Raw genomic sequence first — 144,179 nt, 5'->3', positions numbered from 1 at the left:
CATGGCGTTTGAGTCGCCATCAGAGACCTCTTCGCCAAAACGCTCACTGATGAAGTGCACGTGAGTGCGTGCGTGAGTGGCGCGCGCACGCTTTGGACACCTTTTGATTTAGTTGTGCTCAACAACAATACTTTTCATCAGAGGCTGATAGCATTCATTAGGGGCGATACAGCGGGGCCACTAATGAGCCGAGCACTTCGTCCTCCTTGAGGCACAACGAACACGGGCAGAAAGACAACACTTGTCCTGATTGCCGGCTCGAGTCGATTCTCAGAACCGTCGGTTCATCAGAGCTCCGGCGAAAACCGAAAAAGTAGCTTGGCAAGGAGTCTTTGTTGTGTGTCGTTTGAGCCCCGTTCATAACATTTACTGATGTCGTCCGAACCAACAGAAAAGGTGCTCCGGCTCTGGCGCTTTCCAAAATCACATCGACGCACTTTGACTTTGTTCGATGGGATTTTCGTTTGTCGCTTGTGGCTTTGTGCGTGAATTCCGACCTGTTGGCCTTCTGCGCACGCTGCCAACCGACGACGCGCAACCGGTCCGCCCGTCGGCGTCTGACTGCGTGCAACTCCATCTCCCTTTTGTTTCTCCTCCGGGTGTTTTGTATTATTCATATCTCGGGGATCTTTTGCGGGGAACAGGGCAAAGCAGAGATGGAATAGAGAGAGGAGACCAGAGGGGGAGTAGCATCGACGAGCGGTGCGATACATAAACATGAGGTCAGAGCGGTGGGAGACGGAGAGGGAAGGAGAAAGGGCGAGAGGCAGAAAAGTGTGTGAGAGCGAGAGCAAGACGTACACTGCGTCAGAAAGGTCGACTCTCATTGACAAGCTCTCGCTCCGATCCGGAAAACCCACCGATCGATGCTTTGGCACAGCAGGGCACACACATAAACCTGCGAGTTACTCTGTGTGTGTGTGTGTGTGTGTGTGTGTCTGAAAGAGGATGTGCTAGTGGTCCGCGTGCTGCAGGAGAGTGTTTGAAATGCAGAGCACGTCAAGAGTCCTAGGGAGCTCCTTTTGCAGCAAAGCCTCATTAAATAGACACTTGCCTTAAAGCAGGGATATACTGCCAAGACCACACACACACACACACGCACACACACGCGCACAACACCAACACCAGAGATTTGTTCAGGCAACGGAAAGCGGCACACACACGGAAGAGGCTTCAGACAAATCGAATAGGAATCTCTGCGGAGGAATACAAAAAAAAACGCGGTGGAGTAAATGTCCTCCTCTCCCATTTCCTCTCCTTGTTCTCCTTATGAATAAAGTTGAACCTCCCCCCTTTCCTCACACTAATATTGTATTCATGTATATTTGATTGTGTCGACTCGGTGGAGAACGGCGATGCTGTATCTTGTGTGCCTTTAAAAAAATGCATCTATGAATAAATAATGTCTGTATCCGCTGATTGAAAAAGAGAAAAGCCATATTGCCAAAAAGCCATGATGAAATGATAATGTAATATCTGTCGCTGTGTTGAATAAAGCGAAGCGCCCGTCATCCTTTCTGTTTTTTGATTCAATAATTAGTTTTTTTTGTATTTCTTTTTAGTTTATTCTCACTCTCACTAAATGAAACATGAAGCTCTGTCTGCCACTGAGTGTGTGTTTTAATAAAGAGAGAGCCTCTTTCTATACATCCGAGTGCCGCGTGGTTATTTGGAGAAATTAATAAAGAGCAACGAGCCGCGTCCTCCCATCCCCCCCCCTCCTCCCCAAGCGGCTCCTCCTGCTAATTGACAGTGATAGCGGAGACTTGTCTCCTGGGCTGACGTCGGGAGGCCTAATAAAGATGCATTACTACGAGGATGTGAGAATGATGCAGATCACCCACCCTCCTCCCTCTCTCTGCTCCTTCTCTCCCAATGAGAAAAAAAGGTGGGGGTGAGTAATGAAATAGAGAGGGAAAAAGAAGAGACTTTGAGAGGAATCCCATCACGCCTAATGAACACAACGCTAGGTTTAAAATCGGCTGCCTCATTTCCGCAAAATCTTAATTGGCGTGACATTTCACGTTAAAAAGCTCTGGCCCCTCCGTGACCCCCGCCCCCACGGTGTTTCCGGGGCGGTAAATGAAGGACCCACGCACGCGGACCGTGTGCGTCCTCTCATTAGCATAGCAACCGGCGAGCTGACCGTCTCGCCAAGGGATACGGTAACCCAGGCAACCCGGAGCCTGGCCCCGTCCAACGGCGGGAACCCGGCGGCGTAAATCGAGGAGCCCTCCTCCTTCTCCTGGTGTGTCAACACTCGCAGGGTCTCTGCAAACACGGCGAGGAAAAAAAACGTTTACACCCATGGGCGGAGGCGATGATTTGCAATTGTTTCCGCGAGTGAGCCGCATTTATTTATGTGAACCGCTTGTGTCTTGCTGAATTTTGAATAGCTTCCAATGTCTGCAGGCTCACCACAAGACCCTTAGCATGTTATGAATTTACATACACAAAAACACACTGGATGCACTTCATTTCTTTTAATGACACAACCTTTTGAGCCCAGGTGTGTGCTTTGAATCAAAGATATCAAAGGAGGTGTTTATGCAACCACATCACCAGATAAAAAAAACTGGATTACATATAACACACCTTGTTGTTTATGACCAAAGTTTTACATTATTATTTATGGTTGCTCTCTGTGCAGTGTCTAAACATGGCAAGTACCGTATGTTAAGGTAAGGGAAACAAACAAATAAACTATAGGTCCAGGTTACGATTAAATTATGGTTAATAAACGCATGTAACATTAGTGGCAGTTCCACACCCTGACTTTCTGCCTGGTTACATAGAATCGAATGCTGGGCTGTGAAGCCAATCTTTGCAGTGGCCGAGCGGTGGAATTACAACTTCCAGGTACGTCACGTGATGCCATGGGGCCCAAAACTAACTTTTTTCCCATAGGCTTAAATTGGGAGAAAAAAGACGCGTGTAACTCAGCGGATCATTTTTCTAAAGGTAAGTCAACTTCCAAGTACGAACACTCAAATAGCCCTTTTCCAAATCGTTAGCTCCTAAAAAGTTGTAAAAGATTTTTTTTTGAAGATCAGGGTCATCTTGAACTTGGAAGTCAAACTTTTTCTAGGCGGGGCCCGAGCAGCCAAAACCGAGCTCTTCAAAAAATGTGAGTGAGACATCGTACCACATCTCTCCCACCCCTGTCCCTGCCCACGCACACTCAGACACGCTCTCCACACTGGCAGATGGAACAGTGTCAATCTCACTCTCCGCAGTTTGGCACTGGAAAGCTTTTCTGAAAGACATACGGTGGATCCTGCACAGACGGAACCCTCGCACCGGCAATTTACACCTGTCAGTGTCTTCCCCACCTGCCTTAATCACACACACACACACACAGACTGTAGAGCAGTGGAGGCGGTAGTGCTGTAGTTAATTAGGAGTGAACATATCAAACTGTGTTTTCCTCAGCACCACGTTGTGTGTGGGGGTTAATTGCGTGGGCAGAGTGACTCGCTGCATAGCTGTTTTTTCCTTAACTCAACACCAAAAACACACGCGGGCTATGTGTGCGGGAGCGTCTAATAATAGATGCACGGACAGATTGGGAAGAAAAATAAGAAAACAAATCCTCTGCGCAAGCAGAATGAAAGCGCTTCGACCGCATCGGAGAGAGGAGGGAAAGTCGGAAGGGGTGGGAGAGGAGAGCGGGATTGTTTTGTTGCTGTTCCGTTATGAACGTTTTTGAGGCGATAAAAGCGAGGGCTTTTTCCTCCAGAGCGGCGTTTTTCTTCCCTTTTTTTGTGCTCTTTGTGTGCAGAGGGTCTGCAAAGACACCGCTCTTTAATGAGCGTATCGATCAGCATTTCTCACACCTCCATTTCCCCCCACTGAGAGAGAGAGAGAGAAGAAAAGAAGGGGGGGGAAAGCAAAAAAGCAATGAAGAGACGAAAGCTTTAGAAAAGCTTTAGACTCACAAAGTGGGGCTTTTTTTTCTCTCCTTCTTCTTCTTCTCCTTCTTCTTCTTCTTCTAAAGACCACAGGGGAGTCGGCTTTGTGCCTGTACGAATTCAATTTACCTTTTCACAGATGGGCTATGCCGCGGCTGGTATTGAGGCGTACAACTCATAAGCCGCTCCGAGAGCTCTTATACTGTACGCGTGCACGTGTCTGCACAAACCCCCGTGAATATGCATGCTTGTGCAGGTGCTCCTGTGTGTGTGTGTGTGTGTGTGGTGTGTAAACCACCCTGGTGTGAACCTTGGTTTTTTCTCTTTTTTTCCTTCTTACTCTCGGAGCTCCGTCTCGCTCCAGTCGCTCCTCTGCATCGCATTACCTCCATCCGCCTCCACCCACCCAGCACCGCAGACAGAGAGGGGAGGGGGAGAAAGAAAAACACACATCAAAGACGGCCCTGTAAGGCTGTTATAACAACTTTTTTTTTTTTTTTAATTCAAAAAAGAAAAATCGCTGGGATAGGACTTCTTTGTTGACTCGAAGGAGAACAGTCAATACTGTACCGAGCAGGTTTTTTCTTTTCTTTTTTTAAAGTAACTGTCGCTGACTTCAGAGACATCCCCCGTCTGCGGTGCTGCACTTAAGCAAACACCTTGTTGAGTGATTACAATGCGCCGTGTCAGCGGAACATCCACTTCCACTTGGCATGCCGCTGCGGTTCTTTTTCAAGTGACGCTCTGCAGCACCGTTTCCCTTCACAGGATCGATTCCTCTCAGCAACCACTGGGGAACCACGTGCGAACTACGTGTGCCGGGAACTTTACAACGCACACGTTACCAGCTTGCTCTGAGGGAACGCAGACCTAGCAGTTTGTTTTGCCCCCCGTGAATTTGCTGGCTTATCGATGAGCATTAAATATACATCTAGACGCCAAAGTCCAAAGTCCTGTACCGTATTCAGGGCACGTGCATATTTGCAAGTTAGGGAGGAAGTAATGGAGGGAATACACAAATTGGATTAAAACTTCAAAAATGTATATCGACTAAGACATTCCGAGCCGTTTCTCGCAGGTTCACGCTCCACAAGAGCTATAGCTCGGAGTTGAGTTCACACAGATTAACATGAATTATAGTTTCCGTGCATTGTCTCTGTAATAAAACCAAATTGCAATTGCGATACGAGCACAAACTTTAATGTTGGATTATAACGTGTCCTTTTTTGCAGACATAAGCGTCAGACTTGTATTGGAAAACAAAAGGCTGGGACGTCTTGGTAGCTCACCTGGTAGAGCGTGCACCGAAGGCCCTTTGCTGCATGTTGTCCCTGCACTCAGTTTCCTAGCTTAGACAATTGAGAAAATAAAGGCCTGCGTTCAAGTGTGCACATGCAGAATATTGCAATATTGCTGAGAACTAACTGCTTTAACAACCTGGGTTGAAAGCAAGTTTGGGGAGCCGGCAAGATGCTCCAGAGTTAGCTCGTTAGCTTGAAAGGATTTGTGTTATTTGGGCTACCTGCCTCGATACGATATAATACTTCATCAGGGTTTGATGAATTGAGGAATGCATATGTTTCTAACCTGGTGACCTCTCAACATTTTAATGGAAAAAAATGATTCCCAAAATAAAACTCCATGCAATGCTGCCAACTATACTCAACTATTTGATCCACAATCTCTCTGCAAATAACTTTCAGGATAAAACAAAACGGCAGTTCCGACACTGTGTGCGTTTAACAAGCCATCGCTGATTATTGTGGCCCCCGATTCAAAGTTTAAAAGAATATTATTCATTAAAGTCTGAGAATGCAACAACGGCCTTGAGAAGTTTCGTAACGTTTTGGGAATCATTTAAATCCACTGGATTCATCGTGTTTGTTGTCCTACTCAACAATTAAACACATTTAAATTTGAAATGATTCACCGCTCACACTACTCGCCTTCCTCCCCCATAACTCCGTTAGGAGTACGACTTAATGAACATGTGATTGCAGAAGTCTACCTTTACAGTTTTGAGAATGACATCATGGTTGGTTTTATTCTTCTTTTTAAACTCCCTGTTTTCATATTTGTCTGCCTGGGACACGCTCACAGGTTGATAGTGATCGGGCTTCACGGGGCTCAAGGGCTTGCAAAGTGCTGTCTCTGCTTCTTTGGCAGCTGTCGTATATATCAAATATTCTACTTGTTTTCTATTGAGAAGACCTAAGTCACTCTTTCGTGGTTTTCTTATTGTATATACGGCACTTTTAATGTGTGTCTTTGTGTTGTTCTTCTCGATGCGGACATTAATAAATTGGAAACAATTTGCTTCACCATCAATACGTTTTTTTATACAACAAAGTAGCCTGAATTGAAAAATATTTCACGTTAAAAGTCTTCACTTTCAACTTTTACAATAAACAAGAAGTGTGAGCCCTGTTTGTTGTATTTGTTTACATTTTGGGAAATGAACTTGGCCGAATGAACTATCACCAATTATTTATTTATTTTTGCTGCATAACATTGGATGTATTAACAACGATCACCAATTGTTGTTGATGGTTGTCATCATCATCATCATCATCATCATCATCATCATCATCATCAGTTACTTTGACGCAGAAGAAATCTGAAAAAACCTGTTTATCTTTAACTTGAACATAAAATCAAAAGTATGAGAACAAGCTGTTTTGTGTGTGTGTGTGTGTGTGTGTGTGTGTGTGTGTGTGTGTGTGTGTGTGTGTGTGTGTGTGTGTGTGTGTATTGGATCATTCTTTGATTTTTTTTCTTTTCTTCCAATTGTAGTTTCCCTGAATCTGAAACCTGAACATGAACCTCAATATGAACAGGAAGAATGACACTGATAGTGAAGCAGCGGAGGAGGGAAAACAACAGCGAGGGGGGCAGGGGGTGGAAGAGGGTAAAACAGGTGAGGTCGACGATGGATGGGAGGGAGATGAAACGGAGAGGAGATGAAAAGAGAGAGGCGCATGTATGCGACTGTGATTGCTCCGTCAGGTTGCGTTAGCTTGACTGAACCTCGCTGCCGCGTGTTTACGTTGCTGCTTCTGAGTGCAACGACCAGCCTCTGCGCCTCTTCCCGGGGTTTTTAATGAGGAGGAACATTCTCTCCTCGGCATCCAGAATCTCTGCACACTCAAATATGAAGAAGAAGAAAACTAAAAGAGAGAGAGAGATAGGTAGTAGTCCTCATACTACAATCACACTGACTCTCTCCCGATTCCTCTGGTAGCGGAGCGGCAGCTCGGCAGCAGCCACAGAGCCTTCTTTGACGTTTCAGAAGCAGAAAACGGAGAGAAAAAGTCACTCACTCACGTCGACGGAGCCGATACAAGAGCGGCGGGGAAGTCGATTCCTTCTGTCTCTGTCAGTCTGGTCTCTCTGTGGGTCTGACTGTCGGTCTTCTCTGTGTTTCCGTACCTGAAGAACCGAGGGCGGTACTGAACGGGGTTCTTTCCTTTTTACGTTCAAAACTGTTATTGAGGTTTTTTACGTCAGGCTTTGACCCTTTAAGCCAGCATACTCTATCACATAATCACTCTCAAGACAAATGGAAGAAAAACTAAGTTTTGATTTAGTGGTTTTAAATAATGTAGTTCATGGTGCCATTGGATTGCTGCTAGATAGTCAGGATAGGCTAAAAGCCAATAAATATGAATGGAAGCACAATCATTTTGAAAGTTGTGGACTTGAAAATGATCATATATCCACTGTTGTTGTTATTATTATTAGTAAAACTTGTTATATTATCATTTCTGTTATTACTACTGGTATTTCTCTTCTCATTATATGTATCAGCTGTGTCATATGGATTCACTATATTGTAATTTGAATAAGTTTAATTCGGTACAATTAGCATACATTGCACTTATGCCCATCCTGGGAGATGGATTGTTCTTCTGTTGCTCTCCTTGAGGTTTTCTGCCCAGGGTCCAAGGATAGAGGATGTTGCATGTTGTACAGACTGTGAAGCCCACTGAGGCAAAAGTCAGGACATTGAGGCTATGCAAATAAACGTGTCTTGAATTGACAGCATAAGTAAGTAAATCATGCCATAAACACCACTAACGTAACTTCATACAACTCAACAACCTCGTGGGACTCGAACACAGTCTTCTTGTTTGACCGCCTAATACGGGTTTTTATGAGTATGTTGAACGCCTGATGCGTCTAATTCCGACGCCATAAAGGTGCAACACTGATGTCCCAGAAGCAGTTCAAACCACATTGGAATTGCCACCTCTACAGTTAAGGGCCGATTAGATTTTATCACCAAAAGTACCTGGTTATTGCGAGGGAAGTTTTAGGAAATCTTTAGCTCCCAATAAAGAAATGAAGACTTAAAAAAAGGTATCCTATTATTGAGCTCTCTACCATTGTCCCACAGACAGTTAATTTAAGTGGAGTCCATGTATTTCTGACTGAAATGAACATGGGTCTGCCTCCAGCTGTATTTCTGACTTACAAAGTGGGACGCCTGAGCAAACAGCGGGCACATTAAAGCAGCATGAGTCTTCCTGCAAATCGGTATTGGGCAACCTGAGATTTGTAAATGAGGAACACATAGAGGATAATGAAGTAAATATTGGAGTTATGGACCCACAGTGCAGTTATTCAGCTGCAATGTGTTGGCACGGGCTGGTTGGCGTCATTTTTATTCACTCTTTGCCTGGGATGGAACTCCAAAAATAATTAATTTGACCACGTCTGCTGTTTTGGAAAAAGGTTGAACTCCTGATGCTGCACCCGATTACTCTTTCGACACACAAATATCCCCGGTATTTTAGCAGAAAAACAACAGGTTTGGAAATGTGTTTAAAAGCTGAAAACAACATGTTTTTCCTGACGAGTGATCTCCTGCCGTTTTGTGAATTATGACCCAGTCAGTGGCAAAAAGACAGACATCGTGCCATGGAGATGGTTGGTTGGTAAAGGGACCTCAACGTTGCTGACTGGTCTGCATCTCGTCTTTGACCCAAATTCAACGTAATTTTTTTAATCATGAAGGCAATCTTTTACGAACCTTGCACCTGTCTGTTTTCATATTTATATTTTACATTTATGTCGTCAAAACCAGACAAACAGGATGATGAAAGAAAGGATTTGTTGTTATTGTGGTTCTATAAATGTTATTTATGGTGCTGTTAGATTGCTGCTGTGTTAATACAGGCGTGTGTGTGTGTGTGTGTGTGTGTGTGTGTGTGTGTGTGTGTGTGAGCCCTTTGCAAGCAGCAAGCAGGAGACCAAACAGTTTTTTGACCCCATGAAAATGTCTAAACACCAACAAATATGGAATAAAGCAGAATGTTTATGTGAGAAAACAATATATGTTATTATATTGTTGTTGAATTTTGGAAAGGATTCTGTCAATGCTTTTTATTTGTTTTTATACATTTTCAATTAAATTCAGTTTATTTTATATAGCCCAAAATCACAAATACAGGAGGGCTTTACAATCTGTGCATATAACATCCCTGACCTCACATCGGATCAAGAAAAACTCTTGGACTCTGGATTTATTCTAAATGTTTAGATAACACACGTACTGGGTTTAAATACAATAAATAGATGTGCAGAAAAAAAGTGCAACCTGTGCTGTTAATTATTGAAACAATCCACAGATGTGGCGTCATTTTAGGAGTCGTTTTGGTCTCAGCTTGATTTACGTGAGTCCAATATTCACTCTCTCTTAGCTCTGCACCAGCTGAGGACAATATCTGGCTCTTTAGCTTCTAAATGCTCCACAGCATCACCTAGTTGCCAAATGTATCTGCCAAACCTTTTAATTGAAAACTGCCTGCTGCATAATTATTTTTTTTTAAAACACCATTGATGAGAGCGGTGAGACTGAACCAAAGAAGTGAAGCCCCCAGGCTGCTAAACCTGCTGAAAGACGGCAAAACGCTCTTTCGAGCTGAAGGGAATTGCAGAATCCCCGAGCGTTACATTACACATTTATTCCACTGCTAATATATAAAAAGATTATAGGAGCAGTAGTTTTCCTACAATATGCCTTCACCCTATAGGTAAGTAGGGTCATTTTGGATTGCAAGTTGTCGTTCAGTTATGCCGGCTTTTTGCCCGAAAAGGATATCTGGTCCTCACACTGATAGAGGTGCACAATCCCACACTGAATGGGGAAATGAATAGAAAGGAGAGCTGCTGGATTTCATTTAGACTTCCTGTCCATTCACCAGGCGTCCTGGTAGCAGGGAGGAGAAAACCTCATCAACAGAGTCCACAGACATCCAGTGGAGGTTGCTGGTGGAGCAGGGACACCCGATGGCGGCTCGCGGTACTGCACCTGCCTCAGACGCAGGATCCTCACTTGGACACTGATGCTGTCGGGCTGATTTAAATCCTCCATGACTCAGGCTGCTTAAATGCAACAGCGAACCAAACAGGCCTTCTATCTTGAAGTAATCAACCTCCTTCATCAATCCACCTGTGTGTCTGTGTGTTTGAATATCTGTCAAAGCCTGAGCCTCTCTGGCTGTTATCAGGATTCTGAGTCCAGCCCAGGCTGTCTCTGTTCTCTTCAGGCTGTGTCAGCCACTTGAGATTTTTTTTTTTGGGCAGACAGTGTTATTGGGTAGATAGCCACACACCAGGACTGAGGGTGGTTCCCTCGGGAGATAAGGGAGCTTGACGGGTGGCTGCGTCGCAGCACGGCGGGGGCCAGCTTTCAGGCGGCGGCGGCGTCTGACTGGAACATATTTCTTCACCCGGAAAGTTGAGGGTCAAGAACTTAAGTTGTGTGGACTCAAGGACGTCGAGCGACTCAGAAAGTTACTGACAGGCATGTGTTTTAAGCTGTTTGTGTCCACTTCTTTTCAGCCTTTTCATTTTCAACATATGGACACACTGAGCATATTTACTGGACATGCACATTATATATCCGAAGTTCTGGTTTCCGCTTGTCGACCGAGTAGTTGTGACTAACTTTGGTTATCCTTTAACTTTTTATGGCGCAATCATCATGTCCAAATTTCCCTTTGTCCAATAATTTATGACAATACCCCTCCTACCAGCCTCAGCTGTACTTTGCATTTAGTTCTAACTATGTGAGCATGCAAGCCAACACATCAACATTTTAGCATTGTCACAGGATGCTGCTACCTGTCGACCCTCAGATCAATTCCATCTGTGATTATTGTTTGCACAATTCAAACAATCGCTGGCATGAATCCAAAGGGCCGAATACGGAACGTAAAGAATGCGAATGGGAAAGGATATTAGGCAAAACATTGTGTCATTATCGTACAGTTTCATAGTCAAAACATGACAACACTGTGCAACATCAGTGGAGGTGTGTGTGCAGACATTTGTACCCGGATCGCTTCGTCTTCACACCTCTTCCGATCCGTGTTTGGATTTTCCAGCACGGACTCTCTCTCTGAGGCTCTCAGCCCGCTAGATTCACTGGAATGTTTCACCACTCGTTACACCGCGGATTCACACTTCCAAGGACATGAAAAGGCAGAGTTGGTAATGATACATCCCTTGTGTCACAGCAAGCAGACAGGAAGGAGATTTCACTGTCTTTCCAATTCTGATGCAATGTCTTATTCATTACAAGCCTATCGCAGCCCTTGGAGGGTCGCTCTCTCTCTCTCTCTCATTCTTCTTCAACCCTCGGGGGAGGGGGGGGGGGGGGGGGGGGGGGGGGGGGGACACACATCTGATATGGACTGGAATTTGTATTTTATTTTCCTTGAGCCGGCAATCCTGTGTGTTGCCGCTGTGGTTACGGCACGCCTTTTAATGCGCGTAAAATGCTAACGCGCCCTATGGAAGAAGGTGTGCGCCGATAGAAACAATTCCCCCTGCGGTTTGCCTCATGCCGGCTGTTTGATTCCTCTCTTGTTTTGCATCCTTTCATCCTCCCTTCTGTGGTACACGGTGTGTACCCCCATTCTTCCACCCTCATCTCTGCTTGTTCTGATAACGAGCGTCGAGGCGCACGCGGCCCGACCCGCACGGAGGAAGCGACGGCGGCACGCAGAGAGCCAAAAGAGACGAGTCGGGAGGGAGAGAGAACACTCATAGGAGACTCCTTGTGTTCCACTTCTCGCCATAATGGCCTATTTGTGTACGACAATCTCCCTCCGACACCTCGCCTCTGATGCCTGGTTTTTATTTTAAGCAATGCAGAGTACGCTCTCCCCGGATGTTGTTGTGCGTTCATTGTTTTAATATGTGTGCCTGTGTGTGCGTGTGTGTGTGTGTGTGCGTGTTTTTCCAACTATGTGGGAAGCCGACTCCCGCGCCGCTCATCCGTCAGCTCGGCGGGGGTTGCTATGGGAACGACGGAGGGCCAACACAAAGTAATGAGGATGCTCTGAATTGCTGCGAGGTGACCTTGGAAGAAAAAGAGCAGCAGCCCTCGTCTGACGCTGACCAATTGCGCACACACACACACACTCACACACACACACTCTCACAGAGTTATTTGGAAAAAGGTGGAAGTTGCCGGTCTGAGTCATTCAACCCACAATGCATTGTGACAAGTGTCTCTTGCTTGTCAAGTCGCTGCCGAGTTTACGCACTTGAGCTCCTTTATTAAAATGCTTCCGAGACGAGACGGGTCCAATCCCCTCTCTTCAGTGAGAGCTGTTGCAACCAGCAGATGCTTTCTCGAAGAATTCAAAATCCTCCTTTCCGTCCCAATGCGAGGCCCCTACTTTACACACAGGAGCACCGCAGATCACAGGAGCGCTGGTGTTTACCCCACCGCTTTTAATCAGAGGCTGATGGAGTGGCGTGGAAGCCAGGTGGAGGCTCTTTCTGGAAAAATAAGGGCCATTAACTGATCCAGTAAAGTAGCCGAGATGCACGACAGCGGCCGCAGCTGTACTCCCTAATGGAGAGAAAGTGCTAATAACTCTGTGTGTGTGTGTGTGTGTGTGTGTGAAAAAGAGCTACAGTAACAAAAGCGCTTGTGTGTAAGTGTGCGTGTGTGTTGGCAGAGGAAATGAGGAATTGAGGTCAGAGGGAGTGCAGACCTACTTTGAGAGATTCCTGTTCGTTTGTTAATGTCAAGCAACCACTGATCCCACCTCTTCATTGTCTTGTTCAGATTGACCTCTGTGACCCTGCGCGTGTGTGAGTGTGTGTGTGTGTGTGAGCGTGCACATGCTACCCCCACACCAAATCAACAGCAGTACTGTTATTGATTGTGCTGCACTCGGCCTGCCTTTCCACTTGTTTACTTGTTTCGGTGATTAGCCTTGTCCCCAACAAGCTCAGGGGAGCACATCAATGTTCCCTCAGGTCAGTAATGATGAGGTAATGTGCTCAGCTCATGTCTGTTATCAGACAGTGTTAGCAGGCTTGAGGAGGAAGGGATTACATGAAAAGGTGAAAACAAAGACGTGATCAGAAAACCGACACATTTGGTAAAAAAGGGGAATCGCTAGCAGGGTTTTACACGACGGCAGCAGCGCTGTCAGTCGTCTCTATGATTGTCTCAGTCTTCTGTCCAAGAGCCGACATTTAGTGGGAAAAAGATTTCACAAAGATTCACAACACAGAAATCCATTTTGTTGGTGTTTAGCCTTTCAAAAACAATATTCTCACGTCAGTCAGAAACTGCTTGCTCGCCCTGTATTGACGGGACGGTCTAGCTGCAGTCCAACGGCACCGGAAATTGTTTTGATAACCACAATAACAAGAAATCACATTTTCCACATTTGTTATTTTAGGGTGATGATGACAGACAATAAAAACCTTTAATTGAAATAGAGACTTTGAATGTAAAACAAATACATTTGCATAACTTAATTTATATGGGTTGTAATCTTTATTTATATGGTAGTAATCTACCAAAGTAAAAATATGCCAAATGAGCTTGCACTGTACTGTGAAGTGGTTTCCCTTTTCTTCTTTATATCCAAAATTGAAATGATAAAAATATTGGCAAGTCTCTTTTCATATCGGATTACTTGCATATTTGGTATCGGGGTAATCCAAAAGTAATGAAAATATTACTTTTATATTGTGATACTTGGATTAGGTAACTGATCACATTTTATAACAGGCAATTAGTAATTGTAAAGTAACCCTCCCATCCCCGTGTGTTAGCATAGGTCAGAGGAGATGTGATGAGAAGAGATCACACGAGACGAGGGGGAGGAGGTGAGGAAATGAGGAGACGAGAGAAGGCGGCGTGAAATCCCATGATGGATTCCGCTCGGCATCCTGAGGATTACAACAACGTCCACAATCGCCGGAGCAGCGGAAGGGAGCGTCCCTGATGTACACACCAGCGCTTTTCAAAATGAAATATCCAGCACCAGAAAGGAAAACCGACGCATACTTTTAAAAGAATGTTTGTGGAATCTGACAGAAAGAAAAGTCAGGTCAGATCCTTTTGAAAAGAACTGCTTTAGTGTTGCTTATTTTAGTATTGAGGCAGAGGTGGAAAACACCAGCTAAACCACATCAAAGCCAAATTCTAGAAGTTTAACATCCATATAAAAAAAAAATGTTATTGTATTTGTTTGAGGGCCTAAACAATTCAAGTCTAGTTTTAAAATGGATGGCTTGTAGGATTTAGTGGGGGAAGATGTGAATTACAACCAAGTGAATCACCCTTAACTCACCCATACCGTACTAAACATGTAAAGAACTTGGCCTTCGGGTTCCCTAAAAAATGTGAAAGGCCCTTTCTGGGTTCCCATTGTTTGGTTTGTCCGTTCTGGGCTCCAGTAGAAACACAGCAGTGCAGCATGGCGGATCCGCTCCATAGGCTTTAGTTGATTATACTCTAATGAAGACATAGTTATGTGCAGGTTTCTTCCCCTTTTTTCCCTGTGAAAGGGTTTTTACTATCTTTATTGGGGGAGTTTTTCCTGATCCGATGTGAGGTCCCGGGACATGGATGTTATGTGTACAGATTGTAAAGCCCTCCGAGGCAAACTTGTATTTGTGATGTTGGGCTATATAAAATTAACTGAATTGAATTGAATATATTTTATTAACAAATGTATCCCCTAAAACCTAAACACAGTCCCTTTAAGATATTTAGTCCAATAGGAAATACTTACATATTGAGTCCAGCTCTCAAAACACTCTGATGTTTAGCCGTTCACATTCTATTTTGGTCTTCGGTCCTCACTCATCACCTCCTGAGGACAGACAAAAGATCATCCCAGACATCCAAAATTTGAAGTGGACAAAATGACACGTCCCTCTCTGTTGGATCGCCTCTTTGAGATGCCGCGTTTTCTAACAAGACAAGCCTACAGTGGGCTCATCACACAGCCGCACACACTGACCAATCAGCTCCACCACTTCAAGCTGTGTCAGTGTGGAGGGTACTCAACGTTGATTAGGATGCTTCACGAGGCGTGTTTGTCGTTTCCAGGAAGCCATGATTATTTCTACATGCTGTGAACATACTCGAGCTTGACGGGGTTTGCAGCTGATTGACACTCACTAACAAACCCAGTTAGGCAATAGGTGACATTGGGCTTGGTCTCCAGCACAAATGGACAGTGGCGCACTGTGAAAAAGAAATTGTCCTTGTCGCCAGATATGTGCTACATCGAGTTCAGTAATTTCTCATGAAGAAGAGTTTTTGCTTCGCTTTCGTTCTTTTCTTTTTCTCTTGCGAAATGCAACTTTTGGACATATCTGAAGCACTGCCAACCTCATCCCACGAGCACAGGAATTTAATGTTTCACAAATATACTAAACGTGCACACATTGAACATGATCATGTTTACAGCTCTAGGCTATTTTAGCCATAAACCTGCAGTATAAAGTTTACATCATGAGTCATGGAGACGGCATAATTAACTTCCAAAACATTTTCTTTCACTTTCGGTTCTGAAAACCGACAATTCAACTCTCATTCCCTACTTGACGCAGCGGTTTGCAGAGGTTAGAAAGTAAGCAAGTTTGGAAGTTTAACTCGAGGCATCGAACAAATACGCACCATTGAGGAATGAACACCTTTGAGAAAGAAAAAGAAACCAGTCCAAAACTGTGCACCCTTATCCCCATTTGAACAATTATCTGTGTCGATCCTCTCCATGGCCGCAGGCTTTTCACCTTACCTTCGAGTGTGTCTTTTGCCTTCGGGCGCAGTTGGACGACTCAACAGCGGCACTGTTTTTTTCCCCAGCGTCCTAAGAGGCCACATGGCTATATGTGTCAATAGTATTGGCATGGTTTGGCCATAGATTGATTTGTGGCCTTGGCTCTCATTACATGACTTCTGAACGTAAACCTCAGGGCAGAAATGCAAGCCTTATTCCCTCTGCAACGGAGGGACCCTTTTTTTTTTTTACTTGTTCGTCTGTTTGTCAGCAGGATTTCAGAAAAACTACTGGCCAGATTGCCAGATTGTCCTGAAACTTGGTAGAAGGGGGGAGCAGGGTAACCTGATGCGCCAGATGGTTTGTAAAACAGAACCATCCGGGGAGCAATCATTGGAGGAGTAGTTCTGACACAATCTCAATCCTCAAAGTCTGACTAGATGAATTTTCGCGTGATCCAGCTGTCATGCAAAAAGGTATGTAGTATGGGCCAAAGAAGAACCCATTAAGTTTTGTAGGGGATCCGGCTCGCAAGATAAATACACACGTTGCAAGATAGGAATTGGCCTTAATGGAGATCTATACTTTTCAAGTGCTCTTCTAGTTTTTACTTCAAAAATATATTCATGTGGTCTCACAGGTATTTAGTATCATGTCCGGGTTAGGGGGGCAGCTATTCTCTTCTTTGCTGTACAAGCTGTATGTGTAACTGTAAAAACATGTTGGCTACACATGAAACCAAAACACATCAACACATATGTGACAACACCTTGTCACATATGTGTTGATGTGAAGCTATAAGAGGACGTTGTCAAATTATTATAAATATAGGTTGTGAAGGTGCTAAATTCAAACATTATAGCATATCTATATTTACGGCTCTCAACAAGGCTGCTAGTAGCTAACGGTGTTTTTGTGAGGAGGAACCGGAGGGTGGGCGCTCGTTTCTGCAACAACGCAGTTGGTCGGGACTGCATTTCGTCTATAGAAGCTATAACTATGTAAACAACATCCAATGCTGTCGTTTTTCTTGGGGACAGTCATCATTTAAGGGGGTAGTAACCTGTTTCAACCTAATCATTCACGTTATGCCGTCATAGCACACACCAGCAACTAAACTATACCCACAGTTGATTGTATCGTTCTATATATAGAACAATTTTCAGTGCCTCACAATGTGCTCAGAACTCGTAGCACCCCTTAAGAGCAGCCGAAACCTCGACATATGATGCTATCTAAAAGAGGTGTGGACGCCCAAGGTGGCCGCTGCCCGCCAACGCCCATCAGCCACTCACAGGGAACAGCAGAGCAGTCTCGATTGTCAAATTACTTTCTCGTGTCAGATTTGTACAAAAGCGGTTCGACTTGAAACTTGAAGGTCACAACTTGAGGAATTTATTCACCGTTTCATCTCTGCCTGGGACAGAACAATTACTCCCGCGTATTCTAATCTCGCCATGCATCCATGTACACTACCGGCGAACTTCAAAGAGCTCCTTTGAAAGCCTCCTCCCCCGCCCCCCACCACCTCCATAACAAATTACCATACAAAAGTCTCCCAGCGCACGGCTCCATACTACGCCCAGTCTCTTCACAGACGGAGCTCCGCTGGATGATTGAAGTTGAGCTCCCCTGAATTTCCTCAACTCGCCACCGTGATCAAAGTGGGATGAAGGCAGGCGGTTAGCGAGACGGGCCCAGAAGTGAAGCTCTGCCTGGGGCTCGCTCTGCTCCGCGCACGGGGGAGAGACTTCCCCCGCCTCGGACCCTTCACCTTGCAGAATACGTATTGTCTAGAGCTCGCACTTGGCCCATTTTTATTTCAATGGTTGTCGCGCTGGGCGTCATTGAACTTCTATTAGCGCTTTAATGTTGCGAGCACAGACACATAAAATGTCTGAAGTGAATACAATATTAGAGGTGTTTAAAATGCAGACAGTGGAAGCCGATTACCCTCCCCCCTCTTAGTTTTCACAGTAGTCCCATCTGAGGCATGAAATATGACTGTAACGTCTTTCATCATTTTACAACTTCAATTTAGATCATCTGCAACCAAAACACGTTTTTTTGTATTTCTTTAATTTTGTTTTTACAAAATGCTGCTTGACTTTCACTTCACAAGTTACACTACACGGCCAAAAGTATGTGGACTCCTTTATATCTACAAAATTGATAGCTTACATCTGAAAATCATGGGCATTAATCTGATGCTATAATAGCAACAACACTCATTAGGTTTCAGGTTATTCCTCCAGATTTTTGAACCCAACTGAAGGGATTTCTGCTGGTGTTCGTCCACAAGAGCACAATGCTGCGTTCACACTTGGAGCAACCTAGCGACAGGCTGCAAGTCATTTTTAATGGAAGCCAGTGATGTTGCCGTTGGACGTGCAAAAACATCAGCGAAAGTAATTCAGGGTCAACAAGTTTCAACTTTCAACTGTAGCACATTAACTGTGCGTGTGAGGAAAGAATGATGGATTCGATCTGTTTTACAGCTTCATCTTTGTTTGGGAAAGTGCTGTGAAGTATAGAATTATCTGTTGGAAGTGCTCGCGTATGGATTGTATTCTCACATTGTGGCGGTACTCATTGCCCTGATTTCAGCTGATCCAGAAGAAAACTAAATCATTGTGGCTAAATCATATTGTGCCTTCACAATACAAAATAAAAACAACAATTTAATTATGAACTATTTTGTCTCCAATATGGAAATGTGTATAAAAGAAAGTTCCAATAATACAAAATAAAATCTGTGCGTTATTGTTCGGCAAGCACAAACACCTGCACGTTTGAGGTCTGCCCTGATGTAGTAGGTAAGTGAGTGGAAAGGTATTCTTAAATATTTATAATATATGTTTTCAGGATCAGAATGCGTTCAGTGCAGTTCTCCACTTCTCTAAAGTCCCAAAGAAAAGGCGGCGGCCCAGCCTGATTGGCCGAATGCACCAAGTGGTTATCAATTTCTAATTAGGAGCCGGTCCTCACACCCTGAGGGTGATCTGAATAACCCTCCAATCAGCTCAGGGGATCTGGGACAGTTCAGCTAAAATTGATAATAATAATATGTATAATATATATACATATTATTATTTTATAATAAAAACGCTGTGGCATAGGTGTTTCACACATATCCTTCACACAGTTTACTTTTAACACAATATCACTAAAACCCCATTAATTCGTTCTCTTCACTGATATGATCTGATATTATGATTTATACAAGACAGTTGGCTGAGTGTCCTGATAACACTGAGCCTGTGTAAAAGCTCTCTGCTGCAAAGTCTCTTTCCAGCATGGTGGAATGGGTGAGTACTCTGAATGCACATATTTTTTCTTTGATGGGTGTTGTGTGTGTGTGTATATATATATATATATATATATATATATATATATATATATATATATATATATATATATATATATATATATATATATATATTCATTTTTGAAGAATTGAAAATGCAACTCAATCAGATTAGTAATAATAACATAGATGCTGTTAGACATTCACGGAACAAGCTAAATTCTTCTTCCTATTCCCAACATCTGCTGTCACTCTGCGCAACCAGTGAAGCATTCAGCCAAAGACAACCAGCTGCAACGTCAGAACAGGTTTGATCCAGTAACGAAGAATTCCAATCCAGCTCCAAGACGCTCCCACTCTGTGACAGAGAAAACTCCGTTTGTTGTCACACTCACGGCTAAATGAAGCACCCTTACGTAAGGTGTAGAGTATAAATACAGCGGCAAGCTTCAGGACAAACTGCTCTCTGTCCAAGCAGAAACAGAAACTGTCAAAATGTTTTCTTGCCATGTCTTTCTTTTAAGCATCTTCGGAAGCAATTAACTAATGGCATTTCCTTCCTTGCATATATAATGAGAGCGAGAGAGAATACACTACAACATATAACAACAGTGTAAATTGTAATGCTGAAAAACAAGAACTTTGATTAGGTGTGCAAAAAGGCAAGAATAGCATAAATAAGAATATTAGTTTAAATGTAAAGAATAAATACATGCAATATTAATTCCACAGTAAAGTAATGTTTATTTATTGCACAACCTTTTTGCACCGTTTAGTGAGTATTGTACAGTTAAAGATATAGTACATTATGGGGTTATAGCTGCCGGTATGGATACAAAATAATACATATTGGCTTATGTATGCTGTATAAAGATATAACGAGTCTACCATTTTCTAGACTAGACATGGATGTGTTTTATTAAATATTAGTTTGATTAGTTAACAAGTAAATGTTTGTAACGTTCGGCGCATGTAACTTACAGTTGTATGGTGCGCTTTCTATGACGCACACAATGTTGCACCTGGTCAGCAAAGTCAGCTAGTTGAGTCAGAATCGATGTCCAACCTGCACGTCATCCCCCAGGCAATAGAAGTCCACAATAAATCAAAAAAAGTCAACGGAGATTCGTAAAAAGTGTGAATTTGTGTGTTGTTATGTGTGGCCGAAAGACGACAAGCAAACAACTTTTAAAATGCGTGTTCTCTGAATGGAGTTTGGTTTGATTAGTGCTAGGCTTTGCTAAGATTGCGCCTACTCCATCAAAGAGTCAGCTACACTATACACATATATTTACACACCCAGTTACGTCTGGTCCCTGTATAAATATGACAGCTTTTTACCACCATATCTGATTCAACAAAGTCAGCACTTGAACAACAGGAGTTGAATCTCAATGCTGACACGACGTTGCGCACATTTCTCAACGCATTAACGCAAAGATGTTTGCCTATATTCGTGTCGCATCATTTGCGCAGCCTGTCACCGTCAGGCGCAAATTTGCGTCTCTGCATTGGCTCTGTATTGAATTGTGCCACGCAAAAGACACAGCATGAGACAAGAATCTGTAAGACATTCATCAGGCAGTAAAACAAAGTAAAACAAAAACCCACAATTGTACAAAATGTTATATGTCTCTACAAAGTGCCGTCCCATTCGTATTCCTCCCACTTCGGGCCCTTGCTACCTCTCACACTCCACCGGTGGCATGAGTCAAGACCCTGGGGCTTCAGGACTTAAGGTATTAGGTGAGAGGATACATTGGGCCAGTGTGTCATAGTTTAAAGCGTATAGGGCCGCTGAGAAAGAGTGAGAAAGTGTTGGAAATGCTAACGTGGACAGTTCTTCTGGAGCAAACTGTCGCAGCGTAGTGTTTGATGAAGTGACAGCAGTGATCTGCCAGGGACAGATGGATCAGTTTGGTTCCTATCATCATGGAAGTTGACCAACAGGGCATTTCCTCTGAGTGAGGCTTAGCAATTGGTTTGCACAGACCAGAAAAACACCCTGTGACACAATTAGCGCTCCCTGTTAACCTGGTAAGAGACAAACCCCCCACAGCAGCTCCTCATACCTGTGCCAAGCGCTGTGAGCTCTTAAGTTTTGCCGAGTGAAAACCGCTGGCTGTCGACAGTTTTGAGTTTCAGCTGAATTATAGATGTGGCATTGGACCAGTGTTCTGCTCCAATGGAGAGATCACAGATAGAGAGTGACATGTCGACAAGCCAATTATGCGACCGGCCAGCTGTCATATGCGAACAATATCTCCGCCATCATCTCGAGTCTCAGACTCTGAAGCTTCAGATAGCCTCGAAAATGCAGTCGACAGGAGACCACGAACATTCCGATGTTCTTGGAAAAAATAAATAATAACGCAGTTGAAAAGGCAGATGCGATGAGCTGTAAAGTACAGATGTGCACAGAGAGCAGTGTGTGTGTGTGTGTGCGTGTGTGTCCGGAGCTAGAAGAGAGAGAGAATGATGTCGCTGTAATCAGGCTAGGTCCCAGGAGGGCAGAGCAGCAGCGCTGACAGCGAGTTGGTACTCATCATCAGAGCAGGATATCTGGGCCACAGCCCTCTGTCTGCCTTGTAAAAAAAAAAAGAAGAATAGCAGAGGGTATGGAGGCGTAGATGGGAATAATAAAATGACCCGATGGCTGGGAAAATAAGTGGGTCTTGATTTTCTCGAGGCAATGACAGTAACACAAAAGCTGGACTGCCGGTGTGCCGGTGAATGATGGTCGTGGCCATTACTGTCTTGACAAAGGCAGGCGGTCAGGCTGCTCGCCAAACTGCAACATGCACCTGCGATGCAGTGTATACTTTTTAGGCAGTTTATTAATCATTGTCACAGACCTAATACAAAACTTAAGTAGACGTTTAGACACTGCAAAATCTACAGGGCCCTTGGTTACACATTTAAAGTTACTGTGAGGAACTTTTAACTGGTTGTGAAACAGTCTCATTTTAATACCGACGTCTCTATATGACTGACAAGTAAACAAGACCATTAGCGGGATCTGCGTTTTCTATGCTGTTATTCTAAGGCACACAGGGGAGAACCGGAACCCGGGCAAGCCTGTCAGACCCCTGTTGCAGTAAAATGACCATGTTTTCTGAAAGGACTCTTACGCTCGGGAAAACACTACGGCTTTCGTCCACAGGGACCGCCAAAAACAACACACATCGAACTACGTGAACAAGATTCAGCGACCGTGGAGACGACAGTTACTGCTTCACTGCTCCAGCTTGATGAACTTGTATCTATTTTCTGAGAAAATAAAAATGTCGACAATAGTCAAGATCGCATATTATAAAAACACATAGCAGCCAACACAAAATGCTTGGTGACAGTGTGTCTTCCTGTTATATTCGGGTCCATAAGGTCAATGAGCCCTAACGGAACCACTACCAAACGGGTACATGGCAGCGGGTAAAATATATATAATAATGCTAAAATATTCTCATGAAAATATAAATCCTCATTGTGGACCTGTGTGTGGCCTGGGGCAGAAAATGAATGTGCAGACTGGAAAGCAACGTGCTGTGCTCCAGTATAAGTCAAAAGATGATGTAGGGAAATAGGGAGCTTGCTGCGATAAAGCTCATTATTTACAGTAATTTAATCTATAATACATTTGTACTGTCACCTCAAATCAACTGGAAAATCATCAAAAACGCCCACTGTTTCATTTGATGCATGAAATAGTGTCAGTGATGCTCCCGTTAACCAAATATAGGTTATCATCACACAGCACTCAGGCTCTCTCTCCCTCCCTCTCTCTCCGGATCGTACCATCGCAGAGATGATTTTTTTACTTGTGCGATGAAAGCTGGAGATGAATACTTCATCCCTGACCCAGATAATGGCAATATATCAGGCTCGGGAAGCTCGGGAGCGCTGTCGTGTTACTGCCCGCTCCTCCGCTGTGCGCTCCCGGTGCGGCGGGAGCTGTTAGCGGCGCGCCTCGCCTCGCCTCGCCGCGCATCCTCCTCCTCCTCCGCCCGGATCCGCTCCCGATCCCTCTCTTCCGTCTCGCTGCTCAGAGAGAGGAGCGGAGGGGAAAGGAGAAGCTCCGCGCGCCGGGAGAGGGGCGATGGAAACGGGGGGAAAAGGTGAGTAGCTGGAGAGGAGAGGGGAGGGGAGGGGAGGGAATGGGCATGTTGGTCGGTCTTCCTGGAGGAGAGACCCTCGACTCCTGGGCTCAGCGGGAAAGTAAACGCTGCTACTTCAACTGGCGGCGTTTCGTTACTCGTTACATTTTGGCTACACGGTGCTCGCGAAGTTTCGAGAAAGTTGCCGTCTTCGTCTTTGAACTTTCGGCTAACTGGTGAGACGAGCGTACAGTTGAGCTAGCGGCGCAATAAGGTCACTGCAGGCTAACATAAATAAATAAAAACTCTTATAGAAGGAGTTATTTTATGTTACTGTTAGATAACGTCAAATTATTCTTTCACACAGTCTAAGGTTGCCCAAGTAACTGTTTTTGTGTGGTTGCTGTAATTAGCCGCTTACAAGCCGCCATTACCAATATTAAGATAAACAACATGCAGCTGTCTGAGGGGTTCCTTACCTCTGGTAATAAGAAAAGAAATGAAGAGCGAGAGAGAGTAATGAATAATTAAGTAACATTAGGAATGATAGGAATATTGATACCAACCTACCACAAAGTGCCAGTGAGTGATAACACAGGGGGCAATGATAAAGTCCTAAAAGGCCACTGCAATATGCACACAGTTGTCAGTTTATTAGGCACACAAAGCTAAAACTATTGGAGGCCAATTCAACAAATTCAGCACACAAAAAATATCCACACTTTTTAAAAATAGCAAAACACTGAATTTGATCATTTTTTATCCCTGCCTTTCCCCCATTGACAACTTGAGTTTGAATATTATTAGATCGTTTACATCATTAATCATTTTTCACGTCTGTCCCAAAAATCGTGTCAACAGAAGTCAGTGTAAACCATCAAATTATCCTTTTTTCATGGTTGCAGTCAACTATATACATCTACAAAAATACACAATTTAGATTAAGGGGTGGTCAAAATATTAGAAACACCTCTAAGTAGAACATTTAATTCAACCGCACCACACATTTCAATGTTTTTATAGTTAAACACTGGATATCATAACTTTAAGTCAGTAAAGTTTTTCTTGCATTACTTTCAGCTTTGCCTGTACCCCATACATTGACAACTGAGTTGAAGTCCCAGTTTTTTAAATATTATTGGATTGTTTACATAATTTGTCACAGCTCAAAAGGTTTTTCGACTCCTTCCCCAGCCCACGAAATGATGATTGATGATGATGGATCTATTATTTTGGGCCTTATGACAATGGCGACAGTGAATATAAAGACCATCCAGGCCTTATCTGAAAGGTCACTTACTCTATATTCACCACACTTGTCTGTCTTCAGTCTGTCTCGGTTCGGGCTGCAGCACAGGATACATACAGAAGGAAGAGTGACATTTCTTTGTCCCCCTTTCTCCCTGAGGGACATCGTCACTTTCCTCAGCCGTCACACTGTGCCCCAAAGTTGGATCCTCAACTTAACTGCATAACAATTTAAGGAAGACCTTTGTAATCTAATGGCCCCCTTCAGAAACTCCATGGGGGGCATACTTGTACATGCATGAAAGATTAATAAATTATACTTGGGAAAAAAAACCTGAAGGAAAGAAAACAACCCATTGAAATACTCATTCTACCAACTATTACACTGAATTATGTTCACAAATGCAACACTTCAAAGTTTCTTTGAATATTTATCGTTACTTTTTCCAAATCCGCACAAACCCCTCCTCAATCACACGGGCATAAATTAGATCCGCGTCACTTTTTTAAAGCTGGTTGGCTTTAACTCCTGTTGTTGCCTTCCTCCAACGCAGTGGTGAAGAACACAAGGAGCCAGCAGCTGAGTTTTCATTAAAACAACATTATGACTGCTGTGTCAACTGCATGCCAAATTAATCAGAGCACACAAAAGACAAAATTGCCCTCTAAGTTACCCTGTGACCGGTTGCTGACAAACAATGCAGCGTTTAAAAAGCGCTCTGGTGCAGCGCTAACGCCGCATGAAAACTCGCCCGGCGCTACATTACCACACTTCCAGCTAACGGAAGTGTACTTTTCACAGAATATTCATGTGTGAAATAATACTCCGCGGTATCGAGTTTATTTTGTCATCATCTTCACAGGTGACTGAATCGCCTGCTGAGAAATCATCGAGGGTTTCCTGCCTGGGATTCCGACCTGAAGGTACAGTCTTCGCTGCCCACACACACACACACACACACACTTTACCTCCTTCCTTTTCTTGTCTAAACGAGAATTGATTACTTCCTTCCACTTAAATAAAACACTGTCAATTGCCATGCATAGCATGCGACCGTCACGTTAAATCGATGCGGTTCGATGCCGACCTCGGCCTGCTCCTTTTTCTCATGAGACAATCAGGATGGAGCTCCTTCCCTGTCAAAGTTAGGAGGAAGTTAAAAACTGATATAACGTATTGTGTCTGTCAGCCGGTGCTGCTGGGATGACGGGCCATCTCTCTCTGACAGGGTGAGTGACATTTTCAAAATTTTCAATTGGCAGCAATGCTCCAGTGTCACAGTTTGATTGACGACCGCTGGCACAGATTTTATATCCTTCCTTCTCGGTACAGAGCGTAACTTGCATTGGTTTATTCCATACTTGCTGAGCAAAGTCAGCTGCTTACATTAGTAGAAAGTGTGCTCTTATTATTGGTATGTGCTGGAAGTAGGACACAGCTTGTGTTACACTATAAGCATACACGATGCTATGAGCTTATTGGTGTTGGTAAATTAACTACTAGTAGGAGTGCAAAGGATCATACAACTTATGGGTGGAATCTTTTCACGGTTTTGAGTCACGGATCAGCACAAAAGAAAACATTTAGCAAATATAAGTTTCCAATTGCCTATTGTTGATGATCCATATCGGCTGATAGTTTTTGTTTTGTTCCGTTGGCTGATATAAAAAAGGCTTATTTTTCACGACCGTCCCAAAAATAATTCGAACCACTCTGAAGTCAGTGTAAACCATCAAAAACAAAAGTTAATTATTATAGTCATCTATATACATATACAAAGTCAGTTTTTGTTTAATAATTGGACATTTTAAATATTAAAAGCAGTTTTAATAATGTAAGCTCCTTATCGACTGTGGCTCAGTGGTGAGCAGGGTCGTCCTTCAATCAGAGGATCGGCGGTTCGATCCCCGGCTCCGCTAGCCCATGTCGATGTGTCCTTGAGCAAGACACTTAACCCTAAATGTCTCCCGTAGCTGCGCCTACGGTGTGTGAATGGTTGATAATCTGATGTGGCTCCTTGCATGGTAGCTCCTCTCATCAGTGTGTGAATGATGTCATGTAGTGTTAAAGCGCTTTGAGTGATCGGAAGACTAGAAAAGAGCTATACAAGGACGGGTCCATTTATCAATTCTATATTGTTGTCAAAACCTCTCCTTCAAACAACTGTACTTATTGAAGTTGTTCGCCAAAAACTATATTTTACAGGATTACATTTGATTAATTCATGAAAGAATCAATATTCTTATCTTCTAAGATTCTGAAATTCCAAGATTGATTTTTTTAAAGTTTTTTTTTTTTTCTATATAAAGATCTAGATCTTGCTACTGATGCACAGTAATGCTCGGCACTAGGGCTGTCAATGAATATTCTGAATTAAAATATACATTTGAGGGTTGCCATCCTCTGACGTTTGCACTTTTTAAAGAAGAAAACCCACGTTTAACGTTGTTATGTGTACCAGAAATGACACACAGTACTACCTTGTTACCTTATTTAGGTTTTTGTACTGAAATGTTTTTCCCGTGATCCCAACAACCGAAATCGACTACCCCTTGTGAATATTCTTTAATGATATATGACGATATTCAGTACATGAATTTCAACTTCTTAAACACGTCAAGTGAGGCAGTTTTGAATGAGATATTAGTCAAATATATTGCAAATATGGCACAAATATAATGTGCTATATTCTTTGAAGCACGGACTACTTCTCCTGTTTGTAGGTTAACAGAGCGCTAGAGGGAACGGTCGGGGGCTCTGTGCAGCTTAATTAATTCACTTGTGAATTCCTGGTTGCTCAGCAGGTCCGAAAAATAATCCTGGCAAGATCAGCTAATAACAAAATAACATAAACAAATGAATTTCCCAGTATAGCCCTCCTGGTCTGCATTTACCCAACACGTGGCATGCTGAAGTGTTAGCTTGCAGTGCTGGAGCCAGCGTTCTACAGGGACACACGCTGGTGTTTTTATCCTCTTTTTGCTTAACTCAACAATGTGAGTGTGTGTACAGGCTGGAGGCGAGCAGCCTGCTTACTGTGCATCTGCAGAGCAGGTAGATAAAAGCCAGCCGCCTGCAGAACACACTGTCCAGGCCTCCCGCCGCCTTATGATCTGCACGCAGAGGAGGTAAACACGCTTTGTGCTCTACCTATAAAACCCACCTCCGGACTAACTCTCTTATAGAAGTGATGCCGAGAAACTCTGACTCTGAAAGTCAACCGTTCAAATCTTAAAAGGGTAATGCGCACACACACACAGACACACGAGCTCACATAAAAGCTCGGTGCAGTGAAATAACCGTTAGGGAGTTCATTCCAATTCTGCTGACAGCAGATAGGCCTCACCGTTCTCTTTCTCTATCACACAGTAATTACTTATAAGGCCACAGGGATTATGATGTCCCCGACTCCCTGCTGTAATAGAGCCGGTGCTTCATATAGCTCCGTTAACTGAGTACGCAGCCTCTATCACCCCAAACCCCACCCCACCCCTCATTAAGCTGTCCCTCCCTCTCATTATTCCTCTCCATGTGATATCCTTGTCCATTAACGTAGCCCACTCCTCCGCCCGTCCTCCATCTTTTCCTTTTCCTCGCGCTTCCTCCTTTGCTCTTTTCTCCACTCGAGCCTTCACAGCGCTGCCACGCTGGATCAGCTCACTCTTAATTTCACTCCTACACGGCAGTCAGTGAAAGGGAGCAGAACCACTATGCCCTGAATATACGAGTGAGGCGGGTGGAGGGAGGGCAGCTGGTGGTGCTTCAGGGAGACAGGGCGGTGGAAACTGAATATACATTGTCCTTATGTAACCAAGCATGTTCCTCGGTGCAGGCAAGTCGCAGCCGTGCATGCATCAAGCTTTCCTTTTCTTTTTGCTAATGTGTGCTTTTTCCTGTATCTATTTCTGTCTTTTGTCTCCATGGCTTCTGGCGCAGCAGCATGCACAAAAATGCATGCCAGGTCGTCTGATTAGCTTCTCGACTGCTTCCAGACTCTCTCGATTTAAACTTGACGTGTGCTGTATATCCTGCAAGGTGGTTAAAGTCTGACCTAAAGTCCGTGATCCCCACGAGGCCCCTCACTCAGTGAGTACCATAGAAAGCTATATTTAAGAAAAAATATTTGGGGGAGGAGTCGTAACACCAGCAGCCATCGCCGTTCTTTGACATCTTGGATCGCTAGCTTCTTGCAGACACCCATTCTTGTGTGGTCTTGCGCTATTTCCCGTATCACTTCTCTCAGGCCTTCTGTTGACTAAACATAGTTTGGAGACCGGACAGACTTAAATATCATAAATGTTTGTTCGTCACAGAGCTTATTTTCTGCTATAATCCAATATCCAAAGGAGAAATCCCATCGGCTGTTTGTTGAGGGAACCAACACGTTGCCGGCTTCCAGGTTGTCCTTCAGAAATACGCCATGCCTTCAGCACTCTATTCTTCCTCTTCAACTCATCAGCACACTTGGGTTGCTACGGTGACAAGTGTGCCCACTTTTGCAGCATCTGTCAGCCAAACACAGACACAGCCCACACGCATGGGCGGCGGCAGCCAACCGAGCGAGTTTTGTTTGCCTTTAAAATGCAGATAAGAGAAACGCCAACTGCTCCACAACGGCCTCAGCCAACAATCAGCCACAACTTATTTAGACTCGGCTCTCTCATTACAAGACCCCGGACCCTGCGCTGCCAGATTTAGCCCGCTAATTCACTTCATCAGTACCAATACAGACGCGGGAACAGCTGGGCTGGAGCATTTAGCCATTTCAATCTGGTGTAAAATATGTAAATGGAAGCATTCACAGCGAGCTGGCCGGCAGCTAAAAGCTGCTCCAATGACGGCAGCAGGTCGTTTTCCTGCAACGTTACCATGCCGCATTCTCCCCTTCTCACCGCAGAGTCTCTGTCAGCTGCTGGTGATTTATTACAGATAGCCCACGGCGTGTTTACTGTATGTGTCCACGGTGGAGATAAGATTAGCAGAGAGGGCAGCTGGTGGCTCCGTTTGTTCCCAGGAGGCTGAGGGATGCCGCCTCCACATCTGGCCTGTTGGTCCAGAGGTCATCTCGGCCTCGGAGGAGAATCTTCTCGGTTGAGCGACTCGTTCGCGGCCCCGCACACCCTTTGGACTTTAGTTTCCGGTCCCACTCCGTCAAGGCAGCACACTCTCCTCATCCAGTCTAGGGCCATTAGGTCGGAGCCGGGCGGCCAGGTAACCCGGAGCTTCAGCTAATCCTGGAGCCGACCGGCGGCACAATAACTGCTGTTGCTGCTGCTGCCGATTCAGTCGGCCGAGAGGAGCCGAGCTGTAGATCTGCCAACCAGACAGGATGGACATGTTCACGCTGAACGCTGAACGCTCACGGGGTAAAGAGGAGCGCTCCCGCCTTGAGGTATTACAGCCGAGAGGCTGTGTAAGTGTCAGGTACAGCACTGCGTTGGTCTGAAGCAGAGCAGAGAAAATGAGGCCTCTTGTCCTGTAAATCCCAACCTCCAGTCATCTACATGTACTTCTCTACTTTGGCTCCATCTCTAGCGCTCAACTCCTTTTAAAAAAGTGTTTCTGCTCACTTTCCAGACTTCATCTGTCAGGGAAACTGTGGAGGCAGTATTTGCATTTCCTTCAGATGAAGTTTAGGCTCTTAACTTTCAACACTTCAATGTCTGGCAGTGAGAGCTACCGTGGATGAACAATCTTTCTTCCAGTTAAAAGAATCCAGAAACATCAAACAGATCAGTTTCTGTGCTTTAGAGATAGCCCAACCTAACCCAAATCTTTGGAATAACACTTAAAGCGTAGAGGCTTTTAGGGACTCGTGGGTGATGTGCTGCAGTTGCAACCTTGTCCATTCTGAGCTACTGTAGAAACATGGCAGACTGCGTGAAGAGGACCCATTCCCTATGTAGATGAGAAGAGCTGAGCTAACAAAAACAAATGCAGGTGTTTATACCTTATGAAAACATATTTATGAATATGATCATCCGTTTCTGCCAATAGATCCCTCTAAATCCTACACACTGGATCTTTAAATTAGAATATGTAGAACATGGCATTTGGGCTTTTAGTTTCCCACAGGACACGAACACCGGCCTCCTGGGTGAAAGTCTTAGATTTAGGACTATGATAAGAAGCGTATTTGTGAAACGACAAACTTAATCCAGGAAAAAACACATTTCCCTTGAAACGAAATCGACAATAGCGTTTTGTTGCCCCATTTCTTTTCGGACACCACGCTGGCATCATTGCTGGCTTTATTAAGCTGCCAAAAGTGATGGCTTTATTTACTTCAAACATAAGCGTCTGTTCCTGTTTGTTCCTTTCGGCTTCATTCAGACATGAACCAACATTTACCGAAGGAAGATGATGCTCCTGCGATATTTGACCTTGTGAAAGAGAGAACAAAGTTGTGGAAACAAGGAAAAGTAATTAAATGGATGACCAGGAGAGTTTTCTGTTCCCCAACAGGCTACGTGATCGATTTCAATTTTGAAGCCTTAATTCATGACCATTCATCACCAGCATTTTCTCAGTGATAATTAAAAATACTAATGATGCTTGTTCTATCGGAAAGGTTACTGGTCAGAGTGACATTTACAACTCAGCACCGTCCTTATAGGCGTACATGTAATCTCAGGACCTCAACAGAGGAAACGAGGAAACCAACAAAACAGTTATTCATATTAAAATGTCTCTGAGAATTTACCCAGAAGCCTGCAGTGATGAACAAGAACTGCTGTGTTTTCTCTTTTCTGAGTCTACCGTTACTTATAGGAACAATTTTTTTTCTCCCTCTTCAAGTTCAATGAATCTGTATCAATAGCAGTAGCTGGCCTGCACTTAACTCACTGACTGGATATAAGAAGTGGACATCGTGACCTCCCCCATTGGTTTGGTTTGTGGACCGCCGTTATGAAGCTTCAAGTTCAGCCGTCGCCATGTTGTTTTTTTTGCAGCCAATTAACGGAAGTTACCTTATTTGGAATGCGGAGGACTGACGTAGTGACGGCGTATACTGTCAATCTCAGTAAACCAGCCCGAAAATATAGCCTGCTTTATGGCCTATTTTACTCTAAATGGATCATAATTTACTAAATGAACATCATGCTGTATTGAAGAAGACTTGAAACTAGAGATTGAGACCATACGCCTCATGTTTACAATGTTTACTGAGGGAATAAATCAAGTGAGAAGTAGAGTCATTTTCTCATAGACTTCTTTTTTAAACTGGAGGAGTCGCCCCCTGCTGGTCAGTCAAGAGAATGCAAACTTGTATTTGTGATGTTGGGCTATATAAAATACATTGAATTGAAAATAAACTGAATGCAAGTTTAAGGACACTTCTGCATTGGCTTTACTCTGCCGAACCAGAGATTGTCGCCTTGCTGAGCTTAACCAGATCAGACTCGCTTCCGCCAAGACATTAACAGTCCTGATGGTATCAGACTCAGGGAGGTGGGACTGTGTGTGGGGATGACGTCAGCACGGTTAAAACCAGGCCAGTGTGGAAAACTGTCTGATAAAGCTCAGGTACCTTCACACACACACACACACACACACACACACACACACACACACACACACACACACACACACACACACACACACACACACACACAGATAAGTGCACACACCCACACGCTCAACACATTTCGGAAACTTTGGCGGCCCACTGAGGTCAGCTCCATTTGAATACTGCAGACTAATTAAACACGAGTCAATAAACGATCCCTTGGTGAACTGCCTGCGCCCACAGAGGGGAGAACAGAGAGGGTCAGTTTGCGAGCAGAACGAAGCACACCTCTAAATAATGAAAATAGGTCGCCGCTCTGAGAATAACACGGAGCCTTTTCCCAAATCACAGCCCGACCTGTAAGACAGACTTGAAAGGAGGATTAAAGGAGACTTGAGAGAAAAATGATGTTTTTGAGAGATTCAGCAGCAGGTTAAAGAGTGTGACTTTACTTACAGCATAGAAAATGTGATGGTCAGGGCGAGTAGCCAGGAGGACGATGTACTTCTTCCTGAATTCAAACCTCAAACCATGATCTCCATGAATACAGATTTTTTTTCAGGATTTTCTTTTATATGCAGATTGTCGCGTTAAAAAAAGCTGATATCGAACATGTTACTGCAGAAGCAGTGGACTTTTAGCGTCACATAAGGTTTGGCTGGTGTAAAAAAATTGAAACCGAACCGGTATACCGACATCACCACCATGGAGGCTTTGTGTCATATTTATTTGCCTAAACCATTTTATTACAATGACTTGTTCACCGGGGACTGGCCTCCTCACAGTTCGATGTCATGGCCATCGGACTGTGTTTACTCTGTGGGCACGTCACGTTTTTGTTGTGAAAACGGTCTCTCCGTCAGATTTATGTTTTTTCATGCAATCTAGCTGCATTTGGTTGCTGTGGTAACGGCCTAGATGTGTGTATGTTCGCTAACAAATGGTGTGATTTTCCGACAGAAAAAAACTAAACAACAAGCTGCCATCTTGATGGAAATGTGTCCCTCTCAGTCCACTTCACGCGGCGCAGGAGTCCTCCACAGAAACAGTGAAGTGATGCACTCGTGTTCTGAGCCGTAATCATGGCCAACTGCCACATGCGCCCGAGCCACGTCTCTTCATGTTCATCATTTCAGATCATCTATCATTTCATTCATGCGTCACAATTAGCTGGACGCTCATCAGCCGATTGGCTACCACCTGACGATGCAGTTATTACCTGACATTTCTCACTTTTACTCAGACCGTGCACGGCTCCCGCCGGAGCCACGATACACGCTGAAGACAACTTTTTCCGGCCGTGGCCCGAGGCGTTATGTTTTCGGGAGGTGCGTCCGTCTGGTTCGTTAACGTGAAGGTGAAATCTTAGGAACTACGAGAGGAAATTTCCTCGAATTTGGGCAAACATCCACTCTCAAGGATAAACTGATTGGATTTTAGAGGTCAAAGGTTACTCTGACGCTCACAAAAAAAAGGCACACAAATGCCTTAATAGGACAATAGACAATGAATTAAGAAAATAATCGACATTGCTTTATTATTCTTGTATGTAAACAAATAGTCTTTCTTGAGCAGCAATATAAAAAGTTTAAAACTCGTTTTAATATATTCGCAGCTAAACAATTAGCTCAGCGATTATCTTTCATTTATGAGCCTGTTCTTGTGATCAGACTCCGTATGACATCACTAACGTTCCCTGCAGAGGACGAGGGCGCTCCACAAACAGGAGAAAACAGAGCGTTTGTGCAGGTTGATGCTTGTTGGTCACATAATAAACTGCTGCTGTTTCCGCCTTTCACTATCGAGGGTTTTATTGCGTTTGAGACAACGGCTTCTACGAGTGACAAAGATCTTTGTCTTCTCTCTGCCGTGATGTGAGTCTCACGCTGTCCTGAGCCGGAGTCGCTCTGTGTGTCCGAGTAGAGCACGACTCTGTCTCTGTGCCCGTCTTTGCTCGAGTCGTGCTCTTCTTTGGTTTACAACGGTGCCGTAACTTCTAAAGTACCAAAAGCAGAACCGTTCACTTCGGACCTGATCAGTCACTGGGTTTTACTACTTTAGACATCCGTGAACAGTGTACAACACACTGTGATGTGTACAATCGTAGAAACTAGACAGGCTCTGACTGTGACTGAAATCAGTCCAGTCCGGCCAGTTTGAAGCTTTTGAAATGGAAAACTTTCCAGCGGTTTTACCTTCCAATTATCAATTAAACTAATTCAATTAAATATGAACTGAAGAACATTTATTTGGAAAAGAAATGTGTTGTCATATCTGAAAACAACATCATGAGTATTTTGTGATTAATGTGAGTCTCTCCCGAGGAAGAGCAGCGCCGGGTTTCTTCCCTCCAGGTCGGATTAATGAGGGATTAAACTCCGGCTGGATCCAGTTTAGTCATCTCAAATATTCCAATTTGTCCGATCAAACGTTATTACCGGCTGGATTTGTGCCGCGGCTTCAGGTCGGCTTTTTGCAATCTCTTCCTTTGCATATAGATGCGTCTGGAGTCCCCGAGCAGAGCAACCAACTCTCCCCACTGCAACCCGTTGTAAGCCACAAACGGCGGCTGTTGCCATTCACACTCGGATGGAAGGCTGATCAGAGGCTGATCAATGATAATGGCACGCAATTAACGCGCACTTCATTAGTCTTCGTTTAACGAGTGAAGCTTTTCCGCGGCTTTACATTTAGGGGCGGTCCCCGCGCGGGAGGCAGCCGAGAGAGCGCCGCCGCACCAGCTAATTAAAAGTTTCAAGTCGGAGGCGCGCTGATTGTAAATGATTTCAGATGATGCTGGTGGGCTCACTGTTGGATCTCGAGCTGCTCAAGCAGTTAATTAAAAAATTAAATAATAAATAAATAAAAAAATAGATAAAAACCAAATGGGTTACAGATTGCAATTAATGCACCCTGTGAGCCTGGTTAGCGGGCGTGCGCCCTCCTCGGTCAGCCCGTCAAAAAAAAAACGTTCTTCATTTGTTTTTCATCCTTTTTCATGAGCCCGTTATTAACAGCTAAACCGAGCGATAAAGCAATCATGTGCACAAGAATTGAAAAAAAGAAAGAAATAACAAAAGCTGCGCCTCTTGGGAAAAGCCCAACTGTTGCTATGGCAACCTACACTGAAACGGGGAGAGAAGGGGGATTTTATTTTGAAGGACAGTCCTGTCTTCATATTCACCCTCCATCACTCCGTCTGTGAGGCGATCAAAGGTGTGACAGGTAGATAAAGCGTGGCGGCAAAAGCGGAGGGAGACGGACAGGGAGGGGGAGAAAAAAGGGAGAGGTTTGGAGGGGGCGGAAGGGATGTGAAGCCTCGAAGGATACACTGCTGAGAGGCTGTGTTAAATCAAAGCTCGGCCATTTAACAGCACTCGTGTTTCCACTTAAATCGCCTCCCGTGACCTCAACACAAAGCGCTAAAGGGTGAAGGAGTCAGAATTGGGTTTGCAGTGCATCGTGGGTTTATTTTGGACGCTTCCTCCCACAGCAATGACAGGCTTCCTCCCCCCGCCCCCAACGGGTTCGCTCGCCGGATAAAGCGTACGTAGGCGGGAGAAGTGGGTTGTGTGCAGGAAACAGAAAGCTCCTGAGGGATGACACAGGGAAAAAAGAAAAGAAAGAAAACAACAACAACAGCGGGCATCCGACACCGCGACGACAAGGAAGGGAACTTAAGAGAGGAGAGACAAGGCGGCAGCTCGGTTCCGCTGGACCGCAGCTGCTACTCATCTGAGCGCAGCGTGGAAGAGGAGGATGTTTTGATTCTCAGTCAGCGATGTAGTGCTACAGGGAAAGGTGGGTAGTGGGAAACTTATACCGGTGGCAACCTAAAAGTCTTTCATGGCTCACGCTGCACATTACAGAACGTTCACTCTGCAATTAGCGTCATCCTCTCAATTAGAAGACCTCGTAGTCGCTCCGAGGCTGGATGGACCGTTTGGATGAGACATGTCTGCTTGAAGGGTAACCTCTGTACTTTTTAACCCGGTCACTATTTTCTCATGTCTTTTGTGTTTAAGTGACTTCAGAGGGATTATAATATTGGTTTAGTATTGAGCGAGAACAGGCTGCAGTGTAATCGCTCCGGGCAACTCTTCATCGTCAATGAACGTCCACTAAAAGTGATGGTTTTTGGCCCCCGATAGGCTCCGCTTGTCATTCTAAATAAGAAGTTAGAACTCACTCAAGGAGAAGTCTAGTTCTAAAATATCATGAGAGGCGACTTGTTTACCAGGAGTCACCGTCGGTAACGAGAGTGAGGGCTGGGATGTTGTCGGTTTAGTTGGAGAACAGAAGGCGTAGATTAGTGTTATTCAAAAGATTTTGCAAAAGCGGAATTAGTTTCCACAATGTGGACGAGGTCTTTGAATTTGATTGTCAGAGTTCAGGGTTATTTTTCTAGCCCCTATACAAATCTATCTATTTATCTATTAGGCCAAATATCAACAAAGACCAAAGTAAATTGTTTACTTTTAGCTAAATAATTTACAGTTTTGCCCGCACCCTCTCACGCCACCCAGGATTCCAGGATGTGTCTAGATTATTGAAACGTGGCTCGTTCACTCAGCTCATGAACTTTTGTCTGCGACCACCGCCGTTTTCTCGCAAGTGCCTGATCGCTTCCGAGTGCATGCAGCTGTCAACAGGAAGTGAGATGGCTCACTCCTTAGCTACCTCCAGCATCAGCTCCGGTGGTGCTTTTTATTCATTTTTTACCACTTGCCTGAGTCGCTTGATTTACTAGCCCAACGTGGCATTTTAATCCTTATTTGAAGTTTAAGGTAAATGTACTATATCATGTTAGAAATTCTTATCGGCTAGTGACGTACCTGAAAACTATACTTGAGTACTTAAGTAAATGTACTTAGTTACTCTGGGTACGACGCACTTTAAATCCTTCCTCATCTTTGCTTTAGATGCGATTGACTGTTGGCATCCAGTAGGCTACAGTAAATGTCCACTCTGGTCTTTGCTGAAGCTCCTAAACAATGTGTTAACTTTCTCATGCTCTGCATATTGCACCGCTTAATCCACTTTGCCTTCGTGTTTCCTCCAGGGCCCTGCGTGAGGCGGAGCAACCTCCCCAGGAGAAGAGAGCTCAGCTGGGCCTTTAACTGGTCCGACCTTCCGGCCGCTCACCTCCGCTTCACCTTCCCAATAAAGAACCTCCCCCTCATCCCTTGGGGGCCCCGACTCTACTCTCCCAGCTCTCCTCCACCTCCATCCTCTCAGCTCCCGCAAATCAATCCGCCCTCCCAAAGACAATTCCCTGACTCTGGCCTCCCCCGTCCCGCCTGCCTGAGTTTCCCCCGGGGCGTCAAGGGCATGGCAGTACCGTCGGTCCACGAGTTCCACTGGCAGAGCCTGGCGCGACTGCCCAGCGGCCGCGTCTACCACACCCTGTCCGAGGTGGGGGGCCAGATGTACATGCTGGGCGGCTGCGACGCCGCCGGGAGGCCCTGCCCCGCCCTGGAGCTCTACTCGCCCGAGGTACCAAAGCAATGCAGCATGCACAAGTATCTGACGTCGCTTTCTTTCCTCGCTAGGAATAGACAGACAGCACATGATGTCAGAGCAAAAATAATTTTGTAAAATATTACTTTAAAATAAAAAATAAAAAAGATATATTGACAAAGTAATAACAGACATCAACAACAACAATCTGAATTACTAAAGCACAATGGGAAATTAAGATGGAATATAGAAGTAATATAATTTCCCTGGTAAATCAACAGCAAAGTAATATCTGGACAGTAGCCGCATTTCAATTTCCACTGTGCAAATTTACCATGATTTATTTAAACACACAGTACCTTAAATCTCCCTAAAGATGCTTAAATCAATTGATTTCAATTGTAAATAAACTAGCTCTGTACATACAGCTAATCCCAGCACTGCATCAAATACCCAAAAACCCAGGAGAAATTCAACCTCTAACGCATGCTCGTCCCCGTGTCTGCAGAGCGACCGCTGGATGAGCTTGCCCCCCATGCCCACCCCGCGCGCCGGGGCGGCCGTGGCCGTGCTGGGAAAGCAGATCCTGGTGGTGGGAGGGGTGGGGGAGAACCAGAGCCCCCTGAAGGTGGTGGAGATGTACAACACGGAGGAAGGCAGGTGGAGGAAGAGAAGCGCCCTGCGGGAGGCCTTGATGGGTCTGTCCATCGAGGTGAAAGGTACGGAACAAGTTCACGACAAGCAGTGACACGAGTGAACTCAGGGTTTACAAGTTGTGTCCTTATTGCAGGTGTTGTTGCACTTTATGCAATTCAAACACTGCGTGTACAGCACTTCAAACTACTTTTAGTTGACTTTAATTGCAACCATGAGGTCTGATGTCATTCGATATCAATGGAGCAATTTCTGTGACGTCCACATTTATAGCACACATTGCTGTGTTCAGGTCCAGCAGTCTGTAGCTCACAAGCAGACAAACAAATGAGCTCGTGCTCAGTCCAGCGGTGCATCCGTCAGCGTCTGCTGGAACACAGATAAATGCCGTGTACACACAGACTTATTGGCGACCTCCTTCATCTTCCGGGCCAATCTTCCAATCCTCGGCGCCTCTGCGCACTGTTATATCCATTCATTCCCCGGACGCTGAGAACGAGACAAATCGTCTGCCAAAATGATCGATGGGGCCAAATTAAAACAAATATGGTATTTTTGAATGCATCGTTGGTCACCGATGGATATTGACATTCGTTATCTTCCAGATATTAGTTAATGAGCTCCAGGTAATGAGCTTTGGGAAACGTGTTTGGCAAACTTTTCTCCCTTTTTGGAAGTAAATATGTATCATTTCTGAAAAGGATGAAGAAAAACATAATAAACTGCAGCCCTCCTCCTCTTCACTCGTGTCGACACCCTCACCCACTTCCATTCCTGTGTTAGAGGCGTCATGTCGAGGTGCCAGACGTGGACTCTCTTATTTTATTATTCTGCTCCTGTCCTCCCTGTCCTTCCCCGTGTCTGCCACAGTCTCTTGCTCAGTCACGAACTTCCCAGCCAACTCTCCAGCTTTGCAGATTTTTAGCACTTCATAAAATAAAGTGCCAACGAGGTGTCTCCATCTGCTGGGGTTGGTCTTTGGCAAGCTGGTTATTGTTAAACAGGTTGTTATTGTTTGACTCATTTTTAGCAGCAATACTGTATACAAAGACTGACGGCATGGCGGTGAAGCCGAAAAACATCTCGGTCACCCCCTGGTGACCGAGAGAAAGTCATAAAGATAAACCCTCCATGTTAGCGAATGGGACAGGGGCCAAACTACAAATCTAAGCACACGCCAAATAAATTGTTCCAGAAGACGGGTTCTGTCCTTTTAGGCAGTTCTTATCACACTTTGACGAGGCACAGTGTTCATTTTCCACAAAAAGGACGACATGATTGACAGATGTGTGTTCACGTAGCTCGGGAAATGTACGAGAGGAGATGTAAATTTAACTTGATGTCACGAGTCTGTGTAAAACATTCCAAAAAGTGAAGCCAATGCTGAAGTGCCTCAAACTTGAATTCTCTCGACTGACCAGCAGCGGGCGACTCCTCTGGTTGCAAAAAGAAGTCAGATTGTATAGAAGTCTATGAGAAAATGACTCTACTTCTCTCTTGATTTATTACCTCAAGAAACATTGTAAATATGAGTTCATGGTCTCAGTCAGGTTGGCTCTGGCGGGTGCGGGTAGGCGGGACGTTGATACCGCGTCCCCACCCCTGATGACTGCTGCAAATGACGTCCTAAGCCTGAGGTGTCCAGTGGGAGGAAGTGGAGACGCGTCATCCATTGTTATGTAGAGTCTAATGATCAAATCCAGGTATTGGATGAGAATTGTGGTCAGCTTATCCGATACATTATTGATCTGGCCTGTGTGTGTGTGTGTGTGTGTGTGTGGGTGTGTGTGTAGATGGCCGGGCTCTGGCCGTGGGGGGAATGGGTGCCGACCTGCTCCCTCGTAGCATCCTGCAGCAGTATGACCTTCGAAAGGACGTGTGGGCACTACTTCCTCCCATGCCGACCGCTCGCTACGACGCCAATACACATCTGCTGGGCAACAAGCTCTACGTGGCAGGTACAAGCACACCCGCGTGCGTGTGTTCATTACTCCAATAGCTTCACTGTACGTGTCCAAGCAACAGAAATCAACTCTCCAAATTTCACGATGCGCTCCGTTAGCATCTATCGAATTATAATTTGTGTTCTTTTCATGCAACATTTAAGGCGGTCGCCAGTGTAAGCGACCAGTGAAGGCCTTCGAGGTGTATGACGCAGAGACGCGCTCCTGGACTACACTACCCACCATGCCCTGTAAACGGTCGTACGGGGGCGTGATATGGGACGCGACCGGGAGGCTGTGTCTGCTCGGAGGACTGCGGCAGGGAGGGGGACACCAGAGCTCCAAGTTCACCAAGAACGTCAACATTTTTGACACCAACCAAGGTACAGAACACATTTTCCTTGATGGACTTCCATTTGTCGCCCCAATCATTTAAGAAGAGTTCCATATTTTGGTTATAAACATTAATACAATCCTGCAAAATCCCCTGTTGAGACACATTTCATGAATCAGAACACAGGCCATGTGACAAAGCCTTGTTTGAACCCTCTGAACGTCCGACAGTACCTATTATTAAAACATCAAATATCAAAAGGGGTTGAGAACTTTGAATACTGCTTTATATGCAGCTCTATATCCCAAACTATATATAATCAGTTTAGTTGACTTGTTGGAAAGGTGAAGTTTGTATTGTCAAGAAGGGGTTTCAAGAAATAGTTCTATATTCATATTTACTCTCTCTCAGAAGGAGGAAAGATGGATTTCGGTCCAAATTGATCATCATTGTCATTATACGTGCGTACAACAAAACATTGTCCTGGTTAGCTTAGCATATAGAGTGGAAGCAGGGGAAACTTAAAAAAACAAGCCTATCAGCAGCTCTTAAACAGTCTGATTTGCTTAATGTTTCCTGCTTCTAAAATGTGTGCATAGACAGAAATGTAAAAATGAGAATTTGTGATTATTTTCTTTGGCACAGCACCAGTCATGGTTGGTTAGAACCGGTTTTAGTTTTGGTCTCCGTAGAAGCACAAAGGTACCAAACCTGGCAACCCGTTGGGAAGCTGCACCTGCTGTTGTTCCGAAAGAAATCTTCAAGAACAAGCCCCAGGCATAAAAGCACAACTTGTCACTTCCAGTGATTTAACAAGCCAGACACACAACAGGGAACTCGATTGCACACATCTAACTCTGTTCACATGTTTTGGGGAGTAACACTGCATATGTGGAAAAGTTTGATTAAAGTCTGACAAATTGCCTCAGTTGACGTCACTCGCTTGAGTACAGAGGATCGAGGCTACTTTGTCTGCTACGAGGATAACACACCTTCGTCGAGTAGAGATGCATTGTGGGTATTGTAGGAGCCAGGTTTCGACAAGTAAGAAGAATACAAAAATAAGATATCTCTGAATCGACTGAATTTAAGTGCATTGCTACTGTTTATTGGTGTAGTACTCTTTTATAGGGTCAGATTTCCAGCTAGCTTAGCGAGGCAAACCATTTCCTGTCTTTATGCTAAGCTAGGCTAAATACCTCCTGACTTCAGCTACATACTTAATGCATAGGTGTGAGATACACATCAATCAATGTTACACTCATAAAGGAGTATGCACGTTTTCCCAAAACCTTTCCTTTAATATCCTAGGTCAGTCAGAAAAATAAGTCATTGTGTTACGATGTTATGACATTGATATTTTTTAGTATCCGCAAACGTCCCATCATCTTCTTCGCTGACAGCCTCCATCTTCATCTTGACTTTACTGTGAGAGAAAACCATTAAACCATTAACATCAACCTCTGCACAAGGAGAAATGTTCCAAGCGGTGAAAAGATCCAGCGGAGAAACCCCCAGAGTAACAGGTGAACAAATTAAGGAGGGAGCGGAAGGAGGAGCATGAATCGATAAGTCATTTTAGACAGCTGGATTTGCGGTCACACATCGGGGTCGGTCGAACGGAAGCCAAATAAAGCAGAACGTGGGAGGGATAATGTTAATGTATGATAATGGGGACGGATAGTTTGCCTTGTGTGCGACAGAGAGAGAGGGAGAAAGAGCGAGAGAAAAGGCAGATAAAAAGACACAAACGCAGGCGGCCGCGTGTTCAAACTATCCACACACACACACACACACGGGACAGCCGTACCCCGTTTCTCCAATCTAATTTAGGTGGAGATGAGATGGGAGATGAGCTGCAGAGGGAGGGCTGGGGGGACGAGGGGCGTTTTAAATTACAAGATCCAGAAACAGATTGCTTTATTATCCATCTGCAGCAATATCTCTCTACACACACACACACACACACACACACACGGCCATGCAATCTGCTGTCACACAGTGATATTCTATTACTGTTCCATTCCATATCGCCCGTATTAAGACACACAAGGCTGTTGGGTGATGATTCGCTATTGTGGGCAAGCTGCAACAAGTACGACGAAAAACACAAAGAACGGAGCTGTGAAAATTCACACAAAGAATGGGGGAAATTTTTGGCTTCAGAAAATACGTTAATTCGAAGTACAAAAAAATATATACATATATATATATATATATACAATTTTTTCTCAGTAAATATATTTCTAAAGGTGATATTGGTGTGATATTTTCACCAGATGACAGTCACAACCCAAGTAATACATACATACAAAGAAAACCAAACAAATACATTCAGAAATGAAGTTATGTGTAATAAAATGGAATGACACAGTGAAAAAGTATTGAACACGTTTACTGAAATGTATTTAATACTTGGTACAAAAGCCTCTGTTGGTTTAAGACGCCTCCTGTATGATAAAATAGTCTCATGCATTGCTCAGGTGTGATTTTGGCTCATTCTTCCACACAAACTCTTCAGTCTTCAAATCTTCGAGTAGTTGTGGCTCTCGATCGTGCGCCTCTGAATTTTTGTAACTTGCAGCCTATTCGGACAAGACTGTCACAAATAGTCCTCTGATAAAAGCGCTATTAACATGTCGGAGGATTTAACAAAGAAGGCCAATTTGTTGTTAATGCATTTAATACTTGACTTCCCTCTTTACAGGGCTTGTACAAAGGCTATGAAGTAAGCCGTAAATATGAGACATGAGTTTGCAGTAGATTACAGTTCCTCCTCGGCGTTGGGAAAGTTGAGTTTTGGCTTCGTGATTCTCCACAACACATTTTGTTTGTACACACAGAGAGGACTGAAACCAACCGCGCATCGAGCCTTTGTGCTTGCTTGCAGCTCGCGCGCCATCTGTGGAGGCTCACGCCACGGTGCCGCGCTCCAGTAGAAACAAAGTGTTTACACCAAACTCCCAGCATACTTTTTGCCTCACTTTACTCACATGGAATGGAGTTCGTCGATTAGTGGAGTTCAGATCGACCGGTGCCAGGCAAACACTCAAAATAACGCCAGCAAAGCATAAATACGTCTCCTACATTTATACAGTGTGTAAAAGCCAGCATGTCATATTCACTTCTGAATCGGTTTATTTCGACCAAACCAGAGTTTGTTGGAAATAGTGGAAAGACGAACCAAGAAGTGTAGTTTCATTGTGCGTCTGTCGAGGTTGAAGGAAGTGTGTCTTACGATGCTCAGACACATCGGGGATGCAGCTCCGCACCGAAACACATGAGCGGATATATCGGCAGCTCACTGGATGTTGGGCTGACAGTGTGGGGGGAGGAAGGGGGGTAGAACATTTTAACATATCGCCCAAAGCTGCAGGACTAACAATATCGGGATGAGGGAGAGACATTTTTTTGCAGTTTGACTTCCTGACAGGTCTAAAAGGAAGAAAAAGGAAGAAAACATACAGTATGTGAGTAGAGGGAAAGCAGGAGAGCTCAATCGTGATCTGGACCGACAAACAAGAAGAGGAGCAAAACATTACTTTCTATTTGATTCAGTCGTAGGTTACTCTGAAAGTTGACAGTCATAGAAAAGCTGCATAAAGATAAGCGCTTCTTCATGGTTTTTCAGAGGCTATGAAACCTAAAACAGGAAGCCACAAAGGGCATGTTTGGTGCTTTATTTCCTCTGGCTCCTTAGTTCCTTGAACTGTTGCAAAGGGGAATAAATTTGTTTCGGGTGATTTCGGTTACCCAACCTTTAAAGTTGCTTTTTTTTTGTTTGTTCACAATAATATTGGAAATATGAATTCTACTGCTTTTATTGCATCCAGTAAATAATGCAGAAACATCAGAAGCTTCTCTGAGGCATGCGGAACTCAGCCAACAGTGACAAAAACCTCAAATGATGCCGTCCTCCTGGGGCCAACTAGTAACGAATATATTCCCACGTTGTCTATGTTTGATGTATGTCCTGCTTAAAAACTACCCCAAAGACTTCAGAGCAGATGGAATCAAGCAGAAATGAAGCAAATGTGCTCTTGTTTTGGCCATAACTGTGGGCCAATGTGCAATGATTGGAAAATGCCACAACGAAATGGTGAGATTCTGTCCAAAAGGATCATCTGTGCGGTCTGCGGCGTCTTGAGACTTCACAATGGACAAGGCAGACAGAATCCATCAAGGACAGAGAAGCAATCACCATCCTTTTCAGGTTTTAATCACGACGGACAATTACAGAGGAGAGCTGTGGACGAAATTACTACCACACAGACTACAAAGCCGCAGCCTTCAGAGAATCGCCTCATCTCCCTCGTTCTATTGTCACTCTCCCTCTCTGTCCTTATTCTCCCTCTCTGTATTTTCTCTCTCTCTCCCTCCGTCCCTTTATTCTCCTCTGTCGTCTTCCTCTTGGGTAGAATAATGCATGCTGGTGTTTTCCGACAAAGAAAATCTTGGCGCAAAGACTTGTGTAATCCCTCCAAAGCAAACAGGAATAAAAGCCTGCAGTCGCATCTCGGTCTCAGAGGAATGAACCATAAGTCTGTAGTGTGATGTGTTGACACAAGTTTATTTTGTAGAGGAAAATCCAGCGCCGTTTAAAAAGAAGAATTACTTGTGATGCAGCTTGCGTCCTGTATCCATTTTGTAGATCCTGATTCTATTCTTCATTGATTAATAAATGTAAAAAGACATAGACAAGGTCACATGTGTATCCACTATGTAGAAATGAATATGTTGTTTTATATCAGCTCCAGTTCCCAGTTCTTAAACAGTTGATACTGAATAATCCCACCTACCAACTGCCAGGTGCAACACTAAACAAACTCATTTACATGTGACCTTCGATAGAAGAGACTTCTAAATATGTCAAATGGACTATAAGCAATATATCTTATCTGACATGATTTGGAACATTTTAATTAGCTTTTTTTATTTTTTATTAGATTTTTTGTTTAGTAAATCATCAGTTTCAAAAGCTGAATTACAATTCTTGACCAGATAAGTATCGTTTCAAATGTTTCTACTCTAGTGCCAAAACTATACTTTTTACATCTTACTTGCTCACTTTGAGGATGGAAATTCAATATGTTTTTATTGACCACTCTTTATTCTTTTAATGAACAAAGACAGTATTCAGTGGTAACTTTCAGTACATCACAGTTTTACATAATGTCCTCATACCTAAACAGCATCCCACTACTTAGTTGTGTTTAGGCAACAAAAACGAACATTAGTTGCATACTATCATAGTATGTACTAATATTATGTACTATAATAGTATGTACTAACATTATGTACTATCATAGTATGTACTAACATATTATGTACTATAATAGTATGTACTAACATTATGTACTAACATAGTATGTACTAACCTTGTTATGTACTAACGTTAGTTACATACTATTATAGTATGTAACTAACATATTATGTACTAACATATTATGTGCTAACATATTATGTACTATCATTGTTATGTACTAACGTTAGTTACGTACTAACGTAGTTACGTATGTTAGTTACGCACTAACACAACATACTGTTATTGTTACGTTAGTGACGTATTAATGTTAGTTACGTACTATCACATACACGTACTCCATTGTTTTGTACTAACATCGTTACGTACTAACATCTAGTTAATACGTAACAAACATTAGTTTTTGGGTGAGGACCACATGTCGATCAGCACGGCCTCATTCTTGACCACAAAGTAACTGCTGGAATTGTATTGAACATCTCAGATATATATGACATACCAGCACCAAATATCTGCCAGGAGGCTTTTGCTCTGGGGACAGAACGGAGCAGAGAGAACGGCCACCTGTGATCTTTATTCCGTTCACAGCTCTTCATTACACACTGCTGCACCATCTGGCTACTTATCTCCCTTTCATTCTCCCCACATCTATTTGTTTCCCTCCACCTTGTTGTCTCTGCCTCTTGTTTAAGAGAAAGATTGAGAGTAAATGAGAAAGAGGGAGAAATAACAAGTCAACAAGGAGAGAGATGAAGAGAATATGAAGTCAATGAGAGAGAGAGAGAAGAGGAGAGTGCAGATAGAAGAAAGAAAATTGGAAAAGAAATACGTATGAGAAAAGATAAGGGAAATAAATACATCCAGAAAAAGAAGAAATATTTTCTCTATCTTTTTTCTAATTCCCCCTCCCTCGCTCCATAATGAAGTTATCTTTCTTCCTCCGTCACGATTCTCTCCAGTCTGGGTTTCCTTCAGATAAACAAAACTTTGCAGCAACAAAACCCAAAAGTGAAAAAGAAAACTTCTGCAGAATCTGCTGGGAAAACAGAAAGGCGATGTCTTCATTTCCTTTTTATCGTGTGGAGTGCTTCAGCCTTGAGTGTGAAGGAAAATGTCACTTCTGCTCCATAATGTCTTTAGAGAACTGTTTTCCTTGTCAGTCTTACGTGTCAGGTAATTAGGGAGATAAAATCAAATTGCAATGTCTTCCCTGCGGCTTGACTGCTTTAAAAAAGAAGAAAAAATTGAATGCCGTTTACAATACTTTGAGATGAAAGGTGCCGATAGCCGTTTCTATGATGGGTAAGAAAAAAGCACCTGCTCATCACTGCACCTGCATGCACCTGGGTTCAATTCCCAGCTGTGGTGGTTCCTACTACTGATTGGTCAGGATATCAGTGAGACCGCAAAAGATGAACCAGCTTTTTTTGACTGCATTGTTTTGCCATTCAAACTAATGCTAAATTGTAATAAATTCATAAGAAATTAATGATTCACGACCACTGGGCCAAGTCCTGCAATCCACCTTCCACTCAAAAGTAAAGCACACAGCTCCGACCACAACCCATGGCCACAAACAAAGCCAAGAGCACAGTGTACGGTTCTTTTCTGTCACATATTGGAGTGTAAAGTTTGTATGCGATGTATGGAACTTGATCCGTGTAGAACCGAAGCTGTGAGGCGTAGAGCCACTGACCAAGCTCTGGAATGTATGATGCGCTGCTCTTAATTTGGTGCAACAACAAACACGGCGGTACACGGAGAGCCCGTCTCCGACCAGGAGACCTGGTGTCAGATGTACTATAGCTTGTAGATGGCTGGTGTAATACTGCGACCCTAACTCCAACCCTCCGGTCCCCTCTCCGTCTGTTTGTAGTCTCTGTTAGTTCTAACCTTTGTTTGTCCTTGCCGGGTGCGTGTATGAGTGTGTGTGTGTGTGTGTGTGTGTGTGTGTGTGTGTGTGTACTGCACGTGGCTGCAGCTGGCTTAAGGGTGACCCGTTAGCGGCAGGTCGTGCTCAGAAAACAAAGCTCAGCGGCATCCTGTCCAGCCAGAACAGAGACCACGGTGCCACTGACCTCACGACCCGCGGCCCGCTTCGTACGCCGGCGCACAACGCGAGCTCACACACGCAAACACCCGCACGTGTCAGCTGTCGTGTCGTCCTCTGCAGGCGCCTGGTTGAAGTCGGAGGAGACGGTGGCGATGAAAACAAAGAGGGCTGACTTTGCCGCCGCTTTCCTGCGCGGCCGGATGGTTGTAGCAGGAGGACTGGGTAAGGGTGGAGCGTCCGCTCGCTGTGAATATAATGATTGAATTCCGCTGCATCCCGTGGTGCTTAATTTGTGACAGAACGATCTTAAAGTGACCCACATATACGTGTCCACATGACTGACATCACATGCTGCATTCTTTGTTCAAAATATATTCTGAAGGGAAAATAAATAGACCAAATAACCTTTTGGGTCTTCTTCCAGGTCACGAGCCCTCGGCGCTGGACACAGTGGATGCCTTGCACCCTCAGAGGAAGAAGTGGGAGAGGTTGGCCCCCATGAACTTCCCCCGATGCTCCACGTCCTCCATCGTCATCAGAGACCGCCTCCTGGTGGTGGGAGGCGTCAACCAGGTAGCTAGATCTAACTCTCAAACTCCAAACCGCAGAGCGCAGGCGTCTATTTTCCACGGTGACAGATGCAGATGTTTGACATGAAAGTCTGTCACATTCAAGCCGCATGGGAAAGCCCCTCTGAATAGAATAGAGGGGGGAGGCAAAAGCAGCGCAAACTGGGCCTAAGGGTGCTCCCTGTGTGGTTGTTTCATCGAACTCAGATCAGTGTGCTCAGCTAGTTTGGTCCATTTGTTGCGTGAAATCAAACAGCAGGCATGGTATCAGCATGACGTCATGAAATCTGTTCAGCAAGCGACCTTATTGATCTGTATTGGAGGGCCACGTATAAGAGCGCGTCATATCGGGTGTTTTCCCCAATAAAACAGGTCAAAACCTTGTAAAACTGCTGCGCTTTGTGTTCTACCCTGTGCACACTGTCCAGGTGTGTGACAGCGATCCAATGCACTAATGTGACACTAATGCACACGTCAGAAGCATTAAAGTGCTGCATCAACTTCTGTCTGTCACCAGACTTCGATCTCTCCACGCGGGTCCCGATAAAAACTGTCCGATCTACGAGTTACCGGTCAGACTTCGTGTTCACTCAAAAAGTGAACAGGAACTGGACCAGAACTAAAGGTGTTGAATCACCCTAAATTATGTAATTGTTTAGTCAGTTAAACCATTAGTCAGTTTCTCCACTGAGTATCATGAAGTGGAAATACTTCACACTTCTGACCCCCTTTTCTTTCTCTCTCTCAGGTTCCCAGCACGGCCCACGAGATCCTGTACGTGAAAGAGGAAGAGTATCTGTAGCCGGCCCGTGATTGAACGCAGCAGATCGGCAATTCCACCCCTCTGTACGACCCTCCTGAATCAGACTGTAGTGCAATATATATCATATAAGCATGAAAAAAAACAGAGCAGAGATGGAGTCAGAGTGAAAGTCACCGCCTTTGAGATGTACAGTAACAGACGGCACCGCCCCCTGCTGGGGCTGTACGGACACTGAGCCCCACATGTGAGCACACACACACACACACACACACACACACACACACACATACACGCACACTGGAGGAGCTGGGCTCTTTCTTTCTACCGACGTGTGTTTGAGTACACTGTTGTATGTTACAGTGCCTCCATGAAGAAAAACGATTTTGTAGCTTGTGCGTCTGGCAATGTGGACACAAGGACGAGCTGTTTTATGGCACATATGCATTTTAAGTGTTCTCTGATAGATTCCACGTTTAATTCACTTTAACGACGTGACTGCAATATTCATCATCTCGCAAAAAAGGAAGAACCTCAGCAGGAAGTGGGAAAACGTTTGGTTGAGCTGCACTGTAACAACATTTGCACTAAAGCAATTAACACCGAGGTACCATCAATCCTTTCTGGTGTACTGTGGTGATTGCACTGGGAATCATTCTTTTGTGGGTATGATAACTTAATGCATTTCATGTACGAAAAGAGACCGCATTACATTGCAATATGTTGTTTGTTGAAGACCGCTGTTGTAGGACAAAGGAATGGATCCGGTGCGACGCCGACCGATTGTACGCGTGTAATTCCTGCAGCAATACTGTCGTTTCTTCGCGGTTTCCTCTGTGCAACGCGTGCCGTCCTGTAATGACCATCAGGTACTCAGGTTGTGACGTTACAGACCTGTTAATGTGACTGCAGAGATAATCTACCCACTGGTGTTAGGTTGATGTATGAGATTTGTGAAATATTTCATTGTGTTTCATCCTTCAGCATGATCCATTTCCGATCCGTCCGTGATCTTGAGGATACCAGTAGTCTTATTCGGTGGAATAAAATGGGATCTGTGGTTTGTATTGCACTTGTTTTCCACTAGATGGCGGCGATCACTCACATGAGCTGGTGAGGCCTTCGCTGACTCCTTACACTGTCTGCAGGTTCTCTGAAGTAATATAAAATGATATTATTACAGGTGCAGGTAAGTCATCATTTCTTTGGATTTTATTTCAATAGAATATTGTTTTTTTTTTTTAACCGAATTTGAGAATTCATAAACTGCATTCCAGGTTTACAATATGATAAACAATACTAACATAGAGGAAAGCTTCCTGGAAATGTTTCTCATATAAGTGTCAAGTGTAATGATGATTGCTTTTGACAGTTCTTTGCAATGTTTAAAAAGAGGCCACTCTTTGTTTAAGACGCAACAGCTTCCATTTTGCAAAAACAAACACTTCTTTCAACACTATGAATTCTTCTGAACAATACATTTTTGCATCACAACTTCACATTCCAACAGCAAATAAATCGCTCTTTCCACATGCCAAGTGTAAAACACTATTATCATTTTTGTTTGTAGCGTGCTCTAAATATAGACTACGAAAAAACAATGCAATGGGTTGATTTTCAATCTAAAATACTTATAACATTATAAGACCAAAGAGAAAACCTGCAGTGTTTGTGGTGTTCCAGCTCGAGTTTCTGACTGATACAATTGGTGGCAGGTGGTTTCACAGGTGCATTCTGGGTGCAGGTGATTGTTAATTGATCGGGGTATTTTAATAGCAGTGTTTAGCGAACAACACACACACAACAACGCACACAAGAACAATGTGTGTTATGTAGATAATTGTGTGTAGCTTTTTTGGCCACACTGTCACTAACTGCACTCCCTGAATAAATGTCTGATTTTTGATAAAAGCTATTTTAGATAGACTACAATATGAGTCTACAATATTCATATGTATTTCTTATACATTGAAAAGTAACGTTTTAGAAACGTATGTATCTCCTTCCAACGTCTCCGGGTAACGCGTATCACTACGACCCAAAGATTAACCAGGATTAGCTCCAAATTCACTAAACCGGTCAGAAAATGAATAAAATCTGAAAGGATTTCATGAGAGTCTACGGAGCAAAGCCGGATCGCTGTCGGACCGTAGTCACTGCTGGCTGATGCTGCGCTAAGGGCACATTTTTTGTAGATTGGAAATCCATTTATAGCACAAGGACTTTATTCATACTCTATTTCAGTGATAGATATCTTGCGATGCTTAAAAGCTGGAAGTTAATAGTCACAAAAGGGTCCTTGACATCGGCAGTGAAAGATACACAATTGATGTAATATAGAGCAATAATTGCTGCACTCACAATGTTGCAGCCAGGCTTAGTAATGGTTGGTAGGCTCGTGAGGTTATGTTTAGTCACTGCTTACTCGCAGCAATACGCTGTTTTCCTCTGTGAGGCTTTTACTGCCACTTGGTGAGGATCAAAAATTAGCTTTTCACACCCACACACACTAAAATGGATTGATGTCAATTCGAGTGAGGCTGTTTTGTATTCCTCTCTATTTTTTTTTCCACATTAATGCGGTCAAACTAACTGCCCTGGCTAAAACAGCAGAGAGACACAGGGGGGAACCGTTATTAGCCTGAACTAACGCTCTCTTAACCATTCCGGTAAAACCATCAGGAAATTCAAAAGTACAGTATATTTTATTTCATGTTTATTTGTACAGGGACAAGTCTGTAGCTTTTGCAGCCGGAGGTAATTTGCAAAGTTTAACTAATTTCTAAATACTGAAAGTCAACAACAAATACACGAGACAATACAAAACACAAGCTACAGTATAGGTGCAAAATATGAGTTGCACTTCTCACTTCTGCAAAATATGACTTTCAAAATATGACTTGCACTTCTTACATGTGTTGAAATGTTATCTGAAAAGAGAGACATTTGTATTATTTAAATAATGAGGGCAATAATTATATATTTGTCCCTGCTTTAACACAGCTCACATTCTCACTCCCAACCTGTCAAATAGGGCAGCTGGTTCAGTGGTCCTACGCTTTAAAGTTTAAACTATAACGCCGGTACGCCTACAGCACCAGTGTTGGACGTGTCAGGGACGTTTGTTTAAACACAGTGTCTTTTCAAAATAAACATAAGTCTCCACAGGACGTTAGGTTCAGGCAACAAAACCACTATATTAGGTTCTGAAAAAAGAGCATATTGATGGCCCACATTAGACCACAGCATTATAAATACTGGCATATTAAAGCAGTAGTTTGACATTTTGAGAAGATCGATACTACTCATCATAGAGGAAGCGATATCAATCTTCTCAGCAAGGAAGCTAAACGCCATATTTCCCAAAATGACAGAAAGCGGTATTTTCGTTTAAGTTTGGAGTACAAAATTTCTGTCTGAAATGTGGTGAAATATTTTGTAAAGCATATTTGAATACATTTAGAAGCTCTATATAAAAAGGCTCTTTAAAAAATGGAAATAATTCCAAGTTTCAAGTCGAATCTATGAATAGTGATGTTTTTCTTAAATCTGGTCCGTCCAGACGCTGTTGTCTCTGGACCGAAAACCGATAGATAATTGAGAATTATTACATTTTCATTGATCACGCGCTACTACGAGACAGAGCACAAATCCTTTGAGCAACAAACTTCCACTTGAAGGCACAGCAAAATAAACCTAAGAGCCTAATATGGTCAGAACCCTAAAACATGAATTAACTGATCAACAATGAAGTTAACAGAGAGGAGACATGAGCTGAAACAAGTGGTTTGATCACCAGATAAAGTCCTGCATACACATTTCTCTTTTTAGCATAGAACCCTGAGGTCAGCGCATAGAACCCTGAGGTCAGAGCACATAACCCTGAGGTCAGAGCATAGAACCCTGAGGTCAGCGCATAGAACCCTGAGGTCAGAGCATAGAACCCTGAGATCAGAGCATAGAACCCTGAGGTCAGCGCATAGAACCCTGAGGTCAGCGCATAGAACCCTGAGGTCAGCGCATAGAACCTGGAGGTCAGAGCACATAACCCTGAGGTCAGAGCATAGAACCTGGAGGTCAGAGCACATAACCCTGAGGTCAGAGTGGTTGAACAAGTGGTTTAATAACCACAGATAAAGTCTCTAACCCACATCGTTTGACGCCCGAATGAACTGATTTTAAAGCTGCAGGACAATTCAGTTAAATTATTTTTTCTAAAATTAAGTACCGGTACTTTATTTTAAGAGTCACATTTTTCAAAAGCTTTTGTTTTAAATCCAGTCTATATTTTACTAAAAATAAGAGAAGATAATGTATTTATTTATGTATTATTTATAATTAATCCAGTTCAATTGGAAATCTGTAATGATAAATATTGTTCAGATGTTATTCAATTTAACTTTCTTTATTTAATTTGACAGTCGGTTGTTGACATACAGACAGTAATACAACTGTTGGCTACTTCTATACACATGGCACCAGTGGCGGGCCGTCAGGGCCTTCTAAGCCTTCTCTGCTGGCCTAAACAGAATCACAAAGTTTACATTTTAATTCTTTCTTAATTTTTTTAATGTTTTTTTTGTAATAATTAAAATATAGCTATTTTACAATGTAATTGTTTTTCACAAATACACTACATGTATTTTAATTATTTTTCCATATTAGCTTGTCTAATTTTTTTGTGCATTCTCATCAATAAAGTATATATATTTTTAAATTATAAAAAAAGAGAAAACTGAATAGTAATTATAGTATATTTCTACCAAAAATGTTGCAACATAATGGATTTCTCATCACTGCCTGGTTGAGCAAAGACAGAAAAGGACAGTAGATACCAGTCTGACTAGAAACATCCATGCAAAAAAGTGTGGGAAGACACTCTTATGCAAGCACCAGGATAAATAGTATTATCTATGGATGCACACGGCCAATAGCCAGCAGCGGTTCACATTGGCCTCCGTCCGTTAATTGATGACTGATATTATTACAGGATCCTTCACTTCTGCACAAAGTGTGTACATTACCAGCAGCTATTTCCCAAAGACTACTTTGAAGTTCTCCGGCTCTGCTTGGTTAAAGGGAAACTCTTTTCAGCGTGCTATGGAACTTCAAACTCGCTTGAGTTATCCAATTTTTACATCAGGCGGAATGACAAAAAATAAAAGCAGGGGTGGACATTCATTGTAATGGTTTACCTAACTCCTTCTCTCACCTGCAACACACTATTTCACTTTCCATTTTGCAATTTTCCATCTCCATTATACTATGAGGATGTCTGTTTTGTGTAATGGGTGAGCCATGTGCTGCCCATGGGAGGTTACTCTTCACCCACCCATTTACACACTCACACACACATACACATACACACACACACACACACAAGGCGGTTAATCGGTGGGACTGTTTGTACTTATCTAACACTTTGCAGGTTCTGGATGCTGCAGAGTGTCTGTCTGAATGAGTAACTCTTTTTAATCATCACACCGGCCCTTACGTGTTTGACATAAATTCCTTCCGACCTGGAACATTGGCAGTATGTTGTACTTCCCTGTACAGACGTTCGGAAAGGTCGCAGCTCATTCATTACAAGAGCCTGGGGGTCACAGGTCAGGACTACTTTCCATCTGCACCGATCCCAACTTTGTAATGCAGGAATAAAGAATACAGGAATAGGAACGTAATTGATAAGGAAAGGATTCTAGAATGTGGTTTTCCAAAAACTCTGGAATTTAGTAATTAAGTTGTTTTGGTCCAATGATTTTAGTGCCGATAGGAATGATGATCAAAACTACAAAAGCAAGACTCAGTTGTAATAAGAGGTGCTAATTTACCCAATGGAATGACGTGATTGGAGGATGTTACAGTGACAGCCTCTCTCTGGGGGTGTGAGGATGACTCTCTGGAGAACGAGGAGGAGAAGAAGTGAACGCTCGAGCTGAGGCTTATCGCTGTTTTCTGCTTCTCCTCGGTGAGTAGATGAGGGAGGTTTGGAGGGAGACGGGAGGGAGAGAGAGAGCTGGGGGAGTGTGTTCAGTGGACAGCCATTCATCCTGAGCTGAGGGAAGGTTTCCAAGTCTCCCCCTGACATTCTTCTGGGCTCAAAGAAGCCCCGGGACAGAAGTGGCCCAAAACTGGCACAGACCGCCTCGGCGTTGCCAGGGACAGCCACTCTGGAGAGGCGTTGCTAGGGCCCAGCGCTGTTGTGTCTTCCGTTCTCACCTCACTTCCTGGTTTTGGAGGAAAAAAAATAAAGAAGACTGGAGGATCATTAACCAGCAGAAGGACCCCGTACTACACTGTACGTCCACATGTAACCAAACCTCAGGACAAGACTCACACGACTTCATCCAGTTAGTTATTTCTGTCTTCACTGGCCATCAGCCAGCTTTCCTTTATTCCACTGTAAAGCAAACCATCCAGGTTCATTTGTCAGGTAGATTTGTTAACCTAGAGGAAAGATCAATCATGTCTGCAGTAGTCACACAGACCTGTTGCCAAATGAGTAGGGTCACACCAACGCATGTCCTGTCTCTGACTACAGCCTGCAGTGTAACTTCCTTCTCACTGGATGAATTCTGCCTTTAGGGCCATATGAGATTCAACAAGAAGGAAGGGCTTTCTTCTTCATTTCTTAACACTTTGAAAACCATCCTATTTTTAGGCCTCTGCTCGAAAATTGCATACCCAAACTAAATAGGGTTTATCTCTGCAACCACTAGAGATATTTGAATAATTTTGGTGTTATAATAAAAGGCTACACATGTGAGATTTTGTTCAGATGTGTAAATATCAGTCTATATGTTTACTGGTTGAGAGTAAATGAAGATGACACACAGAAAAAAATGAAAAGGTTTCAGGTCCGCCTCGAAAAAAAGCACTTTCAGGATGATTATTTTTTTGAAATGATGCAGCTGTAGCTCTAATCCATATCATAACTCAATATGTGAACATTCTCTCTGAAAAGGTTGACTTTGATAAAGTGAAGCAGAACAAAGTTAGAGACGGTTTAGTACAGAGAAAACTTAGGCGAGGATCTACAAATTTGCATTGTGGCACATTTGCGCGCATCTGTGACATTTACATTTTTTCATCTACCAAACCATATATTTCACTTGTATATTACTTCTGGTGTTCAATACATCAAAATACTGCAGTTGTTGTCTTTTTTTCCATAAAACAAGCTATGATTTACAGTTTTATATAGCAATCGCTCAGTCTGCCCCCAGTGGAAGTGGAAATGTGTCGGGTTGTTTCGGTTGCTGCTTATGTTCACTCTCGCCATGAAGATAGTTGTGTGTTTTACAGTCTAGCGTACATTGTGAAGGACCGACGGAGCCGAAACACAAACACATATTGCTATTTACGTAGCGATGCTAACTTGAGTAGTTAGATCAGCTCGTCATGTTACTGGTAAATCAGTCATGGCGACTGATCAGAATGTGTTTGTGTTTTGTTATGTGCTGATAACAATATGAAGTCATAGCAGAAGTTCTCCGGTGGCCTTTCAATGCTATGCTAATGCAATATGTCTTCAGAGTCACAGACTCTTCTGGTTGCACAAGTTTCGGTGTTATTATCGTGTATTAAGATTGAAATTAATGATTTAAAGACACATCTTTAATTGTTGAGACTGAGATTGTTGTAAATACATCTTTATCGTGCCATAATGTTCTCACCATGGCTTATAACTGCTTGCATGTAATTGTCACTGCTGATGTTTTTTATCTGGAATGAAACCGAGAAAACTACCCACCAATATGTAAAAAAAGCTTTTCCGCTCTTCATTGGGCAGGCTATACAGTTCTGAGTAAACAGCATGGAAACAACCACATCAGATGAGTAAACCTGCTACTTGGAAACGGCTGCCTCACGTAGACATCTAAAGAAAATCAGCAACTAGAAATTAACTTTCAGACTTCTCTCTTACACCTGGAAATCATAACGATAGTAAATATTCACTTACAAGTGGGGCATTAGATTATGATTATAATTATGTGCATCTGGGTTGTTTTTTCTGATCAAATCGTATGTGCAATACAGCTTGAATATTAAGCATATAAGTTTAGCATTTTGGGGAAATCCTCTATTTGCTTTCTTGTCAAAAGTGAGATGAGATACCATGTATACACACAAAGTATTAAGGTACAGCCAGCTGCCGGCTAATTTAGCTTAGCATAAAGACTGGGAACACGGGGACACAGCTAGCCTGGCTCTGTTAAAAGGTCACATTTAATCTGTTTACACCTCAACGCTCTCACAAACACATTAACATCTTGATTCAGCAGATCCAGATTATTTATACAAAATATAATCAGCAATTAATTATGATTTATCATTATAGATGAAGTAATTTAGCTCAAATTAGTCCCATGTATACAAGCTTCAACGTTGGTATTTTTTTATTGATTAAAATACATTGAAACTTTACATATTAATCTGAATCGGGTCATGATTCTGCATGCTTACTTTTGGTACTTTAACCGTTGTGGCCTCTGCTCTTTGGGCGATGCTGCTGATGCTGAGCCGAGCGGCTGTATAGCAACAGGCAAACCGCACAGCAAAGCTGGAGGGCCTCGGGGGACACTGTTGGAGCTGCTGCTCTCCTAGGAGCGGAGTGTGCAATGCCTCTGTCAGACAACATGCAAACACATGCACTGCAATCTCTTGATGAAGGAAAAGCTTCAGTATTCTTAATATGTTACGATATGCAGCGAAACAAAAACCCACAATGTCATTGAATTTTATGGTACCACTGGAGATGTGATAAATCAAGAAATGCAGGAAGAATGGCTGACAAGATCAATACATGGCTGTAATATGTTGATCACTGTGGACACTTTATAATCATTAAGCTGTTGAGCCAGTACCCTAATTAGGGAACCCATTTGTCAGGTCAAAAGGTACAAATCAAGAAAAAAACACGGTATAAATCCCCCCCCCCCCCCCCAAAAATAAAAAATAAAACATGTTAGACATAAAAATTAGGGACACACTAATACATAATCCCCATTTACAACCTCTAAACACAACTCACACAATACATATGATTAGTGGTAAGGGTGGGGGCTTACAGTGGTTTCCAATAGGAGTCTTTCTTTCTATTAATATTGTGCATTTCGAAGAAAATTTGAGATCCCCCGAGTCTCAAGTGCGGTTTCGGGTCATTTCAAAAAGCTCCACTTATGTAAGACTTGCGTTTATTTATTCTCTGTGTTGATGGATCATTGACTCGAGTCCGCCCCGGCTAGACGGCTGTGGCGTGACATTCATTCAGGAATCTCGGGCTGCTGTTAAATTAAAACTTCTATCTCTGGTAGTAAATTAGCAGGCTTGTGCAGGAGACTGGCACCGCACGGGCACACATTTCCTCACGTGCCCTCCCTCCAGAGTGTGGAGGGAGCAGGGAGGGCCCGCCTTGTGGCTTCCTGGCCCCCCGCACCGGACGGGGTGTATTAAAGACGCGGATCCCAAGCAGCCGTGGCGGCGGGGGCCACTTGTCCGGTGTGCAATGTGACGGGGGTCTACTGGAAGGAGAGACTTAGGGGACAACACGGCGCGGGAGGAGGACGTGTTTAACCATTAACCGGCATTAACCACCGCGGGCAGCTGTGCACCGGCACCGCAGGGATACATAAAGGCGCGCGCACCGGCGTCCTCGCCTCAGCCGGAGCGCGTTACCAAGAGGCGGAGGGTTCATCCAGCCGGTCTGTCCCGAGCGACTTCTCAACTCTTCCGGACTCCGCTGACACCACAAGGTAACCGCTCACTTAGCTTCCTTTCTTTTAAGTCTCACAACCTGCTGGACAATTTAAGCAGCGGTTTTATATCGGCTGTGAGAGCGGCGCCTTTTATCTAACGGAATGTGTCACTTGGCGGCTCAAGCTGCCAAAAGACACAACCGCTTGCACCCCTAGGTGACACAAAAGAAGAAAGAAACGACGTGTGAGTCTCGCACCGACTCTCACGAGTTAAAATGCTCGTGGCGATAGCGGCCGGTGACATGAGCTCCGGCCCCGGTGCTGGAACAGAAAGCCCTCTGCCCTCGTCTAAACGAGCAGCAGAATAGAACAGAAGGGCTCGTCTATTCAGCCCGGACCAGGGGAGCACTAATTTACGCCTTTGCCATGTTGGGTTCGGGCGGTATTGGTGCTGACTACTAAACAGAGGATTGTTTCAGCGGGGGAGAGCCAAAGACTGCGTGCGGATGTCGCAACGCTCAGGCAGGATGAAAGCCGCGTCAAGCCGGTAGAGGTACGGTAGGGAAGCGAGCAGACCGGCCTTCAAAATAAGAGCGAAATGAAGCTCGTGTAGTTCTGTGTAACTTTGTGTAACTTTATTCGTGTCTGTCAGCACTAACCGTATCTCTAAATAGGTACTTTGTCAGTCATTGCCGATGCACGAGTCAAGAGTCTGTGTGTGTGTGGAGTTGCTGTGGTTTGTTTTGAAGAGTGGGAAGGAGGAAATTACGCCATGCTAGACTTACTTAGAAGACATCCTGTTTTGGGCTTCTTTGTTTACTTCTGTCATTTCTGAGTAGAGAAGCCTCATTAGTAATGGTTACCTTCATAACTGAACATGTTACGCGCTCGTTGCTTTTGAATTCTGCCTCCCTTGAAGATCTGGGGGCTTTTACTTTGAAAGGCGCGACAGGAAATGCCGTCCTTGCGTCGCGGGGGGTTGAATTGACGGTCGTGTGACAGACACTCCGTTGCAGAGGATGTACGCAGCACCTCAGTTAATCGTAGACATATTTTTAGCCGCCGGGAGGAACTTTGGCGCTGGATGAAACTGTTTCAAACTGTTGCGCCGTCCTCACTCCTCACGACGTCCCAGCGGAGCGCAGCGCAGTCCGCTGCTCGGAGAACAGTCTGGCACAGCGAGGACACTGTGGCATCACTCTAAACACTCGTTTTCCAGATTCTAGCAGTTTTATTATATTATTGTGGTGAGTTTACATTTTCTGTGTGTTTAAAAAATATATATTTCTGCAATATTCCAGTAATATTCCAGTATTTCAGATATTTGGTAGTTTAGTCTTCAGTTGTGATATTTGCTTGTCATCCGACAACATACATCTAGGATTTATGTTTTCTGATGAAGTAGGTTTTATAACGTTTTATAAAGTTAAAAAAAGTATGTTTTTATTTTGTATGAAGGGTTGAGCACCATAGTTGTCAGCTCTTACATGTTGCTGTATTTTGTTGTTCATTTCACTATTAAACAGTATTTATTTGTGGATCAGAATTGTCTTGATTCGGGAAACAGCCGGGATCTAGCTGTCAGTAGTTGTAGATCAAAGTGTAATGAGTTGGAAATCGGTTTTTATTAGGATTGAACAATCAATAAATGTGTTCTTTCCCCTTGCAGGTGACTGTCCACTCTGGTTGGAGGGGGACCTTTCCAAAGGCTGTAATTGAATCTTCATACTGCAGACCCTTAAATATCTCCCTTGAAAACCTCCCAGCAGCCACGTGGTGTAAGGTGAGACATTCCCAGCCTGGTACACTCACCAGTCTGACATGATCAGTGGACTGAGAGATTGACCAGTCAGCGCTGCAATTTTCCCACTCCAGACCTCTGATTTGACGTTTTTTTTCTGCAGCTCCCACTGAACTCTCCGAGGACTGTTTACAAGTGACTGGTAGGGGATTTCTCTGGCGACTCCCAGAGCCTATTGTTTTCCTCTTCTCTTCCGTTTTGAACCAGTATGCCCTCTTCTTTTTTTTGCCGGTCTACTCTGAACACCTTGCAGTGAATGGAGAACATACTGGTTCTGCTCCCGAAGCACCGACAGGAACACAGGCTCAGCAGACGCACGGTTGCGTGTGGCTCGCTGCAGGTTTTTCCCTCCAGTGCCGTCTTCTCCCGGTCTTTAGTAGCGACCCCAACTCCCTGTCAGCCTCTTTAATGGGATAAATCAATTGGACTGATCAGGTTCAAAACCAGATCAGGTGGCCGATTCCATTCTGACTTCCCCGACACAACTTGACCTTTTCTTGTCAAGCCCACTGTCCTCCAAAGGCGTCCGCATGGTACTTTGGTCGAAAGAGCAAGAAAAACTCCCTGACATCGACATGTCCTCCGGGGCCATTGAGGCGAAGAAGGAGGAAGGGCCCCCGACATCGGCCCTGCTCAACTCCAACTACTCCGTCCACCCGGTGATCCTCACCGCGGGCTCCGAGGAGGTGGGCCCGGTGACCGGCGGCGAGTTAGAGCTCAAAGAGGTCACATCTTTAACAGAGAGGACCGGCGAGACCGGGGAGGATGAGGAGAGGTCGGAGATTGTGGTGGCGATGGACTGCCGGGCCAACGCCAAAGGTCAGCGGGAGGAGGACGCTCTCCTGGAGAACGCCAGCCAGAGCAACGAGAGCGACGACACCAGCACCGACCCGAGCCCAGAGCCGACGGCCCCCCTCAAGGAAACCTCCTTCTCCATTGGCCTGCAGGTGGTCTTCCCCTTCCTGCTGGCCGGGTTCGGGACGGTGGCGGCTGGAATGGTGCTAGACATTGTTCAGGTGAGTGATCACCGATATGTTCTGACACTAGATAGTGAGCACACAACTTCTATACATATTTATAGGAAATGGGCTTGTTTCTGATTCCCATTAGAAACTGGTGAATCCAAATAAATGATTTGGGGTGGTCTGTTCTCTTTTGGGCTAAAGAAAAGAGTTCTGGATTGCACCAAAAGGTCTACAGATCATGTATGCTCACGCTAATGGAAAGGTCATTAGTTCGGGTACTTTGGGAGATGGTGGGAAGTGGGGAACAAAACAGTTCGGGAAAGAAAAAAGAGAAAATACCGGGTGCTTTCGTTTGCAAAGTAGTAAACTCCAGGTGAATGCAAGGTGCTCTAGAAGTCTTGTCAACGATAGAAAAAGGGAAGCCCCGGGGGTTTCTTCAGGGACACTTACACTAAGCCAAGATGAACGCCACAAGAAAAACGTCGCTTTTTATTTAATGTTCTGAACCAATAAAGGCATTTTAACTACACCCTGAAGAAAGCACAAGGGCTTCTCCTTTTCTATAATATACTCATTCAGACGTTACTCCAGTTAGTATAACTTGTATAGTTTGACTTAACTGGTTCGCCGAGCCCCGCTCGCATCATGTGTCTGTCACAGGGCTGCTGGCCTGTCGGATGTTATGTGTTTGGGGATGGGTGGGGCTCTGGTCACACACACCATGGGGGTATTTATGTAACCTTTCTCACCTCTAAAGCCTGCCCGTCCTCAGTGCTGGCACATACTGGTACGCTCTGTGTGTCTGTCACTCTGTTTGTCGTGCCGTATGTGGCCAGAGCGCTGCTGCCTCCAAGAAAAGACATGAGTGCATTTATAATTGCTCTTTTTTTTCCTGTTGACTCAATGTCTTTCGCCCCGGGTATGCATCTGAGGGTGTAGCAATGCAGGCCAAAGTCACGCAGACAGCTCATATATGTTTCTTTAAAGTCACCTTATCATGCAGATAAAGCTAGAGGCGTCAGGCTGCCATGGGACCGTCCCGGCACATTGTGTACACGCATGTGGTGCCAACATGGTGGAGAACTCAGCACAGGGAGGAGGGGTAACTCTCTTACGAGCACCTGAAATGGCAGCCCGCACTGGACTGGACGAGTTGTGATTCAGAGTGGAAAACACAATGCGCCGTCAAAGCCTCCATTACCGCGCGGTTAGGTATCCCCACTAAACCAGGAATGCAGAGGTTTGAGGTCAAAAAAGTTTTCATGCTGCCTCAACTTAGGCACCATGCTGCGGCAGTCTCTCCAGTTTCCAAAACACACAGCGCACCATTGAGTGAGGCTGGGAGACAGAGGAGACGCAGAACTTCTGGTCAGCCGTGCTTGTGCCGGAGCGGGCGAACCTTGAAGTAGCGTTTGCCGCGAGGTGAGAGGTTGAGGCCTGACGGTCCGCTCGAAAAACACTTGTTCCAGTGAGTTCGGCTGAGCATCTAGCAGGTTGTCTCGCTGCCTAATTCCCCCCTCCATGACACCGGGAAACGCTAACTCAGCTAATCCCCCCCCCTGTCCTTGCAGGAAGGTAATTATCTAACTCTCTCTCAGCCTCTCTCACTCTCTCTCTCTCTGGTTTGGCCAGTGTGCACCAGCTCTCTGCTAAAAGCAAGCTTGGAAACTCCAAAAAGGCTCCAGCCTTTTATTCGGCGCGCCTGCATGTTCTTGAGTTTGAAAAGTTGCGGCTCGGTGCATGACTTGGCATTTTTGCAACACTTCTTTGAAATGTGACCTCGTCAACCATCATTTGACTATGTACAGCACATACACACACAAACAGAGCTTGTGGCCTCATTCCCACTCGAGGGTTGGCTTAGAAAGGACTGTCCAGGCTGGTATAGAGGAGTGAGACGTCTGCATAGTTCTGCGTAGGGACTTGGCAGCGGACGGGCCTCAAACCGTCAGTCTCCCAAAGCCAGGGCTAGAAACGGGGCTCACTCGGGCGACTCGCTAAAGGTTACGCGTGGTTGGTAAAGGTCATGCAGTGCTAGTTTTTCTGAGAATGCCAAGGTCAAAGGCCAAACGGGTCAGTTATCAGTTACACACATTCTAAAACCCGCGGTACCTTCTCCCTGCGTAGACTACGAACCAAGAATGCAACTTGTTGACGCCGTACATTCTCATTATCATACATGGGTCTGCCTCAATGTCTAGCCGTCCATCCTGCGTGTCGGTCGACTTAAACACCAAAATAAAGCAATAAAGAGGTGAGACACAGCTTCAGCCAGACTAAAGATACAGGCACCAGTAAACGGGAAATCACAATCCTCCACAAGACACCATTTTGGTCCAACCACATCCACATTGCCTTGTTTTCACACTGGAGCCACTGTGAAACCAGAGCGTGGGCTTATTCCCTCAAAGTAAATCATCATTCCAGCGGCTGGACAACGTTGACGCTCAAATGGCTGCATCATTGTCCAAAGACTTTCAAATATAAAATGACCAGGTGTGTCTTTCTAAACCTTTAATGTCTGACTATTTGCACTTCCTTATGTGATTGCTTGCTTTGGCCCTTTTACTCACATTGGTCAGTCTTTTCCATCAGCCAAGGATGTTATGTCCCGACAATCATTAACAACATATCAGGTCACAGCTATTAAAACCTGACATCTCAAACATCCCGGACAGCTACTTGGTTAGGATCGGAGTGATAACGATTTGAAGGATTAGAAGGTTAGAATGCTTTTGTGTCGCCCCAAACCCTGGCTAATATTTCACTCTGTTCAGGATTCTCAGGAGTCCTTGGAGGGTCCTGGATTGCGTATTTGCCCTCCCCCTTGTCAGATATTTAAGCCTTTCACCCTACATCCACCTTTATCTGGTCCCTGATGCCAACAGTCCACATCTCAGGCTTCTTTAGGACTTAGCTTCAAGCTTATGGGAGGTCCGGTGCCTCTGGTGCCTGAGAAATCATTAGCATGTTTCACTAGTAAATGTACCTCTATTGGCATCCATTTTTAAAGGAATACCTCACCCACAAAATGACAATTTGTTTCGCAGTGTCTCACTCCACGTTACGTAGTTTTCTCTTAAAAGAATTAAAAAAACAGGCAAAATCTGTTTTCTGCAGACTAGTCTGGAGACTGTTTCTGCAGAAGTGTTTTTAATAGTTTTAGCATATATGCTTGTGTTTGGAGAGTAGGAGCATACGACTGAATGAGACTCGCAATATACTGCTCAAGTTGTTTTGAGATTTAACAGATGTTTCCATGTAGTTTTGCTGTTGTTAAACGCAGCCCCCATTTACTTCAATTCATCAAGACTTTTCTCAGTTTTTTGTTCGCCATGAAGTTTTCTTCAAGATTTCAAAGTAACACGGTAACTGATATATAAATGTTCATTTTGTGAGTAGAGTGTTCCTTTAATGCCAATGAGGTCTTGTTTCATAGCTGACGTTCATCTTTCAGGTTCAACTCCAGTTACTTTTGGCCACAGCTATGTTAATTTTACCCTCCACGATATGCCTTTGCATACGAGGCTGGGCCCAACCTGTGGAAACATACACCACCTGATGTAGTTTCTGTGACACTGCAGGAGTTGCGTTGCCATTGCGTGCCATCAGCTTCAGCTCCTCGCTCTATACAGCAATTACAGTGATCACAAATAAAATTGGGCCATGTTACTCAACTGGGCAACCTGACCCTTGTGGGGCTCGCATACCAGAGCTCCTATAGGTCTATACAGAGAGGTACTGGGGTTGTCCAGTAGAGTTCTTGGAACCGAGGAGGTGGCCATGAGGAGGGAGAGAGGGCTGGCTTGGCTCAGGGCCAGTGTTCCATGGAGACAACAACATATATCACCACAGGGGGGGCAAAGAGGGAGATAGGGGAGTGAGACAGAAGTAGAGAGGGGGAGAAAGCCTGAAAACATGCGGCTGTGAAATAAGAGAGGAGTGCTCACAGAGGTGCTCACAAGGCTGCTGGGTTGGCAGAGGGAAGTGAGCCAAGCTGAGGGACTGGCTGTTGGAAAGGAGCTCCGCTTGGCCTGGTGACAGCGAGCGGATAGACCAAGGGAGTTTAACCCACACTGGCGTTTCGGTGCCACGCCTTCTGACACAACTCAAACTGAGCTGTAGATGGCACCCCTTATCCGTCCTGTACATCTGGACGCACAGTGGGAGCAGCGTAGTGAAACAGAAACACAAGCTTGCTCGCGTGAGAAAATGAAGGCCGACAGTGTTCAGCTACTCTGTTTCCCTCCCCTCGTCTACTTTCTCTGTCCCTTTTTCTTTTCCGTGTCGGCCTTGAATATTGATTCAGCTCTGGGCAGACTGGACCGTAAGTGTTGGGGGCCTGTGGGACCGTGGCCCCCCAAAAGATAAGCACTTTTACTGGAGATAGATCGATAGCCCCCAGGCCTCCGCAATAGCTTGGTTTCTGGTCACAGAAGGCCACAAACCTGCAATCACAGCATGCACACAAATGTAGGCACAGCGCAGAAAGACACTTTACCACAGTGACTTATAAGCCCAGAGACTCAGGTCGTGGTTACACTCGTCATTTCAATGCAACTTTTGTCATCCGATCACGGCAGTATGATTTTTAACTGTCAAGTCTGTACGGATCGGATCCCGTTCGCATTGGGATCCAATTGGCCAGACCCCATGCAGAGGTGGCATGGCTCGCTTTGAGTTCGGTCTACCAACACAGCAGGGAGGAAGAGGATGTGCCAAAAATAATGGAGGACCTTTATTTTGAAGAATTTATAGGAAATTAAATGTTTTTAATAAAGTGTTTTACAGCTGCTCCTTTGACCACGAAATATATCCGTTTACTATCCGGTCAGGCAGGTCTCATTGCAGTGTGAAGTGTGGACACACGTGCAGAAACAGCTGAGTTCAGATCTGGCACACTCTATCACAAAAGTCGCACTGAAGTGTAACCACGATCTCACAGGGAACCCGCTTCTGACTCAAGTTCTGTCCAGCAGCCAGAGAGGAGGTTATCGAGGGTCAGGTCTAATCACACCATCTATAAACTTCATTTCAAGGACATCTACTGGGATCTGGAAGCACAGAGTAGAATTGTTCTCTTGCACGTGCTAAACAGGATTTGTGATCCTCTCAAGCGAGCCCAACACTTGCTCAAGTTGTCCTTTAGATTTAGCTGGCCTAGCTCCTGGCTGACTAAACTGTATGTCTTTGGTTCTGGGGGTAATACATAAAGCGAAATGTTGCTTTTTTTGCTGATGTAGGGGCTGAATTGCACAGCAAGGTCATGAGTGTCCCAACGGGGAAGAGGTTTTCCATGACTTACTTTACTGGATTTATTATTGGTTTGTTCTTCCACCACGGTACATGGTATAATATGGCTTCTCTGTCATCATGGTGCCATCTTGGCCTTTTGTTTCACTTAATCACTTATCACATATCATGTCCAAATTCAGTTTTGAACAGGAGGTATCCAGTTGCTAGGTTCAACTAGCTTAGCGTTAAGAACATTTTTGAAATGATCAGTTATTTCCTTAAAAGGGAACACTACTTGAATTATTATAAGTTATTAAGAGTTTAATCACTATTTGTTAACATGAGTTACTGTCTCTCAAAGCTGGAAACCAGAGAAGTAATATTCAAACTTGTGATGCCATCTTGTTTTTGGATTTGGGAGAAAATTGTTCATGTTCACTAATATATTTGGACTGTCTTTGACCATAGTAATAACATGTATAGATTTAAGAAATGGGCATAGTAATTATTTCAGAAGTAATCATAAAGAGAGTTTTAAGTCAGTGCATGTGTATTGACCAACGTGTTTTCTTTAAGCTAGGGTTGGTAATGATGAGAAACCAGCAACAGTACACCAGCCCAGAGTTGTTGACTCTTTTCCAATTAAAGTAGCGAGCAGCACTAGCTCCAAAAGAAGCTAAATCTACCAAGAAAGCTCCCAAGTCGGAAACACTGAACCCCGTCTCTGACCATTGTGAACGTAAACAACACACATGGCTATCGTTAGCACTCGCAGCTCTTAAGCTAGCAGCTTGTGTAAGACGTGAATGAGCACACAGGTGGGCAGGTAGTTAGGTATGATTGGACAAGCTTATTACAGCCATGTGGCTGCCTCCGATGCTAGATACCAGAGCATAGCATTTGAACATTTTGTTTCGTTTTTTTAATTAATATTTTTATAAAACAAAATGTTATTGATTGCTGCCGAAATGTAAGACTTTCAAAAATGTATCAAACATGCTCTTGAAGAAGATTACCAACCCTTGCTGTAAAGTATTAGCACCCGTATCATAACTAGTCATTTGTAATATACCATTTTGATGATAGTGAGATATGAGCAGCCCGGTCTCCTTGTGTTGAAGCTGCAGTAAATGAAGATGGGTAAAGGTGAAAGATAGGAAGCACAAGGGAACGGGGAGAGAGAATGGAAGCCAGAATAGGAGGAAAATAAATAATTGCAGCACAAAGTCCCAGTGACCTTGATCTTGCTAAAGGAGAGCAGAGAGCTGAAATGATACACAGTGTAAAAGGCCTGTAGACTAGATACACACTATCTGGTCCATCATACAGGTCTGGTTTCACTGTTAATCAATACTAAAGAACAAGACATTCTGCTCTCCAACCAAGGGTACAAGATGCTGTCTGTGAATCTGATATGTCCCGTTTCAATATGGCAGTGTGTTCATTTCGTTGGATGTTGTGTCACTGACATTATTACATGCTGGTCGTTGCAGCACTGGACGGTGTTCACAGAGGTGTCAGAGGTGTTCATCCTGGTTCCAGCGCTGCTGGGGCTCAAAGGCAACCTGGAGATGACGCTGGCCTCCAGACTTTCCACCGCGGTAAGAAGTGTGTGTGTGTGTGTGAGAGTGTGTGTGTGTGTGTGTCATCCCAAAGTACCTTATATGCACTATATCCCACCAGACGTGGCATCGGTTGTATTATGTTGCATTACAAAAAAAACATCTCATCTGTAAAGTATCCATGTCTGGAGTTTTTTTTGCAAAATTGTCTAATCTTAGCCTGGGGAATTATTTAAATTGATTGTGGACGTGGAAAGTTACCTATCTCTCATTGTCCGGCAACCCCTGTCAGACCCACTAAAGCTGATTGTTCTTGGGATCAGAGGTCGTATTGCCAAACGTGACCTGGGTTTCATACAAACTGATAGCAACATTCCTGTCCCATTCCTTGTTTTTTGTTAAGACTTTCACTGGCCGTGGCCAGCCGGTTTATCTGAGCATACCGGTTTGGTTTGTCTGAATATGTTGTTCATCCCAGACATCCGCAGAGTAGCAAGAAATGATTTGAACAATGCATATTTATATTAATTTGAACTAGTAATTAATAGTTAGCTTGTTTGTTCGTATGTTGGTTTAATCAAACCAAAGTCCATGGTTTAGTGCTAGGCCTGGAAATGGGGGGCAAACATGGAAGGATTCATAATTGTGTCCTCCCCATAGAAAAAAAGTAAATTAATACAAATGTCCTACTTTTCTTCACCACTTAACCTCTTGGATTAAGTCAATAAACAGCCACCTAGTCTAGATTAGTCACATTAAGGGTGATATGAAACCCATGAGTGCATTTAGAACAGTATATAATTGGGTGGATCAAGATAGGAAATAATGGTAATCTTATAAAAAGTTAAGTAAAACCTATGTTTCATTTTAAGAATATGGGTGAACTCTGTTTGTGTGCGTTTACCAACCACACATTCCAAATAATAAAACCAATAAAGTCAATGCAATCTATTCATAGCCACGTTACACGTAAAAAAAAGAGCAGACCCTTTGATTCGGCTCCTTCGGGAATGTCCCATCTTCATAGCCGAATGTGTACAGTCTCAGGGGTCAGTGACCCAGCAGCACACCCTGCAGTTATGAAGGCATAAGAGAATTAGTCCAGAATTGCTCTTAAGCGCACCAGCCCTCACATTCTTTCCACTGGCCTGTGGGAAACAGGGGACGAAGCTGATCAGCATTGCTAACAGAGGCCCACCCAGTCACAGAAATAATCTATTTAAACAAGATGTGTAACATTCAAGTTTCCCCAAAATGTCTATAGTACCCTAATCCATCTGGCTTCAAGCTACGACAAATCCACATTTGCTGCAAAATTCTTAATCCTTAGAATAGAATATGTATGACCAGCAAGATCATATTGCCGTATGATTAATTAGCAAGTTAAAATGATCTACACTTCAAAACTGAAAAATAGGACAACAACGATGAATTGATTAGTCGTCAACTTTTAAATGAACCGCCAACTATTTTGGTAATCGATTAACTGGTTTTAGCAATTTTGTTTTGAGAATAATAAAAGAGGGCTTCTTAAATGTGAATTTGTTCTGTAATCTCTACTCCTCCGTGATGACTGAATATCTTTGAATTGTGGGTTGAGAATGTCATCTTGCGCTTTGGGTAAATAATGATAATTGATAATTTTTCGTACATTTTATATACCAAACAACTAATTAATTAATCAAGAAAATAATGTTTTAGTTGCAGTCTTTACTGATAATACTATCAGTCATGATTCATAAAAACATCCAGGAAAAAATGTAATGTTAAAGTCACTTTAACCTGCCTTATTATGTTGCTCAAACATTGTACTTAATAGACATAAATGTAGCTTAAATATATCATTTTGAGCTTATTTGTCACAATACAAGCCAAAACCTGGCTGTAGATGAAGTAGAACTGACACTATTTAGTGAGTTTAATATTTGTTAGTAATTTTTAGTTAGAGTTTTGTTGAACTTTCCGTAAAGTTTCCATGTTAATTACGAGTGCGGATGTGATGGTGAATCAATAACGGGTCGGGAAGTCGATACAACAATGTGTCACCAACGCTTCAACACTGATTTAAGAAAACCGTCAATGGTTGTTGGCGTCTGGCTACGATGATAAATGTCCTTTCTCTTTTTAAAGTTGCTGAAATATCTTGAAAGAAATGACTGCAGCGTGGAACATATTCATTACGATCAAACTTCCTGAAAACACAACTTTTCTTTGCAGGAAATTGGATTAGAAGTCAATTTTATTAAGACTTATTAGCCGATAGAATTACTTTTCGATATCTTTAATTTTTTTTTACAATGGTCCCATTTGTCAAGCTACGTGGTTTAGAGGTCAGCAGGAAAAATGATTCTCACATCCATCATCACAAAGTGGGCCAGAGCGAGGCGCTTGCCCTGAGACATTAGCGTTAGCTCTCTGCTGGCGGGCCCCAGCAGGACCACGTTTCTTTCCATGCTGCCGCTAATTATGAGCAGATTAAGACCACTGCAAGTTTCCTAATGCGCTTATTAGTGAAAAGAATTATGTAATCCCTAGGACTGGCTGGCTGTTAGAGTTCTCAACTCACATGACCGTGTTGCCTTTTTGACTCTTTTTTTAACCACTTTGTCTCTGATATATCGCCGAAATGAGTCCATTATTAGTTATTTGACCACAGGAAATACACAGTTTTTTTCTCACTTCTGTCACATCCCCTCTCATGTTCATGATTATACGTATTTGCATCATGATATTGCTCGAACTTGGCAGCACCTGCATCGCAACTGTGTCTGAGTTGGGCCCGTTTTCACCGCACTCTAATCAGAGATTACAACCGCTCCAAAAGCCGTCTTCATCCTCATTATATGTGTATTAGCTCTATTAACACACAACGTACAACCTTTTGTAAACAACATGATTTGCTCCAAAGTGAGGGAGTTTGAAAAGTAGCGATGCTTTTGAATTGTCAACCTCTCATCCATCTTATGTCATCGCCTGAAACGCTTTCACGACACTCACCCTGATCCAAACACCACTAATCCAGCCGCCCCCCCCCCACACACACACACACGCACACACACACAGCCGAGGACCTGGCATCATCATCATCACACATCATCACATAACACCAGGCGAAATTCTGTGAATGTCTGAGCTCTTCTGTGAACTGAGTTGTTTTTTGCATATTGTCGCTCTCAAAGCGAATTTTGCGATGAGTTGCGAACACCGACTTCAACTCTCATTACATTAAAAAAACTCTTCTTATCTGCCCCCCTTAAAGGTTCCGCAGATAAACGTTCTCTCCGAGTGCGTCTCTTTGCGTTCTCTTTTGAGTTCACCGTGAGACCGCGATGCCCCCAATGCTCTGCACAGATGTTCTCCTGACTCTCTTATCTAATACGATTTGGAACGACAGCATGGAGTAGCAGGAGGCGTTTCACACGGCGCGAGGAGTGTGTTTGCGTGGCTGAAATGCTATCTGGCGGCAACTATCTGGCAGATGCACAGGTCATAATGACGTAAGGCGCTAAGCGCATGACCGTCATGTCAGCCAGGCTGCCAGATGTAGTCGTCCAATGGGGATGGTGCTAGATTGGGAGGAAAGCCACAACATTTATAGTTGGCCTCAATTCCCCCTCTTGATAACAGTTTGACCGATCTTTTATGTTATATAGTGTTTCTGATCCTCTTAATATATTTTTTAATGGTTACATTTCTACGTAGGTTATTTTTTCCCCTTAACTTCATTGTGTAAAAGTCAACCAAAGTAGAGCCCACCTTCAGGTCCCCCCTTCAAGTCAACACTGTTAGCTCTGTCAGCGCTGTTAGCACCGTTAGCTGCCAGGCATGTTGAGAAAACAGAAAACAAATTAGCTAAATGAGGCTACAAAGCTCCATAAAGCTGATGAGTTGGCTGTTTATTTATAGTGATTTTGACGTTTTAAGTGGTACATTCAGCAGAGCTGATAATGTTGATATCAAAAATATTGATCAAAGCAGGTTTAAACAAAATGTTTGAACAAAGGTTTGAACAAATGTATTTTTCTCCCCAAAATATGATTTATTGACTCAATAACAGCATAAATTGTTTTTTAAACAAGCTTTTATGGATAGCCGTTAGCATGCCGATGGCAAGGATGCTTATTAAAACTTGGGTCATTTTTATTTTGTAGAGTTAGCTATCGTTCCTATTAATAATGGTAATGCTTGTAATCAAGAGCATTGCTGACGCAGTGGCATAGCTACAAAAGTAGTCCGATGGGCAGCAAACTACACCTGTCTGTTGTAAACATCCATCCCAGTTTACAGAACGACTTCCTGCAACTGACCAACCGTACTTGTCGTAATTATGAACGCATAGACAGACTTGTATGTGTTTTCATGCGTCCAGATGTTTTCCTTCCCTCTGCATATGTAAATATTAGAGGAGAGGAAGGAAGAGGGGATCCTCTGTTTGTGTCCTCTCCCTGTGGTTGAGCATCAGGATCATTGCTCTGGACACACAGAAGCACACTGTAGCCACAGACACTTTGACACTCGAGACCATCAGTGTGTGTGTGTGTGTGTGAGAGAGTGAGAGAGAAAGCAGAGAGATGAGATAAGTGTCGGCCGCAGGGTGGGGGATCAAATCAGAGTGTCTTTGTCCAGAGAACTGACATCTGATTGTTCTGTTGGGACCAAGAGGCAACAGCATGTACACACGCTGTACACACACACACACACACACACACACACACACACACACACACACACACACACACAAATACAAATATGATAATATGTTGACCGTGTGTGTTCTTGTCTCTCTTTCAGGCTAACATTGGTCAGATGGACTCGGCCAAGAACATGTGGCAGATGATAATGGGGAACTTGGCCCTTATCCAGGTAAGAGAAACACGTCTCTGGAGGACGATGACGTCAACTCCGCTGTCATGGAGCATCTCTGGCACACGCTTACATTCCACTTAACAGGTTGTGGGGAGAAATCAGGTTCAGGCAAGAACTCAGATGGTGAGTTTATGTGCGGTTCAATTTGATGGTCAGATTGTTCTAAAACTCAGGTTACATCCAAACATTTTAATTTCAGTTTAAAGGGTAACTTCTGGACTTTTCAACATGTCCTTGTGTCTGAGTGACGAATGGGAACGTCAAATATTTTAGTCACAGAGACACAAATCATGTGAAATAAGGGTTGAAAGGTAGATTTAAAAATATCAAAGTTATCCTTTAAGTAATGAGGCTTTCCTTTTTCTCCAGTCAAACTTATGTCACAGCATCTTGATCCTTGCCAAAACATTGCCAGTAAAGTAAAATAATAAAGTAAAGCCAGTTTCTGATTTACATGACATTTCAGGTATCAAATTACTGGCAAACCTGGGGAAACTATCTTGTTTCATGAGGGCACAGTGTGTGCCGTAAACACAGCGACTGATCGTTACTGGGAACACCAAGAACACGTGTGTTGCTGTGTTCTGAACACTTGGCTCTCGTCGTAAATAAAACAATGGGAGTCAATTATGCCCTACCCACCCAACGCTACATAAGCATATTACCACCTATTGTCTGATTCTCACTGCAGCTTTGGAATGAAGAAGTTGTAAATTTCCCACGCCCAAACAGGTGCAACAAAACTGTAAGTGGAGCACAGACTGAAAATAACTTGTGTCCCGAGTTAAAAAAGCAGGTTGGGACCGGAAATATCATGAGCCCTCTCTCGTTCTCTGCTTTTTGACTTATCTGAGCAGTTACTGCACATACAAAAAGGGCGTATAAACAAGCAATATTTCCAGAATGACAGATCATTTGAAGTGGACTTGTGGTTACGTAACATTTGGTGAGTCCACAGTTCCTGGAACATTCAAAACATTGCTGACACAACCTCCCATATAGGGGTCAGGATGCACTCACGCTGGGTCACACTGCATTAGGAGAGTTACATGGATACAGATACACTTATTATACTATTACTGAGGTTGGTAGTTGTGACACTAATGGTGGGATGCACCAACAAGGGCATTGTTTGCTAAGCAAGCTAGCTAAAAACGTTACATTGTTTGCTAGCAAGCTAGCTGATAAGTCTGTTTGTTAGCTTCACGTTACCTGGGCAGAGAATCTGTAATTCAAACTCGAGAAAAGGAGAGACTGTTTGTCCAATATTCCTGTTTCCATGCTATAACGGTATCTTAAGAGAAATTTAGCAACAGCATCATCAACCTCAATTAGGCTGAGTCTGTCCATTAACTTTCTTAAAAAAAAGAAATCAATCTCAGAAAAGCAGCCATTTTTAAGTTCAACCTCCTAAAGTGTAAGTTTTAAAGCTAATACTGGAGCCCATTAAAAATGGGAGTTTAAAGTTTTGATGCAACAGATTGAAATATATTCTAAACATTATAAATGTAGTCTAGAGAGTAAAAATAAATCATTTTAAGATATTTTAAATGTTAAATCCATTTGAGTAAAACCTTGATTTAATCGGGGTTTAAATAAAAAAAATCTATGAATGGATCCTTGTTGATGCAACCTAGCCTGTGTGTTTTGACATAGTGTTCCCCAAGGATAAAAAGCTAATGACTGTGAGTAACTGAATGAGGGTCTGTACTATTAACTGGACATACAACTGTATATATATTAATGCCGTGGAAGTCAGTCCATTCTAAAAGCTGCTCAGATGTAACAAGAGTTCCCACGTGAAATGTAATCAAGAGTAATGTCAACCGTTTTGTGTGTGTGTGTGTGTGTGTGTGTGTGTGTGTGTGTGTGTGTTCAGGTCCAGGCCACAGTGGTGGGCTTCCTGGCCTCCATTGCTGCTGTGATCTTCGGCTGGATCCCAGAGGGACACTTCAGGCTGGGCCACGCCGTGCTGCTATGTGCCTCCAGTGTGGCGACTGCCTTCATCGCCTCTCTGCTGCTAGGTACGGCCACCACACGCAGGATGTGAGGCTGGCTCACAGTCTTAACTGCCTCTCATCGTGCACGTCTGGGTCACGTCAGACTCCCACCTAAACTAGCTAACGGAACGGAACTCATCAATGTTGGTGATGCAGTGAGGGGGCAACCTCCTCTCCATCAACCTCAATCTCTAGTTTCAAGTCTTCTTCGATACAGCATGATGTTCATTTAGTAAAGTATGGTCCATTTAGAGCCAAATAGACCATAAAGCAGAGTATGCTTTAGGGCGGGCTACGTATACGGCGTCTCTACATGACCAAATATGGTAACTTCCGTTCATTGGTTGCAAAAAAGCCAAGATTTTGCCTAATCGACAAACTCAAGGCTTCCAAACGGCAGCCCACAAACCACGATGACTCCGTTCACTTCTTATATACATCCTATGGGTTGTATTAAGTGACATTCAACTATAGCTGAATAGGATAACTATATCACTGTTAAGTACAATTAATGTACATCTTTTGTAACAGTCGTTGATATGTTCAGCGTTCATTTTGAATGTAGAGAAACTGTGAGATTTGAAGTTTACAAGACTTTGGGTTCTGTCTTGCACTCGGCACAAAGCAGCACCCAACTGTGTATAATTGTTTTTTTACTCATGTGATCCAAACATTTACAATAACTCAAGAGTGTTGTAAAGTCTAAAATTCTAGATTTATTGAAAAAAAGACAGAAAAGACAACATTTCCGTAATTTACAACGTCATACATGTTTTTTTCTCCCGAAATATTTTGCCTAAATCCATATTTATTTCAGCCTTTCAAAATCAACATTTTCACTGCGGTCAAAGAACACACTCCAACAGCAATGCACTTTTAAAGGGAATGGGAGATGACACTGATTGATTTAAGTAATGTTAAGCCCAAAACACTTTCAATGAATTACTCATAATGAATTGCTTTTCGCACTAAAATGACACATAAAGCACAATTATTGAGGCAATCCCTCAGAGAGAAAAAAACAGATATTGCACCTTATTTGTAGTTCAACACTGCTGTCAACACACTGCACACAGTTCTCCGCATAAGACTCAGGAATCTGACATAACGTCTCTTGTTTGTCATTTTGAAACAATGACATTTAAAAGGCCACAACCCATGGACCAATTAGCCAGGACACGTGCCACCTGCTCGCTATTATGTAAGTCCGTCGACCTTCAGATTTTGTTTTTGCCAGATTTAACTTTCCTGGTGGAAAACAACAGTATCCTAAATCTGGAACTCTGGCTACACCCTGAAAGACTCCATGTTCTACTCTTTGTTTTCGCGCATCACACTTGACCCCAGAACCCCCAATGGCAGTGCGACGCGTATCAGGCATTACCACATATCAACTGCACGTGACAAGCGCCCTTCTGTGTCTTCTACATCGTGACATCTCTCGACCTTAAACTCCCACAGGGCTCATCATGATCGGCGTGATCATCGCTTCCAGGAAAGTCGGCATCAACCCTGACAACGTGGCCACGCCCATAGCTGCCAGCCTGGGAGACCTGATCACCCTGTCTCTGCTGGCAGGCATCTCAACCGCACTCTACAAGGAGCTAGGTAATAAGCACACACGGGCGGCACATTAAGTACCTGTGATGCTCGGTTAATGCAGCGCTCGGTTTGGCATTCAGCAGGTTTTTTTGTGAAGGGAGGAGGTTTTTGTTGTTTTATAGCCAAGTTTTCACCCATTTGCTATTTGCAAGAGCGTGGGCAAGAACTGTATGTAGGAGATGGAATGTAAAAGTGATTATTCCGTTAATTCGAAAGCGTGTCAGTGCAAAATAATCACCGTTCTTACAGCTTTCTTCAGATGGCAGGTACAAATAATCTGCTCCTTTATACCAGGGGAAATCATACACAACAATAAAGAGTTTTTTCTGGGTTTCAGTGTTTCAGTGGTTGGCGGCATCCCGGTTGCTGTGTTTGGGATAAAACCTGCACAGCCTCTATTACCTTTTATTGATTTACAACTAAAGGGAGCAGCATGTGTATAAATGTTTGACATGTGGCTGCCAGACACACCTGGCCTCACTGTGTCTTGGGGCCAGAGCCACAAGCTATTGTTAGCTCTGATGTTCCGACAGCAGGGGAACACGTTGTCACTTAACTATCTGCTTCCACGAAACAGACAAATACTGACACACACAGGAGCAGTGAACACATCCTGACTGCAGCCTTAAAACTAATCCCGTCTGAAGAGTGTCTGCAAACCTTACAGTCGTCACTTTAAATGCCACAGTCTGGTGCCAAACTGAGCTTATTTGGCTTTTTTTGGCTGCTGTGTTTGAGTTGGGTTTAGTCCCCCGTCGTGTCAATTGAGGGGTAACACTGCCCCCTAGAGACACCAGGGAGGACTTACTGTCAGTCCAAATGTAGTCCTGCCCCGTCCTTACAAGCTCTCTACAATTCATTTTCATGAAGTCTACGTGCTTTTGATAACAATGCTAACCTCAATTATTACTAAGCCATTTAAAAATGAAAGTACAATACAATGATAGTAGTAAAATAATACCTTTTCTGTACACAAATGAGACATGTGTTCTTCAGCCTCAGACTCAGGATTATATTGTTTTGCAATACATAGCAGCAGGAATGTTGGGAAAGTATTCATTTTGTGGAACACTGACATTGGATGTCCCGTAGCGTTGTTTCCCTTGATGTCTAGCACACAAACATTTCAGGTTATGATGCCGTTGATGTTGAAAATACTCACCCATTTGAATATGTCACACATCAAAGCATGGCGTAGTGGGGAAGAGTCACTGGTCCTCGCCGCTCTCAAAGTTCAAGAGCACACAACATAATGAAAGCAGTGTGTGAATCCGCCTCCTCTTCCTCCCGCACAGAGTTCAATGACTACGTCAACCCGCTGGTGTGTGCAGTGTTTGTGGCCTTGTGCCCCCTTTGGGTGCTCATAGCCAGGAGGATCCCCTCCACCAGAGAACTCCTGTACTCCGGCTGGGAGCCAGTCATCATCGCCATGGCCATCAGCAGGTACAGCACGCAGGGATCATGTCACCTTGCTTGACCTGTGTCAACTCACAGAACACTACAAAGTCCAGGAGTGGGGGGGAGAGAGAGAGGGAGAGAGAGAGGGAGAGAGAGGGAAAGAGGGAGAGAGAGGGAGAGAGAGAGAGAGAGAATTCATTAAATAGTTCACACGTTTTGGTTCATTCGTCCTCATGCACACAAGATAAGTGTATTTACAGAGTCAGCACAAACAGACCAGCCTTTTTCCCCGAAGCATGAAGTGCACCGGATTCCACAGCTAACCGATGCCCAAGACTTTTAAGATCGACTGTAATGTCTACAACCAAGGAACCAAGTGCCTTAAAGGCGATGTGTCACGCTCCTTCTGGATTTCTATTAGAACAAGTTTTCATGCTTTCATTTTTACTGACTTGCCTAAATAATTTAATAATTTAACTTATGCTCAAGAATTAATCAAAAAATTCATCTCTATAGCCACTCCGGGACTCATTAGAATAGAAATTTTTTAGGTTTTGACAACCTATTCGACAGTTTATTGCCATATTCAACATAATTTATGCAAATTAATGTTTTAAGTCTTTCAAAATATCCCAATTTAAACTACAACAAACTATATATTTTAAGACTGCATCGTTATCATCTAGTAGTCACACAATTATATTCAAGTTGTTCACTTTTGCATTAACGTATAATGAATATGTAATTTCTCTTTCTACTTTGAAATCAAATACTGAAAGAATGCAAATTGCACACATCATCACTTACAACCTGCATATCTCAGATTCTTGATTGTGGGAAGGATCTCTGTGTATTTTCTCTGCATTGATGTCTAGTGACGATTCAGCTATTCACTAATTCCTCTTTCTTTTAGTGTTGGCGGCTTGATCCTCGACAAGACTGTCACCAACCCAAACTTTGCTGGCATGGCGGTCTTCACCCCGGTCATCAATGGTGAGGAGTCATAAAACCTCACAGATGAAACTTGAATGGCTCCTTTGTTGAAAATGGGCGGAAGAAAGAAAAAGAAGAGAAGCGAGTGGTGCAGAGAACAAAAGCCAATATGCTAATAAGTGAAACGTCAAACAGTGATAGAGATAACGGTTGATTTGGTGCAGAGAACAAATATAGAAACATCTGTTCCAGGGCTGAAAAGTGTATTTAAAGCTGTTCAAGTTTCCTTCTCCATGTGGTTTAATGACAGACAGATGGAGATAGCATATTGCTGCTGGTGGATTTAATGCCAGACATGACAAATGAGAAGCGGGGTAAAATATGTTGTGCATCTCACTGTTCAAATAAAAAACACCAGAGCATACACATTTTATTGTGTAATCACGTCAATATTGAAGCCGTTATGTTCACTTTCCACATTTTCACCCTGTGTGTGTGTGTGTGTGTCAGGTGTGGGAGGTAACCTGGTCGCGGTTCAGGCCAGTCGGATCTCCACCTATCTGCACATGAACGGTCTCCCCATGGGGGATCCCAACGCCACCCCCAGGAAGTGCCCCACACCCTGCATCTCCTTCTTCGGCTCCTGTGAGTTGTTTCTCTGTTTCTCTCTCGTCGTTTTCTCTCGTGAAAACAGATCTTTTCCACAATGACTCGTCAGCGGTATTTGGCCTCGGCAACGAGTTGCACCTCACCGCACTCTTTGAATGGTTATACGAGTGGATCCTCTTTCTGTTCCAGCTGTGAACGCCCGTTCAGCCCGCGTGCTCTTCCTCCTGGTCGCCCCGGGTCACCTCGCCTTCCTCTACACCATCAACTCCCTGAGGGGAGGACACACCACCCTGACGGCCCTCTTCGTCACGTTCTACATGGTGGCTGCGCTACTACAGGTACACATAAACACACACTTAACTCCCACCTGCGGCTGAGGAGAGTGAAATATCTAGAAAACTGGGTGCAGCATTCGCATACTATTATTTGCTGAGAGTTTTATAACGTGCACCAAACAGAAAAAACTTTCATTTATAATTATTGTTTTGTTAAATCGTATTATTATTAATTATTATTATTATTATCATTAGAGGAGCAATTAGATTTAGAGGTAAGCTGGAATGTAGATACCCCCAGAAACCGTTTATTTGCCAGGAATGTTTACACAAACAAGGCATTTTTCTAGGCGGAAGGTGCACACATTAGTCATGAGACGTTAGACGAGACAAACAACAATCAACGACAACAACAGTGCAATGATATTAAATCAAGTATAAGATAAAGTGCTCAGACAAACAGATAACGTTAATGTAAGTGTATGTTAAAGTGACATGTGTGTTTAAGTTAAAGTGTATGTTGCACTACATGGTAAACATTTAGTGTACTTATGCAGGCGGGTGTTATGGTTAGTAAGTCACAGAGCTGATTGGTTGATCCAGTCTTTCTTGTCAGGGAGTTTTCTCTTCCAGATTGTTCCTGACTCGTGTGAGCCGAACATTTCTAATATCTTTATAGCGGTGTAAAGTCCAAAAGTCAACTTTTATTGAAAAAAAAAAGATAGATGTCATAATTTACAAAATTGCTGGTGTAGTGGCTAGCACTGTCACTTCAAAGAAAGTTTGCAGGTTCGGTTCTCGGTCTCAAAAGCTGACCCAGTCAATCAAGTACTGCCTTTCTTTAGTTCCTTTTTGAGAGCAGTAAAGTCTCATTGGTACATTGTGCTTCTGCTTCTGTCTTCCTCCAGGTGTTAATCCTTCTCTACCTGGCCGACTGGATGGTGCACTGGATGTGGGGGCGAGGCATGGACCCCGACAACTTCTCCATCCCCTACCTGACCGCTCTGGGCGACCTGCTGGGGACCGGCTTCCTCGCCCTCTGCTTCCACATGCGCTGGTTTATCGGCGACTCGGAATCGAGCGCGGGCAACTGAATGCATTGCACAGCGACTCCGCACACAAAAAAATGACAAAAACAACACGTACTCTACGCTTGCACGCACAGACAGTGACGAACATCGCCCGTATGTGTGGATATTATCTGAAAGCGGACATTGTCAACTACATTAGGGCTAATCTCCTGTAGGGCTCCGATTGATGGTCTAGTATTTGAAGGGGTAATAACGTTTCATCTTCAGGATACCAGGACTCTGGAGCACCACAGCAGCAGCCCGGAATCTGGACAGTATCCTAAACACACATATCTCCACCTCAACCAGTGAGCAAAAACTACCCCACTCCTCCTATATTTGACTTAATAACTTTGTCCTACTGCTTTTGTTATTATCACACTATTGACAATGATTACTAGTGTTGATAAATAATGCATTTGATATGAACTGTTCCATGCGCAGGGCTAGTCCTCATTATTTTCAATGGGAACGTTAGCCCTACCATTTTTAACACTTGAAACCAAGAAAGCAAAAAATATGTCCAAACGAGCCTAGAATGCTTAATCACCAAGTGCTACGTCATGTACAGACATAAGATACGTGTCTCATTTCGGATTTAGAGATTGCAAAGGGCTAGAAATGGTGGTGTTTACTTCAGGGGACAAAAAATTATTTCTTGCTGTAACTCCCCGTCAATAAATGGCTTAATTTGAGACCACAACTCTAATTCTCGAGTCGGGAATTAGGAACGTCAGATCACAATCCAACAAACGCTTACGTCAGCCACGACTAGAAGGCATTTACCTCTGCTTCCATCAGCAGTTGAGAATCTCCTAATTAAGGCCTATTTAACATTTTCCGTTCATGAGAATTGCGTGCTCACTCGCACAATAGCCTATATTTTGTTCCTCAAAATTCCTTTAGAGTCTGCAGAAGTTACACTGCTTCCCTTCTTTTTTTGAGGGGGGGGGGGGTCAAATCTACTAAAAACAGCCATTACGAAATGCCCCGAGTAAGATTAGTCTTTATTTGACCAGCAAACGCACAGAAAAAGTGGAAAATAGTAAGTGTAAAATTACCAGTTAGGAATTATTGGTACACCTGACACTCAAACACACCTTATTTTTGGCTGTAGCTCGCAAGGGTTTATTTTGAATGCCGAGAAGTTAGAGAGGTCATATTTAGGTGTTTCAGGTGAGGATAGCATCAGTCCCCCCTCCCTATCTGAAGCCATCCACCCACTGTCTACTGGAGAAAGCAAGTTGTTGTTGTTGTTGTTGTTGTTGTTGTTGTTGCTGTTATGTTGCCCAGGCCAGGCTTTCAGTAAGTGAAAAGAGGCTCAACATACTGGAAACAACCTGCAGAGCTCCGCCAACTCAACGCCATTGTTTTCACGCATTGGTACAATGTGTTGAGTTGCCTCAGCCAGGATGTGCCCACTCAGGTTCAGCTGTCTGGTACCAGATGAAAGGTTCCGATCTCTAAAATGTTTTGTGTGGATATTTGTTCTCTTTAATTTTACAACTTTAGTTGCTTGTTGGGAATCAAAACTGGAGCGCTGATCCTTTCCTATGAAAGAAAGACCAATGATGTTGTCTGAGGTTGGTTCACAGTTAGGTGACAGTGGCTACAGGAAGTTGTGGCAAACCCTTTTGTTGTGTGTTTGTATTCGTTTTCTTTCCGTTACCTTTGGATTCAGATTCACCAAAAGACCAGCGTAGCTCTTAAAGCTGTCCTACGGATCAGTCAAAGCAGCGCTGATAAAGACCCAGTCACACTAATGTGCAAAACATTTACATTTAGATAAATTCACTTCAATGGAATCAGTGGCGGGGTGAAGTAAATATATACATTGTTTTTTGCATAAAGTTCAAGTCATGTGAAATTGATCAATTAGCAAAAACACCCAACATACTTGAGAGAACAGAGGAGTGCTAGCTATCGTAGCTTATTAGCCGCGTTGCACCATCCGCTTGTATCTATCCCTCCTCTGTCGGAGCACGGTTAAAGGTTCTCTAAGCTAACAAGCTTGCCGTCAGTTAGCAAGTTTCGTTAGCTTAGACACATTTTCTTTCCCTCTCTCCCCCTTATAGTAACGATATGTCGAATGAAATGATGTACAATCTTGAGAACAAGGCGCAGTGCAAAGAAAATAGAAAGAGACCGGGAGATCTGTTATAACGGACTAGCGTTAGCTTGTCACCCGGTTAGCTATTTTCCCTAATTCATTTTTCTGTGCTAGTTTCTGGTGTGACCGGGCACCAAGGAATTGTATTACTTATTTTTGCAAATTCTGTAGAGTGCGTTAGAGTAAAATTCTGGTAAAACGTGTTTTTCTCACTACGGAAGCCCTGCGAGGTCAAGTTAGAAGAATAGAATCTAGTGCTCCATTTTTGGATTCTCTCTGAAAGTTTAATCCTGGCAAAACTTTTTTTTTCACCTGGCAAAACTTCCCCCCACTTTTCAGGAAATTAGAAAGATCATCCTGCCAGAACATTTCACCTGTTGTTAAGTCATCAACACAGGAGAAAACAATTCAGATTGTTTTTTCTCTCTTCCGGGCCTCTCTGGGCTTCCGTATTTCACACAAATAATTGATAAAAATAACTAATAATAATCTCTCTGGTGAGGGAGCAGCCTGACCTTTTGTAAGTGAATGACTCGACTGGGCAAAAATCGGTTTAACCTCAGTAACACTCTATCTGCCGCCTGACTGTGAGACTCCATTTCCATTTTCGATGGAATGTACCGAGTCCAGACACAACCCCGACGCGAAGCCCAGTGTTTTAGGAGAGACCCGCATGTGACGCTCGACTTGTCGAACTTCTGTGCTATTTCGAAGGGGCCAGCAGAATGCATGTGCAGGGCACATAATGTGAATGTGCAAAACTTGATTATTTTATCTGTTGAAAATGTTGTTATGGTCTTACTGATTTTTTTTTTTTTTTTTATGTGTCGATTATGTGATTTTTTTTGGGGGGGTTTTCTATTCCTTTCCTCCTCTCCCTAATCTTTTTAACTCTTCGTGATTTTAAAATTCATGTTGTAATATTTCACCGGGCAAACAACCACTGTAAAGATGAAGCAAGTTCTCCGCGCTGGTCAAAGGCACAATGTACTGTAATCTGCAAAAGAAACGGACACCAGAGGGCGCCGCAGGGATCCTCTTAACTCTACAATTGTTCAGTGCGTCTCTGCAGTGCATCGCTGGATTCGAACCCGCGCGAGTCCAACCGGAGTGACGCTTTTATTTTGTCTTCTTTTCCACAGACTTGTTGTAAAAGTTGCATCCTTCCATCCGTTCACTCTCAGTCTGTATCCTCCACTCTCTTTCTGACCAGGTGCCGGCGTTCTGCCTCTGTGTCAAATGGAAAGTTGTGAATACTTCTATAAAAGGGGCAAGTAATGCTTTGTCTATTTATTTTTAGATTGCACACAAAGCAAATTGTATATATTATATTTATTCTATATATAAGGTTGTTTATTTTGTCATTTCATTTTGGCTCTGTTTCCTTGTCACCATGTTGTTTTTGTCATTCTCTTCTCTTTCACCTTTTTTTTTTTCTTTTTGCAAAAGGCCAGTAGAGCTTCTTCGTTTTCACCGGCGGTGAGGCTAACGAATAGCACGGTGCCTAATACCAGTCTTTACACACCTCGCGCACACGCACACACACACACACCCTGTCACACACACAGAGAAAACATACTTATAAAACATAGAATGGCCTTAACCTATGAGAGCCGAGCTCAACTCAGAAGTAACCCAATCAGGAGCTAGGTTCGCCACAGAGTAGCGTCTCTTTAATTAGCGTTGATTAATAAAAGATGTACAGTTGATTGTGATTGTAGTGTAATAATGACTTTATATGACGCAGCAGCGGAGAGGAGGAGGGCGGGTGGCAGCAGCCGTTGTTCACAAATGCGCAAAAACGAGGACTTTGAGGCTGAAAAAGCTCAGTATGCTGGTTTCACGGGGCAGGAGTAAGAAGTAGGATTTTTAAGCCAGCAAAAAAAATGTGTCACTTCTCCTTATGTTTCCACCTGTATCTGAAATAGCCAGCCTGTTAAAAACCCTTCAACCACCCACCGCCTTGTTAACCTCAGTGCTTCAAAACCCTCAAGCCCCTGAATCCTCGGGTTGCCAACACCCACGTCGAGGTGGAGCCTCTGATTCAGACTCTGAACCTCCACCATAAAACTCTGGTGTCAGTCTCACTGGGGCCGAGGTCTTTGCATTCTCTGTGTTCTCTTCTTGTAAAAGCCCTCCCTCTGTGAGGCTGGAGGAAGGCTCTCTCCCTGCAGGACTTTGTAAATTGCTGGAAATAAAGGATTATATTATTTCATACCATTTCTATTCTTACTGTCTGTTTTTGTCAGCTTGTGTCGGTGATCTGACGGGATCCATGCACTCTTTTCTAAGTACAGATGTTCAGAGGCAGAGATAAGACCATAAGATAATAACGTATCCCCACAAGATAAGAACGTATTCCCACAAGATAATAACGTATCCCCACAAGATAAGAACGTATTCCCACAAGATAAGAACTTGTAACCAAAAGATAATATTTTTTTCTTAGATAATAACTTGTTCCATCTAGGCAATTTTGTATTCACACAAGAAGAAAACAATTCCCACAAGATAATACAAAATTGTTCCCAAAAGATATTAACTTGTTCCCACAAGATAATAAAAATGTGTTCCCACAAGATAATAACTTGTTAATTTAAGATAAGAACTTATTCCCACAAGATAATACAAATTTGTTCCCACAAGACAACATTTTATACTTGTTTGCACAAGATTAGAAAAGTATCACTTTTCTGGACTTTAGGGACTGTAACAGTGCTTTGCTATTCTGGGGTTTTCACATTCACTTGAAAGCTGCTGAAGTTAAAGTGGCAAAGCAAAGCAACACAAACTAAACTAATTACGGTCAAATCAAAATCACCTTCTGTTAGCGGCTGGCCACATCACAAAAAAAGGGAACCGCTGGTCCTCTTCTTTGTCCTCGTCTTCCTCTTCACTCTGATTGGAAGTTTCCCAAAAGATTGCAAGAGATTTAATTGTTGAACTTGTGTGTCTAATGTAAGAAACAGTGTGCAGTGTTTTGTAAAGCAGTAAATGTATTTTATACTTTTGATGTATTGGTTTAAGGTATGTTGGCCAAAAATAAGGTTTTGATGCTTTCGTCGAAGCGTTCACTCTCAGCGTGTGAGCAATCGCAAACAAACTGCAAAAGGCTCTTGCAGCTTCATTACCATGAGGTTATTAACTCTTACACTGGAAAATGTTTGGATAAAACAATTTAGTCATTGACATTAAATAGATACGGAATAGAACACACAAGGCGTAAATAAAATATATCTTTAAATATGATGAACAAACAAGCCAAAGACAAAAGGGAGGGAAAGGGTGAGAACGACAGTTCATCTAGCAGGAGATGAGCAGAGGGTTGACGCTGCTGGTTTTACACCCTGAAGATGGACCCGGGGGTTTCTCTCGTCTCTCCCCTCCTTCGTCCTCCCCCCTGTTTCCAAGGAGATCCCTGGAGGAGAGCCGGGCACAGAGGGCGTCAGCTATCTGCAAGACCTGAGATGGACCTGGGGAAACACCACGGATCTTTCTTAGCAAGGAGCCACACTAAACTACCAATACTTGGACAAGTGGAAGCTGTGGAACACACCTACCGTCTCCACTCCTGCTGCACACATCCAGAGTGTCCATCACGATCTTCCCCAGAGCCCGGCGGGACACGTTCTACAGAGAGGGGGAGAGAAGTTTGTCTTCTTCATTTCATCTATAAGGGAATGTACAACACGAAAAACCAACCCGTCCTCACACCTTAACGACTGTACCAGCGACAGGTGCACGCTTTAACCGCGTGGTTAACGTGGTGAACTGAAACAAACCACCGCTTGGTTTCCTCAGTACGTTTGTTACGTAACATGGGTCACACGCGTGAAGCACGGTGAGCACGTTACATGAGTTAAAGTGAGTCCGTGTTGACTTTTGGCTTCACACGGGACAGGAACACAGGCGTCCTGGGTGAAAGTCCCGTGTTTGCACTCAGTCGCTCTGACCTCTTCCTTTAATATTCCGATATTAATAATGTTAGATTTGTTTATCTAATATTGAACACTTTGGGGCTACATAAATCATAATGAAATACATAATCAAATGAATAAATGGTGTAAAATGTATACATGGAGGGTTTTATAACAAGCGGTCCTTTTACATTTTACAATATCATTTTGTATTACACAATAACGTCAGAGGCCGGTGACGACGACACTGTCGTGAAAAGACAGATTATGAACTAAATATGTCATTATGAAAAATAACATATTTAACATGATGAAAAGTGAGAGTCATAGAATAAAACTTGATATGAAATAAAAGTTATTTGTCAGTTGTTATTCTATAACAATATATGTACATACATATAACACTGTATATTGTACACACTGCATTCATATGTGTATTTATTTCATAACATCTTTGTTATTTATTTAACAGTGAATAATTTACACAAATTACTGGCATGTATCTCACACAGTTCCACTCAGCTTAAATACTATCATCTTCTTTTTGTGTGTATCCTTCGTCCTTCCAACTCAGTAGCCAACTAGGATGGAATGAACACTAGATGGCAGTGAAGAGGCGCGCGCGCGTGTGTGTGTGTGTGTGTGTGTGTGTGTGTGTGTGTGTGTGTGTGTGTATGTGTGTGTGTAAACCTTGTTGCGGAGCTGCAGCAGCAGTGTGAGGGCATCTGTGAGTTTGTCCTCCAGCAAAGACAGACGTGTCTTCTCTCTCTCCTCCGTCCTGGTTTTGTCCTTCTGTTCCTCGGGCCTCTGGGAAACAGGAAGGACGAACACATGAATGCAAACGAGCTCCTGAACCGCGTTTAGTAATCAGTTTCTAAAACGAGCTTCACACAGATATACCTTCTCATGATCTACACTTGTAGGAGGAGCCACTTCAAAGACAAGGGAATGGGAGTTTTAGTCCAACCAACATTTCTCTATCTGGATGCAGCGACACGATGATGACGGTGATGAGGATGATGATGGGTTAATTAAACCTTTAAGGTTGAAGGCAAAGGGATGGACTCAAGTTCGTAGAAGGTCCAGGGACTGCATCTTCCTTCTCTTTGACCTCTTGACCTCATGAAGCTGTATTGGTGGCAGTGATCTGACGGACAAGCATCGCTCTTCTTCATCCTTTAGTGATTCAGTGTTCCCATTGGTTTTTCCTCATATTTGTCTTTTGTTTGGCCAGTACTCAGACTTGTCCACAGTTTAAAAAAGTAAACTTCAACATGGACCGTATTTTCCCATAGTTTCTTATCCAAGTGACAAATGGGGACAGCAGCTTTTGTTTTTTTAATTGGGAGAACGCTGCAATGAAATCGCTCGGGGCAACTCCTCACCGTCAACGCACGTCCACTAAAAGTGTTGCTGACAGACTCAGATTATTATTAGAAGAGTCTGACAAAAAATTTAAAAAGCACCCTATATGGAGAAATAAAACCCTTTTTTCTTAAACTTTCACTTCAGTCTGTTTGTTACTGTGTTTAAATCTCTCGCAAGGTTTCGGCCTCGAGATGAACGGAGTGCTCAGTCATGGCGTAGAAAATCTTTTAGAGAACCCAGAGCTGTGCTTTCTGTTCTCCCGACACAGCAAACTCTGACAACAACCGGCGTTCCTCTTGCCGATGCAGCAACAAGTCCCCTCTCATGAGACTTTTGGAATGAGATTTCTCCTCGAGCGAGATTTGGTGGAACACAGAAACAAACAGACCGCACTGAAGTGAAAGGAGGTTTTATTTCCCTGTGGGGTCCTGTCCATAAGGTTGTCAGACACTTGCAATAACAATCTGAGCCTGTCGGCAGCAGAAACAACACTTTTAGTGGACGTGTTGACGTTGAAGGTTTCTTTCCCCACTACCTCATCTGATATTAAAGCTCCAGAGCTTTACAGCTGTTTGCAGCTCATCTGCCCTCCAAGCTTCTCCTTCCCACCTTTTCTTTTTCCAAGCATCTGCTTTCCTCCGGCTTCTCTTGATTTTGTTCCTTCCAGCTGCGGCGCCCCCTGCTGATGAGGTTTCTATCATGCAGGTAATAACTCTGAGGGTCAGCCTGATGGACCGCGTGGCTCTGACATCTGGAGGGAGAAGCAAGAAAGAACACATCAATAAAAAAAAGGACATTTGGAATTAAAGAGCGATTCTGCGGCGGTGTCAGAAGCGGACTAACGGACCCTTTGCCACAGCCGTGCGGTCGGTGCTTCTTCGCCTCCGACAGGCTGCACTGCCCTTCCTCCCTCGTGCCTCTGTCCTCCTCCTCCTCTTCGTCGGAGGCCGCTTTCCCCTCCACCGCTCTCTGCAGACACTCTGTAGGAGCAGTTACTTTAAATGGTGTTAACTGTCAATACTCTGTTGCAAAGCGTCATTTATTAATGAATAAAAATGTTCGTGTGGCCTGAAAAGCACAACATCTGTTACACTGTCAAACTGTCCGGGGTGAGAGGAACGGGATACTGCAAAGCCTTAAATACATCAACAACCCCTGCAAAAAAAAACTACACGAAAAACATGCTAGATGTGTGCAAACGGCAGTGATAAAAATATGAAATATAGAAAGAGCTAGATTACCTGTCTTGCTGCAGGCGTCTGCTGCTCCGATTGGGTACGTCTCATGATGGGCGGGGTCGGGGATGCAGGCGCAGCGGGATCTGAGGGTGGCGACCAAAAGAGAGAGAGCATAACTTGTTTGTGCTTTTGGCTGTGCTTTTATTTTTTGAGTGGTGTTTGTTGAACGTTAACCTCATCTGCATTTCACCCGACACTATCACTCAGTGGGAGTTGTGTGTAACTGGAGCTGCTGGCTTTAGCGCAGTGAAATATCAAATCAGTAGAGCGTAGAGGCAAATGATGTGTAAATACACACACACACACACCTGTACTGGTGTAGTTCAGCCTCCAGTTGGCTGATCCTGGACTGGAGCTGCGGCACGGCCTGCGCCTGCTCCTGGATGGTCCGAACCCTCTGAAGGCCCAAACTCAGAGCCTCCCTGGCGTCCTCCGCCCGCCTCCTGATGGAGAGATCATCCCAGAGCATCAGAACCATTCCTCCCATCTCCATCCACTCAAAACATCATCCGGCTGACTTCACTTCAAAGATGAATTACCTTATGTGAGCGTTCTCCTTCCTCAGCGCCGACTCCGCCCCGTGACTTTTGCGCACCTCCTGGTAGGCCCAGCGCAGCTCCTCCTCCAGGCGCTCGTTGAACTTCATGGCCTCCTCCAGCTGGCCGTCACGCGCCGAGCGGATCAGCTTCAGCTCCCTCTCCAGGGGGTCCCTGATGTCCCGTCTCCTCGCCACCCTCCTCGCCGCGTCCCCTCCTTTGATCCTGCGTGTCGGCACCAGTTTGCCCTGTTCGAGGGTGATGGAGGTCGTCGGGGTCGAAGCTGGGGTGTTGAAGACGGAGGGGCTGGGCGGCGGGCGGCTGCTCTCCCGCCGGAGGGCCACCTCCAGGGCCAGGCAGCGAGCGTCGCTCCCCTGCAGCGCCGAGCGGAGGTCCTCCACCAGCTCCCGCAGAGCGGCTACCTCCTCTGGTGGAGGAGAAGAAGAAGATGAGGAAGGAGAAGAAGAAGATGAAGAAAAAGAGGAACACAAAAAAGTAGAAGAAGAAAAAGAAAGGAGGGTGAATATTATGAAAAATGACATAGTTACAAGTTACTCAAGTACTGTACCACTGTAAGTTGAATGCAAAATGCAAATTTGCTATTTTAATGACAATTTGTACAGTTTGAAATGAATGCAGAGTTGTTGTTTTGTTTTTTTTGCTTTATTTAACTTTTGAGTTATAGTTCCCTATATTTTAGAGGGTCTATTAAATTAATCAATAATAATAATAATCCAATACAGTAATATAACATTAAATAATAGTAACAGTCTGCACTTTTACTTCAGTGACGTTTTTGATTGGAGAACTTTTTCTGATCAGTGTGGGATATTGTTTTCTCATGTAAAGAACCTGAATACATTTATCGTTGCTAGTTTTTGGGAGAATGCAAAACTATATTGGTGGAAAGTAACCAAGAGCAAGGGTTCCCTCCTAACTCTCCAATATTTCCCATCTTTGTACTCTTTCTACTCCTATCCGGCAGCTTGGTTACTTCAGGTTCACCACGTCGAAAAATAGACAAGATTGTTGTCAAAGGTGAAATCAGCTCCCGACCTTTTTCTTTGGCCCCTGACCCCTTTGTGGGGAAAGCACTTGTGTCTCCTCATCTTTGAGTTGTTTTAAAAGTGACTCCCCCTCTACACCTCACAGATGAGTCCAATACTGATGAATAAGACTCAAAGAGGTCAAACTCTCCAATATTTCACAGAAAAAGAATAGAGAGAGACGGTCTAAAATATGAACACAATGTTGTTGTTTCTTCTTTTCCTCTCTCACCAAAGCTCTCACATTGATCTTGTGAGCTTCATTTCTAAAGTAGCTTTTGTATTTGGTACATTTGCTTAAGAAAGGGGGCAGAAGGAGAGAACAGATGGCGCAGGAAATGGAGAAGGTGAAGAAGATGGAGATGGAGAAGGTGAAGAAGATGGAGATGGAGAAGAAGATGGAGATGGAGAAGGTGAAGAAGATGGAGATGGAGATGGAGATGGAGAAGGTGAAGAAGATGGAGATGGAGAAGAAGATGGAGATGGAGAAGGTAATGAAGATGGAGATGGAGATGGAGAAGGAGAAGGTGAAGAAGATGGAGATGGAGAAGGTGAAGAAGATGGAGATGAAGATGGAGATGGAGAAGGTGAAGAAGATGGAGATGGAGAAGAAGATGGAGATGGAGAAGGTAATGAAGATGGAGATGGAGATGGAGAAGGAGAAGGTGAAGAAGATGGAGATGGAGATGGAGAAGGTGAAGAAGATGGAGATGAAGATGGAGAAGGTGAAGAAGATGGAGATGGAGAAGGTGAAGAAGATGGAGATGAAGATGGAGATGGAGAAGGTGAAGAAGATGGAGATGGAGAAGGTGAAGAAGATGGAGATGAAGATGGAGATGGAGAAGGTGAAGAAGATGGAGATGGAGAAGGTGAAGAAGATGGAGATGAAGATGGAGATGGAGAAGGTGAAGAAGATCACTCTAAACAAAGTGGGAAAGGTTACATGCTAAGACAGAAACAATAACTGCTGCTATATTAGTGGAGCAATATAAACCTGCAACATCTATTATTCCCTTAACTATCCCCTGGAAGCCGATCAAAGCAATAACACGTGCAACATGGAGACATCCGGGCTGGTGCGCTACCTGACTCGCAGTCCTCTGCGGTTCGACCTTTGACCGCCCGGTGAACGGTTCCGTTCTGACCCCTCGCCAGGTCGAAACTCACACATTTCCTCCGCCTGACGCGCGGCCACCGGAGCCGGATCTGCCTCTCCACCAGCTCGGTGTCCTCGGTGACGGGCAGCCGCACCGCGCACTCCCCTGCGCCTCTGCCGCGCACGCGGAAATGCCCACAGAGCCGCGAGTGGAAGTCCTTGAAGGACAGCCGGCATGGCAGCGCGGAGCACGCATCTTCGAACTCCTCCTCGTCTTCCTCGCACCTTCCTCCATCCCCGGATCCTGCTTCCTTCCCCGCTCCGGGGAGACCCAGCACGGCGCACAGCGCGGTGAAGTCCTCAGCCGACACCGCGTCGTCCCGGCTCGGGTGGGCCAGGTGGTGGAAGACCTCCTGCAGGTATTGGTCCATCCCGGTGGCCAGGACGACGATCTCGTTTTCCGCGCCGGGATCGGGGCAGTGGTGGTGAGCCAGCGCGCTCCGGAGCCACTCGCTCTTACGCGCGGTCCGCGGCGAGGCCCGGACGCGCTGCGGGGCCAACGCGGTGCGCTCCATGACTGCACATGAACCGAGTCAAGCTCTGCCTTTGGATCTCACCACAGGATTGACAAAATAGTAATAATTAAAATACACAATCCAAATGTGGGTTGACGCTGCGCGACTCCCTGGAGAAACTTCACTTTGGATTCCGTCCCGGCGCATCGAGATCTGATCCCCTCGGGGGAGAAAAAAAAAGTGAACCGACTCCACCCTTTTGTGTGCACTCTTACCGCGCACGTGTGAGAGTGTGTGTGTGTGTGTGTGTGTGTGTGTGTGTGTGTGTGTGTGTGTGTGTGTGTGTGTGTGTGGAGAGAGAGAGACTGTATCAGCAAGGTGCGTTCCGCGTACAGTAGGTATGTAAGACAATGGAGGGCAATTCTGCTTCTGTATGATCACAACAAGGTGACCTCATATCGTGTTGGAGCCTTTTGGAGAGCCAAAAACGACCCGCCACCACCCAGACTGAGTCACGGTGGGTTTCCGTTTACACCTTTTTACCAGATTGAATGTAGAGAGGATCTTGACTCACTGCATCCACAACCGCAAAGTGTCTCCTGGTACTCTTCACCTTCTGTTCTCACTCCCACGCGCGCGGAGACTTCACTCGGGAAGTCAAAGATGAGTTAGTTTCCAGCGAAACGGAGCGGCCGGAAGTAGCTTTCCCCGCCCCCTTGGTCTCTCCACCTGACAGCCATAACAAAGAGAGTAGCTCGGTTACGCGCTATGACGAGGCCGTGCCACGGGCATTACGCACTGCTAACACCCGAACTACAGCAGCTCACATAACTCCAGCGTGTCAGAATTAGTGCCAAAAAACTATTATGACAAATGTTGTCATAAAAAGAAAAAACAGACGTAGTATAGGAGGTTTGGAAGCCCGTTTTCGCCACTGTGATAAACAAAGTAAGATCTTGTAAGTCATAATTATGAGATACTATCTCATATTTCGACTTAGTATCTCATAATTTCGATTTAGTATCTCATAATTATGATTTACAGGATCTTCATTTTTTGTATCACAGTTGTGGAAACGGGCTTCCATAAGTATGTTGTGACAAATTAATAATAAAGTTAGTAAAAGTACTAACTAATAGTATGGTGTCTTTTTTTTTAAGTCATCGTATATTTTTTCATTTGAAAAAGTATTAAAACATGCAGTATAATATTCTGTATAAAGTCGTATAGACAATCGTAAAAAAATAATATATTATGTCATGAAATAGGTATAGACAATATCATAGTATAGAATGTAGTCAAAGCCTTGCCTTTATTGCATAGTATGAATACAAAATATATAAAGCCATAAACATGCCATAATGTCATGAAAAGGTCGTAGTATATTTTGTCATAAAATATGTCATAACAAATATAAACAAGTTTTTTTCAGTTGTATGTTCCTCCATGTATTGAATATGTCCAGATGCTAATATCTATAAACATCTTTTTCAACTGAATCCTCCTTACATTTATTATCTGATGCTTTTATCCGAAGCCACAGGTTCAATCATGTGGATACAACACAAAAACATACAAGTACATCATTCTCAGCAAATATGCTGAAGAGACAGAGAAAGATATTATTTATTATATCTTTGCCAGAGCAGATGAGTTTTTGGTCTGTGTTGAGTTTCTCTCCTTCCTTAAGTCATTGGGGCGCTCAGGCTGCAACAATAACAAACAGCATCACAGTATAATAATACTCAACAATACTCAGTTTAGTAATCAAAGCAATTGCATTGCATTGATTATTGATTACTCAGATCAAAAGCAGATTTTAAATATGTGGGTTTTGGAGAATGTCTGAGGTGTTCCAGAGGGGCAGCAATGGAGAAAGCTTTAAGAATAATGATGCACATAATTTATATATTTATGTAGCACTTTTCTTAACATGGTTACAAATTGTTTTTCAGAAGAAGAAAAAAAAACACAAACATAAATCAACAATAGAATAAAATGAAACAACAGAGCGCTGCTCCAACAGCAGCGAGACAAGCGGGAAACTAAAAAACTGACGTTGACGGATCAAATGGCGGCTCACCTGTTCTCCGTGTTTCCTCCTCCGTAGCGCGGGGAACAAATCCTAAAACAAACAACTTCAGGAAAAGCTCAGAGAAGACGTGCTGTTACAACTGAAGCTGACCCTGAGGGGAGAGGGTCTGTTGCCACGACACAAACAAACAACGAACAAGCGTCTTTCTGCAGATCCATCGGTCACTTCTATGTCGGCATTGTGCAGAGGAACCTGTCATGGCGTACGGCTGTAAAGAGGCTCTGTGTGTTTCTAATTGAGTGGAGGTGAAATGAGCAAACCGCTCAGGTAGCTAATGCTCAGGAGACCTGAGATTGTGTGTTTGGACCTTGTGTTGTGCAGAACATGTTAATAAGGTCCAATGCTGGAAGGGAAGAAGTCAAACATGGGGTGAAACTGCAGGAAAGTGTCCCCGATCAGATAGCTTTAATTAATCATTTAGAATAGTTTATAAAACTAACTTGTTGTAGTTGTTAGCCATTCGATGAAGCATACCGAGGGAGAGATTTGTCCCATGATGCATTGCGTTGAGTCTGGCGACGAATCGGAGGCCGTGTTGCTTCGCCTTCTTTGAGGTCAATTTTGAGATCTTACGCTGCATAGAGGTTATTGGAGGTAAAATAGTGTTTTTCATAGACCTCCAAAAGTATCAAAGAGATAAAAACATTTGAACACTTTGTTACATATTAACTTGAAAGTGTATTTTTCTTCTGAAATACATTTAGCTTTACTGCCCCACCGTTATTTATGTTTTCTGATCTGAACTGTGCCGACATACCAGCATCTTTAACATTTTAAATGTATCTGAGTGAAATTTTGGACTGTGACATCTTTTCGTTTAAAACCCTCCAGACTGGTTACATAATAAATAATCATTTTGAAATGAATAAAGCTCGCAGACCAGAATCCTGTCCAGGGTTAAAGACCATACTTTTTCCACTTTGCATGCATGCTAATGTACGAAAGACCTGGCTGGCAGATGAGTCACCTGAGGTCACATGAGCTCAGAGAGAGAAACCTGAGATATTGTTTCGTCTTTGTTTTGCTTTGCAGCACTCATCTGAACACGGCTGAACCGCAACGCTCGCTGACTGACTCATCGGTGGCTTTTTCTTTACCTTTTGGAAAGGAGTGTGAGCGTTCTGTTCCAGCTACTAGCCCAAGACAAACAAATGCATCTTCTCAAACACACACAAATTGTCCTGAAGAGATACCTGCGGCCTGTTTAACGGACATGTGTGGGCATGCAGAGCTTCGCTCAGGTCCTCTGGCTGTCGTCTCGGAAACGTATGTTCTTCCTTCCCGGCCTGCCGGGGGGAGAAATATGTGATAACACAGATCGAGGTCCAGGTGTGCACGACAGCCGCAGATATTAGTGTCATTAAACACACCAGTGTACTGGAAGATAAAAAGCTACTCCTCAGTAGGCGATCACCATGCAGCAAGCGTTGGGGATCTTCAGTTGAAATGTGTGCAGTTTTGGGAAAACAAAAGAGGCAAATGTATATAGATTTCACCTGAATAGGAGTCCAGCTGCAGTATGTGAGACCCGCCCTCCATCCTGACTGCTATTCTTTAGGAAATAAAGATCTTGTTCCTCCATCAAGATGCGTCCTAAAGGAGCACAGGCTTACATAAGTCACATAATATATGTTTTGGTCAGGGTTAAAGCTCTCTTTATCAGTTCTTCCTATATGTGTGTGTGTGTGTGTGTGTGTGTGTGTGTGTGAGAGTGGGGTAACTAGAAGTTAATGTGCAGCTCAGCATGAGTCCCCTCAGCCCTGCTGTCACGCTGCCTCCCTCTGAGAGTTCAGTCCTCCAGATGCTGCCTGCTCCGGGTGAAAGGACCTGATCTGAAAATGAAAGGATGGGAAGCTGTAAATAAAGAGGAGGGTGTGTGTGTGTGTGTGTGTGTGTGTGTGTGTGTGTGTGTGTGTGCGTGCGTGTGTGTGTGTGAGGGGGGGGGTAGTTAGGGACTGAAGCTGCATGCCTTGCTTGACCAAGTGTGTCCTGTCGTTCACCTTTGAGAGGAGGAGTGAGGCGGTATCAGTATTGATAGGAGTCGGGTTTAAGGCTTTGTGTTGGCTGCCATATGCTCCTCTGAGGGTCAACAAAAAGACAAATACAGTCACACACACACACACACACACACACACACACACACACACCTCTTGGAAGTGGAGTGGTGAAGCTGACCGATTTGCCGTGTCAGTTCACCGAGGGTATCGTCCCGGTTTAACCCCCTCAGGGAAGTGAAGGTCCCTAAACGTGAGGTCACCCATGTCGACCTATTCGCCAGCTTTTTGTTTTTTTTGCGCTCTTACTTTTTTTATTGATCTGCGACCATTTCCTGTCAAAGCCTTTCGGGGCTGAGCCGCATGTCAAAGACAGGATGATGGTGGCAGAGTATCATTCGTACACGGAAATCATCCTCTTGTATTGCCCATTCAAACAGCATTCATTTGTATGTGCACCTCACAAATTAAAGTCTGATATTCATACTTCTTCTAGCTCTTGTTTTGCTCCACTGGTCTAAACATGTACAGTGTACAGGTATTTTTTTACAGCTTTTTTTTTTTTTTTTACTGAAAACAGCTGGCTCCTGCGGCCAAAAACATCACAAAGGAGCGCAGTGATGGTGAAAAAAAGTAAGTTGTGGGCCGTAAAAAAGGAACAATGAGCCAAATGACGGTAACGCGTCCAGGTAGAGCTCAGGGGAAACTGTTGGGTGATAAGTCGTCACTATCAGCAACCCCTCTCACGTTGTTTAGGGAGCAGTATCTCAAAATGCAAAGTGGTACTTAAGTAGGCCTACAGTGAGTGAGTAAATGTTCTTATTTAGAATCTTTGAGAGGTGGCCTTTTTTTTCTTCTTCTCAGTTTATGGGGTTTACACAGTACGGGTTTGACAGTTTAAGACTAAGTATACAACCAGTGATGCTATACATCTTCACTGTATTGTAGGGGCTACTTTGTACTTAGGACAAACAATCTTTTGTCAGCAGCACATGGAGTGCTCTGGTGATCTCACCACTGTGTGTGCTCAGGTGTGTTTATCTATGTGGAGCAGCACAGTATCTGACCTAAATCTCTCACAAAACTCTGAGATGTGAGGGTGCGGTGGGGTTATTACACATTTTAGTTTAAGTGTGGGTTCCTGACCCAAAGTGAATTCTAAAGACTCTAATAGTAGAGCGGCTTTGAGTTTAATGAAAATTACAGCCTAGAGACCACCTTGTGATGGAATCCCACCGGCCGCAATGCCAAACCTACTTCCAGCTCAAACCACACCCACCTATAGCTTTCATTGTGAACAAATGTTCCGTGACGCCAAAGCAGGGGCATACAGTGTGTGTGTGTGTGGGGGGGGGGGGGGGGCGTTCTCGGACCACCCCTATCTTAAAACTTGAATTTCAGTTTGATCTCAACTACACATCTGGAAAGTTTCCCATTTTGCATAAAATAAATCTGACAAACCCCTAAAAAAGTACTCATAACCGCATTCGTGGTAGCTCCCACAGCAGAGTCTCCAGGAGATTGACAAGGTGGAAACAATACCAGCGTTGCTGTTGCTGCTCTAAACTACCAAATGGGACTGCAATTTTCTAGCTACTAAAGAATACGCTAGACAGCTGAAGACCCAGGCTTTTTTTTTTAAAGAGCTAAAAGGAAACTAAATACTGGTCTTTCATGTGCTATTCACTGGGGACATAATTACAATAGGAAGATAATGCTCCTCTGTGTCTGTGATGTGCAAAGAGAGAACTGTTACGTGTTATCGAACTTTAAAGGTGATACTATGGCAGGGCTTAAATGTAATCCTTCTGCAACTTTTTTTTTTGCTTTATAGTTTACAATAAAGGCATTTAGATCCATGTGAACACTCAGCCTTGCTTCTTTATGATGTTTTTACCATGATGAGGCCTTGCCACAGTATCAAGGGTGACCCTGATTTGACAACTGTCACTGTGGACAGCTGTAAACGATGACAAGAAGAAACCAACAAAGGACATTAAAGCAGACAAATAGTCAAAGGCTGACAAAGTCCATCAGTCTGGCGAGCTCTAAACAATCCAGATGGTTCGACGTCCTTGAAAGGCCTCCCTCCCATTCACTCACTTTGTAGTCGATCATAAACCGAGCGCATTGTTCAGCCGCATCTGCCAACCTCTGAAAGCAGTCCACGTCCTCCTTGTGGGTTTGTGCAAATGTTACGAATTTGCGTGTGAAAGTAAACACTCCTCACAAACGCCGATTCATTCTCAACCACGCGATCTGTGATCGATGTGGAGTGTGTCAACACCGAGCCTGACGTGAGAAATTAGGTTCACGACAAGAAGCGGGCTCGGATTACTCCTTCAATGGAGACGTGATTTGTTATCTGTGTGTGTGTGTGTGTGTGTGCGTGTCACATTGTAAACAGCACTCTGCATAGTGACAATGTCAACATTTCCTCATTCCTGAGATATCCAAGGATCACCGGTCCACCTTTGAGCTGTCCCACCTGTGCACAAGGTCGCCGCTAAGATGCAAGCATGCACATTCACATTCAGCCACCTACCCACCCTCTCACACATACTCACACACTCACACACTAACTCACTAACACACTCACACAATTTGCCAACTGCATTCCTGAGAGCCAATGAATGCACTGGATGAGGTTAAAGGCAAAGCGGAGGAGGCGTGTGGCTACAGGTAGAGGCTCTGAGCTGCTACATTTGCACACTGTCTGGGTGTGACTGACACACACCAAACACACACCGAACACACACCTCCCTGTGTCCTGTAAAACTCCTGTAAAAGGAAAAGAGGCCACCAGTCCTTTGCAAACACGTGCACAGCTTAGCTGCTCAGAATACTTGGCCGTGAACGAATGATGCGTTCCTTGCCGTTTGCACATCCACAATACTCACCAACAACCTCCATCTCACATGTGCACACACACACACACACACACACACACACACACACACACACACACGCCAGAAGGTTTTAGGAAATAAAATGTTGTTGTTTTTGGGGTTCTGTAAGTATAGACCTGATGGTCAGCTGCTAGCGCCGATAGGTGACTAGGACACATATCTTTAGACTCTTAAGAAACTTTTTCTGCACAACAACACGATTATTACAGCGATGGTAAAGCTGCAGCCCTGCACACCTACGTAGATGTTTTCAGTTATCGTAGCTGAGAAATATTCTTCCACAGAAGACTTTTTGATAAAGTAGGAAATGCACAAGGTACAAACATTTGAACTGGAAAAAGCACGGCTCAACAGATGCACTTTAATTAAATGGGGACAATTCACCTCAAAATCAAAAATACATTTAACTCATCTTTTTATCAATGGAGGTTGATTTTGTGCGAGTTGACGAGGTTTGGAAATATGGGCCGTAGAGATGTCTGCCTTCTCTCCAATATAATGGGACTACATGGCACCGGCAAAACATAAATAAATCAAATTTGAAAAACTCAACAGAAAAATCTTGACCTTGGTTACTCAATAAAATCACAGAGCTTGATCGGCCTCCTGTTCGTATACTGCTAGATCACCTGACGCCAGCTGCATCTCGGGCTTTAACGAGCCTCTCGTCCATGAGTAGGTGCACGCTTCCTTCTGCGAGAAAACAGTTCCAACATGAAATTGCTCAAAACAAGGACTGTTAATTATCTTGACTTACCTTTCTGTTTGTTATTGACTTTTTCAAATGTTTTTTTTGGAAGAGGAAGCTGTCCCTTTAAGTAATGTGCTATGTATTAGCGTCAGTCAAAGGTGTCATTAGGTCTGTGAGAAGTGTGTGAGCTGACAATTGTGCCCAGTTTTCAGACATAAGACAGGTATTTTAGTGTTCTTTTGACAATATTTTGTCTATTTTCATGGTTTGATGTATAGTGTGCAGACACAGACCGTAGGCTACACATATTAATGTACACAGCACACTTTGTTACAATCAGAGTCTGAAACAGAGTTATTGTCAAGTGGGTTTTCAGGCGAGGAATCTGCATTCGCATTAAGATGCGTACGGCCTCGAGTCATAAATAGAAAATAGAAATTTACAATAAAAAAATGTGCAAGATATCAGTTTGAATCTGTAAAGAGCTGCATTGTGTTTCAAAAGAGGAGGATGGAATGGGCCACATATTGCCAAGGAATGTGCAGATGTCACAGTTTAAATACATACAAGTCACAACACAACAAGCTTTACGTCAAAATATACACAGCAAGTAAAAAGAAAAAACCATGAGCTACAAACCAGCTGCATTGTAATCAGCGAGCAGGTGAGAAATGAACCAGCGGCCCAAACCATGAAGGGCACTCGGAGCCAAGGGACCCGAGCACTGGAGCGATGTGCTCAGCACTGCGTGAGCGTGTGAGGAGCTGCAAGGAGAATGTTATGGGAAGATTAAACAGATTTGTCTACGTGGGCCCAATCGTGGCCCTCTGCTCCCAGACAGTAAACACTGCAGACGGGAATAAAAATCCCCCAAACTTCCTGTGTACTTGTTTATGTATTCCGGGCTTCACACACACACACACACACACACATGCACACACACACATGCACATGCACGCACACTCCAGTGCGTGGAGAGGTTTGCCTTCAGGAGTTTGGGCGACAAGTTTGAGCAGATTTAACTGTGGTTGTTTATCTCATTGTTTCACCAGCTGTCTTTGGCTCTGTAGTGACGGCGTGGAAGCCAAGGCGAGTTTAACTGCACCGATCAAGGACGAGTAGTAAAGATATCGTGCCCTCGCAAAGCTGCGGTGTCCTCCCCATCTTTCTGAATGTTTAACCCAAACTATACACGTAGAAAAAGCAGACGACCAAAGAGTCCAAAGAGGGGCCAGCTGGGACACAGCAAAGAGGGATGATTTGGTCTAAAGTGGATCTTTGTTATAGAAGAAACAGGAGACAATTATTTTGGGTAGCCCGTCTGCCCGCCCACCCCTGTTTGCACCACCTGCTCAAGACATTTGCATTACTATACTGCCACCACCTGACTGAGAGTTGTTACTGCTGTAGTGGAGGCTGCAGATAGCTGCAGGTCATGTTGCCTTCATGTCTTCGACACAGCGTCGGCCCTTTGTGTGCTCATTTGGGCCTTTAAGCCATCTACTTTATGCACAGCAGGCTTTTACACGACAGAGGTGCTGTTTTTTTCCGGCAAGCTTAAACCGATAAACTAGTAATGTGTCTGCAACTGCATGCGGCTCTCTGGACTAGATGTCACAGCTAGAACATGGGCTGACAGTTTCAGTACAATGTTGCGATAGTAGAAAGGAGATCTTGTAGATTTCACTCATTGTATTTATCCGGTGGCTGTATTTGTTCTCTCTCTACTAATATAAATGACTCAACAGTAGTTAGACTAAACATTTGGACCAGCTGTATAATAAAAACAACTATTTTTCTTTCTGAACCATTTATCAAAATTACTTTTAATCAAGCTTTTTCCTTTGTTCCTGCACACCGTATTCTACATTAATACACATAAGGCACAAGTATATACACCGACCTAGGGTACTTGATTCTCTATATAACTTTCTTATTTTGCTATACTTTTTGTACTTACTCGCCTGAAGATTATTATTATTTAGTGAGTGAAAGTAGCTCTCTTTTTTATGTTTTATTTATATTGCTCTTTGTGTCTTGGGCTGCTGGAATAATGAATTATCTCATCTCATCTTATCTATGACCAGAATATCCAGGGTCATAGTATTATTATACGTGTACAGTAATTACAGTAGTACATTCACTTGATCTTCTTTTCAAAATACACTTTGACCTGACGACGGCTGCTCATTCCAGTAGGTACAGGAGGAGAATTGCCCTTGACATGACAGTTATTAGTCAAATAACAATAATAAAAACTCTAATATATTGAACAGCTTCACTCAGTTCTCGTTTCTTAAAGTCTAGTCTGCATACGTTACCTTCTTGTTATGCTATAGGCGACTTCTTTTGTCGTTCATTCTTCTTAAAAATAAAGTAATTCAAATTCCAAACCTGCAATATAGGTTTTTTTGTCCGCTTCTTTGTACTCGGCGGATCCCGGCTGCACTCGGACACACTCGGAGATAATGGGCGTGCTCGGTTGTGGTGCGTCTCAACCGGCGGTACAATCGGATGATCCCGGGCGGGCGGAGCCAAGTAGGAGGAAATGGTACAGTTGGCTGGCTGCTCCCAAGAAAACCGGCGACGAGCATCCGTACCCGGCAGTTTGACCGTGTATCATCTTCGCTGCTTCAAATTTCACCGTCACCGCCACAGCCGTCGAGCCAGACAAACCTCTCACAGACAAACTCCACTCATTCACCAAAACAAGCACACCAGCCGTTAGCGACTCCATAAACCAAGCAGCGCGGTGTATGCCGCAATTTTCTAGAACAGATCCGTGAAGGGCTCGGAGATTAGCGTTGGAGATAAACGGCCGCTGCAGGATGGAGACGCAGATACACGTGCCCGTGGGGTCGCCGGTCATTCGAAAAATCCCCATTTTCGTGGACGAACACAACGTGACGGAGGGCGCGATGAAGCTCATTAAGGAGCTGAGACCGGCGTGGGACCCGAGCGACGTCAGGACCAAGGTAACGGTTATCCGCTAAGCTAGCCGCGCCGCGCGTGCTAGGCTAAGGGTTAAGCTTGACAGCTCCGCAGCATCACCGGGAGGAGGGCCGTTGGAGCGTTATCTACCGGCGGGGTTCATGTAGTGTCAACAAAAACGACGGGGAAACCCCCCCGCCACCTCCACTCCGAGGCGACGAAAAATGAAGCAAGTCTCGTGTTTTTAATGTTGTTTGCGGTGTATATATATATATATATATATATATATATATATATATATATATATATATATATATATATATATATATATATGGACCCGTTAGCTGAGCTAGCGAGACGCTTCTCCGTCAGCGGGAACTCTCACGCTAGCAGTCTGACGTCAGCAAGTTTACCTGAGTTTACCTGGAGAGGATGGTAAGGACTCGTTTCTGTCACGAGCCGCTCCGAAGTACACTGCATACGTCACCCAATAAAGCACGGACGCCGAGAGTCGCGGCGGTCAGCTGGTGACGTGATGCGGGGTTTGGTGGAGCAGACACAACTTATGGACACCGCCTCTGCTGCTGGTTGAACTCTGCTCTACTGCTGCTCATCCTGGCTGCTTTATTATGTCTCGCGACACTCTTTGCCAGGTGTTTTTACTCCTGGTATTACATGTTTATAACGTAGTGCATAACTAATACCTAGCAGAGGTGCAACATACCTGTCATACACAGTAGGATGCACTCAGTTTCATAGATAGGATAAAATATGTTTAGTTTTTTTAGTAAAAAACTGTATCCAAAAGTTGGCCAGGGTGCCCGTTAATAAACAAACATTAAACCTTCAGAATTGCACTTCATTTACATTCAATGTACAAACAATTGTAACTACATTTTAGTACCACAAAATGGTCTGTGAGCCACCTGGCACCCTGGAGCGTAGGTGGAGTGTCTCTGGGAATATAATTGAAGCTTGTTGGTGTGGCATAATGCCTACAAAGGGACATTTAGGGTTGTAATCTGCGACTTGCTTGGTGTTAAAAGACACACTGCAAAGTCAGTCCTGCTGTCAAAGTTGGCCAGAAATGAACTTGATGTTTAAAGGTGAACACAGATGGCGGAGATGGAGCTTTATCTTGGGAAGAGAAGGCCTCTCGTGCTAACACGTCCCTAGAGCACAGGTGTCCAACCAGCAGTCCAAAACCCAGACGTATCGTTACTGTATGCTGTTTTATTTTATTAGTGTGTTATGTGTGTGTAGCGAGAAAGGGGCTGCAACTTTACTTTCCTTGTGCAACCCTGTGTTGTTTCAAGGTTAATGTCAACTGAAACAGTAGTAGTACCTACATACTGGATACTCTTGTCTGAGAAATAGACTTAAAGAATAAGTTAAAGTAGAAGAAAATATTACAAAAGTTATACAAGGCATTAACGGAATCATTAAACCAAATTGTGTTCCTCCTCTTCCCAAAGTATTTCTTATTCTCTTTCAAAGTAGCATATTAACCCGTGGTTGGCATTCTGCCATCAGTTTCCTTCGCCGTTGAACATTATACTCTGTCAGTTTAATATTAAAGAGCAGGATCAGTTTTAAGTCCAGGGTTTGTAACCGAGGAACATACGCTGGACAAAACACACATGTGTAATAAAAACCAGTACAGCACCGATAATATGGCAGCACAATTAGCATATTTAAGTCCTTTTCTTCTGCACTAGGATGTAAATGGACTCACTACTCACCATATTTGCAAAGTGTGTTTTGTGCATTCATGAAGGCATATTTAAAAGAAAAGCAGAAACAGAACATCATTGATTTTTGTAATAACATATTTGTACCTTTTTTATGGAGGATGTGAGCTCAGGGCCAGTCGGTGCTCTTTAAGACCCACAGATGTACGCGGTCATTTAACATCACCATCACATGTGCTGCTCGAGAACTATTGTAGAGATAGGACTCATTCATTCGGACAACAGAATTTTGTAAAATGTTAACATGATATGATCATGAGTGATTCATTCATGATCTGATGAGGGTAATTTATAAACCAAACCTATTTTTGAGGATATATAAAATTATGTAATTGAGGATTGTGTTTTACACATTAGTTGATTTGATAAAAAAAAAAATTAAAATAGTTTGACTGTTTGGCAGACCTTGGCATACAGCACCTCTATGGTGTGTAAAATGCAAGAGCAGATAAGATGTTATAAGATGTTTTGCGGCAATGTGATGAACTAATTGTTATATTCTATACCTGTTTGTTCATTTTAAGGACAACTACAGATCAATAGGGCTAGGTATCGGTACTAAATACCTTTTAGTAGTATCAAAACTTCTCCAGACAAATAATACCCACCATCCTTTCTGATCTCAGATGTTGAAATAATAAAAAAGACTTATTCGTATGGCTTTGCTCACAGCAAGTGTTCTTTGACTTCAGGCGGCGCGTGATCTCATCCGCTTGCCACGTCTACAACCCATAGAGCCGCGATGTCTGAGCCTCCGGCAAGCAGCTAGCGGTGATACCAGCGCAGACTGAGCAAGTGATCAGCAAGCCAGTGGGAGACACACACACACACACACACACACACACACACACAGCTTCCACTCACATGACATGAGGATCAAATGAAGTAGAAAATGCATAATTGAACCCTCGTAAAATTAGCAAGTGAATGATGTGTCGGGGGCCAGGTCAAAGTCTCGGGCATTAGGTGTGACACCATTCACCGGTGTCGTGGGACGACAGCAACCATGTGTTCACGACCCGCTACACACACACACACACACGCACGCACGCACACACCTGCAGCCAAGCACGTGACGGTGTTTACCTCGACCACTACAGGCCAGACCGGCAGAGCTTTTTCTCAGTGACCGACCGCCACACAGACGGGCGTTTGTTTGTTCTAACAGACCTCCATACGAAGTTGTGCAGCTGCACAACTGGCAACCTGTTCACCAACAAGGTCACGACAGAAAAACGAGAGAGGAGACAGTAAGATGAATGTAAAAAAGTTGCTATTTGGTTGAGTTAGGAAAGGGAGGGTGTTGTTTTGATGTGAGCGGGAAGCGCTAAATGTGTTGGAGAGCAGCAGGATTAGCCGCCGGCCACCTGGGCAGGAAGGCTTTCGCTGTGAATACAACACTCTCCATTTCCAAACATCGCACACAGAGTTCAAGAAAACAGCAGACTGTGCCAACAGCAACAGAGCAACAGTGTCCTCTTACAGCTCTCTCATGCTGGAGGCCAAATGATTCACCTCCGCCTCAGAGGCCTTGCGGCCGGAGCGCACACTCACTCATGGGAAGAAGAGAAGAAAGAAAAAAATAAAGCGTCAGGCGGTATATGGCTGAATGTTTACCTCTGTATGGGTCCAAGCTTATCGCTGTCTGTCGACGTATTGATCGCCGGCCTTAGCGTTGCATTGTGTGGCGGGGAGAAGGGATCATGTCATGTGGTGGCAAAGGCGCGTACTCTCGGGTGTGTGTGGTCATAACAGGGATTCCTGCGCGCCCATCTTTGTGGTCAGCCACGTGTGGAATGCCAGATATGTGCGAGTGAGCGTCTGGGCCGGCTGGGCGGGGGTGTGTATGTTATTGTGCTCGCTGCAGTGGAATGAAGTGAATGTGTCACTCTGATATTTAGCTTTAAGCACAGAGGTATTTTTTTTTTTTTGCTTGCTCTTCATTTTTGAAAGGGGAGTCGGCCTTAACTTGCTGGCCACCCTGCAGATGAGTCGAGCCGTTCCATCTGCGGCCAGCTTGGGGAACGCAAGGTTAAACGACCCGACTGCATCCGCCTCGCCACCCGAGCTGAGTCCTGTGCATTTTAACGTGCTGCATTTAAGACACCAGCAGACTGTAGGATCTCGGCCTAGCATGCGTTTTTTACGGTCTGCGTTTCTGTTATGAACAGTTATTAGGCCGTTAACGTGTAGTGTAAAACTGTGTGTCTATATATAGCCTGTAATAAGCCAACACAGTAAATTAATCTATTGTAGGCTAACTGCATCATTAGGACAATATAAGATACATATATACTTTACACTTAATATATAATATTAGTTTTTAAATGATTGAATGTGTCAAATAAAATGTACATTGTTAAACTACATTTCAAAAATAATAAATAAAAAAAAAACAGCTTGGCAGTGTCACAGTTTTCTGTGGTCCGAAGGCACACGTGACCGTGAATGCTGCTGCGTGACAACATTTATCTCATGTAGGTCAGAGCTGCACGGTGTCTGCTGAAGACAGCTGATAGATCAAGAGAACAAATTAAAGATTTTTTTCTGGGAGCCACAGTGGTGCTGTGCAGTCAGGGGTCTTCCTCTCACGTCTTTTCTTCCTCTTCCAGCTTTTCACCGATGGAACCACCAACAAGCTCGTGGGCTGCTACGTGGAGGACAGTCCAGAGGACGTGGTCCTGGTCCGGGTATACGGGCACAAAACCGAGCTGATTGTGGACCGAGACAACGAGCTCAAGAGCTTTCAGGTAGCGCGAAGGGTCATGCGCAGCTGTGAATTAAAAAAAAATCCTGCAATAGTGTCTCTCAATTTGATTATTTTTGTTTTATTTCTCGGGTCTCCTCTAGGTGCTACACGCTAACGGTTGTGCCCCTCGCCTCTACTGCACCTTTCTGAACGGCATCTGCTACGAGTTCATGCAGGGGGACGCGCTCGGGACGCAGGACGTCAGGGATCCTTTCTTGAGCAGGTCGGGAACACGGTAGTGTCGCGCGGCGACTCTGAATTCAGACTTAGCCAGGAGACGGTATAATTGTGCTATTGTGCTCTGAATCGTCCACAAACTACTTTACAATGTAGAGACGTCTCACAGGAAAGAAGCAAATGAGGCAAACGCATGCGAGAGAGTCACTTTATTACTACAGCGATCATGGCAATGTGCCCGAAGCAATCAATACTACCACTAAATCTGGCAACCATTGTCCTGGTTGTTGGCTTTTAAAAACACATGTCCACACGAGCTCCGTGTGTGTTACACAATGTACTCTGTTGACTCTTCCCAGGAACTTCTTGATAACTTCAGGATTGTCAGTCATGTTCAAATGTAGTCAGGGCGATGACCATGTGTATCTTTTCGTCTCCCCTCAGACTGATAGCCGGGGAGATGGCTCGTATCCACGCCATCCACGCACACAACGGCTGCATCCCCAAACCCAACCTCTGGATCAAGATGCGAAAATACTTCTCCCTTGTGGCCACCGAGTTCACCGACCAGGCGTCCAACATCAGGTGAGATCCGGCTCCTCGCTAGTTTTTGGTTGTCTCTCTCTCTCTCTCTCTCTTTCACCCTCTCTCTTTCGCTCTCTCACTCACTCACTCACACTATTATTATGGTTTAGTTAAACTTTGTAATTAATCCGATGCCCGAGGGGGGGGGGGGGGCGTATGGCTCCCGGATCGACTGTGAGCAGTTACACCACTTATGACTACTGGTGACATGGTCCATCAGACTGAAATGTCTCAAGAATAATTGAATGGATTATCAGAATAGTTTTTTACAGACATTTCTGGCCTCCAGATGATGAATCCTACTGACTTTGGTCAATCCGCTCACTTTTCATGTAGCACCATCAGCAAGTCTACTTGCAAACCTAGAAACATTGCATTGTGTTCAGTGCTGATGTGCGGATTTGGTTTCAATATCACTTTTTCATGTCCGCAACCTTGAGTATCCGCCGATATCGATCCGATTCCACCTTTTTTACTCCCTTAAACAACTAAGCTGTTAATAATACAATTTGTATGGATGCACTTTGCTTCACCTAGCCACCAAAAACAATAAAAAAACACACATATTGTCATTGTCCTCCCCTAAAAAGATAAAAAATACAGAGGTATGCAATACTGCTGCTTCTTTCTATTCAAACCTCTTCACACGCAGAACTTTCAGCCGCATTTTTGATCGGGCATCACCTTCAAATACTCCAAATTATAATTTAAATCTGAGTATTTAGAAAAACTAAACAATTTAAATTCCAGTGTAAAGGACTGGTTCTAATTAATACCTTTTTATTTCTTCATGTAGTGTCATTGGCTGTATTGTAAACTGAGCAGTCACACAGGACGCTGCCACACAGTCGACTGTGACGGAGCAGCGACACGCAGCCGGTTAAACCTCTATTCTCCTTTTACGTTTCCTTTTTCCTTTTTTTTCATGTCATAAATGCTTCATGTTCATGTCATTCCCATAATTCACAAGACATAACTCCAGGTTAATGACAGTACGACCTATTCTGTTCATGTAGTTATGGCCGAGCCTAAGATAGGATAACAAATAGACTTTAAATGTCTTCTGGTCATAAATAGTCTGTATGAAATAACCACATGGTAAGGCCTGTGTCTGGATACTCTGTCTGAATTAAATACATGATTTTATCATAAAGAACTTTGTTGCAAAATGATCCCCTTTTCGTGAGAAATTTGAGTTGGAATGTTCCTTCTGTTATCAGTTCAGAGACAACGTAATTGTGTATCACGATATTCTCGATGTGTGATTTCATCACGACATGATTCCATTGAAAGACAATAGATCATCACATACAATTGGCCTAACTGCACAACCTGAGAGTTAATACCTCCTAGTATCTATCCAAACAATCCTGACTCCACATACAGTGAGAGGCCTCTGGGAAAGAGTTCAGGCTAAAGATGGCTCTGTTTTCCATCTCGGCACCGGACGCCTCAAAGGTAGAGCGTTTCATAACCTGGCCAGCTGCCCGGCCACAGCTGATTTCTTTGTTCTGATGGCTATTACATGAAGTCCAGCATGTGGCTTACATAACTGTAACAATAATAGCCGACTGGATTAGGGAGTCGGAGGCATGCGGCGGGCCAGCAGATGTTTGCTCAGCTCAGTGTATCGGGTCACTCTACTCCTTGGTTACGCAGACCGGCCCGGTCCCGGGCGGCAGACACTTGTTGCAATTTGTTTTATAAAACTGGCAGAGATAAAATTATTAATATTCCTGTCTGATACTGAATAATTTCAGCCGAGATGACGAAATACGCCGGCCTCCTTCGTGTGATATCTTTGCCACACAGCAGGCAGGGATTGAACCGTTGAGACTCAGGTAGAACTCTACGAGGTGTGTGTGTGTGTGTGTGTGTGTGTGTGTGTGTGTGTGTGTGTGTGTGTGTGTGTGTGTGTGTGTGTGTGTGTGTGTGTGTTACACAGCCTCCCTCCCAACTTGTCAGGCTGATTTTGAATTAAGCCCCATAAGCCCATTACAGTGAGCACAGGGGTCTCTGCTCGGCACGGTAGTCTGGCCGGCTACTTAACCCTTTCTCTACAAGCCCATAGGGCCACTTGGGTCACATGACCGGAGGCCAAACGCAGGACAGACGTGTGAATGTTCTGTAGGTGTGTGTCATCCATTTATAAAGATAATAAACTGCTAATCATATGATTTAGAATCAGAGCTGATGACTTCAAAAGGAGACGTATCAGTGTTGCCATAGTGACTTCACAGTACCACGGGTGTCCACCGAGAGCTTGTTTCTCCGTAACCGTGCTCCCCCGGTGCCAGCAGGGCCCAGAGCCCCGCTGAGCTCTGCTGTGTGCTGTTTGTGTGTGTTTGTCTCAGTTGTTTGTTTTTTTTCTTCACGTGTGTCCCCCGCTTTGTGATGATGAGGCCAAAAACAAGGGAAAGCTGTGCGTAGTGGTTCGGGACCAGCTCGTGTCGGTGGCAAAAATCCCAGACATTTCGCACAAGCTCGACTCGGCTGGTAAACAAGTGTTTGCATATTTGTCACAACAGTCGGAGAGGAGAAAACTGTGTGTGTTTCTGTGTTTAAAAAAAAAGAAGAAGGGAAAAAAAAAGCTTAGTTGTACCCCCGTCTCTGCGCTCTACCGTCCAGAATCCAGCAGGAGGTTCCCAGCAAGGCGGTGCTGGAGCAGGAGATGGCGTGGATGAAGGAGCATCTCTCCAATCTGGGCTCCCCTGTGGTGCTCTGCCACAATGACCTGCTGTGCAAGAACATCATCCACAACGAAAAAGAAGGTAGGCTCCCCTGTGTTTTCCTGCAGGGCGAGAGGTTTGCTGTGGGGGCGAGGACCCCCATGGGGTTTTTGCAGGACTGCGCTGTGCTCGCTCCATCATTGTCTCGGCCCATTTTCTTTTTTCTTTTTTTAACGCAGAAAACAACAAATTTGAATGTTTTAGAGGGGGTTGTTGAAAATGAGAAGTTGGACTGAGTGGCAAAGCATGAGGTAGTTTTAGTTGCTTTGGAACTGAGGCAAACTAGCTCTAACAATACAGTTTATTTGATGCATGTCAAGTATTAAGTTTTTTTCCTATAATGTGTGTATTTGGTGCCAGACCGGTTTACATGCAAATCAATAATCTGCCTCGTCAACCCTTTTAAACTGAAAGATTGATATTGATACCAGAATATACACTTTTTGGGTATGGGGATCATTTAGTTGTTCTAATTGTCAATACATTTTAGCACTATTTAGTTGGACATATTTTCCAGTACGATGATCAATTTGGGTAATTGATTAGAAAGTCTAGTAGCGGTTGCATAGTACATCATACAAATTAAAATTTTTGAAGTTACAATTAGACGCGTGAGGTCTCTAGTAGGTTCAAAAAAGTGTAGGTTCATAAACATTTTACTAGCTTATCCAAAAAGTGATTTAAGGAGCTGATGAGAACGTGCAAAGGAGGTCCATCGGAGGTCCAGGGGAATGTTACTTCCAAACAGACTTCCTGCTCGCTACTTACTTTGTATGCATTGAGGAAGTGGAGCAATTGCTGATCGCAAAATGTTAATTTTTTTGTTTGAGAATCTTTAAATTTTTTGTCACCGCATTACCAGCGGATATACTGTACCTGAGCCAGCGCACCATTACACTCTTCACATTGCCTCTTGTCGTCTCTCAGGTCACGTTCGCTTCATCGACTATGAATACTCCAGCTACAACTACCAGGCCTTCGACATCGGCAACCACTTCAATGAATTTGCAGGTTCGTCGTAAACCTCGCTGTTTTTTTCTTCTTTTCACGTTGTATCCACGTTCATCCGCAGCTTATCGTACAACTATGCGTGTCCTTGTGTTTGGTCAGGAATGGCGGAGCTGGACTACGGGCTGTACCCCAGTAGGGAGATGCAGATGGACTGGCTCAAAGTTTACCTGCAGGCGTACAAACTCTTCGCCAAGAAAACGGAGGAGGTCAGCGAGCGAGAGCTGGAGACACTCTACGTGCAGGTCAACAAGTTCGCTCTGGTGAGAAGGAATTGGTGTACACACACACACACACACACACACACACACACACACACACACACACACACACACACACACACACCAGTGTCTCACAATACTTTGCGTCACCTGACCTCTGATTCATGTCTCTCTCAAGGCTTCTCACTTCTTTTGGGGCTTCTGGGCGCTCATCCAGGCAAAATACTCCTCCATTGACTTTGACTTCCTAGGGTAAGTTGCCGTGTGTGTGTGTTGATGATTTAGAGCTGCGTGTGGCGACCCCCTCCCAGTAGGACATTACATAAGTGATAGGTCGGACTGTGTGACTGAAAGGAATCTGTCCATGTGGGTTAAACGAAGCATTAGAAAAGACTGAAACCAAAAGCCAAGTCTTTCATTTATCTTGTGAGTCTCCATACCACTTAAGACTTGCTGCCCACACACACACACACACACACACACACACACACACACACACACACACACACACACACACACACACACACACACACACACACACACACACACACACACACAGAGGTAGTAGACCTAAGGGTCTCACTGAGAGAAAAGCAGTGCTGAGATACTATCGCTCTTCCTTGGCCTGTGAGACTGGGTTAGGGATTTTTAATAACCGCTTCCACCCGAGTCGTTATGAGAGTCAACCGGCAAAAATATGCACCAATCAACACCTGAATCTGACCCGCAAACGTCCGGCACTTGTCAGGACTCAGTGTGTTCTCTCAAGCGTCGATTGTAACAAAAAGGGACAAATAAATCAACTTCATCTCTAGAAAGAAGACGTTCTGTATCAACATGTGTCAGCGAAACATTTGACGTATTTTGTCCTCTTTTATTTTGAAAAACATGCACAACAGCTGAACTGTCTTTCTAGTTTACACACACACACACACACACACACACACACACACACACACACACACACACACACACACACACACACACACACACACACACACACACACACACACAACGTCAGGGGAATTCAAACTTGAGGCCGGATTCCTCCTCCTGTGCTTCAGCGCCTCTTTGCTCTTGTGTCTGCAGGTACGCCGTGCTGCGTTTCAACCAGTACTTTGAGACCAAACCTGCGGCCATGGCCCTACAGATCCCAGAATGAGAGGAGACGGAGAGAAGACGGGAGGGAGGGTGTAACAGGTTGTTGTTGTGTTGTTTTTAACGCTGGGAACTCTTCTCCGCGTGGGCCAGCTGCTGACGGACCGCTGCCCGCTCCGCACCGGCATCCTGTCTTTTTTGTCTCCAACGAGCAGCGGCCGCCCCTTCGTCGCTCCAACTTAGCTCCGCGTCTGTCCCGGCTGTAGCTCGAGAACGATAGACCTTCCATGGGGGTTCCGCGTGTGACCGAGTGTATGTCGTGCGTATGTTTGTGTATCTTAATTTACCCCGGCGTCTTGCAATTCCCTCTTCGGTGCAACTGAACAAGGCGTAGTGAGCGCAGCCGTCTTGAGTTTAGGAGAAATGGTCCACGGCGCCTGGTAATGAAGGTGGAAAGAGGGACGAGACGCCTACAGAGGAGTTTGTGTTCTGCATTGTATCTATGGCTCGATGCCATGGCCTCATTATGGTTAGAAACTGACATCACAACTGGGATTCTTTACATGTTTGCATGTGGTGTGTGAGTGAGATGAGAGCATTACTCCTCCCTGTCTGCAGATATTTTAACTTTTTTGTTTTTCCTCCATCTTTGATGCTAAGTGCTCATAGCTGCGTTTTTTTCTTGTTTTTTCTGCACTGCACTTCCCAGAAATCACCTGTGCATCAAACACTAGGGGGGCGGGTACTCTGTGGTCTTTCCTCTTGATTGAAATGTATATATATTCTTTCTTTTTTTAGCTTCTGTCAGGTCCTCTTGTAGTTGCTCCGATCAAGCTGCCGCTGCTGCTGTAGAATGTGAAGCAAACTTTTCAGTGTGCCAGCGGACTTTTCCCCTTGGAGGGAACGACCAGCCGAGGAACTGCAGAAGGAAAAGCTTTTCAAGGACTCAACGTAGGTTGCGTCACTGTTGTGTTCTAGCAATGGGTGCTAGAGAGTAGCTGAGCGTGCATTTATTTATACGCGTGAAGACAGATTATTTAACATCTCAGGCCGGCTTCACGGTTGCTTTAGTGAGCGTTGCTTCGTGTTGAATTGGGATGGGATACGAAGCAGCAGGATGCTGGGTAAAAAAAAAACGAGGGGACCTGTGTTAACGTCACTCTGAACTCTGAGTGGTTTTCACCTACTTGACTTTTATGGTTACAGCGAATCGCTCTGTTTAACTTTCCATTTAGACATTCCAGACCGCTTGGAAAATCACAACCTCCGTCACCCCAAACCACCACCCACTGCTCCTCTCCCTCTAAAGCCCTCCTGCGTGTTCTCCTCCTCGCGTTACTCCCTCTGATCTCCTCCCACCTCAGCTTATTTTGTTTTATCTGTTGGGATAGAGGCAGCAGCACCTGCTCCTCTGGTCATCAGAGACTACTCAGGCCCCACACACTGTCATCCATTCACATTCCAGATTTGGAGACAGATTTTGTTCCGTAATTGGACATTGCGCAACACATATCTAGGGTCAGATCGATGGTGGCTTTCAAGAAGAGGCAGGAAGTGGTTATGAGCCGGCCTTGTTGCTAGCACGATATCGGCTTTTACTTAGATGGAAGAAGCATGTCACCTGACACAACAGAGAAAAAAAATGATACACTGACCCACCAAAGTGATCTCATCTTGATGCACATGGTCCGTGCGTTGCTGATGTTGTAATACGTGACTAACGTAGTGAAACAGTCAGTTAATTCGAGGCAACCAAACCACTTGGTTAGGGTTGACAAACATGTTACTTTAGTTTTGTAACTTAAGTTTGGGACGCAACACCATGTGACTCGGTAACGTAGCATCACATAACGCTATTGGTCAAAAATAAATAAATAAATGGACTTTTGGTTTCACCTGGGACACAACCCACAATCCTCTCTGTGTTGGGTTGACCCACCAAACTCTCCTTCCCACCCTTAAAAAGGACTTTCTCGCTCTCTACTACCTCCGTTGCTCTGAGCGTCAAGTAATGACGCAGATGGGTTGACATTGGAGTTGAAAGCCCAAATGATTGTTTAACCGACGAAACGCAAAAAAAAAAATAATGTGAAAAAATGCTCATCAGAACTTCCCAGAGCCCAAAATAACTTGGAACTCATAAATATTCAGTCACAATGATTTATGACAAAGACATGCTGCTACTCCACACATTTGATGCTTGATAGGCATTTTCTCACAGTTTTTGCTTGAAATTATATAACTTGTATTGTATAATTATTTAGACTAAAAGATTCTCCAGAGCTACAGGAGATGGACGACCATTTTCACAGGCTGAGTCGTAGTAACCATTGCCAGTAAACTGATTTTGTGTTGTGTGTCAATCAGCGGAGGGCCCCTTTAATAAGCACAGATCGGCCCTTTACTCATTCACTCCTTTTTGTCCTCGTAGTTTGAGAACTTAGATTTAACTTCTGTCCTGTTTTTATTCTGTTGGCCTTAAACTCAATTAGAAAAATGCAACTCATTCATGAATGTGAGCTCCGGCTCCTATCTTCCTCTGAAGTCGTTCATCCGTGCGGGACGCCAGACATTGAAGTCACCAACATGCTCCGCGGGAACGTACGAGCACCCAGCAGGGGGCGACGCTGAGCCCTGACCTTTGTCCTCCACGGCAGGTTTCATGTAACAGAAGGGCTCAATAATTTACCGAGTGAGCGGCAGCCGAAGGGACACCGACTGATGGTTTCAAGTCAGAACCGTCCCCGAGAAAGCGTTTTCAAAAGGGTCTGAGGGTCTCTTGGCGAAAGGGCGCTCGTATGATGACGCATGTTTGGGAGCAAAAAGCTACCGGTCTCAAATCGGCCTCATCAGCGGTGCACTTTTTATTTTAGGCCCTTATTTTAGTGGACTAATAGTGGAGTAATCTACTTAGATTTTCAGACAAAAGCCAAATTAGTGAATTTGCTGCTTGAACGCACAATCCTAATACCCTTGTAGGAATTCAGCCTAGATGGAATTAAAAAAAAGGCAGTTTGCACTCGATGAATTTCTCCATCCACTGACACTGACCCTGCGTGGAACTCAATCTGGTGACACAGTTTGGGATTTTTTTTTAAGCGAGAAGGGTCAGGTTTATTTAGTGGAGCAGCCAGTGATGTTACGAGCTAAATGTAGGGTTGAACTGAAAACACATTCCACACAGAATCGAGGTTGTCCTTGAAAACTTTGCCCTCTTTTAGAAGTGGGCTGACATTTTGGCAGCCGTTTGGCCCATTGGGCACCCTACCCACTGTGTTGTATTCATGTTACCAAAGGGTTTGGTACCCAAATCACCAAAATAGTTTAGTGTATTCCCAAGGCTTCAACATGCGTCGCGCTCACACTGCATTGTAAAACTACTAAAGTGACCTTATCCTTGCACTGAACAACACATGGACCCTTGGAACCACACAGTATGTTAAAGGGAACAGTCCATCAAAATTCAAAACATAAACTGCTGTCACTCAGAATGATTGACATGTCTTTAAAAGAGTAAAAAAAGCAGCAAGTTTCAAGTCTATTTCACCACCCAGCATCGATACACATACTTAACAGTGATGTCACCGAGTACACATCTACGTCACTGCAGCAAAGTAAGAATCTAGACCGGTACGAAATGTTCAGTAGGCACACACTGGCACTGGACAACTACATCACATTAATTGATTTCAACTCAAGGTTCACTTGCTAGCTTTTTTGATATCTTTCAATTGCATCACATGGGCTGTACATACTTTGCCAGCAGTATGCACTGATTTGGCCAAAATGTAGCAAACAAAACAGAATATACAGTTATGCCAAAAAATACCCAGATGTCCTACTGGTTTGGAAAAAAATTACCAGTATTCATCAGACTAGTCTACCTCGTCGCCTACTTACTGTATCCCACAATGCAAAGCGCTGGACCGGCAAATGGTCAAAAACGCCCAAGTGTTTTAGAAATGCATTTATTTTTTAACAGTTTTCCACAAGCTGCCGTGATGGCAAGCTGCTGCAGCTAGAAGATGGAGTTTGCTCCGTAGCCATGGAGATCGCTGCCTTGACATCTGCTGTCTGGCCAAAAGCTAAAAAACAACAACGTTAAAAGTAAAAAAAATTATATCACTTGACCTTGCATGTTTTTGACTGTTGCATACTGTATGCGGATATACCACAAATATATCCTACTAAATCTTGTTTCTTTTTATGGGTGACACTATTACATATGACACAGTGGGTGAGGTGAACATGAGCCAAACAGGAAGTTGGTGTTGGCATCAGTGAAGTCATTGACGGCCTGTTTGAAGCCCGATGCGACCTCGAGTGTCCCAGGCGTCCGTCTGAATCTCCGGTTCCAAGCCGGCCGCCAACGACTTCACCCGCTTTCCTTTTAGGCCTTACGTGGTGTTTTGAAGCCGTTTTAACAGGATTTATTTATTAAGTGCATCTAATGTTGCATTTCGCACTTTTTCTTTTGCGCTTTTCTAATAATACCAAAATGGTAAGCTTCAGAGGGTTTGCACTGCAGTTCATTTGAGATTAACTATTTTTGTGTGTGAGTGTACTAACTTAATTTTAAGAAACACTGTACAGATAACCCTTTTTTTTTCTCCCCTCCTTTGTAAGCTGATATTTACTTTTTGTAAAGTGCTTCGAGCGCTGTCTAAAGGGACCCAGCGTTCTGCCCGCAGATGTGACTTTAAATGTGCTCATCCGACTGCTAGAGGAGACGGCGGAGATGGAGGATGTAAATACTGTAAGAAATACTGTGAAAAAGCTTACTGTACAGTGATCCTTCACACCTCTGTAGGAGTGGCAAGAGGAATTATTTAACAGTTGTCAGTAAATATTTCCATTAAAATGTATAGAATAATAAATACAAATAGTCTGTGTGTGTTTCATTGGTCTGCTATCAAAACAAAGGTTTCTCCTTTTGACCTCCTGTTCGTGTGGTCGTGCCAGCTGACCTGATGCCTCAGCCTTACAGGAGGAAGCAAGGAGGAAGAAACTGGTGCTGGAGGACGTCCTGCCAACACACACAGGCCAAAACAGTACAGTATGCCGATGACTCCTCACATCCCAGACATGGAGCTTTTTACGTCTCTGACTTCATCTGCATTGTTCTGCTGCCTCACACACCATCAGCTTCCTATATTTAATACACTGTTTATAACTAGAGTTGGCGGCCATTCAAGAAATACAACCAGCAAGGAAGAAATACAAAATATTTATCCATTAGGTAGGATATCATTACGCATTGAGAATTGTGAGTGGGACAATCTAATGGGTTTTTATTTAAGACATTTATTTATTTTAAATAGTTTCCTGTCCACTGGTGACTTAACCGGTGGTTTGATACTTCTGTCTGGCTTTAGATGGCTGTATGAATGACTCCCATAACACAGAAATGTGAGAACTTTTGCACTTCCGGTCCCCTCGTTTCAAAGTCAATGGGTTTTTGACTAGTTGACCAAAATAACATTCATGTTGAAGAGATTTCACCATTTTGTTCTGTTTCGGTAAATACTACTCGTGAATTTGGAAGCTTTTAAGTAAAAAAAAAAGAAGCTGAAACTACAGAAATAGAATGAGGGCTAATTCCTTCATTGTTTCGTCTGCTTGCACGCCATTGCAATTCCTGGTGATGGAATTTCTTTAATGTCAATCTAACGATACGTGGAGTCAATAAGTGGAGCCAATCAACTAGTCAAAGTGCCGATATGTATTCTCCAATCATCTTCCATTCATTTCTACTCCTATGAAGAATCCCCAGGACCTGAGGCCGATGTCTCCGAGCTATACTACGCTGTTCGACAGTTATCTTGATGCCGTAGCTGACTCATCTAATGACAAAAGGAATCTATTTAACAACCTTTCATGAAAGGTTTTGAATTCGTAGTTGAAAATGATTTGGAAAAAAAATAGATCAAAGATATTTGCACTTGAAAAGGCAGCAAACCAAACGTCCATTTAGATCTTGGCTCATCATTCAGTGGCTTTAATTCAGCTACTTAAATGTTGTAAAATTAAATCACAAGTCACTGAAACGCTGTTAAAAGTTTCTGATACTTTGTTTCATGCATTCTGGATACTTTTCTCGTCGTAGTGCCAGAAACCGATATTGAAAAAGGAAGAATTACTGGAGCGTTGACCCCGAGAGGAAATTAAAGAGCTCACAGGGGTTTCAGACAAAAAGGGTTTCATTTGGACCCAAACTATTTACTTCAACTAAACCTAACTGAGTAGGGTTTCTGCCAGAAAGCCCTGAAGACAAACTTCTACCGTGTGGGACTAAAGAGTACAGTTACGCTAGCTGCTCGATCCGAATGCTAATGGTAAGACCACGCTAACGCGCTGACGTTAGCAGGTATACTATTTACCATGGTCACCATTTTGGTTTGGCGTCCCAACAATTAGCACAAAAAAAACAACCAAGTTAGCTAAGGCTAATGGGAAATGTCATTGATTTAGCAGGGCGTTCACTTGAAATTTGACCAGATATTTTCATAGAAAAGTCAGATCGTCGTGACCTGAGGAAACCACATCAAATGTATAAGCTCCTCCCTCCACAGGCCGGACAGCACAGGTGCAACTAATCAACACCAACTACAGCTGCGACCCATTCAACGTGCATCAGGTCCAGGGAGACAACGAGCATCACGCGAGGGAGCGCAGTCGTAATTAGTGTTTTTAGTTGCAGGTGTGCTCTGCAACTTTTTTTAAATACTGCATGTTGGTTTACTAAGACGTTTCCAACATGACTAACCCCGTTTGCACGAGACGCTAATTTGCCAGCTGAGATATGGGGGAAATGCAACATGGATGGATGCGCTGAGTCACTGAGGGAACCGAACCCGAAGCCTGTGGGGAGAGACCTGCGCCTGGTCTCAAACTCACTCCGACATGCTGCAAAATAAATAAACCATTCCAAACACAATTAGCACAACCAATTTATTGTCTTTCAAGAAAAAAAAAGAAAAAAAAACAACACAAAACTCTGAAAACATAGAGAAACATACACCTTTAAATTACACAGGCTCTTATAAACAAAATAAAGTCTCTTTCTATATTTACATCAGCAGGGGCAACGACAGGTGACTCCTCAGCATGTCTCCGCTAAAATAAGATAAATGTTTTCCTCCGATATTCATCTCTGTGCACAAAAGCCGGCATCTTTACGTTACACGGCCCTGACCCTGATTGTTTAGGATGAGCCCCGAACCGCGATGTCTGAAATGTGCCCTTTTAACCGCCATCTTGATTCGTCACCATTGCAGTTTGCTAAAGGTGGATCGACCCGCATTGTTTTTTAGGTACACTAAGTTTTGGTCAATATGGTTATTGAGTGATGAGAACAAAGACACCAAAACTATCTGTGTGCTATGTATTTTTTTTATAGCTAATAGTATCATGCTTTTAGCTAAAATTAAAACTATCAAGCCTACTTCTTACTATCAAGGAACGTAGCGTATGCTAAGTGCTAGCATATCCTCAGCGAGCTAAACTGTTAGCACGTAGCACCAACAATGCCCTGAGGACCAGAGCCCTTTAAAGAGAGAGTCCCGTCACCTCCGTTCACGCCAATGGACCTTTTGTTTTTACAGCGATGGCGGCACAATAGTTCCCAGAAGTTAGCAGCGTGTACTAGCAGCGCCGTAGAGTTTCCGCGGAATGGACCGTTCGTGATGGACTTTTAACAGGGGAGACGTTTAAATAAAGAGATTTTATTAACACAAGTCACTACATACATATGTCGGTATTCTATATGAATATTTTAAATTTGTTTTGATCAATTTATACTTCCGGGAACTAATTGAAGTCTATTGAGTTACGCAATGATCAAGCATGTTTAACTTCCGTTGACGGGACTCTGTTTTAAAAAGGTCTTTGGACTCGTGGATGATTTTGGTTTCTGCATTCCCATGAAGTTCCCCAGTGGTTCAGACAACCCTGAAACTTTCATTTCCATTTCTCTCACTTTGGGTCGCACTCTCAACAGCTCATAACCATTAATTGACTTTTTCCATATCTCTGTAGCAGCCACTGTTAAGAGAGTACATGCGGTCACTGAACAACAGCTTCCGCTCCCATGTGACTTGGGAGTGATTTGTCTCTGAATTAAGCCTTTCAGCCTTGAAATATAAAAATAATTCCAACGCAGCTTCAGGAAATCCGAGGGAAACATCAGTGTCAACATCTTGGAACAAGGCCCCGGTGCGCTAGTACCAAGAAAATTATGATTTGCTGAAAAATCCTGAAAGTCGCTTTTGAAAACTGAACATGTAAGATGTAAGTATTTGCAGTACGGCGGGAAGCTGCATCTCAAGAGCAGCAAAAATTTAAGAAGAAAGAAAAAAACATTTGGAAACACAGATAGGAGGTGCTCAACACAACAATCAATTAACACTCAAAGTAGCAAACACAGAGGTATATAAAACAAAAAAAAGAAATAGGGTGAGGCTCGTTGTGGAGAGGCAACTGATAAGACACAAGTACAGCATATACGGCACAGCTCAACCGAACAGTGGGATGTGGGAGAACGACGAAGAGGAGGGTTGGATTGTTGATTCACTGGACTTTGTCTGGGATGCAACGTCGTAAAACATATGTAATTGGCAGTCTGATTGTAAACCGTTCGGGTGCAGTGAGAGATCCCTCCCCTATTAAACGTTTCTATGCTTTAATTAGCTTTAAACTTGTGTATGAAACGTGCTTCGGCTAAAATGGAACAAATAAAACAATGTAAGGTACCTGTCTACAGTAGATGGTGGTCGACCTGGTGCCTGGCGATGGATGAGTACCTCATCTAACCCCAGACTGTCCCTTTAAAGAGATATTCTGTCCAGAATTGAATTTTTTGAAAGGCAATTTTGCTTGTGAAGTTCAGTTTACTACGAGAAAATAGCCGTTGAATGTCTTCTGTGGCTCCGTCAGGATCGCTCCCAAAGACCGAAAAATGACCCCGATGATGTCATCAAGGGGGTTATCCCGCTTGATGTTAGCGCTTACAAATCTATATTAGAAAAATCTGAGCAAGAAAATGGGAGTAAGAAGTGTGCATGTAAAAACATTGTAACGGTTTAAAGTTGCATTGTGGGTACTAGGGTCTAAAAGTCTGTGTTCAATTTGACCATTCTTTCGTTAATCATAGCCTGTCCATCTTCATGAAAAAAAAAAAAAATGCAATACTGAATCTTTGAAATACACCTTCGATCTCTCCAATTTTTTTTTACCTCCTCTGAGTGTTTTCATTGAGTAATAACCAGCTTCTCCCAGCAGGGGGCAGTGCTGACATACTGATAACAAACAGCTCCGTCGGCGGCCGGTTGCTCCGACCTCAGAGAAGTTGCTCGGCTGTCCAACAGGTGAAAACAGGGATTCTGTCGAAGCTCGTCTCCGCAGGGACCATTTTGTTTTGCCCGGAAGGCAAAAGTAGAAGCATGAGGGATTAAACGATAAAAACCTTCTACGTTCTGTGTTCTAAAACAAAGCAGCTGGTGAAATGTCTATGAAGGGAAACGGGTAAGATAAGAGCTTGCCTTTATGTGTGTGTGTGTGTGTGTGTGTGTGTGTGGGGCAGCATTTCACTGAAAACAACTAATGTACAAAGGAGTGACGTTCTACCAACACATCTCTTCACTTTTGTCCCGACAGCGGGGCGATTTTCTCTAAACTTAATCTCACCCCTTTACCTCCCTCCATCTCTCTCCTCTGACCGTCAATCAACTAATGGCACCCTTCCCCTTTCATCTTTTTATTTTCTTTTCTCCCATCACCCCCCAGCTTTCAGTCCGTCAGGAGCACCAGCTCCCCCTCGCTCCTCTCTCCCCCGTCGCTCTCCTCTCCTTCGCTGTACGGAGGGCGCTCCCTCTCGCGCTCCCTCTCTCGGGGCAGGGAAGTGGGCGTGGCCTGGCCCTCAACCCGACGCAGCGTGGGGGCGACCTGCGGCAGGTAGTGCTCCAGCAGCGCCGGGTGAAAGGGCACGGTCGCCACCGAGACCGAGCCGGCGCCGCCCGGGTACTGGCCGTCGCTGTGGGGGTAGTGGAGCTGCTGGGGTTCTGTTTGACTGGAGAGACGGGAAGGGACACGGGAACAATGAGACCGGAGGAGCAATGAACTGGGATTTCTTTCTGTTAATGCATCAGTTTGCTGATATTTAAGAGATATCCCCCTTTCATATGATGAAAATGAAATGAAAATTGTATTATATTATTGTATATATTTGCTCAAACTGTTACTGTATGTCACTCTGTCAATCAGAAAAGTTTGCTCCAGCCGGTGGGCGGTGCTTAGCTTTACCTTTACTTTCTCATAGTGACAGTTTGAGACTAATATGATGAAAAAGTTTTACTACCAACAGCAGCTTTAATGTACTTCATATACTGGTTATTCTAAATTGAAGTAATCATGAATGTCTTTATTATATTGGTCGAGCTATAATTTTAATTCTTGCTTTCTTGCAAGGAAATATCAACGATAATGATATTGTGCATGTTTTATAAAAAATGTCAAAAGGATTTTTCCTATTAGGTGAAGCCGTTCTACGGATTGGAGGGAGATGAAACTCTCCCGGCTGAAACTAAAATGTCTGAACTACCAGTTTATGTAAAAACAAAAGTTCGCTGCGTAGACAGTTGCGATACATGTGCCACTAGCGACGGCTGGAAGCAACGCAAACTAACACAATCTGCAGCTTCAATACATCATATTTTCGATTCTGGGTCAATGTTTTTGACGAATTCAGTAACCATGGCCAGTTTGGCAGCCGAGGCTCATGGGTAGTGTTTAGACCCGGTCCAAACTGCCAAAACAAAGCTGGCGGTCATAACATGGATCTATAGGATCTTTACATTATCTGAGATAATGTCCGTAGCAAGTAAGATGGAGGGGATTGTGCCGTTTACGTTTCTTACGCCCTCAGACACCTACACATGACAAATGGAGAGATAATGGTCTGGTTTGAAAAAAAAGAAAGAAAAAGCAATCAAATGAATGTGAAGGCCGTCGTGACATTCTGATATTGATGTTTTATTTCTGAAAAGCAGTCTGAAAGACCTGGTGAGTGTATCTGTGACGCAAATGGAAAAACAACACTCAAAACACTCGTAACAGCTCCAACCTCCCAACTCCTCCAGCTTAACTAGTTGGAGTTAGCGGGGAACAATGGCGAGGGATGCTATTCATTCAAAATGAAAAACAGCACAGCTGCAGTATCAATACCCCACTTTTGTTTGTGTCTCGGAGAATAAAAGAGTTGCGTTGGGAGCCGCGGGCATTGTCTTGACGTGTGGAGGTGCAGAGAAGACTCCTGTCAATGGAGTGACGTCTGCCGGGGACAAACGCTCTCGCATGACTATCCCGCGAATCGTGCGGGCCGCCTACCCGGGACCTCGCTGGTTCATCTACCTGTGCGTGTAGGTCGCCCTCTGCTCCTGCCGGCGGTTCTTCATCATGGCCTTGTACTCGCCCACCCGCAGCCTCCGGCCCTCCACGATGCAGGTCCGCTTGGGCCGGGGTTTGTACTTGTAGTCCGGGTAGCGCTCCAGATGCTGCCGGCTCAGCCTCGCCTGCTCCTCGTAGTAGGGCTGCTTCTCCTGGTTGGACATGCCCTTCCAACGGGAGCCTGAAGAGGAGGGTGGAGGGACAGCGAAGGTGAGTTTGAGCAGCGAGTCTGGGTTGGGTTGAGAGCGTGCATGACTTCAATCTAGCTTTGGGTTTCAGTGTTTTTTTGGCTTGGGTTTTTATGCGTTAGCGTAACGGCCAAAGAAAGCGCTTTAGAAGCTACTTCTAGTCTGCTGTTTAAATCACAGTTAACACACTTTGTATGTTGTCTTATTAACCATGTCTTTATGGATTTATTAAGGTTCCAAATCTCTCTGAGAGCTCTCCTGTGTCACCACGGGCAGAATTTCACACATTAATTCAAACAAAATTAAAAGAATTGTTGAAGGCTGTCATAACAGTCAACATAAAAGATTAGAAAGTATATCTTCAGTTGGCAATAGCAAATCATTTTGTTATTTCCTATGTGACAATTAACATTATATAAATGCGCTGCTCTGTTAACTGCCCAATAAAAACACTTGTCTATACCTTTATCTTCAGCCATTGTGTGAGTGTATTGGAGAAAACACATCTCTGTATGAGATAAGGTATTGAAATAGTAATTAGTCATACACTTGTGTAATTAAGTAGATTAATGGTTTATTTGTGTCTGTGTGTGTCTGTGTGAAGGGTGGTTGCTAGCAACAACAAGCGCTTCACAATAGTGGAATGGAATGTGAATGTTTGGTCCAAGGAAAGGGATTCGGGTCTGTATGTGTGTGTGTGTGTGTGTGTATGTGTGTGTGTGTCTGGTGGGACAAGCAGGTGGCTGTTAGTGCTCTCACATATGCGAGGCAGCGTCTCAGAATAGAGGCACCCACCCCTACCCCGTGCAAGACTCACCCAAGATCTTGCTGATGGAGGAGTTGTGCATGTCGGGGAAGGCCTGCAGGATCCTCCTGCGCTCGTCCTTGGCCCACACCATGAAGGCATTCATGGGTCTCTTGATGTGGCCCGAGGAGGGAGGGGGCCGGACCTCAACGTAGCTGCCTTGGCCCGAGACGGGCAGGGCACCTACAGGAAAGAGGGCTACAGTCAGAAGTCCACTTTGTGATATAGTACTTATTCCCCGTTAAATACGTCTCTTTTCGTTCTTGTTTTGAAGCTTTTTCAAACCGCCATCACCAGAGATCTGATCGGTAGTCTGCTTTTGACGACCTATATTAAAGTTTATTGTTAGGCGGTAAACTCGAGTTGCCCTTGTAATTATGACGGGGGCAAAGGAGGATGTCAGGATGTAGCTACCTTAGTACATAGCTACCTTAGTACATAGCTACATTAGCACAAACGTAGCTACATTAGCACGTATGTAGCTATGTTAATACATAACTACCTTAGTATGAATGTAACTACGTTAGTGCCTATGTAACTACGTTGTACGTATGTAGCTATGTTAATACATAACTACCTTAGTACATATGTAGCTATGTTAGTACATAACCACGTTAGTGCTTGTGTAGCTATGTTAATACATAACTACCTTAGTACATATGTAGCTATGTTAGTACATAACCACGTTAGTGCTTGTGTAGCTATGTTAATACATAACTACCTTAGTACGAATGTTACTATGTTAGTGCCTATTAAGCTATGTTAGCACATAACCACGTGCTTATGCTTACATGTGCTTACATGTATGCAACTATGTTGCTATCATAGTGCGTATGTACGTTAGTATGTAACTACATTAATGCTATTGTTACTAGTTCAGTGCATATGAAACTATGTACGTATGCAACTACTCTAATATGTATGTAACTATGTTATTATGCATGTAAATATTAATACCAAGTCACGTACTTCTGTAGCAAACAGTTATTTGAACCCAAACCTTGCAAAGTAGTTCTGTTTCACAACCAAGTGTTTAAAACTGCGGTAGTTCCACAATGTTATATATTATGTCATATACGTTGTTTTGGGAGTCGTTGGCAAACAACCTACTCTGTTGTTAAGGTATGAGGATGTGTTGACCTTTTTTGTTCCACCCCTCATCTGGTTATTAACCTTTGCTTGCTGAAGGTAAAGTCCTTTTCACCCACAAACATCCTATGTTATCATGCAGTCATGGTTTCCCCCACCCACATTCTCCATTCAGGGTCTATTTAGGGGGATATTAAAATCTTAATCCCATATTCTGAAGGGGGTAATAGTAAAACAAATATTGCGTGTTAAACTTTCTGTCTATAATGCATTATAAACAAACTTGTAATGTGTTATAATCTGTTCATAGCACTGTATAATTATAGCTTTGAGCACCATTATTCATATGGCTTTACAACAATTATCACAACACGTTATGAAGCATTTCATAATGATCTATGCGGACATGATTTCTTTATAATTGCTGGTCACTGGCTTTTTTTTTGTTGTAAGGATCATAGTGTATTATACCTCCCATAGTTGTAATACATCATCTTTATAACGCATTACATTCGCTGTTGTAACAATGTGATTGAAGTAACTCCACTCCACTTATAAGTCGTCATAGTTTGCTTTAGGTATAGTAAAAATATATCTATAAATCTATGAAAAAACAAAATAAAGCTTTGTAGAATACATTTGGACTTTACTTAAAGCAAATTATGACCACTTAGACCAGGGGTGGCCAACCAGTCAGAGACTAAGAGCCACATCTTACACATGGGCACACATGAACATCACCCCATCCCTTTCTCTCACACACACACACACACACACACAGACCTCTGCTCAGCCAGATTTATTGTAAATGTCACACACCAACATGGTAATGACAGAAATTGACTCCGACAGTACTAAGACCACAGGCCAGTCATTTTCAACAATGAACATTGTGTGCACTGTCTGACACACACAAACTCTCAGTTCAACCAAGTCCACAAACAAAAAATATAATAATTTACAATAGCGTTTTTCTTTTACTATGCATGTTGCTTAGTGGGACTTCTGGCATTCCTTGCCTTGAACAATCCTCTTCAAATCTGGCTTGTATTCCGTTGTTGCCACTCGAAGCAATTCTTTCACATCGGTGTCAGTCAGACCAGATCGATGCTTTGATTTCACGTGTTTCAGGATAGAAAACACAGACTTGCAGACGTATGTTGACCCAAAGATTGACAGTATCTTAAGCGCAGCCCGTTTGACATTGGGGTCCAATTCCAGTGCAATTCCAGTGCGGAAAGTGTGCCAATTCCATTGGCACACTTTTCCAGAACTCAATGGTCCCTTCCCTTATAGCAGGTTTCAGTTGGTCCTCCTCACAAAGGTCGATCATCTCCAACTCAGCCGCGGCCTCATCTGTGACTAGCGGGGCTTTCAAACAGTCCGTCTCCGCATTAAATGGGTCGACGAGGAACGTAATCTGTGGCCTTTTCACTTGTAGATCGTGGAACCGGGTCACAAAGCTTTCGTGCAGGTTTTCAATCAGTGTTGCATATCTGGCTCTTTGCTTATTCAGGGCGGCGCTGGTGACTTGCCCGCTGGCTTTTAGCAGAGTGGGAAAATGCGTTAAATCTCCCTTTTGAATATGCGCCTTGAACAGCTTCAGTTTGATGACAAACACAAACACACTTTGCACCAGGTCAGGCAGCATTTTTAACTTACCCTGCAGGGTCAGGTTCAGTCTGTCCAAGTGACACAGCATGTCGACCAAAAAGGCCAGATCCATAATCCACTTGAGGTCCGAGAGCTCGGGATAGTCCTTGTCCTTCTCTTCCATGAACAGTTTCACGGCATCAAAAAGCTCAAAGAAGCGAGAGAGAACCTGGCCTTTTGACAGCCACCTCACAGTGCAGTGCAGCGGCAGGTCACCTGGAGGCCCTTGGTCCAGCTCAGCGATGAGATTCTTGAATTGCCTGTGGTTAAGCGCATGTGTGCGGATGTAGTTGACGATTTCCATCACAGGCTTCATGACGTTGTTTAAATTCAATGATGTAGACACGAGTTGCTCCCTGTGGATGATGCAGTGGAAATTCCAAAATGTTTGGTCAGCTTTGCACAGCCCCACAAGCCCGTTCACAGATCCGATCATGGCTGGCGCTCCATCCGTGGCTATTGCAGTTAGTTTCGGTATGGGCAGATTTGCTTTCACAAATGCAGACATCATTGTTTCTTTCACATCTATGCCACGGGTTCTGTCTTTTAATGGCACAATATCAAGGAGTTCTTCTTTGATCACACAATCGTTTGACACAGACCGTGCAAAGATTGCCAACTGAGGCTTGTCTTGTATGTCACAACTCTCATCCAATGCGACACTAAAATACTCACATGCTTGAAGGTCAGAGTGCAACTGTGATTCAATAGCCGTGTCAATGTCTGATATTCTGTGTTCACCAGTGTGGCGGGACAGTTGGATGTCTGATACCATTTGTGTTAGTTTGTTGTTTTCAGGAGACAAGATTTCAACAACGTCACTGAGGCATTTTTTAACGAACTCCCCTCCATTGTATGGCTTTTTAGCCCGTGCAATGTTCCAAGCAAGTTGATATGATGCAAGCGTTTCGGTCTCGAAGTGCTTCGTAAATTTTTTGAAAAACTGTTTCTGCTTTTCTGCCTGACTTTTCAAAGTGACCAACTTGTGCTTCCGAAGTTCAGTGCCTTTTGGAAATTCCTGGTCGATGTTAGCATGGAGTGAGCTGCAGTGGCGCTGAAGATTTGAAGCTTTGAAATGCGCTAATGACGTCTGACATATAAGGCAGAATGGCTTGCCATTACGTTCAACAAACAAATATAAATCCTCCCACTCTGTTAAAATGTCCTGTGTTCTTCTTCATATTTTCGTTTTGCTGTGCATTTTTTCCCTGCCATTTTGAGAGCGAACTGGACACAAATTGTTTACACAAACACTACCTCCAAGAGACTTACAACTGAATGTACTATTCTGTACATCCCAATTTTTTGGAGGGGTTAATTTTCAATCTGGAGGCGACTGACTGTCTGTCAGAGCTCTGGACCGGCGTAGCAGCTGCACGGCAGCACCCGCTGCTCGCTGACAACAGAAACTGCATAACAATACGCTTTCACTTCAGTCGTCAAGTTGGCAACACTGCGTCAGCGTGCGCGCACACATAAATAAATCGCCTTCAAAGTAAAAGCAGTGCCGTTTGTATTGCATTTATGGCGTGCATCTTATTTATTTTTCATTTTTGATTGACCTAACGCGGGCCGGACCGGGAGAGCCCGCGGGCCGTAAGATGCCCAAGTCTGGTCTAAAGTATTTGCAAAATCAATAAAAACATTAATTAAAAAAAAAAAAAACACAAACTTAGATATGAACGTAAGAGCCGCATGAAACCAGGCAAAGAGCCGCGGGTTGGCCAGGCCTGACTTAGACTAACCTATAATTAATTACAGTAATTATAATGCATTGTAGAAGAAGAATGTATTATAACTATAATACATGTTGTACTTGGAAAACAGAATAAGCAGCAATTATGAAGTTTAACGATAATTGACCTAAGTAATTATAAAATGCTTGTTATAAACAACGATTAATCTTTATGATTTCTAACTATAATTACACAATGCTATTAACAGATTACAAGCATACTAATGCAACATAGACATGGCCATTGTGGAAAGTGTGACCAAAAGTTATTCTAAAAGTTATTATTAAAACACATGACCAATGGACACATCTGTCAAACAGACCCCCCAGAGACACGTACCCTCGGAGTCACTGCTGAGGTGGTCCTCGCCCCGCTCGGAGTGACAGATTCTCTCGCTGAGGGGAGAATCTTTACACTCCTGAAGACAAGAAGAAAGACAAAGACAGATTAAGTTACACAAATATTCACACTCCAGCACAAAGAGGCAATCTGAACTCCGGCCGCAGTAAAAAAGGTGACCCGCATGTCCGAGGGGGTGTGTCCAAAGCGTGGCGTGTCTGTGCGTGTGTGACAGAATGCTATTTAAGGTAAAGAAACCGCACGCTCAACATATCAGCTGCTGTTTAAATGCAGAGCTGTAAATGCAAAGGAAGGGAATGACAACGCTACGGAGGGGAGGAAGAATGGTGTTTATTGTTTGAGGGAGGAGAGGTGAAGGGGGGGGAAAGCTGGGAATGTAAACGACCACACCGTCAGCGTATCCATCGCCCGCCTCCCTTGTGCGGTAAAACATGATTGATCCCCCATTCGTTGGAGTGTAATACCAAAATAGGTCAATCATCGGTATTGGTGTTAAAGCAGGAGATGGAGCGGGATAATGGAGGAGAGGAAGAGAAGAGCCACAGAGTACAGTATTACTGTGGACAAAGAGAGAGAGGGCAGGTGGCTCAGTCAATGCCACAACGAGGCCTTTGTGGTTATTGTGAGGCTGCAACAGCTGCTGCTCCAGGACGAGGCTCAGACCAAAGCTTCCGCCACCTCAAAGAGTGTAAAAACCAGAAGACCAGAATAGAAGACACTATTTTACAAGAACCAAAACAATAAAGTAACAGCCAGGTTTTATTTTAGATTCAATATGCATCGTTGAGGATGCTTTAATGGCCCTTTAAAAATAACGAGATATGCACGAGATGCACGTTTTTCCGACAGGAGAGTTTTCCATTTTGCTCCACACTAAAGTCGTTGTGTGCAGACATTCTGTACTTTTTTCCCCCGTCGCACACGACTGCACTCGCACAAAGAGGAGGAGCAGTCGATCGCATCATTGTCAGGGGACACTGAATCAAGGCCCCTTTTCAATGACTAATAATAGAAACAACAGACACATAACTTCTTTGTCTTTTTTTTCCACACAGTGTTTATTTTCCAGAAGGCAATACTCCGATAACGCTGTTACAATGTGCTTCTGTGCGCGGTTCCACTACAGCTGGTCAAATCCTCGGTAGGCGAATGACTCCCTGTAACCCTAAACCCGACGCTGACCCCTGATCGGACCCCTCAGTGTCAGTCTTATTACATTACGGTTTGACACATTTTCTATGTTGATACTCTGGCCTTTCCTGTACGATCGTAAGATGATCTAATTATTAAGAATTTCAGTGGTGCAAGGAAATGGTCTTTTTGGGATTTATTGTGTAAATGTGTACCATAGCCTCTGAGAATTCCCAATTCTGATTGGCTGACAATGTGGATTAAGATACGAACAATGTATTGATCGATAGCGTGGAAACAATGTGACGATGTGAAGTGGAGCTTTATGGAGCTTTATAGCAAGGTCAGACGGACCAAACTTCATGAGTGACATTAAAAAACCACTTGGTTAGGTTAGGTTTAGGAAACAATCACGGCTTGGGTTCAAATTAGAACATTTGTTACGCAATTTAATGTAAATGCAACCTGAAATAAGAGTTTTTGCTTTCAGATGGGACAGCAACTGCGGTCTCCTGGGTGAAAGTCCTGTGTTTTCCGTCCCATCTGCCAACTCTGACCGCCTCCCGACGCAGACTTTGTCGCCTGACTTCCTCCTTTGCTCCCATCTCAAACACTAGAGGTTGGTTTTTGTCTTTTCTTTAGTGATCAACCACGTGGACAGATAATAACGAATAATATCGGCCTTACGAACATAGTGGAGCATTCAGCAGCTAAAATGACAGATTTTCACTCAGGAGTTGGTAGAGACCAAAAACGGAGCAAAAATAGTTTGAATATTAGACCTGAATTCATCAGGTGGTCAGACACACAACTCTAAATGAATGATACGGTTGCTCCATTACTGCTAGATGTCTATGCTAACTCACCATGTCCTCCATATAAACTTAAAAGGAGACGATATGTCAATAATGACACAGGTGTTTGCAGTTCCAATTAATAATATTTGCTCGTATTAATCTCTATGTAAAGACACCAACAGTGAGACAAAAATAGCTTTAGATCTAGAATTGTTTGTGTATCTGTGAAATTGTTTTCTCAGTGACAACCAAACACATTTCATTTGTTTGACCAAGAGAAAAAAGAGAGAGAGAGAGAGAGAGAGAGAGAGAGAGAGAGAGAGAGAGAGAGAATTCTGGCAAAAACCACACAGAAAAAGATGTGAACAAGTCTTTGTGACTTTTATGTGAAAGTAATCCTAATTTATGTCTCTGAAAGGGGGCTTTGAATCAAAACCATGCGACTTTACGCGTGTGGACTTTGTGGTTTGGTCATCATCTCACCATCTTCCCGCTGCCGTTTCTCTCTCGCCCTGTGGTGCTGTGGCCCCTCAGGAGCTGCTGGGCGTCATGGATGGCTTGGGTGACCACATCGCCGTCTCCGAGGAAACCTGAAGACAAAAACACACTGGTCAAAGAGGAAGGAGAAAGACAAAAACGATGAACCTCGCCTCCGTTTGTTTCTGTGATATTACCCACAATTCCTGCTTTATATTCAGCTCTTGCCCATTTTGTTTCTTTGCGTCTACTAATTCAGATTGGCTATTCGTGCCAATGCTAACTTCCCTTTTCTTCATCTGTTTATAGAGTTAACAAGGTAGAAATGCTTTTGTTGCAATACATGACTTGTTTAAAGGGGAAAACCACCAAAATTAAGAATGCCAATAGGTTATTTCCAGGGCCTTGGAAAGTTCAATCAATAATTGTGAAACCGAGCTACTATTGTTTGGGGAATAGATTCTAGATTATATATTTTTTGGGGGGTTTGAGTGTTGCTGATGTTCGCTAATATTTGTAGCCCATCTTAGACCAACAGAATAACATGTATGAATTTAAAATGAATGGGCATAGTATCCCTTTAAGGGAAGACACCCCATGTGAAAGCTTTGGGTTCAGTCAGTAACAACTGAAAACAATAGATACAAACGGGGACCCACTCCCCATAGCGATACAAAAAAAAGTGTATATATATATAAATATTTAAAAAAAGGTGTTATAAGCATGAAAGAGACTGTGTTACCGTGACAAACCAGAAACACAAAGGGTGTCAAAAACCACAACTTTGATTCGAGCATCTTTGAGGCGATGCAACATGTTTCTCCACCACCCAACCACCATCTTTTAGGATCATAATTCCTCACAGCAGCGTGACTCACTGAGGGCAGATCGTGACGGGCTGTGGGACACCTCTCTCTGGAGGTCTCTGGGCCTGTAGGCCCCGTGCAGCGCCAGCGATCCCAGCTCCATGCTCTGCGGACTTGGGGTTTTCCCCAGCTCCAGCCCCTTTGGCTTGGACGTCAGGTTCAAGGGCTGACTGGCTTCCTAAAAAATAAAACACACACACACATACACACACACACACACACACACACACACACACACACACACACACACACACACACAGCGAGCGCAGGTGAGCAGGGGCGGGGGCCACTGGCGCACAGTTCGAGTGCAACGGCAAAGGGCGAGGGATTCCGGTTATGCACGGCAGATTTGGCATGTCAGAGCGCATCTGTCACACCTTTGTGGCATCGCTGGTCTTTTGTCTTCACGCTCACCTCATCCTCTCTACCTTTTGTTTATACAAGCTGTGTTAGTCTATCTCAGTGGGTGTGGTGTCTTCGAAAAGCCTCCCAAATACCAGAGTAGTGCATTATCTGTTTAATCTGGTGGGAATCATTATCTTTAACATTCCCTAAAACCACACATACAGCGTGTAGTAGATACACACTGTGTAGATTAAAAAAATACACTGCCATGAATTGCATTTTAGATAATATAATGTAGGCGTGTGCTTTACGACTGTTTGAATTCAAAAGGATATGGGAAACAGGTTTGTCACAGTGAGACGAACAATCGCTGACACACAACACGCATGCTGCAGCGATATCGTACCTGTCGGTAGGAAGCGCTGCTCCTCTTGACGGGGTGAGGGTTCGACATCAGCTGCATGGGATAGTCCACTGCTGTGGAAGGTGTAAAATTGTGTGTATGAAAGACATGAAAACAAAAAAACACCTGTGCGCTTCTTCCGATTTGCCACGGAACACAGAGGCTGGCGACAATTAGCAGCTAACACGAGCTAACGGTTAGTAACTCGGAAGGAACCGCCGTTCCTCTTGACACCGGGGTGGGCGAGGGTTCGACAGCAGCTGCGTGGGATAGTCCACGACTGTGGAATGTGTTTAATTGTGTGTATGAAAGACATGAACACAAACAATACATGTGTAGTTATTCCAATTTGAGTTTAATGACAATTCATGACAATTAGCAGCTATTAGCAGCTAACGGTAAGTAACTTGGAAGGAGGGTGAGGGACGCTAGCTAACGGTAAGTAACTGAGACTGAGCGACCCGCCTGCTCTCACGCACCGCAATTTCTTTATAGCAAACACTCAATAGTGTACTTCCGTTTTTCATTTAGTTTGCTTTGACATTGTGGACGACACAATAACCAGGGAAATGCAGTAGAAAAAAAGGAAACATATGAATGACATGCCACAGTGCTTCCCTGTTTTTCCCTTTTGACTTTTGGATTGAGCCGCTTTTTCGGCCGCTGAACATGCACAAATGAGACAAAATTCTCAAAAGCACCCGCTAAGGGTGAAATGCACCCCTACTTGCGCCTGCCAAGCATACATCGCCTCAGTGCTCCTGTGCTATTTGCAAGTATTTAAATCAGGTAATACACTTGTCCCCTTTCTAAACAAAGCAGCCTTATTGCAATAACAGTCCAACCCACAAAGCTCAGCGCCACACGCAGTTAGTGACATTTTTAACATCTTGCGAAAAATCAGCGACTACAATCCATTCATTGTGGATGTGTCCGTCATAGTTTATTTGGCATTTTGACAATGCATTATTTTCTATTTGTAGTGCACACAGTGAGTTAAGTGTTCATATATTGTTCGTTATATACGCATGTCAATCCATCCATCCTAACCATAAATATATGTATAGTTTTGAACACTTTAGATCGCCATATATATCTCTACTAAACATATATCATTTTTTATTTGTATTTCTTTAGAATATATTATGAGATTTGCTACATTTGTTTCCGTCAGTTGTTCTCTCTGTCTTTCGACTAAATCCGTTAAATACCTGACAAATTGAAATTCTTCATCACTAATGCAAAAAGAACCTTGAATCCAATATCTATTTTAAGCAATGGTAAAGAAATACTGTATTACCTGAGATATTAACGGGATAGCTATATATACGATAGAAACAATATGGCTAAATGGGTTTTAAAGGCGGTTTGCTGACTTCATAACGTATGTAGTGTCTTGTCTCGCCACCCAGATAAAATAGAACCACGTCCACTTTATGGCTTAGGCTCGAGTAGTGCAAGATGCATTTGAACAAATTCAATGTTGGTTACATTACATTACAATTCATTTAGCTGACGCTTTTATCCAAAGAGACTTGCTCTATACACCATAGACACAGCAACGGGGAGCAATTAGGGGTTAAGTGTCTTGCTCAAGGACACATTGACGTGGACTAGTGGAGCCGGGACTCGAAAACACACATTCATCACACAAACTTGAAGTCGATCATGCAGTTAAATGCAAATGAGGAATCGAATAAAAGCCGGTATCCAAATAAAACAAAACAGTTCCGTCCCTTCTTCTGTTCCATTCCTCTCAAAGAAAAGATAACCTCAAAATGTCTGCCTTTGGCTGACCTCTTGCACACAATCCAACAGTCCTTCAACAATCTTGTACATTCATCTGTCACACACTCACACACACCTGATGAAAGCAGATGAATGGCTATCCTTAAATTGCACCTACAATGTTGTAGAGGCTGGCCTTGTGTCTTTTGGGTTTGAAAAGATAGAGAAAGACGAGGTCACCTGCGAGCACAGCTTGTAAGACTCGTGAAAGCAGGACCGCACAAAGCCACAGCTTTCCGAGCGGCACCCTCTATAGCTGGCTAACTGTACAAGCGAGAGTGTGTGAAAGCTACCGTCAGCCGCATTGTTCAACTGAAGACGCCGTTCGGCGCTCACTAATGCCGTTCTATTTCCGTTAAAGTGGGGCCTTGGGTTGAAGTGTAAATGCTTAGGTTTCTCTTCAAAACCACATGAGCCCGAAAACTAGGGATGGATGTCGTGTGGATCTATCGTTACTGGTGCTCTTATCGATTCTGCGTATCAGTTCGGTTCCGTATCAATACTCCTATCGGTTCTTTTTGATCATTTTGTGAGAAAAAAGGCAATTAATTAAGAAAAGAATCAACATTGCTTTATATATTTTTCTTCAGCAGCAATAAAAAAAAAGTTTAAAAATCTTTTCAATACATTCGCAGTGAAACAATTAGCTCAGCGATTATCTTTCATTTAGGAGCCTGTCCTTATGATCAGACTCCGTATGACATCACTAACGTTCCCTGCAGAGGACGAGGGCGTCGTGTATTCAATTGGACTGGATATCTTTCTATTTGCCGTTTGCAACAATGGATTTGTGGTTTCATGGGATCCAGTGTGTCCCAACCCAACTCTCCCCAAGGCTGGAGGCTCTTTCCACTAGCTAGACGACTGACCTGGCTTGCAGGGGATGGGCTGCAGCGGCATGGTCATCTGTTGGTCGGAGGTGACGGCGAGGGACTGGGCGCTGGGGTGGAAAGCCGGGATCATCACGTAGGGCATGTTCACCTGCTGGGACGAGGCAGGACAAACACATGAAAGTTCTTTCCTCAGATGCTGTGGCGCTGTCTTATGTGAGGAGCCCCTGGGGGTCAGGAGGGGGAGCTGACCTGGATCTGCTGCTGAAGCAGGTTGATCTTGTGCTGCTGCTGGATCAGCTGCTGCTGCTGCTTGGCAATCTGGGAACACGAGACGTGGTCATTGTCACACGCATACTGTACATGCATGTGGCAAACAGACACAAGTGCACACAGTGGAGGTGACCTTGATCAGGGTTTCGCTAAAGGACTCGACCTGAACTGCAGAACTTATGAATCCTGTCCTGTATCACAATTGTACTTTAACAAAGTCTGATTACTAAAAACATTGATACTGAAACGACAATTGAAACATTGAGAAATGCTCATACAGCAGTTAGATAATGTGTATGTTCACATTATTAAGACGCAGATATTACAAAACATTGCAATGATCCTGAACAGCACCAGAAATCACACCTTTTTATTCTAAAATTCCCAGTTAATTATATTGGCTTATGTGCATCTGCCAAGCTCAGACTGATTCTACACCATGAGCATTCAAAATAAATCATGTTTTCTGAAGACAGGAACTTGCATTTCAACTGCAGAAACCTAGTTTTGGCCTGGGATTTCTCTATGTACAGTTTTCTTAAATATAGGCGAACCCCACTTATTTTACCCATTAAAGTGTGTTAAGGTCTTGGGGAGTATTACTGCATATTTGAAAAAATAAAAATTGTCTCCCAGAGGGAGTTGTCAGAAGTCTGTTAAATGGCCTCAAGTGATGTCACTTGGGTCAAAGTCTATTACGGACGAAGACTACATGTTTGAAAATAAAAAAAATAACATCTGGGGGTGTGGAGTAAGAAAAAAGTGAGCGCAGCTCCTGAATCTCAGACTGAACCCTCAAAAGGCCAAACTGCATTGTGGGTAACGCAAGGTTAAAAAAAAAAAGATGAAGGATACGCAATTTCCCTCTCTCCAAACATGAGTTTGACAATGTTATGCAATTGCAATGATACATTCGTGGCACCACTCAGACTGCAAGAAGCACTCGTGGTCTTTGGTATCAATGTTTGGATCAGGAATGAGAATTGCTTCTAATGTCACTGGTTGCTGACCGGACACCTGCGGGCGGTACCTGTTCCTGCTGTTGCCGAGCCAGCTCCATCTGCTGCTGCTGCTTCTCCAGCAGCAGGGCGGCCATGTTCCTCTGCTCAGAGTGGGCTCCCAGCAGCTGCTCCCTCAGACCGCTCAGCTGGTTGATCATCATCAGCAACTGGAGCTCCTTCTCTGCCAGAGCCTCTGGGGTACCTGGAGGAGGGGCGGGGCAGAGGGTCAGGTTTGCGACCTTTACATATTGTGCTACACACTGTACCCATTTTCTATTAAATAACTTATTTAATAATCATCATCAGACACAGTACATGAGGTTTTCTGGGTTGGAAAGTTCCCCCTTCATTTCATTCAGTAAAACAACAATAAGGACTATTCAGTGGCTTGCTCATTCTAACAAGAGGAAACTATCTTTTTTAGATTTATACGTTTGCTTTGTGCAAAATCACAAAGTGGGGTTTGTGACAGCAGGACCGGAGCGATGACACGATCGAGGCCCCTCTGAATACATAGTTGAGCTGTGTAAATAAGCTCGCCAAGTCCTTCTTATAATGCCTCTTCAGAGGTGTCCTATTGTTTGTTTCCAAGCCGTTTTTGTCCCAACATACTCTGATTTTAAGAGGAACGCCAGACGATGCCAACAATTTTGACAGAAAAATTATGGTGGTGTACCAAATTATCCCAGTTATCTTTTGTCTAACACGTTTCATGCAACAGATGAAGTTCATTACAAAAAATAAAAAACAAAAAAGGCAGGTATTTGCACAATCAAAACAGTGGTGTGTATTTAAGTGGTGTATAAGTGGTATGAAGGTGGTGTTGGTGTTTGAAAGCTGACCTTTCAGTCGTCCTGACTCCACTGTGCTTTTATCCAGAAGTTTCTCCTTCCAGTCAGCATTCAGCAGCTTCTCAATGGTGGGCATTACTGTTAACAGGACACAACAGGTACTCAGCAGGGCTGAACTCGACAGCACGAAAAATATTTTCCCGTCAAATCGAGTCCATCTGACACTAAAACCACATTTTCGGCCTCTCCTCTGCCTTCCCTAATGGCATTGATTGAACAAGACGTTCGAGGTGCCGAAGGGCAGAGGTTGTTCGTGCCTCCGGGAGAAGTTTTGAGTGTTTGAGTGAATCGATATTTGGACAGAGAACAATCCAAGGTCAGCGAGTGGGGAGAATCTGAGAAAGGGCGAGGAGTGCAGTGCTTGCTGGTGAAAGACTGGAGGGCAGTGAGAGTCTCTGGCAACAGCTCAGGAGAGCAGCTTCTTACTCCACGTGTGAAGGATTGAACGAAATCAGACAAAAAGCACTAAGATCCCTCCGAAAAACTCATTCGGGAGGCAAAACAACACGCTCGCTTTTCGCGAGACAAACCGTCACTTCTGCACATCGATTTATCAGCAGACTGCATTGTTTAATGCTGAATGGCGGCAGAATGCAGTGCGCTTAAACACATAAGATATGGACTCTGGTAGCTGAGAAAATTGTATGGACGTGTGTGTGTGTGTGTGTGTGTGTGTGTAGGCAGGCGACCAATGTTTCAAATCCAATATTGAGGTGAATGCTGAGTACTTGCTGAATGCTGTATAAAAACGCTTTTAATAATTATGAAAGTGCATCAACTGCAGTTTGTATGATATGTGTTTGCATATTAAATATTTAAAAAATATGTCGAGAGCAGGCAGCAACGTTTGGTTCTGCCGAGTGAAGCCGATGCAGAAGTGTCTTAACACTGCATTCTCTCTACTGGCCAGCAGGGGGCGACTCCTTTGGTTGTATAGAAGTCTGTGTGAAAATGACTCTACTTCTCTCTTGATTTATTCCCTCAGTAAAAATAAACGTTAGTTTATGGTCTCAATCATTAGTTTCAAGTCTTCTTCAATACAGCATGATGTTCATTTGGTAGATTATGGTTCATTCAGAATATTGTTATCGCAATATTGAACAATGTTATCGCACTTCGTAGAATTTCCTCATCCCTCCTCAGAACAGGAGGTTGACGCCTGGGTGAACCATAATTTACCGTTAGTCATTAAATAAGCATTTCTTAGAATTATGAATCAGGGATTAATAGGCTAGAAGAAAATTGTTTTGATCGATGGATGCTCAAAAACACTATATAAAAACAAAAAGAAGCTATTAAAACCCCTTGGGTTAAGATTATTTCGTCAAAATATTCAAAGCAGGTAAACGGATAAAAACAGTGTACAGAATTAAACTCTCAGTCTGCACATCCATGGCTCTTCTTCTAAATAACAGGAGCAATTTTTCAGTTTTATCTTGAGCCAAAGTGCGAGTGATTGGATGATCAATACTGGGACGGCTTCTTCTGCCAATCTGAGAATGATTACTCAGATTGGCAGCACCATCAACACAGAGCAGAAAGTGACTGGGTTGAGGTTGAGACCGACCTTCCTTGAAGTGGGATTGTCCTTCTGGTCTGTCATGTGTCCTGACCTCCCTCAGTCCCATGGGGCTTTGCCTGTGAGACAGCTCCTTACCCGGAGAGCCCTCCTGTCGGGGGCACAGGAAGTAAACCGACTCAGAACAGGACAAGAAAAAGCACACCTTTCCCTGACATTTCCCTAAATTACCCGTCGATAACCTCTCTCTCGCCCCCTTTGCCGCGATATGCTTACCGAAGGGGAGCGGGACAGCGGCGGGGTCAGCTGGCGGGCCTCCAGCGGATGATTTCCCGACCAATCGCGCGATGGAGACCTCTTGATGGGCTCTGCGTGGGTAATGACGCCGACTCCTGCGCCGGTCTCCTCCTGTTCCACTTTCACACCGACACACTTCATGCTGACATCCCCGCTAGACATGAGGTGCAGTGCTTGAGGGCTGGGCTCAACCATTCTGTTGAGAGACAAACGACAGCACACAAAGCTCGGTGTCATTCTGGGTGTGGCGAGGTTTGGCAACTTGCCATGGCGGGTTTTGATTGGGTATTGGATATAATTACAGCAAAGAGAATAGGTCAAGGGAAGAACAGGGTGCACTTTAGGGCTCCACACGTACATTTAAATGTCAGGAAAACAAATCTCATAACATAAAACTCATAACTTATCAAGATGAACAAGTTAAAACAGCTTTTGGAAAAGAGCTGGTTAGACGGGACCAAGAGTCTACAGCGAGTTAGCGGCTCTGTGTGACTGTTGGCAGATGGCTCAAGGGCACTGAGCTGTCATGATGATGACAAGTTTATGTAGCACGTATAATGTTTACCATGTTCACCTTCTTAAAGCAGCATGTAGCATGCTAACATTTGCGGATTAGCACTCAACACAAAGTGCAGCTGAGGCTGATGGGAATGCTATTCTTTTTTCAGGTATCTGGTTAATGACCAAAGTATTGGACACACTTTTGTCCCAATGATGGCGCTAGATGAAAAGTCGAAAGGGGTTGACGTTTTTAAAATTCATCCTCTGGCGACCTTGAATCTACACTAGACAATGATGAACACCGTATGTCATTAACTGGTGCTTGGCCCCAAATAAAGGTCAGGTAAAAACATTTAAAAAAAAACATTGAGGCGTGTTGAGTAACCACATACGTTGTTAAAATGTTTTCTTAATGATAACGTGACAGCAATCAAACGTGGAAGAGTCAGTAAAGAACATGTCAGAAAGAAAAACTGGGTGCAGTATTACTTGAGTCTATTATTGTAGTGATGACTTTAGTAGTGTGGAAAAGTATTAGGCTTGAAGACTATGAAGACAACAAACATACATACATACATATACATATATATATATATATATATATATATATATATATATATATATATATATATGTTTATTTGTATATATGTGTGTGTATGTATGTGTAAAAATGTGAAAATAAAAATATCTTCGATTTGATCCTGATAGTAAGAAGACTGTTTCAATCTAGAAAAAGAGTTATTTTTAATGCCCGTCATCTGGTCTCTGCTGTCCGATGTGTCTGCTTCAGGGGAAAAAAGTGCTGTTTGAAGTCACTGAAGTCAAGGTCAAAGGTTAAGTGATGATTGTGTTACCACCACCTAAAGTCAAAGCCAGGTGTATTGTCCAAGTGTGTGTGTGTCAGTGAATAATAGTAGGCTAGAAGGGAGGGAGACAGAAAAAGGAGAGAAAAGAAGAGAGGACAGGTTGACAGAGAGAGGTTTGAACCACAGTGAACTTGAGCATATCAACACAGTCTTGTGTGTGTGTGTGTGTGTGTGTGTGTGTGTGTGTGTGTGTTCTATTATTTCCCAGCTCTGCGGAGGGAGGAAAGAAAAACACAGCAGACAGCAGAACAAAACAAACAGAACACACAAGGGCAAAAAGTGCACATATATATTAAGAGGCAGAGAAAAAAAAAGCCATTGTTGGAGCCGGGGAACAAAGGAAGCCGGGACAATGGGGGAGAGGCTGACAAAAGCCGCCGGCCGCAGGAAACAGGCCGGATAACAATGCCAGCGGAATGTGCCGACCAACTCGGGAACACGAGAAAAAAAAGAGAAAAAAAAGCGGAGCGCCACCGTTCTGCGGAAAGCATAATAATGACTAGACCCCCACCCTCCCTGCCTGCATACCTTGTTTCCGAACAAAGCCACCTGTCTGCCAGGGTCCGTGGCTCCAAACCCCAGTGATGTATGTACGTGTGTTTATTATGTGTGTGTTCAAAAGCTGCACCAATAAAACTAACACAGCTACGAGTCTAAAACACACAGCCAGGCCAACACCTTCATCTTCGAACAATTGTGGCCAAGAGCTGCGCAACTCCCACAAGTCAACTCCCTCCGACTGACTGCGCTTGTGGTTGACAGCTCGACACAATTAACCTATTGTTCTTCTGCAATGGGAACTTTCTCAGGATCAACAAAAGGTGCAGGTTTAGGGTTGGTAAACAACTCTGTTTACAATACCGGAGGCTTAACAAACATGTTCAGCGCGTTTCCTTCCGAGAATGCAAAGCTGTTTGTTTGCACCGACTGAAACCTGCTTCGTTTACGTCCGTTTTGTGTTAGCCAGCTAGCGAGGCAGCTAGCGAGGCAGCTAGCGAGGCAGCTAGCGAGGCAGCTAGCGAG

The 144,179-nt window shown here is 43.8% G+C and overlaps 5 protein-coding genes across 5 annotated transcripts; 3 read left to right on the top strand and 2 right to left on the bottom strand.

Moving 5' to 3' along the window:
- Positions 1 to 37,455: 37,455 nt before the first annotated feature.
- On the top strand, positions 37,456 to 49,202 carry klhdc8a (kelch domain containing 8A; the record flags this gene model as incomplete). The annotated part of the gene is made up of 7 exons (XM_079217769.1): positions 37,456 to 37,620; positions 38,093 to 38,303; positions 40,032 to 40,196; positions 40,346 to 40,564; positions 47,952 to 48,053; positions 48,256 to 48,404; positions 49,149 to 49,202. 7 exons carry the CDS (start codon positions 37,456 to 37,458, stop codon positions 49,200 to 49,202), a joined length of 1,065 nt encoding a protein of 354 aa, XP_079073895.1.
- An 11,987-nt stretch (positions 49,203 to 61,189) lies between these two features.
- Positions 61,190 to 81,198, top strand: slc41a1 (solute carrier family 41 member 1; the record flags this gene model as incomplete). Its single annotated transcript, XM_079218671.1, has 10 exons — positions 61,190 to 61,675; positions 68,353 to 68,460; positions 73,213 to 73,284; positions 75,167 to 75,311; positions 76,749 to 76,895; positions 78,185 to 78,332; positions 79,201 to 79,280; positions 79,731 to 79,865; positions 80,019 to 80,167; positions 81,013 to 81,198. 10 exons carry the CDS (start codon positions 61,190 to 61,192, stop codon positions 81,196 to 81,198), a joined length of 1,656 nt encoding a protein of 551 aa, XP_079074797.1.
- Positions 81,199 to 86,543: 5,345 nt separating this feature from the next.
- Positions 86,544 to 93,115, bottom strand: LOC306736939 (EF-hand and coiled-coil domain-containing protein 1). Its single transcript, XM_079218629.1, has 9 exons — positions 92,475 to 93,115; positions 90,347 to 90,770; positions 90,116 to 90,250; positions 89,811 to 89,890; positions 89,417 to 89,549; positions 89,179 to 89,320; positions 87,892 to 88,008; positions 86,845 to 86,914; positions 86,544 to 86,757 (listed from the first exon to the last, which is right to left on the bottom strand). Exons 1-9 carry the CDS (start codon positions 93,058 to 93,060, stop codon positions 86,588 to 86,590), a joined length of 1,857 nt encoding a protein of 618 aa, XP_079074755.1. The 5' UTR covers positions 93,061 to 93,115; the 3' UTR covers positions 86,544 to 86,587.
- Positions 93,116 to 103,517: 10,402 nt separating this feature from the next.
- Positions 103,518 to 114,002, top strand: etnk2 (ethanolamine kinase 2; the record flags this gene model as incomplete). The annotated part of the gene is made up of 9 exons (XM_079217870.1): positions 103,518 to 103,664; positions 107,984 to 108,121; positions 108,222 to 108,343; positions 108,742 to 108,882; positions 111,511 to 111,653; positions 112,539 to 112,622; positions 112,722 to 112,882; positions 113,019 to 113,092; positions 113,930 to 114,002. The coding sequence occupies 9 exons, from the start codon at positions 103,518 to 103,520 to the stop codon at positions 114,000 to 114,002; spliced, it is 1,083 nt and encodes a 360-aa protein (XP_079073996.1).
- Positions 114,003 to 123,724: 9,722 nt separating this feature from the next.
- sox13 (SRY-box transcription factor 13) lies at positions 123,725 to 141,984 on the bottom strand (the record flags this gene model as incomplete). Its single annotated transcript, XM_079217799.1, has 13 exons — positions 123,725 to 124,004; positions 125,345 to 125,561; positions 126,386 to 126,556; positions 131,191 to 131,269; positions 133,623 to 133,729; positions 134,495 to 134,660; positions 135,234 to 135,304; positions 137,888 to 138,002; positions 138,101 to 138,169; positions 139,152 to 139,324; positions 139,965 to 140,051; positions 141,541 to 141,643; positions 141,769 to 141,984. 13 exons carry the CDS (start codon positions 141,982 to 141,984, stop codon positions 123,725 to 123,727), a joined length of 1,854 nt encoding a protein of 617 aa, XP_079073925.1.
- Positions 141,985 to 144,179: the final 2,195 nt, after the last annotated feature.

Source organism: Taurulus bubalis (assembly GCF_910589615.1).
Source record: "Taurulus bubalis genome assembly, chromosome: 5".
Lineage (NCBI taxonomy): Eukaryota > Metazoa > Chordata > Actinopteri > Perciformes > Cottidae > Taurulus > Taurulus bubalis.
Note: the sequence above shows the minus strand (reverse complement) of the source record. Positions and strands in the feature narration are given on the sequence as shown.

Coding starts and splice junctions, on each gene's coding strand:
- LOC306736939 (XM_079218629.1), bottom strand. CDS start 93,060: ATGGAGCGCACCGCGTTGGCCCCGCAGCGCGTCCGGGCCTCGCCGCGG. Junction 89,321..89,416: donor CCGCACGGCTGTGGCAAAGG/GTCCGTTAGTCC, acceptor TTCTCCCTCCAG/ATGTCAGAGCCACGCGGTCC. Junction 86,915..87,891: donor TGCTGCAGCTCCGCAACAAG/GTTTACACACAC, acceptor CCCTCTCTGTAG/AACGTGTCCCGCCGGGCTCT.